The following is a 144,179-nucleotide window of genomic DNA, read 5'->3' as shown; positions in this document are numbered from 1 at the left end:
GTAGAGGCCCTTACCCTCCATTAAGACTGGGCTTTTCCCTCAGGCACTGGGTCAGGAGGGGAGGGGAGTCCAGCCTTTGTGGTTCTGTGATGGGATTGTTATGGCCCTTGGTGGTTTGAAAGAGTTTTGTTTTTTTTAATGTTTTATCATTTGTTATTTGTTTAATTGTTGTTAGCCACCCAGAGTTGTTTTTTGTAAGATGGGCAGCCATACAAATCTTATAAATGTTGAAGATCCCAGCAAATCAGCATGCCTCATTAGCATGTGGATGAGTTTGTTCTAGGATACAATTCTCTATGTGCTTCTGGAGGAAGCTGTTTGTTGTCCCTCCCACATTCCTTAGTCCTACCTCCTCCACCATCTGAGAAGGGAGCATCCTGCTGCTGCTTCTTCCATCTGGGGCCATGCATAGGCTTAGATTCAGGAGGTTCCCCCTTTCTGCATGCAGCCTTTAGCAGCAATGAGAACTAAGAGTTAATTTAGTTTAGGGAAAGAAAGAAGAACAAGAATCATTTTTTTCTGAATGGATGTAACTAGACCAAATAAATGAGTAAGACCTTTCTTTTTGCTTACTTTTGAACCTACTTTATCTAAGTGTGTAATTCTTTATGCTTGGGTGGGCTAAGTGTGTAAGATCAATAACCTATATTTCTCTAATGTACTCATCAATGCTATTTTAAATAATATCCTTTTCTATGTGCATCTTTTTTGTTGTCTTAAGCTCTGCTCCATTCAGTAGTCCTAGCGGTCCACTAATGGCTTCAATAAATACATAAATAAAATCTGATTTTGCCAGAACTCAAATCTCTATGGAAAAAATCTCCACTAAGGCAACATTTATTAACCAAAATCTGGGCTGAATAACAGACCCATCAATATTGATCAAAGTTTGGCCTATTACTGCTCTTATCACTCAAGAATGTCTTCTCTGTACACACATTTGGTGCCTCATTTTCCTGTAGGTTGGGTGAGGAGGAGAGTCCCATCTTCTGGTTAAGAAGCCTCCCCATCAACTTGTCCTAGCAATTAGGGAAGAAGCTTTCCTCAGTTTCTCTTAACAATTAGGACTATTTTAAAAGCTTCCATTGGCAACAATGGAAGTTTGTTAAGGGACCAGATGGTTATATGGTGTGTGTATATAGTTTTGGAGAGAATTCAACTGAAGAGTTAGTTCAGCCTTTCCTCTTCATGTCTTACAATTCTCTGAGAAGATCTCTCTTGCATAGCATGTAGACAAGAGAGACAGATGTAAGTGAAGGGGGCAATATTCAGGGAAATGGCAGGAGCTAGAAATAGAAAGAGTCCTTCTTATGCCCTATGGCCAGAGTGTGGGGTGGTCCTTCCCACTTTGGCCTTGAACACCTCCAACATAAAGCTTTGGCTCCATCAGCAGTTGGTATCCCCTGCCCCAGAGTTAGCCCTGAAGGAATGCAATCTTCAAGCCAAAAAGGGTTCCTGCCTCTCTTAGAAGCAAATGCTGTACATACTTATATTAATCATAATTCTAAAACAAAACAACAACAATATGCCCTAAAGCAATTTGGTCGCACAAAGGATATGTCCTTACAAGAACCAAGATCAGTGCTGCCACATTTGCCACGTAACTTTTCTGAATCCTAACTTTTTTAATAATAGTTTTTAAGTACCATCTTGTCTGCATGAACATTCTCTCTTGTAACTCAACAGTGCAATTACCTGATTTAATAGTCAGCCTGCAAACTCAGCGTGCTCTTGCTGCATTTTCTGCCAGACCTGCAATCAGCTAATGGTTACGTTTCTTATTAGTTAGTCCTTTGGTTTTATAAGAAGTCCTTTAGGCATGGAATAGACTCATCTTCTTTTCCCATAAAAACCAAAGGTGCTTCTTGACCTTTTTTTAAAAACCCGCAATGTTGTATGCATCTCCAAAATATTCTGCTCGCATTTATTGTCTCACTTATCAACTCCCTTTCATTATAAAAGAAACATTTCGGGGGGTTAAATTCATTTCCCACATGAATTCTATTCCTGATATTTAATCACAGGGATTCGCTGCCGGTCACAGATTGTTTGAACTCTTCTCACACCGTAGATCATTTCAACCATATCCTCTGATTAAATTATAGCATTGCTCATTCAGGGATGATATATTCCTTTATCCTGCTAGGAAGCAAAATTGGATAACAAAAGGTCTGTAACAGAGCCTTGTAAATAGCTCCGTTCATAATCTCAGAGGATACAGCTCTCTATTTGTTTATATAACTTGTTAATTCTATTTTATATCTAGGAAGCAAAGCTAAAATTTTGAGGATTCTGGTGTTTATTTATTTATTTAACATGTTTTTAGAGTGTTCCAACTTTTTAGAACATTTCAGAGAAATACATAGTTAAAATGGGGAGAAAAGAAAATTAACATGCACATGTGTGTGTGTGTGTGTGTGTGTGTGTGTGTGTAAGGAAGGAGAAAAAAAAATAATCTACAACATTTACACAGGGATGTGTTTTGGACCAGTTCTTCAAAGTCAAAATAGTAGCTGCTTCCCCAATATCCTGGAGGAGACCAGAGGTAGCTGTCACTATAGAGAATGCCTATTCATGAATAAATGCAAGGTAATTGCCTGAAAATTGCACAGCAAGCAGCAAGTGATTGTCTACATCTATAATGAGGGAGATCAACCTCTTGGTATAGTCCAAAGCTATGTAGAGCTTTATGTGTCTGAGTTGCTCCTCAGTGGAAGCAGGGCAGTGGCTTAAGTACTTATTACAGTACAGTAATTTAAAAATCAGGTTACCAATACATAAAGAACAGTTGCTAGGCTATCCTTCTTCTGAAAAAAGTGAATTTGGCATACCAAATGATTCTGAGACTAGGCAAAAACTCCACCCACCAATGGTATGGTCATTCCTGATGTTCTGAAAATTAGAATGGCCCTGAAGGAGGGGGGTTACTGAATTTGCATATATCCACAAAGATAGAATCAAATAGCCTTGATAAAAGGATGGGCAGACTGCTTCACCTCTATTCTTCAGAATTAGGCACTAGCAGAACTGTGATATGGACTGGAGCCTCTACTTACTGGACAGGTTGGCAAATGAAATTGGTATTTCAAATTGGCCCTTCAAAGAGAGCTGGGGACATCTCAGGGCCTCTTCACCTTGGTTTCCCCCAATTACTGGAAGCAGCTCCAGTGAAGCTGAGTCTGACAGGAGAGCTATATCTCAGGCTTAAAAGCCTTCTTGACAAATATGGACTGGGAGAAGAAAAAGAAAGGAGGAAGCCACCCTGCAGATAGATGAGACAAGGGGAAAATGTACAGAGGGAGGGAGGGAGGGAGGGAGAAACTGTTTGGTTTCCAGGTGTAAATAGTGCAGTGAAGAAGGAAGGGGAGAGAAATGGCTGCACTGTCTTACTGAGATCTCCCTACATGTGGCATTTGCACTAATTCAGCATTGCTCTGTTCCTATGATGTCATTGTCCCTGAACAACCAACCTGATTTTCTTTCAACTCAGTTATAGTAAGGCACAAATTTGCAAAATTTCTGTTTTGTGGGCTTTGGGGGTAGGTCATTTACAAGAACTTCTTCCTTCTCTTACCTGAGCTCAGAACTTTCCAATTGATTTCACGGCCATCCTTTATCAGCAAACCCAATCTTAATCCTAGTCAGTTTCACAATCCCAATAAAACTGCCTGGTTTGTTTTCCTTACTCATATTAGCAAGGTAAATAAACTCTTGCCTCCTGGCATTCTTCCTCCTGACCTCAAGTTTTCTTTAGTCTCCCCTTGCACAAGCACATGCACAAAGGATGAGTGCACACACACACAGACACAGAGAGGATCTACAATACAACAGCAGTGTACATGGGGAGCAATCAAAACCTCCAAGATGGCAGGAATGACATGGCGGTCCAAGCCCCTTTTGTACATGCGTGTGACATTGGGCATGTTCAAAAGGGGTGGGGGGCTTACATTGCAACATTGTGCCCGCCACCTTGCAGATTTTGGTGTCCCACCACCACCATACACTTGCAGTCATTGGGGAAAATCTCTTGATGCAAAAGTATGTTATCATGCCACCATCATAGCTTTCACTGAGAATTTACTGTATATGCAGGAACTGTGACATCTTAGTGGCCAGGCAGGTATTTCCTTGTACCTTTTCTTTATGTATACATGTTATTCCATGAGCTGCTGTAATTCTGGATGTAGGGCAGTGGCTGAGGCCATTTCCCTACTAGTGCTTGACAGTGTCTTTTATAGTCATTGAGCCATCATAAAGCCTGTCCTCATTACTTTACTTTAGCACAAGACTTTGATGACTCTAGAGCAGTGTTTCTCAACCTTAGCAACTTTAAGACGTGTGGACTTCAACAAATGGCTGGCTGGGGAATTCTGGGGGTTGAAGTCCACACGTCTTAAAGTTACCCTGGTTGAGAAACACTGCTCTAGAGGATGTTATAAGCTAATAGTATGGATGCTGCTTGAGTGATTATTTTTGGCATTTCCCCATTGGTTGGCTAGAGGCAGCCCTAATTGGCTGGTTGTGTTTCCTGCTTTATCTTCACAGTTCCAAGGCTGATGAAGGTGATTGCATAGACATTGAGAAGTGGCAATTGAGAAGTGGCAATGGCGCTGTTTGGAAGTGTTCCAGTAAAGAGGACTCTAGAAAAAAGTGGGCATGGAGTCCAAGTATAAAAGATGGACACACATTTTTTTCTTGGGTTCTCACTTTCAGTGAAGCAGATGCAGCAACTTCTTCCTGTTTATTCAATTTGACTAGCATCTGCCTCTGTTTTGAGGCTATAAGATTACTTTTCCTCTTCAAAGGAGGGAGGAGAACTTGTGTTTCTTTGGAGTAAATACAGTATTCTGAACATTCCTATATTAAGTGATTTCTAGCCTAGGATTTGACATCTTTAGTGTCTCATATTTGAATTTCTAAACTTCAAGGGTTTTATTTATTTATTTATTATTCAAATTTAATTACCGCCCATCTCCCCCAAAAGAGGGACTCTGGGCGGTTTTGAGTTCTTATGTTTACAGTGTTGCATAATTACCATCTACCAGACTGAATATCTACATAGTGCTTACTTTTTGTTCTTTCGAATATTTTCTCATACTTTGGAAATGATATACATATTTCCAATTCTTTTTAAATATACAATTACTGACTATATGATTTCTTAACACAGAGTTTAATTACTATTATGATTTTAGTAAAATTATCAACGATTCACACCTCAACAGATGTAGACATAATTCCTTTTTAGGGTTTTTCAATTATCCATTGACTAACGTTGCGTAAATGTAAATAACAGTACAGCCAGTACCACCAACAGCATCTTCACAGAGGGACCAGCACCAGTTCAAAGCAGATCCAGGCCTTTGTGATCCCATGACACCGGGAATATTTGACAGCTGAGCCAATTAATTATAGACTATGCTTGGTTTATGCTGTATTTGAAACCACAATTAATGAAACTTTCATTTTGCTATACTAACAGTCTGGAGAGCTTGTAGGTAGGCTGGTTTCCCATCAGCAAGAACTCTTACATCACTCTGGTGCTTGGCTTCTGGGCACAACCTAGTCTCACCATTCCCAGCAGAGGATCAGCCAGAAGAGTGTCCTGCTAAGTTGCTATTATTCCATTGTGCTTTACAATGCTCCCAGGGTTAGAGTCTTGGTGTCAGCCCAACAAGGTAGACAAAGTAAGACACTAATGCCATATAGGCCAGGACTACTTTTCTCATAATAGCTGTAGTAACAGAATCTTGTGAGTCTGAATGTGTTTCCCGCTTCCTCACTTTATCTTCTTGTGAACTAGGGAGGGGGTTGTCTGAGATGTTTTATCAAGTTATTTTCTTGGCTGAGCTCAAGCCCCTGTTATCTGAACACTGCCTTGGTAGTGGCTCTACCTCCTGTCCTTCAAGGCCATTCCCTCTGCCTTCTACACTTGGCAAGTTGGCAACTTCTTCCCACCAACGATGATTGCTTCCATTTTTGGAAAACTCACAGGACAAATGCATACAATATGAAATTAAAATGTGAAGGAGAAGCAGTGTATTGACTGCCATTTTTGGCACTCTGTAGTTGGCCAGCTAAAGGAAGCAACCCAAGGTTTTTGGGTTGGCAACAGTGAAGACTACTATGGATCAGCTTGAAACTGCTTTTGAGGAATTGGGGAATGCAAATGGTGGAAATTTGGAAATGCTCTCACTCAGATGGAACCTATTAGATGGTATGTTATCTAGGCAAGATCTTAGATGTAATATGCCTGTCTCCAAGTTATTCATGAAACAGGCCAATAGGGCTCAATGACAACGAAAGATTCCTGTATAAAATGTCAGTTGTAACATAACAAAGGAACAGTAATTTACCTACTATCTTATACAATCTATTGAATGAAGCAAGATGTCAACTTAAAAACAGAGCTTTTTCTTCCAGTAATGTAAAATGCTGAGTTGAACTAACTGTTAGCACCAGCAAATTAAAATTGCTGATGGAATCTTGCTGAGTGACATATAATTACCCAAAGAATTTAAGCAGCAATCCAATGTCAATACACCAGTATTTGTCCAGATGAGATGGTAAAGTTTAGAAGGATGGAATACCAGGCAGAGGTCACTAATCCATCAATTTTCAGGAGGAATTTTCCTCTGACAGTTAAAAGTTGAAAATAAGTGCTTTTTAGAGCTGAGGCTTCTCCCACTTTGGGAAAAAAAAATAATGAGTGGTAATAAGTGCTTTGTAATGCCAGGTCTGTTAACAACAAGGCCCCCCTCATTTGCGATTTGATCGCAGATGAGGGGGCGGATCTGACATGCATTACTGAAACCTGGCTGGGCCCGGAGGGAGGTGTCCTTTTTTCAGAGATGTGCCCAGCTGGGTTTCTAGTATGCCACTAGCCGAGATCTCATGGCTGTTGTCATCCGGGAATCTCTTGTGGCCTTCAGGGGCCATGCTCCACAAGTGACTGGGTGTGAGACCCTGTTTTTCAAGTTGGGTTCTCAGGAACAGTTGGGGTTGTTGCTAGTGTACCAGGCTCCCTGCTGCATAGCAACCTCCCTGCCTGAGCTGCTGGAGGCCATCTCAGGGTTGGGGGTGGAGTTCCCCAAGCTTATGGTTCTGGGGGACTTCAACCTGCCATCCCTGGGATGGACCTCAGAGGCAGCTCAGGAGTTCATGACCACCATGGCGGCCATGGACCTGATTCAGATCATTCGAGACCCAACTCGGGACAGTGGCCTCGCCCCGGACTTAGTTTTCTTGTCGGAGCAATGGCAATGTGATCTGAGGGGAGTTACAGCTATCCCCACTGTCATGGTCAGATCATGCCCTGGTGAGCCTGAGATTCCCCTATGCTGCCCCCCTCTGCAGGGAGGCAGGACCTATTCAATTGGTCCACCCCCAGCAACTAATGCACCCAGGAGGGTTTCAGAAGGAGCTGGGGGTTATACCCGGGGATCTGCTGCACGGTCCAGCAGAGGCTTATTACCACTCATTACCACTTCATTCAATAGATTGTATCCTTGGACAGGATCGCGCCTGTGCGGCCTCTCTTATCCCATCGAACCCGACACTTCCCGTGGTTCACGGAGGAGCTGAGGGTTCTGAAGAGGATTAAGAGACGCCTAGAGTGCTGCTGGAGGAAGACAAAGATCAAATCTGACCAAACACAAGCTAGAGCGGCTATTAAGGCCTACCTTGTGGCGGTAAGAGCAGCGAAACGCCAGTATTTCTCTGCTCTTATTGCATCCGCACAATGCCGCCCGGTGGCCCTGTTCAAGATTACCTGATCCCTTTTGGGGAAAGGGGACCTAGAGATCCATCCTCAGGGCCAAGCTGAGGAGTTTTCCAGGCATCTGCAGGATAAAATTGTGCAGATTTGCTCTAAGTTGGACTCTGAGTGTGAGGCAGTATCTGGGGAGAAACCCGGGGAATGTTCTTACCCTGTTATCTGGGAACAGTTTGATCCTGTTGGGCCCGAGGAAATGGACAGGATCCTCTGGACTGTAACACCACCACTTGCCAATTAGATTCATGTCCCTCCTGGCTGGTGAAGGCAGCTTGGGAGGGGACATGTGGTTGGGTCCAGGCGATGGTAAATGCATCCTTGAGAGAGGGGGTATTTCTGGTAGCCTTCAAAGAGGCACTGGTGCACCCCCTCCTCAAGAAACCATCACTGGACCCCAGCATACTGGACAATTTTTGCCCAGTCTCCCACCTCCCCTTTTTGGGGAAAGTGGTTGAGAAAGTGGTGGTGTTGCAGCTCCAGAAGATCCTGGATGAAACGGATTATCTAGACCCCTTTCAGTCAGGTTTCAGACCCGGTTATGGGACAGAAACAGAATTGGTCACACTTATGGATGATCTCTGGCAGGAGCGGGATGGAGGCAGTGCATCCATCCTGGCTCTTCTTGACCTCTCAGTGGTTTTCAATACCATCAACCATGGTACCCTTTTGGGTCAGCTCAGGGAGTTGGGGGTGGGCAGTGTAGTCTTATGCTGGTTCACCTCCTTCCTCCAGGGCTGGTCCCAGTCAGTGTTGATGGGGAGGAAAGATCGGCCCCACGGCCCCTTCTTTCTGGGGTGCAGGGATCAGTACTCTCCCCTCTCCTTTTTAGCATCTACATGAAACCACTGGGTGAGATCATCCATCACCATGGGATGAGGTATCATCAGTATGCTGATGATACTCAATTGTATATCTCCATCCTGGGTGAAGTAAGTGACACCGTGACCACCCTTTCCAAGTGTCTGGGGGCTGTGGGGGCCTGGATGGGGAACAACGGGCTTCAACTGAACCCTAGGAAGATGGAGTGGCTGTGGATTAATGGCACCTTGTGTGCCAGGAACTTGTCATCTTTAGTGCTGGATGGGGTCGCACTGCCCCAGATAGATCTGGTGCGTAACTTGGGGGTCCTCTTGGACTCACGACTCCTGCTCAAAGAGCAGTTGGCAGTCATGGCCAGGAGGGCCTTTGCACAACCTCGGGTTGTGCGCCAGTTACGCCCTTTCCTGGACTGAGAGGCCCTCCGAACAGTCACTCATGCCCTGGTCATCTCCCATATACAGTAGATTACTGTAATGCACTCTACATGGGGCTACCCTTGAAGAATATCTGGAAGCTACAGCTGGTCCAGAATGCAGCCACGTGGACAATCTTGGGTGCTCCAAGATTTGCACACATAACACCTTTGTTGCGTGAGCTCCACTGGGTCCCAGTTTGCTTCCGGGTCCAATTCAAGGTGTTGGTTATCACCTTTAAAGCCCTACATGGCATGGGACCAGGATATCTGAGGGACTGTCTCATCCCTATTACATCGACCTGCCCCATCCAGTCATGCAGGGAGGGCATGTTACGGGCCCCATCTATAAAAGAATTCCATCTAGCGGGGTCTTGGAAGCATGCCTTCTCTATTGTAGCTCCTGCCCTTTGGAACATCCTTCCCCCAGAGGTGAGACAAGCCCCCTCGCTCCTGGACTTCCGCAAAAGATTAAAGACCCAGTTTTGTAGGCAGGCTTGGAATGGGAGGGCAAATAATTACACCTGGGGATGGCTAGCGCCATGAAGTGATTTGGAGGAACCTACCACACTGAAGGACTGATTAAGATCTCTTCTCCATGTAGATTTTATTATATTTATATTTTTATTGTATTTTGTAATCAAAATGGTTTTATATTTTAATCTTGTTTTATTGTAAGGCGCCCAGAGTCCCCCTGTAGGGGAGAGATGGGTGGTGAATAAATTTATTAAATAAATAAACAAACAAACACAAATGTCAGCTGGAATAGCAGCTCTGGCTGATTCAGGGAATGAGAGTCCAGTTAAGAAAGTTTCAGAGGGCAAAAAATGAAGCTCTACTCTTCAACCATATATGGTATCAGTAAAAACTTTATAATTTCCCCCTATGATGGGTGAATCACTTTATTGAGGGGAAGAACTCAAGCTTCTAACTTTCCATAGGTTGGCAGGTGAATGTCACTGTGAGAATTGTGGCCAGAATTATAATGTTTGCTTTCTGGTGAAAACAAGATGGGGAACTAAGAGTGGGAATAAAAGTAATATTGTTCCCATTACACAATTAAAACTCTGAAAAGTGACTTGAAAATTGCAATTTTTAAGTCGATTTTTGGATGTTTTTCAGGGTTTTAAGGGGCTTAAGAATGGGAGTACTTTGTCCCTCAGTTTTATTTTCTATCCTTAAATTCCCCAAAATTTCCCCCAAAAAGAATGAAAATCATTACCCAGTTGAAAACTTGGGGGTGTGTTTTGGTTTTGGAGTGAGCTTAAGGATGGGAAAGAAAAGGAAAAAAGGAGTGACAAAATTCCCTGCTCTGGGTGCATCAGTTATGGCCTTTCTGGACCTCTGACAACAGTTCTCAATGCCCCCATTGCCTCATGGCTTGACCACTGCACTGTACTTTACACAGAGCTACCTTTGAAGACTACTCAGAAGCTGCACAGTACAAAACAGCTGTCACTTTCACATAACACTGATTGCCAACAGGCTTTCAAGTACAATTCAAAGTGTTACTTTATTCAATAAAGCTTATGGCTTGGAACCTGGGAATTTGCAAGACTACCTTCTTCAGGGAGGTACGTTTGGAATTCTCCCCCCACCCCACTGAAAGATCAGAGGAGGGGGTCATTGTTTCTCATGCTTTGTCTCCATTATGGAACACCTTGCCTCCATACATTTTAATGGCATCCTTCCTTATTGTTTTTCATAAGACAGTCAAGACTGAACTTTTCTGGAGGGCTTTGATGGTTGAAGTTGATGGTAGCTGTACAGTGTCAGGGTATAAGTCACATTATTTTGCTATTTTTCTTGTTTTAATTGATTTTTTTCTGGAGTTGTAGTGTCTAAATACAGTAAATAAAAATAAATAAAGATTCATCCATTTTGCCACTGAATTTGGTTGGTGAGATTTTGGGATGCTGGGGTACAATAAATGAGAGTTCTGGGTGTGCCACATGAATCATGGCTTACCTATGCCTATCCTACTGCTAGAGCTTTTCATCATAGCTACATACAAGTCATTGTGCAAATCATTCCTAAGGCAGCTTTCTATTTTCATTTATTCCAGCTATGCACAAAAGCTGCAGAGAAAAAAATCTAGCCAGAGTCCAGTTTCAAATATAATGAGCAGGAGAAAAGGCTACGCTGATTGTATACAGATAAGGAAGATTCCCACCACCACCAAACCCAGCACCAAACATCCAGTTAATCATATCGAAACCAAATAATCAGGCCCATTAACTATCAAATTTTCACACACAAAAAGTTCTCATCATGAGGTTTTGGGTTTTTTTGGCAAAGTAATTTGCTTTACGTAACCTACGCCCCACTATTCATTTCAGGTTGGATACTTCATCCAAAATTCAAGAGATCTCCAGATGACAAGTAACAGAAAACATTGAAACCAATTAGATCTTTAGAAATTCCAACTTCCATTTCATTTCTTTGACTGATCTACCTTATTTTAGTGTTGCTGTTGCTGATTTAAAGGTTCAGGAAACTTGCATTTTTATATCAAATAATTGATAGACATTTCTGTTTGCACCCCTGCACAAGATTTTGCTGGTTTTAGCAAGGGCTGCTAGTTTAGATTTCAGAAGGATGAAGGGAAAAGGTTGCAGAAAGATACTCTGTGAGAACAATATGACGAAGCAGATACTTTTCTTTCACAGCTTTTGAAACTGGCCTACAAAATAGTATAAAACTCTACAGTCATCTCATAGCAAAAGTAGAAGTTGAGTCTGTCATATCAAAATGGATATAGAACTGCAGTAGCAGCATTGTCTTAACATCCTAAAATAAAATTAATTCAATAACTACCGCAGGAACTCCCTTGATCCAAGGAGCCAACAGCAATCTAGTCTTGTCCAATAACCCAAGTTATTTAAATCCTGCTAGCCTGGATGGTGCATGAAATGGCAGCTTTTCAAATATTTTCCACTGCTTTCGTAAACTAGTGTTTCTGTGATATTACTTAATATTCATGGCTTATAACCAGAGTTTTGGCTGCTAAGTTCTGATCAATATTTGAAATGTAATCATTTGTGTCTTAGTGGCCTTCCTAAGTCAGAACCACCAAAGTATGGGTTTCTTTCTCCACACTCATTAAGGGATGATGGTATCACAGACTTCAATAGAAGAGAATCTCTGTAGCTCAGGGTTGAACTGGGGAGTCCTTGGTGCTCTCTGAGTTTGGTTGTTTGCCTGCAGACATTTCATTACCTGGCTAGGTAACATCATCAGTGCATCATCAGTTCTTCCTTTTCTTAGGCTGTATGGAGTTATCTTACTACTCTATCCCTGTTCTGAAAAGAGTAAATTGTGGATTGTGATTTTTAATTAATTTAACATTAAATAAAAAGAAGGGGTTATCCCGGGGAACTGATCAAACAAACTCACTTGCATGGGCATTCCGGTTTTTTTCTTTGGAGATCATGTATTAATGCATATGTAGAACTCATCCTTCATCTGTGTTGTGGAGAAGAATACCACCTTGGAAAGATGGCAGATGACTAAATAGCAACCCATAAATTCTATTGTGATTCACATTACAAATAAATGGGAAGAGATCATCTGTATATAAGAACACACCCTTTTCTTATTTTCATAAATATTTTATTTTTCTACGATGCTGCTGCCAATGAATGGTTAGAAGCAGTGGCCCACTTGCCTGTGTTCTTTACTGCCACAGGTAACAGAGAGAGAAGTTGATCTCCTGTGAAATGGTCTAAGCCTTGGAATATTCATCAAAATTAACTGTAACTTTGGGTTCAGCTAGAGTAGAATACCACATCTGAGGATATAAATCAAATCACATAATTTAATATTTCTTGTACCAAATACCAGCTACCAACACTGCCACACTCTGATGGCTCTCTAGGCAGAATATGAACTTGCTTTAATGACTGTTTCTGACAGGAAGACAAAGAGCATTAATATAGCTCTAATTACAGCTGCCTTTTCAAAAAGTTTGTTCACAAGAGTTCAACATTTCCACTTTCGTTCAGTTAGTTACGCAAATTCCTATGCACAGTGATATTTGCTCGAGACCTATATAAAGACCTTGTAAGAAGGAACTTAAAATCACTCCACACAAGCAGACATTTGTGATGCATCACCTCCCACATCACTAATGTGTGGCATCACTGAAAACTGTCCTGGCAGGATTTCAGTATTTTCTTTGGCACCACAAGGAAGGAAAGCTGCTGTGGCTTCTTATATTTTGGGCTGTCAACAAATCAGCACTACTAAAAATCTAACAAAGCACTGTAATTCCAGTTTGGGAAAGAAAGGACAAGGAGGATGAGTAGCAGATGGAATGTGATGTGCATCCCATGTTCTGGCATTTTGGTTTTAAATATTCAACAGCAAGTTATCTGATATTTACTGGTTTCTTATTCTCTTAAAGTAGAGCAAAAATAATTGATGAAATAAGAAACTGCTGATCATCAGCCACAAACTTTGAAAAAAGTACATACCAGTTATGAATACTGACTTGACTGGAGCATTATGATTACATGATGTTAAGATGACATAACCTTTTTGAAGTTACCTCATTTTTTGCTCCAGTTCAAGATATAAAACTCTCCTTAGCTGACTACCACTGTATCTGAATGAATGCTTTTTCCCTTATGGCCCTATCCATATCCTAAGACAGTGTTTCTTAAACTTTTTTTCTCCCAGGATCTCTTCCCACTTTTAAAAATTATGCAGGACCCCAAAAGAGTTTTTGTTTGGGTTATATTTATCAATATTTACCATATTAAAAATTGAAATTGACACATTCACTGCTGCTACCACTTCTCATGATTGTTTGATGGGATTTTAATATTTTATTATTTTTCAATGTAGTCTGGCAAATAATTTTGATTTTGCAGACCTCTGAGAGGGACTTGGGGGATCCCAGGGGTCCTTGGACCACACTTAGAGAAACACTGTCCTAAAATGCTCTGTTCTCAGTCACTCCCAGGCTGAATGTGGCAAACAACTGGTGCTTCAGTTTTTTAATGCCTTTCCCTAGCCTGACACCAATTTGGTTCTCTTCCTGCTACTCAGCAAATACATTTCTAGTCTCCCAAGCCTATTTTATATATTAATACTGTATGTTTGGATGCTGTAGCAAAGCTTTTTAACGTATCTGTGTTGACTATGCTTCTTCTGATTCTGTATTATATTCTTAATCACTGTTTTAGTTTTAAAAAATTAAAATCAAATTATGATTTTAGACTCTTACCAGGGAAAATACATTTTAAAAACAGCTTTGCTGTTTCTAATGCATTTTAGAAATAGATACATAATCTATCTCTGCTCGCTTTATACATTTTTGCTTTATTAAACTTATGGCAAATAGTATATATCTATACCTGCCTGTATTTGTAATAGTATATATCTATACCTGCCTGTATTTGGACTACCAAGCTTAGAATGTTTTGCCAGCAGCAAATACAGTCCATACCCAGTTGGAGCTGGATGGACTACAACACAGACGAAGTCTGAGTAATCAAAAACATTTTCAGACTTGTGCTAGCAGAAGGTTGGCCAATAAAACAGCACCACGGGCTTTTAGCCTGCTCACATAAAATTAACAGAACAGTAGGTTGATCGTGATCACAACATGCCTGTTCCTTCCTGATCAATCTCTATAATGAGCCAGGAAGCCTGAAAATGTCGTGTCTTGTCTACTGATCAAACAAAAGACACTATAATTTGGAGGAGCTTTTTTTTTATTGGTTGCTTTACTGAAAGTTCTAGAATTAACCCCCTGTGTCTACAAAACTTACAAAATATACAGACAAGCCAAGATAATCAAGCAACAATGCAAGATCTCAGGCATGCTTAATCAATTAACAATTACCTAATAATTTATAGGAGTTCTTTACTTGTGTTACACTTGTTTTCAGAAAACAATTGTGTTGTTCTGTTGAGTGAAGCAAGTTATTCAAACTGCCAAACTACTCTAGAGCAAGGCCACAAAAGGGTAGATCTATTGGTTGATATTTATTCTGTTGATAGAGCTCTGGGTGATTCATAGGAGATCAACAAGGTTGATTATTAGTAAGTATAGTAGCAACAAATGATCCCACTGAACCATTGAAATAAAGAAAGCTTTGGGTAATCAGAAATGGATTTTTGTGTAAAGGAATTGTGAGCTCCATTCGGTTCTCTTATCCCAAACAAATGCATAGTTCAAAATGCTTTTTGGTACCACACTCTTATTTGTAGTTCTCAATGTATATTTTGTAAAGCTCAGATCTCCTGGCCTCCTCTTTTTCAGGAGAGAAGTTGTTTCTTAGCTGGTGGGATCCATGGACCATCCTTAGGTTTGTTAGTGATGGTCAGCTGACATTTCTCAGCATTCATTCTCCAAGTGGAATAAATTGGGCAGAATGGGCTGCGAAGTTTGCAGTCATTCTCAAAGATGTTCCCATTGGGAACCTCTTTGAATGGCAGTAGCATCTTGCCCGTAAAAAAAACTGCAAACAGTAGTGTTTTATTTCAAGAAGAGGATTTAGCTGTGGAGATAATATTCATGAGAGTGCCAAAAAATGCTCTTTTTCTGTCACAGTGCAGTTCTAAATCAGTGCTGAAAGCCAGCATTTCTCACTAGTTTTTTGAAACCAACAATATGAATTATTTCAAGTTATGTAAATTTTGCAGGTAATTTGATGTACTGCGCTCAGAAAGAATTAATAAGAAATAATGTCATAAGATGATATGATTTAGGTATAAAGAAGCAAGAGAAGAGAAAAATAATTTCCATACTTCCTAAATTCATGAAAAGTACCTATTCCTAGAAGGGACGCGGTGGCGCTGCGGGTTAAACCGCTGAGCTGCCGATTGGAAGGTCGGCGGTTCGAAACCGCATGGCGGGGTGAGCTCCCATTGCTAGTCCCAGCTCCTGCTCACCTAGCAGTTCGAAAACATGCAAATGTGAGTAGATCAATAGGTACCGCTTCGGCGGGAAGGTAACGGCGTTCCGTGTCGTCATGCTGGCCATATGACCCGGAAGTGTCTACGGACAACGCCGGCTCTAAGGCTTAGAAACGGAGATGAGCACCACCCCCTAGAGTCGGACATGACTGGACTTTACGTCAAGGGAAACCTTTACCTTTACCTTTACTACCTATTCCTAGAGAGAATATATTTCACTTCTTTCTTGATTCATCAGTCCAACTGGAAGCTCCTGATGGATTTTCTTTTCTTCACAGAGACAGACTTTGTAATGCTCATGACATTTCCATGTGTGGGCATTCTGTTGTTATGGTAGTAAAAATCACACAATGCATTTTCCACCTTTCCAGCAAAGCAAGATAAATCTTCATCTCTTTCGTTGACACTGCTCAGTATGTCAAATATTGATGTCACACACCTGCTCCAGATGCTTGCTGACCTTTCCCATGCAAAAGAACAGCAAAGCATATGTTGAAAGCACAAAAACCTTCAGAGAGCTGAGCATTTATGCTGCTTCAGATTCCCATAGTTCAATCAGCATTCTTTGGATGTAGTGAAAGGTAACATCACTGCCTGTGAAGACAAGAACAAGAATGCTGCCTCCGTCTTATCCTTTGGACATTTCCATTGTCCTTTTTTTGCACAGGTGAGCTTCTGAAACACCTCTAATCTTTCCCTGGCTTCTGAGATCATTCACAAGATGGTTTCAAATGAGAATTCTTCTGCCAGTATTGGACTTCTTGGTATTCTAATGTCACTTGAGCTCTTGAAGGCTGTAGTTAAAGGGCCCTTCAAGGTAGGCAGGGTCAAGAAACAGGAACAGCAGGGATTTCAGGTGTGCTCTTCATTATTGTAAAGTATTATAACAGAATCTTCAGAGTTTCTCTGTACCACAGCTTATACCAAACAAAAGCAAGGCAGGGTTATTTTGAGTTTCTTTTTCATGCTTTTTTTCTTTCCGGAAATTCTTCCCTTAATGGTTTGTTCCCCGTTCCCAGGACCAGGCCTGAATTCCCTCAGAGTAATCCAAGAAATCATAGCAATGATATATGGGATCATCAGGAATGAAAAATAAGGTATCCTAGGTAATTCGGGTTGTTATATTCTATCAGCAGATTCTGCACCACAAGTTTCTATTGGGGGTTTCATTTCTCTTTCTTGGAAGAGGCCCCCTGGACTGATGACTCGATTCTTGGAACTTTGCATTATGAGTGAGTGCGGGAGTAATTCAGGAACAACTGCCTTAGTTTTCTGCTAACTGGTGTTGTTTTGAAGGTTGTTGTTGTTTCAGCCTTTTGAAAATGGAGGTGATCATCACAGCTGAAACTTGACTACAAAAGATTCAGACTCCTTGATCATAGCAATTTGACAGAAAGTGCCTCCCTTGTTTGTTTCTTCCCTATAAACAGAGAGCAGATAAGTAGCAAGGTGCCCATATTGTTTGTTTAGATGTTTTATTCTTCCATAAACCAGAGACAGGTAGCAAGTTAATCTGCGAGTTAGGCTTGGCAGAATTTATTCTTAGTAGGGGAAAAAAGTCATAATTGATAGGCTGAGGCAGGGCCTGGGAAATCTCCAGTCTGAAATCCTAGAGGGCTGCTTTCAATCAGTGCTGACCAACCTGCAGTCTGATGACCTTTCATCCTCAGTTGTTAGCCTAGGCTGATAAGGGCTGTAGTGAATAATAATAATAATAATAATAATAATAATAATAATAATAATAATAATAATACCTAGAGAGATGCTAGGTTAGGACAGATGCTGTAGCACTGAGGTAGATAAAACAGAGGCAACATAATGCAGCCTTGTCTAGTCTAATTTAATTCTTTAAAGCAAATTACTCCTCAACTATTGCTTGCTTGTTTTTCTATATGATCAGTCAAGTAAGTTTTGCTATGTTTTCTCTAAAGTTTTCACTCTATGGATTTGGGTACCCAATGTTTGGAAATGAAGCAGCTTTAGACCTATGGAGGTAATTGTACTGAGTGGTTTCCATATCTATTTTTTAAAAACTTCCTTGTTAAATATATCCAGCAACATTGGAGTGAATTGCCTAGACTTCTGGCCATAAAAATGGCTGGGCATTTATTCCCATAATCAGTCATAAACAGTATAATGGGTTTTTATATAGTTCATTCTTTTATATTTGATGGCTGTTATGAAATAGCAGCTGGTAGTGACCTGTGGGGCTCTCCATGCTGGCTGATGGCTTATAGTCCCAATTCATATAGAGGGTGGAGAAGGCTTTCTACCCTATTGCATTCTATTAAAGCTTCTTCTCTTATATGTAAGGAATAAACTATATTTAAAATATGTCTTCAAAGCCTTCATTCTTCTACCAATTTACTGAAAGGAGGCCATGAGATGCTGTCACCTAAAGCAAAATGAAGTAGTTGGAAGGATGACTCCTTAATCATTCTGGTTATTTTCCAGTCAGAATTTCCCTTCCAAGTGTTTTCTTGAGAATGGGAAAACAACTGGGGAAATATGATGTAGAATAAACAATTGGGAAACCTCCATGATCTCATTTCTTTTGCTTTCTCATTCCGTCTTATTATTTCTCTTCTCTTTTCAGCTTTTGCTTCATCTTCCTGTTTGTCCTTTCCAACTGTTCAGTTTAGCCCATTCAGTCCTTATGTCCTCCATAAACTGCAGCTTGCTTTCTGAATGCCCTGCTCTCCATTTGCATCATTTTGCCCATCAGGACCATCGAGAATCCTTTAAAATTTGCTGATGTTTTTGAGGCTTCCTCTGCATAATTAAAAAAAAAAATTGAATTGCTAAAATGGAACAATTCTATTTGCCATTGTTCAAAACAGTCCCATTTGTTTCAAGATATTGATTTACTTATCAAATTTCATCACCGTCCATCTCCCCACCAAAGGAGGGACTCTGGGCAGTTTACAAAAAACAGAATTTAAAATTCAATACCATTATAAAACAATAAATATAAATATAAATAAGTAAAAGATATAAAATATGATAGGATCCAGATGGCTAAGATTGTATCTCATTCAGTGGGTATAAAGGGCCATTCTAAGGTGCTAGCCATCCCCACGACTGACTATTCCTCTCAATATTGCTACACTATCCTTCTCCTTCAGTATAATAAATCAGTTGTAGTGCTATGATTACACTTAAAAAAATACAAACAACAAAATAATTCAAAATGCAATATCCAATTAATAGCTATCTCAGCACTCTATTAATATAATATGCAGGGAGAGATGAGGTTTTATTCCCTATCAGCAGAAGAGGAACCAAGCGCCAAGCAGAATTTTCACAGATGGCCAGACAGTGGAAAATAAATATAAAAACGAACACATTACTAGCACTATTTCAGTGGGGTCATTCACTTCCAATGAGGTTGGAGGTAAATTAATTAGTAAACGATTGTTGAAATATTACCATAAGCAACCAGTTTCATAATTAATAGATGAAAATAGCTAGGTAACTATGCATCTGGGACAGCAATCCTCTCCAGATAATGTCTCTGGAAGTATCAGTCTTCTGCATCAGCAGAGAATAATTTTGATGTTGAGAATATCTCTGAAGTTAGTATTGGTCAGTTACTACAATGAAAGAAGTACATTTTATACTCAATGGCACTTGGGAGATTTAGTAACCATACTTAGAATGTTTCACGTGATAATTGTACAAGAAAGGAAAATGAAAGCAGACTTACCACCTTTGTCTCTTTGTCAATTTTGAATACAGGTAGTCCTCACTTAATGACAGTAATTAGGTCTGGGAACTCAGTCACAAGGTGATGCGTCATAAAGCACAACATCACGTGACTGCACCAACTAATGATGGCAGTTGTGGCAATTCCAGCTGTCATTGCTAGGCAAATCTTATGTGGTTGCAGCGTCCTGCAGTCATGTGATCGCCATTTATGACATTTGCCCCATTCAGAGCCATTTGCCCCATTTGCCCCATTGACTTGGTTGTTGGAAGCTGGCAATGAAGGTCATAAGTGACGATCATGTGACCACGGGATGCTGCAACTTTCATAATTGCGAACTGGTTGCCAAGTGCCCAAATCACAATCACGTGACTGCGGGGATGCTGCAACAGCCGCAACCAAGAGGAACGGTCGTAAGTCCCCTCATTCAGGGCCACCGTAACTTTGAATGTTTGCTGAATGAGTGATCATTGAGCGAGGATGACCTGTACCAGTTTCCATATTTGGAAGTCTCTGTTCTTGCCTTCCACACTGAAGGAAAAAAGTGAGAAACAGTCAACCTGCCTACGTTCTTTATTTGCTTTACTATACTGATTCTACCAGATCCTAAATTGGCTATGGAGGCTACAGTCTTCTGTCTCTGACTGTGGAAGGCTGCAGTAGGAGGTTGACATGAGACGAGGGCCATTAAATGTATGTGAAGAAAAATGTTCCAGTAGGCATTTATAGTTTAAAAAAATTGCTTTCACAGGCAATATAATCACTGCTAAAATAGGTTCTTCAACTTTTTCTTTCCTCAGCATGATCAGCCAAGGGTCTTATGAGAGTGCAGTTACATTTTGTACAAAGCCACAATTCTGTTAACCATGATTTGTGGACTAAGTCACAATTGCTTGTCTTCACACATTACATTAAGACATAAATGGTGGTTTGCAAACTATAATATTTGTGTTCCTATATCACACTAAGTCACAGAGAAGAAAGCTACATTATGGCTTAATGTATGAACTATTGTGGCTTATTCAATAAGCCATGGTTAAGTAAATCATGGTTAAGCATTATGTGTGCCTTGGTAACAGAGATGCATAAGGAGAGAACTTTACTAGACCTTTAGCTGCTGTTCTCACCACAGAGGGGAATTAGTTGAAACAGTTTCTGAATGTCCAGAAGAAAGAAGCAAGGTGCAAATTAAAGACAGAGATATTGAATCAAACTGAATCAGACTAGCCTCAGAAGAAAACCCTTGTGAGATAGAATGAACCTTTGGGCAACCATCTGCTATCTAGAACTTATATCAAACTGAAGTAGGTGATACTTTTTGATGCTTCATCTCATATGATGATCTTTTCCCTGTAAATTATGAGTGGCTGCTGACAAACTTCATACCAATAAAAGGCAATACATCTTAACTCAGTAGTCATTTAATCCCATGCTCAAGGACTTGCTTACAACAGAAGCTCACAAAGGTGGTAAGACCATGTAAATTGCTTTCCTGGATGTGAGATAGAAGTTATATACACAAAGAAGATCAGGATCCTGCAGAACCACATACATCAAGCCCCATCTGTGTATCTGCTCCAGGGTTTGAATCAGCAGCCTTTTGACCTCTTCTCTTCCTAGCTTCCTTGGGGGGCTCTGCTCAATATTTGCATAACAATTCTACCTAGCCTGAGAACCACTGGTTCTCTCTTTGCCAGCCTCAGCCTTATGAGTGGGAGTTTAATTAAGTTAACTTTAATTACATTAAATGTGAAATGTAGTGTTCCATTCATTGCACCACTTTGAATATTCTATTAGATTTTACTGCACATAAAGTAAATAGTATCTACTGCAGAAATATAACACATGGAACATTCCTTCCCACAAGCCCAGGGTCACTTCTAGGACCACATCAAATTTGGTGGCAATCCAGTGAAATTTGCCCCAAAATAGCTGTTGAAAATAGATCTAAAAAGTGAGGGGAACTATAGTATGAATTGTGATAAATTTTGGGGAAGTGCAAGAGACAATTTATTTTTAATTTCTGCCAATTAAAGTTGCATCAAAAATTGTTCCAGGCAGGTGCCAATATAGATTTTTTTAAAAGCCCAATAAAAGAGTTAACTAGGTTTAGAAAGCAAATCTCTATGGGACTGAATGGTTTGGAATAACTTATGGATCTTCATTCAACCACGTTGTGATATGGAACATTGACAGACAAAATATTCTGAAGCATCTTGACCTGGGGTGGTAAATGGCAAGATTAGCCGAAGCAGCAGGAAGGAAGAACGCTACCCTCAAAGAGCCCATTCCTTTGTGGAGTACATCATAATTAAAAAGAGGCTTGCCAGCCTGGCTGGGGCAGCAGCATTCTTTCAGAGAAGTTGCCCCCTTTTTAGTTTTCCTTTATTTGCCTTTCGTTGTTTCTCCCAATACCTATTGGTTATCTAAGCTTGGCTTGGCCAGGAAATGGTGAAGATGGCACTACTGCTACTGCTATCCAGTTTGTCGCAGGTAGTTCCCCATTTGGTGGCTCTCCAGATAGCCTGCTTCCTTCCACAGCAGCTTGGCCCCTTGAAGTGTGCATGGGTGCAGATATTAGAGCTCATACAAAGAATCTTCAATCTCTACTTCTAGCAGCAGCACTGCAGCGAGTTGTCTCAGGACATTCTCAGTCTTTTGCCATCAAGGCTGTATTCCTTATCTCTGCCCAGTATACTGTGTGGCTCATGCTTTGACCCTCAGCCTGACCCCCAGTCATTTGAGAGCCCCAGCCATCACCACCATCATAATTACCATCACCGCCATCACCACCAGGTCTCTCCCTACCATCTGCTTCAACAGAACTCTCTAGCAGTTAGACATCACCTCTACCCTATGAGTCATGCCACTTCTGTGGTTTTCTCAGCCACCATCACAGCTTTTTTTTCCTGCTGCCTCAGCTTTCTCAGTGTCTTCGTTTCTAATTTTTCTAAGCTGCAAACATGCAACTCATCACCAGCACGGTTTTACAATACTGTGAGTAAAGTCAATATGCATCAGTTAGAAATCCAAGTTTATTTATTGAGAAGTGGGGGTAAAAGGATGGCACTGAATTTCCATCTGCACAAATACTATTGTCACAGGAACTGTTTAGAATAATTGGAATTATGTCAATCTGTATTAAGCAGAAATTCATCAAGTCTGTAAGAAGTGACTACAAAAGGATTATGTTCTGCATGATGTGGGTAGTGGGTAGAATTGGGAAGCATTATTCCTTCTGTTGATGGAATTTTTTCATCAGGAGCATTTTGATCACATGATTAGGGAAGCTTTAGTGCCTGGATACATCCCTCCCCAAGCCAAGGTTGATCTGAAAGTCCAGTGCGAACTGTGGGTGCGGGGTTGTAACTGCAATAGCACATGCAGCTCAGCAAACTTATAGCTTCTGTTACATGGATGTTCAACTTTTCATACTGTCATCTTTAAACCTCCATTTTTAAAAAATTATTTATTTTGTGTACTTTCGTGCCTGGTCTAAAAAAAGGTACAATTTATTCCTCTGAGCAAGATCAGTATGTTAGCCAGACCTTATGAAAGACAGAAGTTGCATTATTAACTGACAGAGATTTTGCAGGGCGACAGGAAGTTTCCCATCACTGATCATGTTTAACTGGAGCTTCAGGGGCTGAATATAGAATCTTCTTTCTGCAAGGCATGTGTTTTACTATTGCACTATAATGTCATTACTGTACCTTTCACAGGAATACCAGAAGAAAATGTCAGGGAAAAATACTTTATATAATGACTTTTCCAAGAATATGCATATATATAAACTTTTTTTCCTACGTTTGCCTCGCAGAATGATACCATCAGTCATTTTCTTCATGTCAAATCAATATCTGGGCTCTCTGAATATATTATAGGTAATAATTGCAACAACCTTTGATTTATTCTATAGAAAACTCTTCTACCATTCTTAAGAATATGGAGCAACTTGCCTATGGATATTGTGGACTTGATGTAATATGTTTCATTCATAAAAGGAATAATTTCTTGAACAATTAAATTGAGGTTTGTTAGCTACTATTATCTGAGTCCTTAAATAAATAGTAATACTTACATTATTACCAAAGGGGGGAAGACAGACTGCATTTCCCTCCCAAAATGGCATTGGATGGCATACTTTCACACTGAGCTTGCAACAAATAGTCGCCAATGCCTTTCCGTCCTTAATGCACTTGTGAAGGGTCTGCGACTAACTATACAATCTTTGGCTGTCAGCAGTAGAGATGAATAGATGGGGATGCAATATTGCTTTATCTTCAGCATTTAATGAGACATCTGCTTGTTTTACATTTGTTCACGAAGCTTCTTTTTTATTTACAAAATGCTGGAAAGGACTGTAAATGGAAGTTTTCTATGCAGCTATGATTTGTATTTTCCCCTTTTTCTGTCTTCTGTCTGTCTTCTCTCTGTTTTGCTTAAAATGTTTTAAAAAGATTAAAAAGCATTTTTAAATTTTTTGTTCTCTTTAGCATGCTTATTAATAATATTAATTATTATTTAGGTCAATTTCACTAATAACATAGCATTTAATTCTTTTTTAAGTGCACATAAGTACTAAGTTTTAAAAAAGGGAACTGGTTCTTTTAAAACAAGATTCATTCTTCCAGAAAAGAAACAGTTTTCATACAGTGCTTGAGGGGGAACAGTGTATATAAATGGCACTTCTAAAAGTATTTTTACTTTAATTAGTAGATTCTCTAAGCTGATTGTCAAAGAAATATCAGGTAAGGTATTTTTCTTATCGTTAGGAGTCATTAATTAGCATGGTTAAATTTATATGGACTCTCCATAAAAATACATAATTAGGTTTTTTTTTCAACATTTATATAGCATGTCAGTGGATCATATAATAAAGGAGGGCATTTGAATCAACTTTGGATCTCTTTCTAAATTTCAACATGAATACTTCTTTCATTCTACAGAATATTGAAGTGGTTTTCATCCAGGCCTTCTTGGTATTCTAACCCCTTAAATCCTAAATTAAAGCATGTGATAATTTATTTGGAGGCCATAATTTCATTCTTCAGGAAATCATTCATAGATTCTAGAATGTTAAAATATTTTAATTGTATAATTCTAATTTTTCATTAATAGACAATGAAACTCTTCTACGGTATGCTATATGCAATTCCTACAGTTACCACAGGACCAGGTTATTAAGTTTTCCCTACCTCTTTGTCTTCAAGAAATCATTGCTACAATTCAGCTATGAAATTCAGGAATGTTCCTAACCTGGATAGATTGGCATAAAAAGTATACTGATTTCCCATCTCCTCTTTTATAAGTGGCATTTGCTAATGCTGAAGCTTTCTAATAGACTCCTAGCCACAGTTTCAATGACGTTTATATGACGGTCCTTCCCAAGCTACTTTGTGTTTTAATTAAAGTTCTATTTCTTTGATACATCAGAATGCTAAAATTTTAACACTTTTTATTACCAATTTTGTTATAAATGAAACAACATCTAGACAGTCTAGAGTTCCTTTCAGTATTTGTGGTAAAATAAATGTGATTAAGAGGAATTTAACTTCAAGATTCATTTGTATTTATATTTTAGGAGAACTTCCTATTTTGAGCAATTGATGTGCTACTAAACAACTTGCATTAGCAGGTACATTTGTTAAGATTCTCATTGCATAAAGTCTAATTTTCTGTCAGAAAAGGTAGATTTGATTTTTCAGATTTCAGGCTGTCTTTGGTCTTTATTTCAGGCTCATTTATTTTTGGAACAAAGAACCTCAAACATACTGTTTAGGAATACTGAAAACATGGCAGATACTGGAATCCTTGTTCATGGATTGGTTTCAATATCTGCATTTACCACTATCATATACATATATGAAAAATATTGGATCGAAAGTATAATTTTTGTTCCTTTTACCTACACAAAGCTAATATTATGGTAGTCCTACATAAGAAAATAAATGTTTTATTTGTTTATTTTTAAGGGAGAGGGTTAACTAGACCTTTCATAATAGTTTTGATTAAACATTAAAAATAAACTTTTGTAGTACTTAAAGCTGAATTTGATATACCTCAGAGAAATATTGGCAGTTTATTCAATTTAAACATTTAAAATGCTTCAATTTAAACATTTGCTTCATGGTATAGGGCCTGGTTATTTGAGGGACTTCCTATCTGCAGTAGTCTCCAGTAGTGTCGTCAGGCAGAGTGGATGCACGTCAGGTCCCTTCAGTTAAACAATGTCATCCATCAGCACCTAGGAAGTGTGCTTTGTCTATCACAGCACCTGGGCTCTAGAACAGCATCAAGCCAGAGATCTCACCCTGATGATATTTCAAAAATCTTTAAAAACTTGATTTTGCTCCCAAATCTATGGGTAAGATGGTTGTTGAGCCTGCTGGTTTTTCTTTGGTGTGCTGTGTTTGTTTCTTCTGGACGTGCAGGAACTTTTTCTCTTCTTTTGTTATTCTTACTTTTAAAATCCAACTTGCCCAGAGTTGTTTGGAGTTGGGCAGCCTCTAAATTTAATAAAAGAAATAAACATTTGGACTTTTTTGATCCTGATGCTGTTTCTGCCTCTGAAATACTGTTTTTGTTAGCAGTCTGGGAACAATGAACTTTATAAGGCTATCGTTATAAAAAGTTAAAAGAAATAATTAAGTGTCCTATGTTGTACACCAGTTGGAAATCTGCTTTAAAAAAGTAAAGACTATTTGTTCTTAACTTACCATGCCATGTATTTTAGATATCTCAGAACTTTTATTGAGAATTCATTGCTGAAGAAGATGAAGTTAATGAATCAGTGCATTAACCCATATGGACTGGTCTATTCAACTATTGCCATATTTGGGGATGAAATTCACAGGGTTTTCAGCATAACTTTAGAGCAGTTGCTGCTTGTCAAGGATGTATAGGTTCTGCTTGATAACATCCCCAGTATTTGGAATGCATCAAAACATCACAAATGTACACCTGTCATGCATAGTTAATGGCTGAAAGAATTATTAGACAAAACTGGAAGAGCAAATATACATGTGATTTGCAGCAGTTCTGTTGTTTAATACTTGAATTGGGGTGGGGGGTATCAAATGAACAAGAAAGAGGAGTTTAAAGCAATTGGATTGAATTTTAATTTTTTTTTCTGATATGAATTTACAGGCTTTTTACTTTTTGCTTGAAAAATCTGTTCTGTCATCACTAACAATATTGTCAGTCACTGACCAAAATTGTTAAATGTATAGAAGAAGACACAGATAGAAAAGTTAATGAAGTACATTTTAAATGTTCTGTTTATTGTTTAGGATTATCTCTGGCGCTAGGAAAACGCAAGGCAAGGGTTCTGTTTTATGTTGCACTCAGTCCGCTATCAGTTTCTACCTCTGCTCTACAACAATGTTCTCCCAGAGACAGTAGATTCTCTGCTCTCATGGAGCAGACGGAGATACTGAGGGACAAGAGTCTCAGTAAAACTAAAATATTCTGTCAGTTTTCAGATGTACTGGAATAATTTCACCTCTATCTGGTACTTCCTAAAATAGCATTCTTCCAGCCAAACTCTTTGACAGTTGAGTACACTGGTAGAATTTCACACTTGTGGAAGAAGAGTTCAGAAATCATAGCTAACCCCACAGTGCTATATTCACCTGAAAGTGTGGGAGTTATGTTAGGAGCTAACATTTGGAGCAGAAATGTCAGTTATGTCAACAACCAACAGTTGCCTAGATCGAAGGCTGAATAGTGTAGGGCTAAATATCAAACTGTGTGAAAAGCAGGAAAACAAATGCCACAATTAACCATCACAGTCATAAGAAGTCTCTTCACTTTATGTTGACAGAAGGCAATCAACTACTGTGAAAGTAGTTTTCTTATTTAGCCACATTACGTTGAGTGTCTAGACATCTTCTGCCAAGTTCAAGGCAAGGAGCCTGACAAAAAGCAAGACAACTCTGAATTTAAGATGACCCCCCTAAAAAGGAGTGACAGAACAAAATTATAAACAGAGTAAAAACATCCTGTGCAATGGCTGGTGTTGCCACCTCCAGCTGAAATTAATTCTGTAAAGGTGTGACGTACATGTAAATCAATACATTTGTGTGTATTGCTTTTGCTTTTGACAGATGTATGTATGTATGTATGTTAGAAGCTACATCTCAAAAAAGAGCAGGTCCATGGCAATACAGTATTTTAATTGGATTAATAGGTACAGATTAAATTGACCGTCTGTTTTACACTACTTTATCCCTTATCTGCATATACCAATCATTCTCTCATACACTAACCACTATCACACAATGAAACACAAGTACTAGCACACACCCATAAACCCTCTATCAGAAGAAAGAGGAGGAAGAAAGACAGAGATGGGGTAAGCTCCAGAATAATATAGCTGCACTGAAAAGAAAAGAGAAACCCAGTGGGAGGGGAAGGAAATAAGAAGGGAAGATGAAGTTCAACAGGGAGGGGGAAAAGGGAAGCCCTATTTAGATGTTACTAAAAGGGTTAAATTCACCAGGCAAGCAGCCCCTCACAAGCAATGATTAAGGCTAACCTTTAGCTTAATCTTCCAAGGTATGTCTATAGCTATTTAGACATTTCCTCATTTGCTTGTTTTCAAATGAGCAGAAGCAAATGTTAAACAACTTCTGTAATTTATAGATAATTATTCCAGGGGAAAATGTCCATCTTCCTGTTGGGTAAATGTGGCAGTTGCCTTAAAATGGAAGGAGATGTTGTATGGTGCAGAGCTGATGGCTACGTAAGACTTCAGTGACAAGCCACACTCTAAAAACTTAAGTGGATAAAATCAGGACAAGGAAGGGTGAACAGGACAAAAAAAGAAATTGAACTTATTTAAATAAATGCAATTGATGTAATTATTCTTCATTAAGTCATGCTATGCTGCTTCATTGTGGTGGAGATTTATCCTGGGAGGGATGAGTGAAGGACTGCATACCACACCATATATTCACATCAGGGTCACCCAGGGCATGAAGGTCATCCCTGCCCAGCTAAAGCAAGCAGGCACCTATATTGGACAGCAGTGATATAGGAAGGTACTGGAAGTGGATGGTCATTATAGTGACAATAGCAAAGACATCATTTCATACTGCAGAGAAGGCAATGGTAAACCATTTCAGTATTTTACTAAGAAAATCATATGGATAGACAAGATAAAGTGATTGATAAGTGCTGGATTATGGGACTCTCAGGTCAGATGGCTCTCAAGATGCTACTGAGGATCTTTTTGGAGTATTAATGGTGTTTATTACATGGCTAGATTAAAGCTTTTGGGATATCTATTTGTTGTTGATGCTGCCATGCAGAAAAAGAAAATCCAAAGTTAAAAAGACAATTACAGTGGGAACATGGAACATGAGAAACGTGAACATGGGAAAGCTCAACACAGTAAAAGGTAAAATGAATAGACTACACATTGATATCTTAGGCATCAGTGAATTGAAATGGATTGGAATGTGACACTTTCAGTCATACTGTGTATTACCCAGGACATAAAAAAACAGAGAAGAAATGACATTGCTTCTGAACATAAGAAGGTTAAAACAAAGAGAGAAAGCCAAAGAATACCAGGAATAAGTCAATATGTACTTCATTTATTATAAAAAGGCCTTTGATCGTGTTGACCATGTCAAGTTATGGAATGCCGTTAGGAAAATGGGAATCCCACAACATCTCATTATCCTCATAAGAAGCCTATGCAAAGGACGGGAAGCCAGAGTCTGGACAAACATGGTGAAATTGACTGGTTTCAGGTCTTCAAAGGAGTGAGACAAGGCTAAATATTCTCTCCTTATTTATTCAACCTATATGCTGAATGTATATTGAGGGAGGCTGAATTGAAGAAGATATCTTTTCAAAGGTCTTCATTGCTACCCTATCAAGTGATAGTTTACAGAATATTGCTTGACTACTGGTTCCTTTACTGTTGATAGTGGATCCCAAAAGGCAGAAAGTATCCACCACTTCAATATCTTCACTGTCTGTTCTAAGGTTGGTTGCTATACCTGTTCTTATTAGTTTGGACTTTTTTATATTTATCTTAGCTCCATATTTTCACTTTACCCTTGACTTCAATTACTAGAACTTGCAAATCATTTGCATTTGCAGCTAGTAGTGTTATCAGCATAGTGCAGGTTATTGATGTTTTCTCCCTCAATTTCATCTTCAAAGGTTTCCCTGTGACACTCTATGGAAGCTAAAGTTTGACTTTGAGGAAGAGTAGAAATAGTATTGACACTTTTGAACTTTGGTATTGGAGAAGACACCTGAGAATATCATGGATAACCAAAAAACAACCATCCAAATGGATCATAAAACAAATCAGTTCAGTGTTCTCATTCAAGGCATAAATAACCAAGCTCATATTCTGGACACATTATGCAAAGACACAGCTCCTTTGAGAAATCCATAATGCTGGGAAAGATGGAAGGAAAGAGGATGATTAGCAACAAGGTAGATGGACGATTACAGCAGTAATGCATGCACTGTTGGAAGATCTGAAGAGTGGTATGAGTGGTATGTGTCTTCCTCAATCTCAGGGTCCTCTACCAGAGGGCTGGGAGTTTGAAGGTTCTGCATAGTATCTTAGCTGTTCCTAGTACTACACTCTTCTGGACAGAGAGCTCTGATGTCGTTCCTGGGATCTGTTGGAGCCAGTCTCCCAGCTTAGGAGTCACAGCCCCGAGTTCCCCTACCACCACTGGGACCACTTGGCCTTCACTTTCCACATCCTCTCTAGTTCCTTCTTCAGGCCCTGGTACTTCTCCAGCTTCTCCTTCTTCCTGATGTTGCTGTCACTTTGTACTGCTACATCTGTCACCACTGCTGTCTTCTGGTCCTTATCTACTACCACAATGTCTGGTTGATTGGCCAGTACCTGCTTGTCCGTCTGGATCTGGAAATCCCACAGGAGCTTAGCCCTGTTATTCTCCACGACCTTCTGTGGAATCTCCCATCTGGACTTGGGAGGGTTTAGCCCATACGCTGTGCAGATGTCCCTGTACACAATGCCAGCTACTTGGTTGTGCTGTTCAGTGTATGTTGTTCCTACCTGCATCTTACACCCTGCCACTATGTGTTGGACTGTCTCTGAGGCCTCTCTGCACAGTCTGCACCTTGGGTCCTGTCTAGTATGGTAGAATATACAGTGTGTGTGTGTGTGTGTGTGTGTGTGTGTGTATTCATATATACAATGATTTCCCCTTCTGTCTCATTACTAATTACAGTATTTGGATCATGTTTGCTAAATCAGACCAAAAGGCTATCAAAATCCAGATTTTTTTTCTACCCACAGTGGTCAGAGAGAGGCCCATGAGAAATCTTTAACAGTTTTTTTTTCCTAAACTAAAAAACCTAAGATTCTAATCTTTTCTCACAAAGTTTTTTTTTCTCCTGTATATTTATTGCAACCTCTGGCCATGATAGTTGATTGTTACTAAAGTTTTAGAAATCGCTATTTGTTGAAGGGCTGAATTAAGATGAGTTCCCATCCTATGGAAAAGAATGACCTGCATTGCCATGCCATTCATATGTTAAAATAAAAAAAAATAGGATTCCACCTTAATGTATACTATCTGGATGATTATCACTGAAAATATCTGTTGCTGATATGCAACTGAAAAGAAAGAAGTGCATAACATCTCCCATTATAGAAGCCCACGTGTGCTTTTGATATTTGAACATGATCATTTGCTTCCTGTTATTTGAACAAGTTATTTGCTTCCTGAGTCAACAAAGATATGTGCTAGGTTTTTATTACCACAGCAGGGAAGGATTATGTACCCAGAGCAGCTGTTAAGTAGCAATATGATCACTATGAATGGTTTATAATATGCCCTGTGTGCTACCAAGCTACATAAAGATGCAGTTGCTGTCACAAACAGATCGGCCTTCTTCATATTCTCCCTCTCAAATTAACCTTTAGAATAGTGTAATATATAAAATAAGGGCATATGAAATATTTGGAACATATCTTGATTTTTTGTCACTTATGTTTGTCATTTTGTTTCTATTTTTTTTTATAATAATTTCTTGAATCCTAGTAATATCAAAGGGCATATTTTGATAATTCAATGTTATCAAGAATGTGCGTCTCTGTACGTGCATAAAGGAGTACATGCAGGTGACTCTCTGGAAGAATGTTCCTTCAAGGATGAAGTCGACTCCCAGGAACCCACTCACCTATGGCCTGTATGAAGGCAATATCAACATTATCCTTGTCAGCCCTGTATTGAGACCTTGCTAAGCCACCCCAAGAATATAGACACCTGGAGATTCAGAACCAGAAGTCTGAGAAATTCAGGAATTACAATGTATATTCAAAAATCTCCTTCTATGATCTGTTTTACTCAAGTTATTAGCTTCATAATTACTGAAAATACTTAACAAGTATTTTATGTATACCATCAAACTTTCTTGGGGTGGGTCTTCCTGGGGTCTTAAAAAAAGTTTTGTTATACAGAAATAAAAGAAAGAAAATACAAAAGAGAAAGAGAAAAATATAAAGAAAGTAAAAGTATATTACAATTCATCGAGAAAACAGATCAGTTTTTAACATAGCATTAAACTTTCATCACATCATTGATCAGACTTTTCCTTATGTATACACTGAACAGTTGAACAGCAGAGAGCAAACACATATCAATCCATGATTGTAACCTGGGAGTAAAGCTGTCTTCCCTCAGTCTTTCCTGCAACACTCTGTGCTCAGTAAAGTCAATATTCTTCATATATTGAGAAGTTAGTTACACATTTTTGGTATATGATTCGTTACACCGACATCTTTAAATCTTGTTATTCTTTCTGTATCCAAAATAACTTGACATAACACCATCATCTTTCCCAAATCATAAAGTAATTTTATGTCAATATCTATAACAATGCATATATTTCTGAGGCAGAATTACAGATAGGTTGCTTTCTTTCAGTCCTTTCCCAATCCTTTTTTTGTTCCATTGGCCAATACTTCTTCCAGGAGATTTTCTGTATATGATTCAAATAATTTGGAAAGATTCCCATCCAAATGAAACTGTGCAGGCAGTGCTTCTTCTCTCACAACAAGTCTAACTGGGATTGATTCCTTACTTTTAAGAACCTTCTGACTGGTTATTCCCTTGCAAATGGCTGCTCACACTCCATGCAGACTCTGGATGTCACAGTATTAAAGTTTTTGGTTGAGAGCTGGGTGGCACAGATCTGATTTTTTTGCTGCTCTTTCCTGACTGATCAAATTCTGACCACCTTCAACATACACACACACCAGCTTCTTAGAATGCAACCAGTAGCACTGACTTCATTATTATTTTCTGCTAAGACTGTGCAAAGCTTTGAAGGGTGTTTTATTTTCATGAAAATATATACTAAGCTTCCTTTCAAAGCTGCTCCAGAAAATATCCTCCCTCTGCCTCTTGAAAATGAAGTGGCCACACTTGTTCAGTTGAGGTGTCCTCCAACATTTCCCAAAGCCTGGAGAAATTGTTTCTGTTTGTCTGGCCACCCAGTAGCCGAACAGAAGTGCAAAAGAGTCTTACACAATGCAAGTCCAGAGCATTTTCCAGTTGTTGGAATGGCTTAAGTGAAGTTCTTCACTGAGAGAGACTCTGCACACCCACCTGAGCCATCAAATGCTTTGCTGAGGGAGCATGAAGCCACCTTAACACAGGCCTGCTGCCTTCCATTGGCTGGCCTTTGGACTGCTACTTGACCAATCACTAGTTGTTTTAGCTTGAACCCCAAGATAGGGCAAAAAAAGCCTACCATTAGGCAAGAGTGTGAAACCAAGTTTGGAAAATGGAGTTGCCTTTCCATAATTTGGTGACATTTTGTTCTTCAGGAAGTACCTGTTGCCATTGTTGTAATATACTTTGCCCCAGGGGGAGGAGCTGACCTGCTCTTTTTCTCTTCCCACTACCTCTGGGAGGGGCTGCTCTCCTTGAATTACCAAATAGATTCTCCTGTTTTGCTCTTCCCTCCCCCGGGGCTGCCTTAAACACATAGACCTTAAGTTTGACTGTGAGGCATCTCCCACTCGATTAATGGCCATCAAGCGAGAATTTCCTACTCACATTCGCCTGTCGGTCCGGGTCTCCCGGGTACATTCCTCCCTGACAGGTGAATCACACAATGGTATAAAAACCATCACATGCCGGGAAGAAAAGCGAGGATTGGGCCAAGTATTAGTTATTGACCTTAGGTGTTACTCCGCGTTAATGAGCACGACATAAAAGGAAAAGTTCGTCTGTACCAATTGTAGGAGCTCTGCGTTGCTGCCAACGAATTAAAAAGACACAGTGCATGTAGGTAGTAGGTAAAGTTTACTCTTTGGAGAAAATCCCTTTTCCGTATCCCAGTACAGACGCCTGCCTAAAGGCACTGGCGACAGTGTTGCTCCTTCGGCCAGAGACGGGATGCGCCGGTGGTGGCACACCTTGGCTGTGCCCGGCGCCCACTGTCTCAAGGTCTGGCTTAGCCTGGGCTGAAGAAGGCTCCTCTACAGACAGTGCGGGAGCGGCGCAGGTCAGACCGCGCTTTCCCTAGATCAGCCAAGCGCTGAAAACTTTCCGATCCCGTTTCATCTCCTGCTCCTTCTTGCCGACCCTTTGAGTGACGCCTCCCATCGCCCGCCGCCGCCGCGGAGGGACGGGCTGGCCCCGCCCCTCGGAAAGAGACTCCCCCAAAGCCACCTCTGCCTCTCCCACCGAGAAGCAGGCGCCTTCCACATCTGGCCGGCTGAGGTGAGAGGAGCAGGAGCGGCGGCGACGCAGGACTTTCGAGGAAGTCCGGAATAAACGCCCCAGTTCGTAGCTCTGCCAATCCTGACGGCGCGTTTCGGCCCCTCTCGCGCCACACGCGCCCTCTTCTTGGTTTTTTCCTGCCTGAGCTCTTCTGAGGATGAGGAGGGGGAAGGGAGGAGGAGAGAGAGGCGCTCCCGCTCTGGCCGCCGCTGAGCCATCTCTGGTGTGAAGGAAAGGCGGGCGGAGGAGCCTTCGAAGAACCCGAAGCGGCAGAAGCGGCGGCGATCTCCCGCCAGGTAAATGCTTGATGAGACTGGGAGGGGCGGGGGACGGGCGAAGAACGGCTCTCCCTGCGGGCCTCCTCGCTGTATTTCTTGATACTCCATTGCTGAGGAAATGCCCGCGCCTCGGAAGAAGGAGGGCAGGCACCGCCGCCCTCCTAGGGATTCCCGCGGCGTGGAAGAATAACTCTTTGTTCTTCCTCTGCTCTCAGATCCGTTCTGGGAACGTGTCCGAGGAAGACCTGCGAGGCTCGCTGAGAGGGAGGGGCAGGCTGAAGAATCGAGGGTTGCATTTCCCAAAATAGGGCGCTCTCGCCTTCCCGATAGAGCCACTTGGTCTCATTCGGGTCCGCCCGTCTTCTGCAGCTGCTACACCCTCTTTTGTTTGACTGGCAACATTCTCAAATTCTTCAGTAGGAGTCCATTCCTAGCCAAGCCGCCGAAGGCGTGGAAATGGAAAGAGGCGCTGGGGTGGCTTCTTGGGTAGTTTCTCTCTCTCTCTCTCTCTCTCTCTCTGGGGGTTTAAAAGGGCTTTGCTCTTTATATTTAGCTTCTGGTTCATTTGTGTGCATAAGTACACAACCAACAGTTGTTTGGCTCTTGCTTTCTTACAGCCAAAGAGGATCAGAGTAAGAACATTACTTTTCCCTTGCTTGGCAGAAATGGTGAGGCATTTCAATTCATCCTAAATTGCACTAGGATCTGGTCTGAACGGATTTTTAAGCTAGCCTGATTGCAAAAAGAGTGTCATATTCAGAAGACCTGCTAAGAGTTTAAATGGACCATAAATTGGTCACTTTGCACGCATTGCTGCCCAGTTGTTGTTCTGGAGAAGTAAAAGTGAGCATAAAACAAGTTCCAAAGTGAAGTATTTGGGGAGGTGACAGAATTTTCTGATTTGAATGAGTTAACCCTTATGTTTACATTCATTAGGTTATAGAAGAGCTTTCCCCAAATATAGTACCCTCTACATATGTTAGTCTAAACTTCCATCATTCTCCACCAGTATGGCTAAGCTGGCTGTAGATGATGGGAGTTTTGTCCAGTGTTTCCGAGGAGTTGGGCACTCAGGGAAAAGGTTGTAACAGATAAACTTCTTTGCAACTAGAAGTCCCTGGCAAACCAAACTTGAAACCTTGGACGGTAAAATTCTGAATAAACTGAAGTTTTCAGAAGCCGTGTGCCTAATTAGAGAGATGTCAGGATCTTGTCCTCGCTATTTGGTGTTGGTCTTTCTGTAATATCAGTTTTTTTTTTTAAATCCCAACTCAAATATAGTACTGAACAAATGTGCTTGAGTCTTGCACATAGTAGGGTTATTGAAATCCACTTACTTTACTGTTCATGGCCACAGCCAAAGTGTTGGATTGTATCCTGTTTAAAACAAAGCAAAAAACAAACCTTCCAGCAACTTGGAATTATTCTTGAAGCCTCTCTTTAAAATGTTCCTTATTTTATGACTTGATAGAATATTTTGTATGTTGAAAGTAGAACATGCTCTAATAACTCTAGCTTTGGCAGACAAGCATGCAAATGTATTGAATAATAGAAGTGTTTCCACTTTGATAATTGTAGAAGCTCTACTTAAAAAAGGAGAGAAAAGCTACAGTGTAATTAAATAGAAGTATGAATAGTTGAATGATTTAGGAATGCTTCTTCATCTGATTCCTAAGTAGGAGCATTTTAATGTCTATATTGCTACTAACATTTCTTTTCCAGCAAAATACTTGTTAGAGTATAATCAAGAAGCAATTTGGATAATTTAATGCATGGGTAACAATTAGTTTTTGTTCTGAACGAAAAGCAGTGTTCATATAGAGGAAAATGAAAAGCAGATATGCAGTAATTTCGGGAAGAAATCGTGTGTACTTTTTGTAACCTGGCACCAAAATATATATTACTTGTTGCTCCTTTGTTGGATTAGGGTGATCCAGATGGAAAAACATAAGACTAGCATAAATTTACTTACGCCTTCAGCTATGGAAAGTGTGGGCCACATGAACAGTTCACCCATTCCCATAAACAGATCTTTGACTTCTGGAGTGTGTCTGAAGTGAGAATGCAGTTTTAGGTCTTAAAAGGTCAGTTTAGATTACGTGAAGAAGATCATCCTTGCATATTACTGATTCACATCAGCAGTTTCCCTATGTGAGCCTTTTCTTTCCTATTGTTGTTTATTCGTTTAGTCGCTTCCGACTCTTCATGACTTCATGGACCAGCCGACGCCAGAGCTTCCTGTCGGTCATCAACACCCCCAGCTCACCCAGGGACGGGTCCGTCACCTCTAGAATATCATCCATCCACCTTGCCCTTGGTCGGCCCCTCTTCCTTTTGCCTTCCACTCTCCCCAGCATCAGCATCTTCTCCAGGGTGTCCTGTCTTCTCATTATGTGGCCAAAGTATTTCAGTTTTGCCTTTAATATCATTCCCTCAAGTGAGCAGTCTGGCTTTATTTCCTGGAGGATGGACTGGTTTGATCTTCTTGCAGTCCAAGGCACTCTCAGAATTTTCCTCCAACACCACAGTTCCAAAGCATCGATCTTCCTTCTCTCAGCCTTCCTTATGGTACAGCTCTCACAGCCATATGTTACTATGGGGAACACCACTGCTTTAACTATGCGGGCCTTTGTTGTCAGTGTGATGTCTCTGCTCTTAACTATTTTATCGAGATTTGTCATTGCTCTTCTTCCTAGGATTAAGCGTCTTCTGATTTCCTGACTGCAGTCAGCATCTGCAGTAAACGTCGCACCTAGAAATACAAAGTCTTTCACTGCTTCTACATTTTCTCCCTCTATTTGCCAGTTATCAATCAAGCTGGTGGCCATAATCTTGGTTTTTTTGAGGTTTAGCTGCAAGCCAGCTTTTGCACTTTCTTCTTTCACCTTCATCATGAGGCTCCTCAGTTCCTCTTCGCTTTCAGCCATCAAAGTGGTATCATCTGCATATCTGAGATTGTTAATGTTTCTTCCAGCGATTTTAACCCCAGCCTTGGATTCCTCAAGCCCAGCATGTCGCATGATGTGTTCTGCGTACAAGTTGAATAGGTAGGGTGAGAGTATACAGCCTACTCCTGTACTCCTTTCCCAATCTTAAATCAGTCCGTTGTTCCGTGGTCTGTTCTTACTGTTGCTACTTGGTCGTTATACAGATTCCTCAGGAGGCATACAAGATGACTTGGTATCCCCATACCACTAAGAACTTGCCACAATTTGTTATGGTACACACAGTCAAAGGCTTTAGAATAGTCAATAACACAGAAATAGATGTTTTTCTGAAACTCCCTGGCTTTTTCCATTATCCAGCGGATATTGGCAATTTGGTCCCTAGTTCCTCTGCCTTTTCTAAACCCAGCTTGTACATCTGGCAATTCTCGCTCCATGAATTGCTGAAGTCTCCCTTGCAGGATCTTGAGCATTACCTTACTGGCATGTGAAATGAGTGCCACTGTCCGATAGTTTGAACATTCTTTAGTGTTCCCCTTTTTTGGTATGGGGATATAAGTTGATTTTTTCCAGTCTGATGGCCATTCTTGTGTTTTCCAAATTTGCTGGCATATAGCATGCATTACCTTGACAGCGTCATGTTGCAAGATTTTGAACAGTTCAGCCGGGATGCCGTCATCTCCTGCTGCCTTGTTATTAGCAATGCTTCTTAAGGCCCATGCAACCTCACTCTTCAGGATGTCTGGCTCTAGCTCGCTGACCACACCATCAAAGCTATCCCCGATATTGTTATCCGTCCTATACAGGTCTTCTGTATATTCTTGCCACCTTTTCTTGATCTCTTCTTCTTCTGTTAGGTCCTTGCCATCTTTGTTTTAGATCATACCCATTTTTGCCTGGAATTTACCTCCAATGTTTCTAATTTTCTGGAAGAGGTCTCTTGTCCTTCCTATTCTATTGTCTTCTTCCACTTCCACACATTGCTTGTTTAAAAATAATTCCTTATCTCTTCTGGCTAACCTCTGGAATTTTGCATTTAATTGGGCATATCTCCCCCTATCACTGTTGCCTTTTGCTTTCCTTCTTTCTTGGGCTACTTCTAGTGTCTCAGCAGATAGCCATTTTGCCTTCTTGGTTTTCTCTTTCTTTGGGATGTATTTTGTTGCCGCCTCCTGAACAATGTGGCGAACTTCTGTCCAGAGTTCTTCCGGGACCCTATCTACTAAGTCCAGTCCCTTAAATCGATTCTCCACCTCCACTGCATATTCCTTAGGAATATTAGTGAGCTCATATCTAGCTGATCTGTGGGTCTTCCCTAATCTCTTGAGTCTGATCCTAAATTGTGCAATAAGAACAAAGGTGATCAGAACTACAGTCAGTTCCAGGTCTTGTTTTTACCGACTGTGTAGATGTCCGCCACCTTTGGCTGCAAAGGATGTAGTCAATCTGATTTCGGTGTTGTCCATCTGGTGAAGTCCATGTATAAAGCTGTCTTAGGTGAGTGATTATCTTGGCAAAATTCTATCAGCCTATGTCGTGCTTCGTTTTGTTCTCCCAGGCCATGCTTACCTGTAATTCCAGGTGTCATTTGACTGCCCACCTTAGCATTCCAGTCTCCCGTGATGAAAATGACATCTCTTTTAGGCGTGTTGTCCAGTAGGTGCTGCAGATCCTCACAGAACTGCTCTACTTCAGCTTCTTCAGCATCTGTGGTTGGGGCGTATATTTGGATCACTGTGATGTTAGATGGCTTGCCCTGAATTCAAATTGAGATCATTTTTCTTTCCTATATCCACCTCTATTCTTCACCCTTTGTTAGTCTGTTCTGATGTTCACCAGCTGTACTGGACCATGTAGAAGACAATGGTTTTTTTTATAGATTTTAAAATTGGGATGTTTATATAGTTTCACTCACTGCTCCAATGATGAACTTCCTTTTGACCACTTGTCACTTTTTCTCTTGTACGAACTAAGAGGACAGAGCTGACATTAGGAATATAGGATACTTCATGAGTTACTTTTTCTTATGTGGAAATGAATCTCTGTTGGAAAAATGCTGGACTCTTAAGTATGAATAGTGCCACACATTGATATGCATGCTAATACATGCAGATGATTCTTGATACTTGTGTTGGAAGAGGAAGAAAAAGGATATTTTTATGAAGGAACTTTTTCTATTATGGATATTGAATTACATGTAGAACAATAAAAATTAACTAATAATGCAACAGATCAGTATTATATGTATTACAGTGTTTCAGATAGGAATTTTTCCTAGTCCTATGTGGAACCACCAGGAATTAAAATAGGACTTTGTGTATGCAACATAAAAATGAGTAAATTAGTACTATTATTTATTCTGCACATGGCTAAAGGCCATGTCCACTTTGGCAAAAGTGACTCAACTTCCTTTCTTATGTAAAACTCTTGGTAGAAGTAAATACACATACAAGCACACAATTCAGTGTGGGGAGTTTTGTAAAGACAACCTTAAAAATCTGGCTGCAGTCAGGATTCATAGCTCATTCTAAGCCACAAAGCTAACCATAATAGCTGGGATTATAGCAACATGTTAAACCAATTATGATTATAACCATAACAATAACAATACATGTTTATCATCAACATTGTCTATAATAATAATAAATTAAATTTGCATGCCACCTGACTCCCAGCAACTCTGCCTGAATTTGATTTAGCATGTTGTCTTGACACTTGAACATAGTCTAGATGATGCTATAATTTTTCATCCTGAAATCTGGAAGCAGGGTATTTTTTGTTTAGACCGTATCACCTAATAATGTTACTTTATAGCCTTAAACCTATCTTTAGGTTGGCAGGTGTGGTCCAAGACATTGCTGCAACTGCTGTGTCATTTAAAGTAGTAACTACCGTGCCCAATGTTTTTCCTCCAGAATCTTCTATCAGGAAGCACTCCAATGCCCAGAAGAATGGGTAGCAGTTTCAGGTATATTTATATTTAGAAACACTGGTTCTTGATTGAAAATACTTGTAAATGAAAAGCTAAGGGAATAAAAAGAAAACCAGGTCCAAGATTTTTCTGGGAGCAAAATGGATTTCATAGAACAGTTTGGTGTGGTTGTTCTGGTGCTTGACTCTTACAGTGGAAAACCGGGTTCTTGTCCACCTTAAATCCTGGAAACTTACTGGGTGACTATGGATCATCATTTTGCCTTGGCCCAACCTAATTCACAGTGCTCTCATCAAGATGATCATGACGACATTTATAGAACTGCAGTCAGGACCAGAAATATTGGAACAAGGATAACTGTTTTGGCATTTGGCCTCTGTACACCACCACATTGAAGTTGAAAGGAAACACACCCAGATGGGAGCAAAGTTACAACTTTCAACTGTAATTCAAGGGGTTTGACAAATGTGGGGCACTAACCATTCAGGAAGTACAGCCAGTGGCATACACACCCCCCCATTGTTGGTGGCTCATAAGTAATGGAACGAATGGCTGACAAGCAGCTGCATGGCCAGGTGTGGCCTGTTTCCTGGGTACCCCATGACCAATCAAGCAGATAAAAGGCCTGGAGGTGGTTCTGAGTGTTACATTTGCATTTGGCAGCTGTTCACTGGAACTCTCAGCATGAGGTCCAAAGAGGTGTCCATGAGAGTGAAGGAGGCCTTAATTAGGCTGAGAAAACAAAATAAACCCATCAGAGAGATAGCAAAAACATTGGGAGTGGCCAGTACAACAGTTTGGAACATCCTGAAAAAGAAGAAATTAACTGGCAAGCTCAGCAACAGCAAAAGGCCTGGAAGACCACAGAAGACAACTAAAGTGGATGACTGCAGAATTCTGCTCATGGTGAAGAGGAACCCTTTCAAAATATCTAGCCAAGTCAAGAATGCTCTTGAGGAGATAGGCATGTCACTGTCAACATCTATGGTCAAGAGACAGCTTTATGAATATTAATACAGAGGCTTCACAACAAGGTGCAAGCCACTGGTAACACTCAAGAACAGAAAGGCCAGATTAGACTTTGCCAGCAAACACCTAAAAAAGCCTGCCCAGTTCTGGAATAAGCTTCTTTGGCCTGATGAAACCAAGATTAACTTCCACCAGAATGATAGGAAGAGAAAAGTATGGAGAAGGAAAGGAACAGCTCATGATCCAAAGCATACCACATCATCTGTCAAACATGGTAGAGGCAGTGTTATGGCATGGGCATGTATGGCTGCCAGTGGAACCAGGTCACTGGTGTTTATTGATGACCTGACTGCTGATAAAAGCAGCAGGATGAATTCTGAAGTGTATAGGGCTATACTTTCTGCTCAGATTCAGCCAAATGCTGCCAAACTGATAGGATGCCACTTCATATTACAGATGGATAATGACCCAAAACATACAGCAAAAGCTACCCAAGAGTTTCTCAAGGCAAAGAAGTGGGATGTTCTTCAATGGCAAGTCAGTCACCTGATCTCAACCCAATAGAGCATGCTTTTCACTTAAGACAAGATTGAAGCCAGAAAGACCCACAAACAAGCAGCAGCTGAAGGCAGCTGCAGTAAAGGCTTGGCAAAGCATCTCAAGGGAGGAAACTCAGCTTTTGGTCATGTCCATGGGTTCCAGACTTCAGGCAGTCATTGACTGCAAAGGATTTTCATGCAGGTATTAAAGGTAATCCTTATGTTTGTAATGATGTTGGATTGTTCCATTACTTATGAACCACCAACAATGGGGTGTGTGTGTGTGTATGCCACTGGCTGTACTTCCTGAATGGTTAGTGCCCCGCTTTTGTCAAACCCCTTGAATTACAGTTGAAAGTCCTGACTTCGCTCCCATCTGGGTGTGTTTCCTTTCAGCTTCAGTGTGGTGGTGTACAGAGGCCAAATGCCAAAACAGTTACCCTTGTTCCAATATTTCTGGTCCTGACTGTAAACCATGGGCACCATTACATTTGTAGAGTACGATACACTAAGCTGGTGGTGGTAAGGCACAGAGCAGATAAATGTCTTGAGGTGCCTAAGGAAGTTTTATTGTATTGCCCAGCACATTTTGGACATGTGGTTTCTTTTTCAAGAGTACTGTAGTTAAAGGACACAAAAAGAAACGTGAAATACATACTTATGAAGACAAAGTGTTCAACTTCTATTAATTCAAAAGAATCTCTCATCATAGAGTAAAAATGAATCATGCTATTACAGAAAAGCTTTTGTATTTCTTTTTGTATTATTTAACTACAGAGCCTTGAAAAGGGATCCACTAGTCCAAAATAAGTTATATAATACAATGAAACTTCGTCAGGTAGTTGTTTTTGTATGTGATTCCAATTCATCATCCCTTTAATATTGCCATGATGTGTAGCAAGCATGTATTAAGGTTTATATTATTTCTTGGGTGAAAGGAAAGGTGTACTTCAGCTTTTACGTAAAGAGTGAATCATGTAATTGTGATGGAAAGACACCTTAATTGTGGAACCATTCCAAAGTATCTTTTCACGATCAGTGTTAAAAGTCTTTTTCCCCATAAAAACCTAGAAATAATTGGCAAAAGTATATCAGTATAATTTCCTGTAAAATTGTCAGGCTCTCATAAGAAACCATTGCAAAGCATGTTGAGCAAAATACATTACTCAGAAGATAGCTGAGTGAATATTCTGTTAATACTGAAAAAATTTGAAAGTCCATATAAAATGAATGCTTTTCTTTCATAGTTAAAATGTATGCAGACGAGATGGAAACTCGAATACTTTCCTTTAACAATGTTCTGTTTTGTACCACAGTTAACTTTAACGGTTAATACTATATGATGAGAAGTGTGATAATTTTTCAATGTTTCTACAGTCAAAACTTTTCAATTAAACTTTGTGGCAACTTTGAAGAATTAATTAAGAAATTATCTGAGCTGGGAAATAAAAACTGACACACAATTAATCTTTGCATAAGTTAATCAATTCCTAGAAAGGATGATGCCTCCACTGTGCTTGGTGAGGAAATTCTTGTTAAATAATGTAGTTAAATAATGTCGTTCCCCTTGAATCCTGCTACTAACTATATGGTTGGATTGCTGCATAAGAGGCACAGTCTTTACACAGGAGCAATTCATGGGAGCAACTCCCACAGCAATCAGTGGAACTAACTGTATTGGAGCCAAGTATTATGACAATAATAGAAAACTCTATCATATGCAACAGCGGTGTTCTGGTATCATTAGACTAATGTGATAATGTTGCAATGTGAGCATCATACACAGTAGCTAGCTTTTTCAATGGCCTCTGCTCCTAAACCTCTGTCAACTTTTTGTGAAGTGTTAAGGATAACTTTATCTTTCTGCTGTATATACTCACAGATAAGCTGAGAATTTTAGATTCCGACATACACCTAAAACATTGAGTTTGGGTTATCTGCAGACGGGCTTATTCGCAAGTATGTGTGGTAATTCTTTTTTAAAGTACCCTTATGTACTTACAGATAAGCCAACCCTTGAATTTTTAACCAAAATACCACGAAAAATGTGCCACCCACAGATAAGTCAATTGTGAAAATTTAAATTGGAAGCTGTTGGAAAACATTTATTGATACAAAATATGAAAACAAATGAATTTATTGAAAAAACATAAGAAAATTTTGAGGGTTGGGCTTATCAGCTGGCACGTTTTTATGGTATTTTGGTTAAAATTGTTACGGTCAGCTTATCCATGGATGGGCTTATTCATGAATATATACAATAGTTTTTGCATGTCATATGGCTGTTAAAGACACAAAGAAGGACTGACTGATTAATTATGTACCATCAAGTTGCTGTTGGCTCTTCATGACAAATAGAGGCACCCTCACCAGGATGATCTAGCCCCAACCTGGCCTTTCAGGACTTCCAGCAGTGCAAACATCACTGCTGTAACTGAGTCCATCCACCTTGCTTCTAGTTGTCTTCTTTTTCTATTTCCTTCCTCCTTTCCTAGCACTATACTTCTCAAAAGACTTAGGTCTTCACTTAATGTGAATGTTCTGTCAATTTTAGTTTGAACGTTATTGTAAAACTCATCAACAACTACTTCTGCATCAGTAGTTGGAACATAAATTTGGATAACCATCATATTAAAGGGTTGTCTGTAAAGTCAATTGTTATACATTGATATTATTCAGTCATTGATTGTATTGTACTCAAGTACTGTCTTTGCTATATCCTTCCTAACTGAAAGCAACATCATCCTTTCTTTGTTTTTTGTGTCTTGAATGGTAAATAATATGATCTTTTGAATGAAAGTGTCCAATTCCTGTCTAACTTGCAGATAGCAGTATGTAGCTGATTAGTTTTATCTTTCACTGAGCTTTCCCATGTTTCTGCTTCTTATGTTCCATGTTTCCACTGTAATTCTGTCTTTGCAGAGCTGTATTTTCTTTTCCTGCATGGCAACATCATAGATATCTCAAAGCTTTCAATCTACCCATATCATAAACACCATTAGTACTCTGAAAAATCTTCAGCTCTTCCTCAGTAGCATGTTAAGTGCCGTCTGATCTGAGGGGCCCATCATCCAGCATTATATTGCCAATTACTTTATATTGTTTAAATTGTCTATCCATGGGATTTTCTTGATAAAATACTGTAATGGTTTACTCTTGTATGAAATGATGCCTTTGCTGTTGTCACTAAAATGATCACCCACCTCCAGACTCACTGCTGCCCAGTATAGGCACCTGCTTACTTTAACTGGCCAGGTGGAACCTACTGGAAGTATTTTATTTGATTTTTTAAAATTTATATGGCCATACATCTCAAATTCATGAGTCTAGACAGCTAACAACAGTTAAAAACACAAGAAAGAAACATATAACAATAAAACAATAGACACACATAATCAGCAGCCAAGGTTAAAAAGAAACAACCACAGGAAAAAAAAATACTCTTGATGTACAGTCCCCTCATTCTTGGCTCATCCCTGGAACATCCCTCCCTTTTATGAAGCACCATAGCAGGACTTTAGGGGGAACAAAGCAGGATAAGCAAAGGAAAAAATAATTAATGTGTGTCTGTGCAGGTATCTCCTTAGCTGGATATCAATAGGAAAATAGGTATTTTGTCTTTAAACACCCATGTACATATGTCTGGGAATTTTGATCCAACTGAGGCTGCAGATGCATGCATGGTGTGTTCAGGGCATATATCTGCTATTCATATTTTACACACTGATATTAGTTTGCTGTACCTGTGGCAAACCTGGCTGCAGCATAAAATATCAAGTTACCTTGCTGCAAATCCTGTTTCTTGAGTTAAAGTTACCTTTCTATTTTTTTGTCTAGTCATTACTATAGATACTTAGGTGTCTGAGAACCCCAACATTAGGGCTCTTCATAATTCAAAAATGATTTGGAAGAAATGCTTTGGACACCATATAAGCACAGCACTCTTCTGCTTTATTTATTAAAGCAGATTGTCTTTTTTCAGGCTTGTGAGGAAGCTTGTAAAGAGATGAGTTGCTTTATTGAAGTGTCATGCAAAGTCTAAAGTACTTCTTCCTTTTAGAAAACTTTATTTAAGGATTTTCAAAATATACATAAAAACTAAAAAGATTGAAACAAAGAAGCCTACAAAGAAAAACAGAACTAAAAAAGGAGTGAAAAAACACAAAACAAACTACTACAAAGTGACTTCCGACTTTCTATAACAAAGACATACATACATCAATATCAATCCCTTACTCCATATTAAACATCATTTCTATAAAGCATTTAAATTCTCATTATTACATTCCCTTCTAAAACAAAGTTACCCTCCCAATTAAAGAAAAACACACAAAAACCTTCAATCATAATTTGGAACGTCATATGGTAACAAACACTGGCCTTCTTCGCTATAATGTGCTCCTCTCTGCCAACTAAACTAACATTAACCAAAAATAAAAGAATTATCCAAACAGCACAAACATTTATCTAAACCCTTAAAAAACTATCTTGATAACCACATTTAAACAATAAGCTAGGCATTTACCAAAAATGTAGGAATTTTCAAAACAGCATAACCATTTATCCAAACCTTTAAGAAACCGTCCTGATAAAAATTATCCCACTTCAGAGTAAACCAAGGCATTTACAGGTCTCCCTATTATGTACAGAGCTTTCTTCCTGTCAATTTCAGATTCTACAACCTGCTTTAAAAAGCCCAAATATTTGTCCAAAATCTTCCAGCCTCTAGAGTTTAATTCTCTTTCTTGATCATGGTGTGGTGGCAACACTGCCTTCTTATCTTCAACTTTTGACAACTCAATTTTCCTTTGACTATTTAAATGTAAGTCACCAATTCTCATCTTTTTCTTTGGAGAAACTACTTTACTCTTAAGGTAGTTTTCAGCCTCACCAGTTTCTCTCAATTCTTGTGACAATTTGGGCTCCACAAATTCGGAGAAATTCTGAGAAATGCTCCAAGACTTGAATAACAGCATTGTAGATATCTTTAAATATCAAATTAATTTCCTCCATATTTCTTAACAGTAAAATAGATTATGGCGCCCTGTAATGCCTCAGGCGTCATTAACACTGTAACTGAACACGCTCCAGCCTTTTTATCTCCAGTGTGGCCAATCAGGAAAATAAGAAGTAATAACAAACATGAGAAAGTGAAAGCAAATAGATCACAACTCCAATCCACAGATTCATCAAAGAAGAAAGTTTTATATTCCTCAAAAATCACTTTAATAAAAAAGCAATAAAGAAAAACAAAACTCTTTAAATCTTAATTTAACAAATTATATATAAAAAGCCAAATTAGCAAGTTAATAATTTTCAAAAATAATGAGAGTCACCAAGAGATTCTGCATTTCTTTGTTGTAGAAAGCCCCTCTTTGGTAAAATTTAAACAAAAAAACCTTAGTGCTGTAGAAATGGGGTGGGCAGCTTTAAGATCTGTTTTGGCTTCAGGGTGGCTTGGGAAGAGGACAGCCCTGCCTCCCAGCTGATCGCTTACCAGTCGATCGCGAAACACCATTTTGCAGTCTTCTGGTTGCGACCAGCCGTCTGGAGAACACATGGGGTGGTTCCTGGGGTTCTCCTTAATCCAGAGAACGCTTCTGGGCTCCAAGGAAGCTTTCCTGAGCCCAAGAAAAAAAGCCACTCTGACAGGTCAGTCTGCAGACAGCGGAAACAACCAGCTCAATCTGCCATTGTCCCCACCAGAAGTCCTAAAATACTTCCTCCTAATCATTTTTAAAATGTGTATACTTCAGTCCTATTCAGCATGTATTAAATGTGTAATCCAGTAAGATTCAGTGGCCATATTCAGCTGAACATATTTCATCTTATTAAGCTGAGAAGTTTTATAGCCTTTTGCCAAAGCATATAGTTTTTTTTACTCTTCATTTCAATCCATGCTTAAACAGGCAGCCTGTAGAAATACTTTTTTAACTATAAGAATTAGAAATTGATGGTGCCTAACTACAGAACAAGCCAGAGTATTTTAAAAGAATAACTTAAGTTCTTAACTTGTTTCAAAGTTTGTCTAAACCATGTATGATTAGTAAAGAGCCAGACTACATTTCTTCCCATTTTCTGGCTTATTACAGACAAAGCAGAAGCCATGGTTTAAAATAAATTCCAATGAATTTATTTTACATGCCAACTTACTTTCCTGGCTTATTTCAGAAAATACTGATTATTTTAAACAATAGCTCCTGGTTCATACATAATAACAAGCTGGAAATTGAAATTGAATCCTGGTTTATTCTTCCATCTATCTCTTTAGGAAGACAATTGAGAAGAAGGGAGTATGAAACTTGGCACTGGACTGCTTTTGTTGTGCTAAGCCATGGTTTAGCATCACATCTGAACATTCCGTATTATTTATCTGAGACATCATGATTAAATTACAGCTCACAGGAATAGGCCCTGATCATATATATCATAGTTTAATTAGACGAGGGAGTTGTTTGTTTAAAGAGATTCTTAGTTGTTCTCTGAAGATACCTGTTTTGTCTTTTGTGTGTGAGGGAAGGACAAGGAAAATCAACATACAGAAGTGAAATATAGTGACACATGTTACTTCTATATGAAACTTAATTCAAATTAATTCAAATTTATTCTTATAACAGATTCTACTTGCATTGATAATTCCAACTCCTTTCAGTGTATAAATTCTCTTTCCAGGAGCTGATAATGAGAACTGACATGAGATACTGTTTAAAAAGGAAAGCAAGGTACTGAGGGGGTACTAGCATTTAAAAATTTTTCATTATATGCCAAATGCTTAGTAATAAGCAAAAGACAAAGGTAAATAAAAAGGTGTTGCATTCCTCTGCCTGGTTCACATGTTGTTCTCACCACCCAGTGCCTTCAGAATGAGGGTTGTAGCTCAAGTGTTGTGGAAACAGCTTACACTGTGACAGAGATTACCTGTGTGACCACCTTGCTTGATAATACTGTCCCCTGAGGAAGGATCCCACAGAGTGTGGCATTGGGACCTGATGGTTGTGCTTAAAAAGAGATAAGAGAGTGGGAAGCTCTCCAGAGATGCCAGCTGCTTCCATAATTTTCCAGGGTGCCTGCCTGGCTGAGCAATCAGCCACCTGGTGCCTCGCTTTCCATATGACGCATTAGACTGCACTCTGCAGCCAGCAGGCAAGGAAGGTGCCACTGAGTAGTCTCAAAAGAGCCATTCTTCATATTCTTCCCATATCTTTGTTTATTTCAGAATCAGTGCTCAGCAACACTGTGACGCTACACTAAGCTATTAAGTTCACCAACCACATTCTGCCTAGTGTGTTGTGTGGACCTGGTCCATATAGTCAATTCAGTATGTTGTACAATCTCCCTCCCCCCAAATTAGTTTAATTCAGATAATCACGGGCCAGTTAAAGTTGGATAAAGTTACCATGCAAATTCACTCATTATATTATACCTCAGCAGAACTTGTCTAACTTCCAAGAAGACTGCATTACAGTTAGGGTTGAAGCTGGGGCGCTGTGTATATGTTGTGAAAACTCAAGTTACTTTTCTGTGAAGCATCTTAAAGTGAAACTTAGCCGCTTTGCAAAAAGGCTTGCACTCTCCTGTTTATTGGCAGTCTGTCATTTTTTTCTTGCAACCATGCTTTTTTAAGTCTTGTGCTGAAGAAGGTCGTCCTTTTCTTACTTGTTGATCAGTTTATAAAAGCAATTGTTGCTTGACTGCTATGCAAGTGCAAAGGAATGTCACTCCAGACAGCAGCAAAATTTTTCTTAATGTTTGACCTCATTGGAAAGAAATATAGTTTGAGTCAGAAAGTATGGAATTGTGCATAGAACTGAGGGAATAAATTCTTACAGATGGCATAGCCAGAACAACTTTTGCAATAATTTGAGCAATTGGACAATTAATACACTTCGAGGTAAAACAAAGTACAAAAGAACATTTATATATACTCTCAGACCCAAACTCTGATCTTCCATTTTCCCACTCAGGCTTTGATCTTGGTAATTAGAACTGCCACATCTGGGATGCAGAAATCTAGATGGCTACTAGATAGCCACAAAAAGATACAGGAAAACTAATTCTTTGCTGCAGTCTAGTATTTGTTCAAAATTTTGCTTATAGTAGCCCTATAAGTAATAGAAGTGCATGAGCAACTAGCCTATTTATTCAGAGGTTCATCTAAATTCACATAGCACATTTGTATCTTAGCCTTGAAGGAGCTGAATGCCATGTGTAATAGGGCTGATCTAGTTTATCTTTGCAGCAGCATTGTGATATAGCTCAGCATGAAGAAGAAAAGTCTGACCCCGGGACTCCCAATGATCACTGGAAGCCAGAACCACCAGCTTCCAGCCCAGCTATTTACAATATTGACTCATGCTTCTGTTTTTCATCTATGGGACACATACTGTGTTGTTGTTGGAAATTAATAAATGATATATCAATGTATCTGTAGTTCCTAGGCATGGTGAGAAGGAACTTGATTCCACAGACTTATTGAAGCTAAGCAGGTTTTGGCTCTCATCTGTGTCTGAGACTCCCTGAGAATCCTTTGTGTGCTGAGTCAACTGGAACATAGTACTACGTTGCTGAATTCACTTTATGCTGGTTGGGTGCTAGGAATGAACAGAGAGCATGATGAGAATCTGTCTTTTTCACTGATGTTACTACTCTCGGCTGTGTTAATGTCTTATTAATAGCTGAGAAGAATCAGTTTAAGTTGTCCAGTTATGGTCTCATTATGCGAGATTTCCAGCTTTGAGCAAAACAGGAAGTTATTAGTAGCCCTTTCAAGGAGAGATGTATTTTCTGACGTATAGTGAACAGTGGCCTCTGATTTTTTGCTTGACTAGGACTGCAAAAGCCTCACCTATCAAGAATCAGCCAAACCACAATATATGATGAGTAGGAGGTGTTTGGCTTGATGAATCACAAACTGCAGGCCTGCTGTACAGTTACAGAGATGGTGTTCATTCTTAATGCAAAGCCAGAATTTTTTAACTGTGGTTTGATGAATAATGCATTATAGTCTGGCTCTTTGATAACTCACATTGTCCTTTAGTAATGGGGACAGCATTTAATATTTTATGGCATGATGGTTGTACCATTTTTGAGAGGATTTCGAAGAGGTATATTTAAATATATTAAACCTGTTTTAGGTTTATGTTACAGCTTGTGTGTTTTCTTGGGTCAAAATGTCAACAGTGTTTTTCAGAGGACTGCTGGTGCCACAAAAAGGTGGTGTAGATGGTCAGGTTTCCAGTGCAAACCATGAAATACCGCAGTAGGTAATTCAGCTGTACATTTGTGCTCTGCAGGAACAAAGTTAATGGCCCATCTGAGACTAGATCTCAGATAACTTCCTTTTATAATTTAATTTCAGAGTACTGATATTGGAATGATTTAAAGGATTTATTCATGGATTTCAGGACAAATTCTAATGTTCTAATTCCCATGTTTCTTGAATAAATGTGTGTAATCATTGGTTGCTATGTTAATTAAAATAAAATATAACTAACTGGACTGTGAATAAAACCAGGAGGCATAATCCAGAACCTCTAATCATAATTTTGTAATGATTAAAAATAGGTTAAGAATTTTATAGAGAAATGCATACATAATGTACTATTGTCAGGTTTTCTGGAGTCCTCAGAAGCTTGTACTTCCAGTGTGATATAGGTGAAGAAATGCCCATCATCTTTCTAGGTGGTGGCAGCTCCACCATGTGCGATGCCTCCTTAGTTTTTTAAAGTGTAGTTATAGATAAATTTAAAAAGGAATGCTTTTGGTGATGTTAGAGGTTTATTGGTTGGGGATCTGAATGTGCACATATAGTTGTATGCAGGCGATACCACGTTGTTGGCCGAGAACCTGAACGATTTGCAGCTAATGTTAGATCAGCAGAATGATGCCTTGAGGAGTGTGGATCTGAAGAATAAGGTATCGAAGACCAGGTTCATTGTTGAAATTGCAAGTTATATATAAGCATAAAAAAGAAGAGAAGGTAGATGACTTAAATACGTTGGTAGAATGTTTATTAAACCTGGAGAAATGACTCGAGAAATCCCAGGATAAGCAAATGTCAGTAGAAAAGTAATTGGTAGTATGAGGTCCATTGCAAGCAAACAGTATTTGCAGAAAGAAGTGAAAATGGTGGTGTATAAGGGCATGCTTGTGCCTCCTTTTTATATGGAAATGATAGCTTGGCATGTCCAGAGAAATGTAAAAATAAGTTGAATGTACAGCGAATAGGTTACTTAAAATAATGCATACTAAAACAAGAAGCAATAGCATCAAGAATAAGTGATCAGTACAAAAGAAATAAATTTAATAAACAAGTGAGTTTATTCAATAGACTTTATTATGTTTTATTCTTGGATGCATTCCTATATCATTTAAATTAGGTTATTTTTAAGACATTTGGCATAACTGAAATATTAGAAAAATTTACAGAGAATGAAATAATTGGCTATACTCATGTTCAATCCAGTGATACTAGGATTCATGTCTATCATTCATTTGCATAATGCTGAAATTTTAGGGGCCAGATCTAGTGAAATCCAGTGAGTGTATCTCCAAGTAACTCTGAGAAACACAAGGTAGAAGTGTTACTACTTTTTAAATTCAGTAATTTGCAAGTTTCATGATTTAAATTGCCAAGAGTCATAGGCTTATTATCAGAAACTAGTGATTCCAGAGCCAGTTTGAATAATTCAAGCAAAAGAAAGTTCGTTAAAACCTGAATGCGCCAGAATATTCTGCAAGCGTATTTCATGGTATACGACAGATAATTCTTTATGTTAATATTGGTTAGCTCAAAAAAAGATAATCATAATCTGGTGATTCCTAGAGCAATTACATGTTCTGTCTGAAGTTGGTTAGGATTACCAAAAGGATGGAATCTTTAATTTTTTTTTCTTCTTCAGGCTTTCTGCTATTCTTGGCCTCCTGGTGCGTTGACAAAGACATACATTTGCTTTCAAATTGAATGGTTCCCTTTCAAACTGTAAGGCTTTGTACTGCTACTAGAGTTTCTCAGCTAGTCTGTTAAGATTTAGATTAATTAAAGAAGCAACCCTCCTTGCTTGTTTTTTATCATATGTCTCTAAAAGTTTCAATATCAGCTAATTTAATTTGAGTTTTACATTCGTGTGTGTCAACTCAAATACATTAGAGAAAATGAGTTCTCTTATAATGTCAAACCTCACTATAGTAACTGCAGGACTCGATCCATTATTCAAATAAGGAAATTCATTAGTTATTTATAGATTGTACAATGAGGATTTTAACTTCAGTTTAATGGTAGCTATTATTCACAGTGAAAAACATTTTTATATTAATAATTGCATTATCAAAGAAGATTAGGATACTATTTTCTTTCAGGTAGCAATGTGATCAAGTCAGTGTAATGTACACAAACATATCTAGCAACTTTGTTTTTTGCTTTTGGCCCAGAAACACAACTAGTTTGTTAATTGTTATGAGTGCTTTAGCCTACTTTGACACTTTTTTATCCTGATCAACTTGGTTGGCTCTTTCTGGATTTCAGGGATGATTAGGAAAGCTTGACTATGTACCTGGAACTGTGACACACGTCTAGGAGACTTCAATCAATGGCTGATCATCTATACTTAGCATGAAGACTATGCAAGTTTAGGCTAATGTAATATGAGACTCTCAGGCCAAAATCTTTCAGGCCAGAATCAATCAGTGTCCTCTATTCTACATTCCATCCACTTAACCTTCATCTGTATAATTCTTTACAATTTGAAATAAATTACTGTTTTCATATGGTAGAGTGAAATGGTGCCCTGCCACATATGATTTGGAATTATTCCCTACACATTCTTTTTCTTGGTAGAATTCCAGACCAATTTGCTCTGATATTTATTCCATATATTAAAAACATTTTCCAGTTCAGTGACCAAATGAAAAAAAAAAAAAAAATCAGAAGTATCATAATATATCACTTAGAAATTCAGAACAAGCAGTTATTTATGAGTCATCAAGATGGTTGAATTCTTTATGTGGGCAATTTGTACCATTAAACTGTATGTTGCTGTAGTAGTAATAGGTTTAATTGATATAAAAAGTAGAGAATACAGCTCTGATGTACTTTGAATGGAAGCAATATTTTACATTCCAGTTTAATAAAACTGAGATTTAAATTTACATGGAGCACATGAGGGCAAGATTAGAGAGCTCTGAGAAGATTGTATTTTGACACTTTTGTTTTAGAATCAACATTTTTAGAGTGCCAAAGTGCAAATAGGACTTCTGCACATTTATGATTTGTGTAGGCTGCACCTTGAAAAATCCTCCCTCTTCTATACAGTTATTAAAAGTACAAAAGTAGAAAAGACCAGGATCAAATCAGTTTAAATTATTAAAACATCAGTGAATAAAAGTCAATTAAATCACAATTTATTCATTAGTCAGGAAGATTCTGTAATAATAATTTATCTTAAAAGTGCATTCTTTTAGTTTATTACAACCTGAATAAATATACTTTGATATTCAGAGAGGTGCAGGCTTTGTATAATGAAATTATTCTGAAAGCTTTCAGATTTTCATCAGCAAATGAATTTAGTAGCAGGAAAGCAGATGACTTGTAAAGTCATTTTTAGATGAAAAATAGGCAAAAAAGGGGTCAATTTCACTAAAATCAGTGAATTATTGGGTGGATTATCAGTTCAGTCTATCTGTGTCTTCCTCTTTCTTCAGAATCTGGAAAAGAAAGTCAAGCTTCTCTGCTTTTTCAGTTCCAAAATACTTTAAATTTTGAATGTATTAATCCAAAGGAACAAAACACCTTTTCAATGCTACCATAAATGACTAAACTTAAAAGTTGGATTACTACTTTAGTAATCTCCAAATCCAAATGTTTAAATGACTTCCACCATTGAAGAAATGCATTCTTTGTCCTGAGATTTATTTATTTATTTATTTGTTTGTTTGTTTGTTCGATTTATTATTGGTAAGATTATGGAGGAATTCCTTGATATTCGTGTCATAGTAACTCTTCTGTTTCACCAGTTAAGGACTGACTCTAATACAGATTACTGAGAATATTGCCAAGAAAATGAGCTGGATACTGTTCTGGTTCTATTTACTCTTAATTCTTGTAGTCCATTTCTCTTTTCAAGATTACACTCAGTCCTTCCAAACTAGAACACAATTAGTTATTTCTTTTCATTTATTCAACGCCACAGAACTAATCCTCAGTTAACATTATTTACTAGACATAGATTCTAATATCTAATGTCAGTGTTTCTCTATATCCCTGAATTGAGAATTCTAGCCCCCAACTATTCTGTTTCTTTTTTGTTAAGAAATTGTCATCAGACTAAGCAAGCTCTTGATAAAACACTTGAAGCAGTCCACTAACATTTTCTTTTGGACATTTCATGAGAGAATTACTTCAGTTCCTACTGTTGTCATCTGCCTAAGTGGTTAGGGTAGAAGTATTTTGCAGTATCTACTATATCAGCCTTTGTTTCTGGAACACTGAAGTCTTTTATTAGAGGGTGCATTAAGTGAGCATTGAAGCATGTGCTATGAAGACTTCTTTCTCTCTTAAATTTTCCTTCATCTCAATATTCATGTAGCATTATCCATGGCAAAGCAGAGTACTGGCTATTTCAAATTCTTTGGACAGTTTGTCATACAGGTAGTCCTCGACTTAGGACCATTAGTTTAACAACTGTTCGAAGTTATGATGGCACCGCAAAAAGTGACTTACGACCAGTCCTTGCACTTAAGACCATTACAGCATCCCTGAGGTCATGTGATCAAAATTCAAGCACTTGGCGACTGGCATGTATTTACAGTGGTTGCAGGGTTCTGGGGTCATGTGATTGCCATTTGCAACCTTCCCAGACAGCTTCCAACAAGCAAGGTCAATGGGGGAAGCTGGATTTGCTTAACAACCATATGATTTACTTAACCACAGCAAAAAGATCATAAAATCGGGTGTGACTCACTTAACGGCCACCTCCCTTAGAAATGGATGTTCCAGTCCCAATTGTGGTCATAAGTTGAAGACTACCTGTAGTTTTCACTGCTACTTAAACATGTTTAGCAATATATACATTTCCTGATGTATCATTTCTTTCAGTAACCAAAATACTCCATTCTTTCGTTGATATGCAAACACAGTGTGGATATTGCTACCTATCAAGATTCAGAATAAAAAAAAAATTTCTCTAGATTATTTGCACACTTTATCCCTCAATTCCACTGCAATATTGCTTTTTTAGTGATCGAAGTGACTAAGCCATGTTGATTATTTAATCAAAGTATGTTCTGAATCATATGGAGAATTTATTGCATAAAAAACTGAACTATTTTTTCATTAATTGCTTTTTGCTGTAATCTACTGGTTTTTAGTAGAGCATTATCTCCCTATTTCTACATGATAGTTTCCTTTTTTCTTTTTGCAACAATGGGTAATAACTCTTTAATAGCATGGCATTGTGGTTTAAGATGTTGCACGAAGACTTGGGAAATTTGGGTAGCAAATTACTTTCAGCCTTCCACTGAACCTTTACTCCCCAGAGCTGTTATGAGAAAAAGTTGATTATTGCACCTTGAAGTCCTAGAAGAAACATGAAACACAAATTGAATAAATAAAGGTATAGCTTGAATATTATCAGATCACTTTAAAATGGTAGAAACTGATGAAGGTGGTGCAGAAAGGTGGTGCAGAAAGAGGAGCAATCTCTCTTATTTTGAGAATGGATTCATCTAAACAAAAGAAACCAGTGCAGCAGTATGTCTATTGCTTATTTAATATTATTGAGTGCCTGTTTTATTTAAACTATCATAATGTAATTACAACTAAATTTTGGTTCAAACATGAGAATTCTAGTAGTATCTTGAACAGCTTGTTCAAAAGTAGAGAAGACTGTCCTTAAGGAAAAAAGACAGTAAGATGGAATAAACAGTTCACATAATGTTGATTTATTATGAGCAAACAAGTGTTTGCATTTCTTTGCTGCACCATTTGCATATTGCATGCTGTTAAGTCTTACAAGTGTAACATTAAAATATTCCCAGATGGGGTCTCATTTATGCCAGGCTGTTATGATTAGATTTCAGTTAACATTCTTTAGGGCCAGAAACCTATTGCTCAAATCCAAAGGAATACAAGAATGTGTTATACTCATTTTTCATTTAATTTTCTGCATATTCCTCCTATCTCTTCCATTTATTCCAGACTTCTCCTCCATCACCTGTAATTCCCCTCCTTTGGCTTTGCATTTCTTAGGGAGGGATCATTTACTAGATCTGTTAATTTATCTCCATATTAACAAGTAGAATAGAAGGTAATTTGAAGATCATGATTATATATTTGAACTATTTTAATACAAGTTTTAAACTATAGTGTTTTAACCTGATTTAAGAAACATTTTTAATTCTCACCTCTGTGTGTTTTTCTACCCCAGTGATTAAGCTTCCTGACTACATAACTTTTTAGGTCATTTAGAGATGAATGCAAATGCAGTGTAATTTTTTTGGGAGGGCAAATGCAGAATAGATAACCTTGGTATATAGTTGGTTTCAAGTTTTACCTTCATTTGAACTCACTACCCAACACAAGAGATTTTATTCCCACCCCCACCCACCCCCATATTAAATAATGTTGGAGAAAGTACAGATGTTGCAGAAAAGGGCAAAAATCAATTAGAGTTAAGCATATCTTGGATCATTAATTTTGAACGCAATAACATAACATTGAATTTAATTAAAATATTAAATTAATTTTCACTGGATTATGCCTATGGCAAATTTACCTAATTGTTTATCTCTAAGACATTGCATATCTCCTATTTTTCAATATGATAGTCTTTACAGTGATACAAATTTAGTCAGTAAACCATCTATAAACTTTACTAAGTTATTTCCCTTTTTGTTAATATGGAAAGTTTGCATAGCATAAAATTTTTTTACTCAAGTTTTTGTATTTCACTCAACCATTTTCAGGTAGCCTATTCAGGTAGTTGAATAGCTATTCATGTATGTGTTTGTATATACGTATATGGTTTATGTAGAATGAATGACTCAATTTCACATTATACTGACAATGCAGTTCAAAACCATTCATGTGTTCAGAAAAAAATTGAAATGGTCTAAGCTATCCTAACTGAATGGGAGAAGAGCAGGATTATTCCTCTCGTTGGATAGGGGATGGGGCTGCTGAGTGAGATTCTGTAGCCCACTTGATCTTCATAGAACAGAACAGAACACAGTAGAATAGAACAGAACAGAACAGAATACAGATAATGGAATGGAATAGAATTTTATTCCCACTGAAACGAGTGGGAGTATCTCACAGATTTTTATTTATTTATTTGTTTGATACCTGACTCTGGGCAGTGCACAACTTCAAAATAAAGAAAAAATACATACAGTTGTTAAAAATGAACTGAAAATAAAACACACAGCAGCTGGAGAATCATAAAAAACCCTAAACATACCCAGGACCGAGGCTCCATCACACATCCAGGGCCCCAGGTTCGAGCATAGAATCAGGTCTTCAGGGCCTTATGAAAGGCCAGCAGGGTGGGGGCCAGCCTGATCTCAGGAGGGATGTGTTCCAGAAGGCAGGTGCCATGGCAGAAAAAGCTTTTCTTCAAGGCCCTGCCAGCTGACACGCCTTGGCCGACAGTAGCCACAAGATGCCTCTCCTGCTAGATGGGGGAGGACAGGTAGAAACAATTGAGAAGAGATGGTCCTGTAAGTTACCCGCCCCCAAGCCATGTAGGGCTTTAAAGGTAACTATCAGCATCTTGAATTGCACCTGGAAGCAAACTGGTCACCAATGCAACTTGTGGAGCGGTGGTGTCACATGTGCCAAATAACCAGCACCATTAACTCCCTGCGCTGCTGCGTTCTGCACCTGCTGAAGCTTCCAAATGCTCTTCAAGGGCAGCCCCACGTAGAGCACATCGCAATAGTTTAAGAGTAGATCTTCAGGATATGAGAAGGGATTTTGATCCAGTAAATCCTAACCTGTTTCTACCCATAATATCTAATATCTGGGATTAATCCTTGTGGATTTAAGGTCATGGAGTTTCTGACAATGTAACAGAAGCTGCTGGGATACACGGGACAGAAGAGTTCTTCTAATACTTCAGTTACTATCTTGAGAAGTTGTCTCCAAATATTTATATATTCCAAATATTTATATAAGATGGTATATAAACTTTTCCTTTTAAAAAATGTATTTCATTTCTTGCACTCATACAAGAGTCCTTGGCTATATGTGGTGAGGTCTAAATAATTAGGCCCAGGGTCTAATTTTAAGGGTGAAATGAGAAGTGAAAGGTCCCCTGTGCAAGCACCGAGTCATGTCTGACCCTTTGGGCCACTTTCGCGATGTTTTCTTGACAGACTATAGCAGGGTGGTTTGCCATTGCCTTCCCCAGCTGTCACCTTCCCCAGCAAGCTGGGTACTCATGTTACCGACCTTGGAAGGATGGAGGGCTGAGTCGACCTGAGCCGGCTACCCGAGTGTCCAGCTTCTGCTGGGATCAAACTTGGGTCGTGGGGAGAGTTTCGGTTGCAATACTGCCGCCTGCCACTCTGTGCCACACGAGGCTGTCAGGGTGAAATAGGTACCCCTTAAACCCTCCCCCAATGTAGTTAAGGCCTCATATTATTGGACCTACTCTATCTGGGGGCCATAAACTGATAAAACGGGATGCACGCAGACTGAACTTTTCGTATTTCTAAATCAAAGGGACAATTTTATCTCTTTGGTACCTAGAAGCTTAGCTTGAATTGCTTGGGTTGAATCGGGATGCAGTTCACAGGCACGTTGATATCTTTTCTATAAATTATAGTAGAATAGATTGACAGGTGTCCCCCATTTCTCTGTCACTCACATGTATGCACACATACACATACATGGGAAAATACAGAAGGAAATATTCATGCTTTCATTAAATTTTCAGGTAAATTTTGTAGGAAAGATCAATAAAATTTTGATTCTGATTCTCTGCTTCTATCCATTTATTCTACAGATACTTCCGAAAAAGAGTCTTTAAAAAATGGCATACATTCCCATAATGTTGCCTGGTATTTTGGTGGAAGAAATAACTGGCTGTGAAAGGAAGGAGAGAGATAATGTGTATTAGGCTTCACAGTATTAGCCCATTTCTATGTACATACAGACAAAAACTGTTATATATGAGGAAAAAGAAAGAGCAGTTCAAAAGTGTATTGCACTTTTTTTTCCTGTGGGATTGCAAGGCACTGTCTCAATGAGATAAAGAAAAAAACAAGAGAACTCTTCAGTGAAATCAGTTCTCCCCTCTTCCCTCATTTATAAGATGTTCACCAGGCAAAAGGTTTAAGTTGCCATTTCCATGCTGGTTTTGGAGCTTAAGCTGCTATGATCCCCATCCTGCACAGCTTTTAATCATTTTGGCTGAGAATTATTGGAGCTGATGTTCAACACATTTGGAGGTAACATGCTTGGGAAAGCCTATGTATATCTCATATGACTCATCTGCTCCCACCGTGCAGAAATGTGGCAAAAGAAAAGTAAGTGGAAAAAATGGGGGTAAGGTAATGAATTAAAATGGGAGTGATCTCAGGCAAATTTATTTAAAAAAAAAAAAAAAGGTCCCAGCAGGAAGCATTTAAGGATGGGAAGAAAATGATGCATTATTGTGATGATAACCATTGCCTTCATTATTTCAGGCATGAAAGCATGAGGTGCCTACATCCAGACTTTCTTCAGGGAAACAATTGAGGTCTCATTTCTTTTCACTCCATTTTGTTCAAATTGTGCAGATTTCTAAGCGGAGCACATCTCTTTCTGGAAGAGTATTCACAATGGTTATATTAACTTAAAATGCTTAAGGGAGAATTGCTGCCGTTTTCGTGAAGCAGGACAGTATGTCCTGTTTTAGCATATCTAAACAAAGCATTTTAGAACATGGTTTTCAATTTGTGTTCTCACAGTGTTATTTGGCTTGTTAAATGTGTGTAGTATGTATGCATGTATATGTATTATATTCATTTATGTAAGTAGGGCCCAGGGATATCTGGGGAATACAGAGGAAATCAAACAGGCATTTTATAGCTGGAACTTGGAATCCACCATTTTCCCCAGTGTGCTATCCTAGGTCTTAATGGTTCAAATCTCTATCTTCAAGGACAGAAGGGTGAACATGTACCCCTCACTTGCAAGAGGAAAAGTGTGGCCAAAGGAGCATCTGCTCATGTATATGTCTGGATATGTACCTGGTTATTGTGCACAGACATACATTTCCTCATAGTGCAAGGGTTACTCAAGGCCCTGGTTCCCCCTTTTTTATAATTATTTATTTTTAAACTGGTTCCAGTAGAAGAGAATATTGGTAGCTCGGGGTTGAACTGTGGAATTCTTGCTGCTCTCTGAGCTTGGATGTTTGCCTGCAGACATTTCATTACCCAACTAGGTAACATCAGTGTGAGTGAGGATGTGTTGTAGTCTTTTTGTTTCCTTCCTAGGTTTTTTATTGTCTTTTTGGAATGGTGTGTAAATAATGATTTATCTCATCCCCTCCAGCAGCCCACATATAGATAAGCAGGGATCAGCACCAGACAAACCATCAGGCGGAAAACAATACTCTAATCGAGGAATCACCAAGGAGGAAATTACACCTCCACCAAACCTGGCAGGGCAAGCATACCCCACACCCCACACCGATAACGTTGCCTAGTTGGGTAATGAAACGTCTGCCAGCAAATAAAGCTCGGAGAGCATGAAGAACTCCACATTCTTAAACTGGACAGAGTCTGGACACCTTTCAGATAAATTGAACTATTATCTTTAGTTAGGCTACAGTGTCTTTTAAGTCAAGATGGACTGTAGGTAATTTCATGGACACACCCATGCGGTTTTATGTATCCATTTATTTATTAGCTTTATTAGAATTAGACCCCACCTTTCATTCAAGAGAAAAGTCCTGTGTTTTCCTAGAGTAGCTACCCTGAAAGGTAGATCAGGCTGAGAGGTAGTTTTGCAACTTTATGGAAGTGGTTTGCCACTGCTTTTTTCTGGGATGGGTTTTGATTTGCCAGTCTGGCCTACAACTCTAGAATTTCCTGGGGGTCTTCTCATCTGAGTAGTAGCCAGGCCCACTCTTGCTTAGCTTACCAGCCCAGATGTGGTTGGCCAGGTGCTAGCTGTGCTGAAGAATAGTTAAACCAGGGAACAGAGTTTTTCAACATTATGAACTATTTCAAGGCACAGTACTTTATTATCAAAGCAACACAGCTTCCATAAACTTGTCAAAGATTTGGTAGATTGGCTTGCCTTCAGACATTTATTTACTTGCTTTCTTACTAAAATTTACAGACTTGGGATTTGGGGCAGCCCACAACAGACAGTCCAGAGCCAACAGCATCTTATCAATTCTAACAGCAACATTAAAAGATGAGTCAAATTCATAGAATCATGTTTAATTAAAATAGTAAGGGTATAGTCCAGTGCCAGTCCCCAGTGCTGCCCTGTCTTCCAAATGCCAGGGCATTCTGGCCTCCCAAATGAAGGGGGGGGGACTGTACACATCCCAGGAGGCAGCATTATTTTCCATAGGGCCAGGGTTGCCATTGAAAAGGCTTGCATTCAGGCACACTATCCCCTTATTCCTCTCATGGAGAGGAAGCCCAGACTATCCCCCTTGGGCTGATTGAGTAGGATGCGTAGATGCCCTCTGGAGATGATCCCTCAGTGTTAATGAATTGCAGTAATTAATGTATAATAATTTATTCATGTTAATGAATTGCGGTAAATTTACAATATGTATAGTAAATATTAGAGCTTACCTGCTTTGGCAAAATGCTAAGCTCTTATTAAGAACTAGAATGAAAGCTTTTGAATTTCTGTTCATGACTATCCTGGGAGAAGAGAGGAAAAGGGAAGCCGCTTAAGCCGTAGTCCTCATTTAGCAGCCACAATAGAGACCGGCAACTCGGTCGTTAAGTGAAGTGGTCACTAAGTGAAACTGCCTGTGCTTATGATCTTACTTCAGCTTTCCTTTGCTTTACAAACCTGCAAAGGTTGTAAATGTGACGATTGGTTGTAAAGTTTTTCCTCACTGTCATAACTGCGGACGGTCACTATACAAGGCAGTTGCTAAGCAAGGACTACCTGAATGAGATTTTATAAAGCTCTGACAAAATAGCAAGCTTGGTATTCCAACAGTCATGAAATATGGGCTCAGATTCTTTCTGGGTTTTGTAACAGACTCAAAAAACAAGAAATGCTAATTAACTTCATTAACAGTCTGTAGCTGAATTTCCTGTATCAATAAGATAAGCACCTGTCAGTGGGCCATATTTTTGCAGGACAAACTGCATGTGTTCACCCAGTAAGCCCATGTTTCTCTACTGTTGTATCATCTTTCAGTTGTTTTGAAGTAACAGCAACTGTGTCACCTGTTGCAATCCAGGCAAAACATGCAGCTGTTTAAAAATATGCAGACAGGTGCTATGTTCATGCCCCCATCTGTGTTGGATAACCTTTGAAGAATTGAATCTGAAACACTGCACAGCCGTAGTAGTAGTAGTTGTTATTATTAAAACTACAGCACCAACATAAAATCCAGCAGTATTTATATGGTGGGAAAAGAACCTCCGTTCATTGGTGGGGATTAAAATAAACTAAAATAACAAAAAATGAACAAAAATACAAAAAATGTAATAAACATTTAAAAAGAAAGGAAACTAATTAGAAAAAGGGGAAAGAAAAGGGAAAAAAAGATCCATATAATAGGTCTTTAGTATCAATACAGAATTAATTCAGTCCTTAAGCTTATCATTAAAGGTAGACCATATGTAAGCACATTGCTTCATCTTCACTTTTTTAGAACATAAAGACTTTGCAAAAATAGATAACAGAATCATATACTGAATCTATTCCTTAGTATCACCAGGAACAATTTCTTTCCATTTATCTAAGATTATCCTCTTCTGCTAAGTCCCAGGCTTGGCAGAGCCAAAGCTCTTCATAAAATCCAAAATTCCAGAATTTAATCTCTGAGAATATGCAGCGATGGCAAAATTAAGAGCATGTATTCACAACATAAGTTTAACCAAATTCAAGCAAGAAAGGTTCCCATGTATACAATATATTACATAACATGTCTAATATCAACACTTACAGTATGGCTTCTAAGTTAGAAACCAAATAGCCTTTTTAAAAACTTTTTGTTATTGTTGTTTGTTTGTTTCCTTTTCCTTTTTTCTTTTTTTTAATATGCACAAACAATATTCTGTAACAATACAGTGGAGACCTTAGTGCTAAGTTTAAGACAGAAACCATGATCATATTATAAATGATTGAATGTATTTTGCAATTGTCTGTTAATGTCACATTTAGCTTTAGATGTAAAATTTAAACAACCTTATGCTTATCAACATTAACAGTTTAGAAATCATAGTTAATATTGATATAATCTTTTTTCTTTATCTTTTAAGTAGTTGTTATCTAAACATCAGTGTTAATAATCTCCAGTCAACACTGTATAAATACCACTGTACCCAAATAATATAATGTATTACTTGTGTTTTATAATAATACAATAAAACAATATAAAGGAAAAACTAAAAACTAAAATACAAAGTTCTATATTTTAGAAATATAGTTTAACATCACATTTACCTCTTTATTATATTTCTTTCCAAAGTTGTATTAACATATTTGAAACCAAAACAAAGCTATGGCTAGACAAGACCAAATTATATGAATTAAAGAACTCTAAAATTTCTTATAATGCTAGCACAGAAAATCTGATGTCCTACCCTTTTTAAACGTTCCTTCAGGAGTCCAACTGACATGAAATATTTTTGATGAATTATTTTCATTTGTAAATCATAAGAAGTATGCCTACATTTCTTAAAACCTGGACCCACTGACTTTCCAAGATTAGGTATTCTTTGTTCCACAGTTCAGATACAAACTTACCCCAACCTTCACTCTGTCTTTAATTCCTTTTAAAACTGAATTGTTGGTTTTGCTTCCTAGGACTGCCGATACTACTGAGGCTGCTAAAGCATCAGGACCATATTGTTTAGCCAGTGCATGTTTCATTACACACACACACAAACACAGAGTATATGTTACAGGTAAATCATATTCCGAATACAATATTTCAAAGTCTTTAAAACAACCATTATAAATCAACTGATTTAACATATTTATGCCTTGGTTGGCCCAGGCATTCCAAAAGAACATCTTACCACTATCTTGAAGTTTGGCTTAGTCCATAATGTCAATTTCTCAAGTGATTCTGAATTAAAATTTAACTGCTTATCTATTTAAGAGTCATATATGTCTCATAGCTTTCAAGGTTAGAATGAAAATCCTAGTTTTATATTCTTGGATACTAAAATTTGCCAAGATTTCAAAGGGTTTGCACTCTTGCTTTCCAATTGTGACTATTTTCAAGAAAGTTCTCATTCCTGAAAAATACAGTTGTTAAAATGAAAGCCTAACAGTACTGTTGAAAAACTGGTAGATAAAAGCCATCTTCATCCTTTGACCAAAGATGTTTGAGGGATTATGGTTTGCCAAAATTGTATTAGTTTGCTTATCTGTATATCTAATAGGAATTAACACTGGAATCTCTCTTAAAATATACATGAATCTCAATGTAAAATGTGTTTTAATTACACTAATCTTATCCCAGAGACTTAATGGAAGTTTTTGCTATTGAGTTATTTCTACTGAAATTGCTCTATACATTTAAGATATATTATATGTGTCACTACGGCAGAAATTTTGTGGTATTTTACAACAATATTTTGTATTGCTTGTATTATAGTAGTGTATTTTAGTAGTGACTATTAATAAGTATGATATATAAAGTAGATTTTTTTCCCCTTTTCTTTGTTAGTTTGATTGGATTTTTTTCTTTTCTTTATTTGGGTTTCTATTATTTTTTTCTTTAAGTTTAAATATTGTTTTGTTAATTGTGCTTTTTTTTAGTATATTTAGGTTTTTTGTCCATTTTTTCTTGTAAATTGTAATTTGTGTGTGTGTGTGTGTGTATATAAAGCCCTGTCAGCCTCCAAAGAGATTCAAACAGCCAATTCTAATTTATATGCCACAATCTCCAACTTTATTTTTTGAACCAGTGTATTGTTAGTACATACACTGATCTCATCCATTGCTCTTATATTCTCTTTGGACATACAGAAGAATTAGCAATACAGGTAGTCCTCATTTAGCAACCATAACTGGGAGTGCCAACTCAGTTGTTAATCAAAGTAGTTGCTAAGTAAAACTCTGACTGTGCTTATGATCTTAATTCAGCTTTCCTTCGCTTTACAGACCTGTGAAGGTCATAAATGGAAGGATTGGTTGTAAAGTTACTTTTTCATCACCGTTGTAACTGCAAACAGTTACTAAATGAGGCAATCACTAAATAAGGAGACCTGTAATAAAATCTATGTAAAAGACCCTTATGCCATTCTTGCAATGAGGAGTATTCAGAGAGAAGAAGCAAAGATGAAAGAAAATAACATTTTTAAGAAGAATACAATGGATTACAAAACAATGCCTTAGCTTTCCTCATACCAACTTGCATCAAGTAAACAGAAGCTAGATTAATCTTCTAACAGGATAAATGGAAAGCAGACATAAGGAAAGTGGATGTGGAGGCTGCTTGGAACAGAGTGAAAAGAATTCTATTACAGAGTGCCAAAGAAGCATGTGGAGTTAAAGCAATAGGACCTATGAAGAAGGATACTTGATAGAATGATTAATTGAAAGGGGTTGTAGTTGAAAAGAAATATGTATAAGGGAACAATTTCTCCAAAAAAATGAGAATAATTGAAATACATTGTATAATGTATTTATAGAGAAAAGGATAGTTGCGAAGAATGTAGTTGTCAGGCTCATGCCAACTCATCAAAAACATGATTCCCACAGTGTTGTCGTTTGCAAGATTTGCTGAAAGGATAAAGGATAAACTTACAGACATTTTAGTAAGTATATTACTTTTACTTTAGAGCCCAATATATCATACAGATTGGTTGGGTGGAAACTTTTGAGTTTCTTCATGAGCATCCATTAACAGGAGAGCTGGCTATTATTTTCTCAGGTAACTAAAGAATTAGCATGTGGGTGATGTTTTCCAAATCATTTCCTGACTCTTCCTCAGGCTCTAAAGAGACCACACAGTACTCAAGCAGAGCAAGAAATGGCTATATTGAAAGCAGAGAAAATGTAGAATGGTTTTAATGGAACTTAAAAAATGTTTTTTAACAAATGAAATAGGAAAATAATCCTTGAGGTGAACTGTTTACTTCTCCACATAATAATCATTCACACTTCTGCCAATGATGGACAAGCATTGTGATGGGAGCCTGTAGCTGAGTACATTGGGGTTTTTTTCTGCCTTAGTCCTTTGTAACTCGAAGTTACAAGTCCTTGTGGAACCCAGTTTGAAACCCTCGATCATCATCAGCTAGCTGTGCTGTATCTTCCACTCCAACTTTGTTCCAGTTATGTTCTCCCACCTTTTTTGCCCTGACAATACCATCCCTGTGACTGTCCAACTATAGTCTTCAAACTTTGGTCCCGAGGAACTTGTTACAGACTTGTTACATTTGTTGGTCCTGAGGAACTTGTTACATTTTCAAAAAACATAAGAAAAAGATGTATCAACAAAAATGTTATATATCACATTAAATTTGGTTGGTTGAGAGGAGGTTTAGGATAAGGAAGAATCAAGGAGTCCATTTATGTTTCACATCTTAGATAGTGGGTTTCTTGTATCATCTGGAAGTTAGACTAGATAACCCCTGAAATACAAAATTCTAGGAGCCACTCTTTTTGTGTTCTCCCAAAGCTTTTGCTTGTTTAAATGTGGTCTGGCCATTTGCTTGGGCTTGGCAGAGATTCCGGAAAAATACAGGAATTAAATTTTACTTTTCCAGAATGACTAAAAGTTTCCTTTGTGTGTCTGTTTACTGTAGACCAGAATGTACCGCAGGCAGAGTGCAAGTTTATTTCAAAGAGAACCTGCAAAACATACAAGCACAGGTGTCAATCCTTTAGACTTGTGGTCCTTTGTTTTGTGCTTCAGTTAATGGTGTTGCTGCTTTCATGCATTCAGCTATGGGATGTCATTTAATGCCATTTCAAACTTTGGTAGAATTTATATTCTGCCCACCAGGTGAAGGAACTTATTCTCTGCACATTGGTTAGTTCAACAAAGAGCAATATTCAGTCTTTAGTAAACCTAAGAAAACTTGCCCAAGCAGTTTTCAGGCTATTTTCTCTTAAGACAGGTGCAGCAAAGCAAACAGCTATTAGAGTTCACTCTAATTACTTTCTCTGTAACAGTGTCAGGACAAGGAAAAGGTAACTAGAAGGGTGCAGTCATTCCTCCCAAAGGAGAAAAAACTGTGTTCTTTGGTTATGATTGTCTTAATTTATTGGCCCAGAAGGGAAAAGGGGTATCAGATGAATAGTTAGTAAAGCAAAGGGTGCTGGTATTAGTATCATAGTTCAATAACTGCTGAAAGTCAAACAGCGCTGAACTGACAATTTTTAAATTATAATGTTATTAATATTCATAATAAAAAGGGTTAATTTACAGCTAGGCAATTAGCTCTAAATCAGGATACCCTGAGGGCATTTTCTACTCACCAGTAGTAACCAGGCAACCCCTTCATGACAAGCCTGCATTGAGGGCAAACAGGAACACTTTCACAGGCTTTTCAGGAGCGTCTGGCTGGCAGCTTTAGGAATGGAATGATGGGCCTGACAGACGTTGGTTTGATCTAGTACGAAATTGGCCAACCCCTGCTAGGATTCAAAGATACTTCAACTGCCAGAACTGTTCCCACATCTGTGTACCACATTCACAGGAAGCCTTTTGGCCAAAGTCATCTTTCAAGCTATTTCTCCCATTATTACACTCCTCTGTTTCTGTTCCTCCCACGTAATATAAAAGAACTGGCTTTACCTCTGCCAGTCCAGCTCTGATTTGTTTCTGTTTCTGCCCATCCTGTCTCTCAATTAAAGAAGCAGAAGATTAAGGGAGTAATGTAAAGATGGATAGTTGCTCTCAGTTAGCAACCTCCTGCCATGTTAAATCAGTCTGCCTCCGGTAGCAGACCTTCTGTGCCATCCCTGCTACCACAGCTGCCCAGCTGTCGATTTTTAAAAACAGTTGATAAATGTGAGCAGCCATATGCATAAGGTTCTGCATGCTTAATATGAAGGAACATCTATTTATTTTGATCTTACACATGCACTGATTCTTTTATCATTTTTGCTGCTCAAGAATCTCTGCTTAGAATATGTTGGAGCTCAACGCAAGAAAATCTTGTTTGCTGAAATCTAAAGACGCAGAATTACTGCTTGTTTACAGTCTGTTTACTTAGCATTTATTTTTAGGAAACAGTTCTGTGATGGACGGGATGTATTCAGTGCAGAACGGAAAGGCCAGTGAAAAGATTAATGATTAGATTTTGTTGCTGTGCATCTTCTTCCAAGCAAAAATTGCCTGTCTATGTCCAGAATCCTGCCTACAGCAAAATAGACACGGTCTTGTTTAATAAAAGATTGTGCAAGACTTGACATTCCAGAGAAGCAGAGACAAAGGGCATGATACAAAAAATCATGGACATGGAGAAAATGGTTCCTTAGGGGCCATAAAGAGCTCGATGGGCCCTTAAATAAATAATGCTAATGCTAGAAATAGTGGGATGTGTTAGAGATAAGTGAGAACAATATTATACTTTGATTAACCCTGTAGCACTCTATTTAGGACACTTACAGTATCTCCAGCCAGCCAAACCAACCAAAGTCATATGTTATGTAGGACTATAAGAACTTGATAAGTTATAAAACTTCCATAGAAGCCTTGTTTCTACTATTTCAGGCAGAATCCCACCTATTCTGGAAAAAAACTGTATGTTTAGAAACTGCCTAGAGCATCATTATTCAAGATATCAAAACCATTCAGATTTATCAACCCTACAAACTAGAGTGGACCAATGCTATAAAACACAAATAATCTAGGAATGCTGTTTATTCCACATATGTACCAGTATCTTGGAACTGGCCCAGAATGCCAGCTTTGCAGTAAGTGAATCATCAAAGGTTTTTATATGTGTGTCACTGGGGAAATTGGTTGGCTGGTTTTGCTGGGAGATGGGTATCCCGTATACTTTTGCCCTGTTCTGGATGGCTTGTGCGTGTTGCCAGTATTAAAAACACATAATACAAAATAGTATAAACAAATGAGTTCCGGTTCTTAAAAATATTTTTCTCATTTGTCCTTAAGACATCCCATGGTTTTGGATATCAGTTTAAGTGTCCATTATAACTAATTCTGTCCTACCTTTTACACTGCACTTTCCTCACCTCTCAGGCTTAGAGAGCAAAATGCACTCTCAAAGCCAAGTAGCTTTCACCCACTTTAAAAAAGGTATGATGGACTCCAGAACTCCAGAGTCACTTGTTGAGATAGGTGGCTATAGAAATTAATCAAATAAATAAAAGGTTTTCCTCAGAAGTTTCTCAGATCATCAAGTTGTGGCAAAGATATATCGCTGGGTGAAGATACTTTTCTTCCCTTGAGGGACTTTGCACAATGTCTTTGAGCTAAAACACTAGCAAGCATTCTGCCCATAATTTTGTATATGCCTGCATTCTGTATCTGCTTGTTTGTCTCCCTCTCTCTTTCCCACACATGTGATTCCACCCTATGATTGTAATAGTTTTTTTAAAAATACTGTACTTTCATGTATATTCAGAAACGTTCAGTGTTTTAAAAGTCAAGAATTTGCTTTTTTTTCTTGCTTGTGCCTGATGTTTCCATAAGGCTTAGATTTCAACCCTGAATATAACAAAATTTTACTTTAAAGTGCCAAATCATAAATGGAATGAAGTGAAGAATCAATTCTGCTCAGTTGCAGAGAATTCATTTTGAGTACAGTATTCTGTGTATGTCCATAATAGCGCTAAAACTGTAGACACAGCATCAACAAATCATGCCTCTGATGATGCTTTGGAAACTATTTTAGGCCAGGCCTCAGAAGCCTGCCCTCTGTAAGAATAGTTTGCTGAAGCAGGACAGCAGCAACCTGTATGTTGGGTCCATTCCATCAAAGCACAATTCAACATGCTAATAATAAGGTAAAGCCTTCTGTATGTCAAGTTCAACTCTTGAGAAGGAATGAAAGAAACATAGATACATTGTGTATCTGTGAAATTAAGAGAAAAAAGGACAGATGTAGTAAATCTATGATAGTGGTCTGATCTTGTGGAGTGGAGCTGATGAATTAGTAGCAGTAGTAACATTTATTCAATCAATGGCCAGCAAAAGCTGATGAATACATGCAGAGAAGTGAAAGTAGGTTTAATTATGAATGGAAAGGTTAAAATATGAGTAAAAAAATATTTGGTGTCAAGTAAATGGCAATGGGTACATATGAAAGTAGGAGTCCATAGACTGGAGATAGTTGCATGTTATATTCCAGTGAATGGTGATAATAGAAGAACTCAGTATAATTTTTGGCAAAAAGCAAAGGAATAGATTAGGAGGCACAGAAAACGCAGACCAATTTTAATGGAAAAGTATGTTTTGAAAGTGAATGAATAGGTCTAAAGAAGGAGCCTCCAAGTGTGAATAGATTTTTTTTTAATCCATTCAGTTGTGTCCGATTCTCAGAGACTGCCTGGACAAGTCCCTGCAGTTTTCTTGGCAAGGTTTTTCAGAAGAGGTTTGCCACTGCCTCCTTCCTAGGGCTGAGTAAAAGTGACTGGCCCAAGGTCACCCAGCTGGCTTTGTGCGTCAGGCGGGACCTGAACTCACAGTCTTCCAGTTTTTACCCCATTGCCTTAACCACTACACCAAACTGGCTCTCTTGAATAGAATTTTAAAAGTTATTAAAAATAACAGCAGTGAATTGATTTTAATAAAATAGAAGTGAAGGAATATTGGAAGAAATAGTTCAGAGATTTGTATAGGATTTTTTTTTTTAATGTGTGTGTTTGTGCCTTCAAGGCATTGTTGACTCCTGGCAACTGCCTGGACTAGTCCCTGCAGTTTCCTTGGAAAGATTCAGAAGTGGTTTGTCATTGGCTTCTTCCCAGGGCTGAGAGAGAGGGACTGGCCCAAGGTCACCCAGCTGGCTTCGTGCCCAAGGCGGGACTAGAATTCAGGGTCTCCGCCTGGTGCCTTAACCACTACGCCAGACTGGACCTCAGTATAGGAATTATGGTGATATGCTGAAGAGTGGAATTGAAACGAATGCTTTAATTGTATCTAAAAAAAAGAAAATCATAAATGCTATGAAGATATTGAAAAATGGCAAGGCTGCAGCTACAGATTGTGTACTAGAGATATTTTAAAATATGGATAGGGTCCACTTATGGACTGGCTGTGTAATTTGTTTAATTGGTGTGTGACTGATGGTCGATAATTGGAAAACTGCTACTATTGTCACCCTCTACAAAAGGAGAGGTAGCAAGAGTGAATGCAAAAACTATAGGGGGATTGGTCCCCACCTTGCTGCTGTTCCAGAAGGCCCTGAAGATGTGATTTTGTCTACGGGCCTGGGGATCCCAAGCTGCTTCCGAGCCAATCAAGTGGCTGGTATGAACGTGTTTGCTGCCGGCGGGGTTGTCTGTTGTGTTTTTGTGGTTTTTGATTCTGTAAGCCGCCCGGAGTGTGTGAGTTGGGCAGCCTTATGCATCTGTTTAATAAATAAATACATAAATAAATTTTAAGACCTGTAAGTGGATAGTATGTGGTCAGTTGTGAGGAATTAATGTTTGTCAAGAGAAGTGGAAATGGCAATTGATAAGGTTCTGCCCTTACCTTATTATATGGAAGTGAGTGTTGGGTAGGCCAGGAGAAACATACAAGTAAATTGAATGGAATGGGAAAGGGGTACTTAAGAAGCATGTATGGTAAGACAAGAGAAATAAAAAATCAACGGCTATGAAATGCATGTGAAAAGTAATAACCAGTGTGAAAGAAGTATCTTCAGATGGTTTGGTCATATAGAGAGAATGAATGAGGAGTGAACCACAAAACAAGTACAGCCTCTCCTTGTTTAGCAACTGCAATCCGTTCCTTAAATTGGAAGCAAAATGGTCGCTAAGCAAACACATGACAGAGAGATGCTGTGAAGATCACTGGTTGCTGCCGTCTTGTTCAGATAAAGTTCTCTCATGCAGCTATGCCAGCATTACTCTCACTTCAGCGGGCATTGTGGTCAGGTGCAGAAATTTGGGCATTAAGTGTGTGCATTGGTTGGAAATTGATTTTTTTTTAAAATTACCATTGTATTTGTAAACAGTCGCTAAATGAGGTAGCCACTAAACTAGGAGTGGCTGTACATAAAGGCAGAGTGAATCAGCCAAGAAGAAGGTGACCAAAGAGGTTGTAGTTCAATGAATTGAAGAGATTCTCAAAAGAAATAGGTGAGAAATTTAAAAGGACAAGTGACAATTCATGAAATATTCTGAATATGGTGGAAACAAGGATGCTTTGCAAAGATAGAAAAGTATGGAGAGACATAATAAATTGTGTTGATGTAAAGTAGATTTATCTTTCTCTTTCTTTTCTTATCTCGTATATTTAATTTCCCTGGCCTGCCCTCTGTGCTTTGCATATCATTGCTCACCCCGAAAGGGAATAACATGATGGGTCCTTGGCACAAACTGGTATTAACATCCCCTGCAAACAAGATGAAAATTGTTATTTGACAATTGTAGAAAAACGGTGCAGCTGCACATAATTATTAATGTTTTATCTGTTATTAAAATCTTTATTGTGGCAAGTGTTTCATAAGAAAACATTAGGTTCCATATTTGGTGTGCTATTCTTCTCCCCACCAGAGCAGATGTTCAGACAGAAGATATGGCCCTTAACAAGGCAGTGGATTTCATGCCAAATTGTTTGCAGATGTGCTCAATTTAAATTCATCCTTGCATGCCGTCACTATGATAAAGAGATAAATAACATTCAGAAGTTTGATTGGGGGACATGCTATGCTGCCATGTTATAGTACAGTTCCATACTCCCTCCTGCCTTGCTGACAACTTTTCTTGTAGGTCATCAAATGTAGAGGTCATCAAAATTAATAACATAAGTAGACCTGATTTATACATGGCAAAGATTAACCTTTGCCCAGTTGAAAATGCATCAGTCTGCTGACAGTTTTAAAGCATTAAATGTTCCATAATGGTTGAGCAAGGATCTGTGGTTACAAGGCTTATTAAAAGATCTACCATATTATTTCAGCTATTATTTTTTAAAGGGTGCAGGATAAAGCTAGGCTGTCCTGTTTACATTCTTAAGGTTACCAGATTTGAGGTCCAAAAATCCAGACAACCACTAGACTGCAGCAAAGAGACAGAAAAGTCTAAATCTCTCGCCCTCTGGTCATGGACTGGATTTTTACAGTCCAGATCTGATAGTCCTAATATAATGAATGTAAAATAAGGGTTCATATGACTTTTTTTGTATGTTAGATATATTTGCTACACATAGAGGACCTGTGGTGGTGGGGGGGGGTGTTAGAGATATAGGTAACCGTTCTACTCATATCATGTGGACAAGAAAGACAAGAATGACATAGCACATATCTTTAAAAAAGATCTATCTAGACCACCCATATCAATTATTTCACCTATTCAGAGCATGGCATTGGAAAAGACTGTTTCAAAAGTGTCTAAAAATGGTGACTATCTCAGACTGGTAGTGGGGAAATAGCTTCCCAGTGATAATTTCCAACAAAATCCAACTACACGTTTCAACAGTGGCATCATCAAAGCAGTTAGTCACAGAGCAAAATCCTCTTGAAAATACTTGCTTCTATTCAGGCTACCTTGTCCTTCATAAAATAGCATAGGTAACATTTTCAGATTGTTCTTACTACAAGCTTCAGACAACATTTTAAAGTCCCCCACAATCAAACATTGCTGCAGAAGCAGGCAGTGTATGCATGTATAGTGGCAGGTGGGCAGAGAATGAGTTCCTGTTAATGTCTCATCTGGCTTGGATTAGATCAATCCAGCAACTTTAAATGAAGTAGTGATGCAACAAATTTGCATTCCACTTCTGCATTTCTTGATACTGTTTTCCACCCTTCTATTTCCAGTATACTGATTTTTCTTCAGAAAATATAGGATGCTACTGGGTTGAAGCTACTGGGACAGTAGGTTCTGTGAGGATGCTGAAAGTAAAAAATGGGTATAATTTAATGCATAAATGGGGAGTGCAGAGTTTAGTATCTCAGTATCCAGTTCAATATGCTTTTACTTTGGAACTCTTGATGGAGAAAGAAGGTTTGGGGCTGAAGGGAAACTGATCTATTTTTCCTTTTTCCAAACAAGTCAAGCCTTTTGAGAAGTGCTTGACTTGTTTGCAGGGAAGGATGAACAAAGAACACAGATGTGCATGCATCCTTCAGTATTTCTCACTTAGAATGCTTCAAGAACAAAAAAGCACTAGAGGAATGTATTTGAAGCTAGTGGCAGGAAAGCTCTTCTGCCTAGTCACATTTCCAGAAGCAGGTGTGCCTGTTCAGAAAGGACAGGCAATATAGTTAACATGTACAGTATCAGCATTCGCATGCTTAATTTGGCTACAGCATTTTTCTTACAAGCACTGCTTGCCAATATCAATTCACAACTTCGAAGTCAGTCAAAATCACAATTGTAAACATGACTTATGTTAATGAAAATATTGCCATAGAAAATTGCTTTGAAAATGGAAACGAAACAGTGCACCATATTGCTCTTTGCAGAAACCTAGATTTTTGGGTTTTTGTTTGTTTGTTTGTTTGCATATTACAATTTTGGAAATGTTAAAATTAATCTGTGACCTGATGGTGTGCAGGATAAGAGATAGTTGCTATTTCACAATATTGTATCAATATCTCTTCTCTGAACAAAAATAAATTTGACTTGAAGCTTTTCCTAATGGTTTGCCAAAAACAGCAGAAATGCTGAACAATGGGACTGACTTAAAATTAGTTGTGCAGTCCAGTCCTGTGAATGTTTTACTTGAAGAAAATCCAACTCAATTCAACTCGTATAGGTCTGCAGCTTTAATTCTTAATATAACACTCTGATTTAAAATCTGCTGATTCATTTCTGACTACATGCTTTGAGCTACTGGGGAAAAAAGAGGTTTGATTCTTTAAGCATTCATACTCTTGTGAGGGAAAGTTTAAGTGGTGAATTTAAGGGACAGATTAAATATGCACATCCTGAAGCCCCAGGGTTGCATGAAATATCCAAAAGCTTTGAGTACTCTCCTGGACATTTTGGGGAGCTGGTACTTTTTGAATATCGACTTTTAATTGTAATATAGTATTTAATAGCAAAGAAGATAAATTGTTAAATACCTGACTAGAAATTATCAGGTTAATTTTATTTCATTTTTATGATATTTAAATGTAAATGAAATGAAATGAAATTTAGTTCATTGACCAGGCCCCACCATCTACTAAAAGAAGCCATCAGCACGTCAGTCAAAAATGGTATGTTATCCTTGACTCAGAAGAACTTGGATTAGACCACAGATGGATCATCTGCATCCCAAAAGTCACCTGTAGCTCTTGAAGGGCTTCAGTGTGGCCTGTGAGGATGTGTTCTGTTTCCTTGCTGTTTCCTTCCTTGACAATCTGCAGGTAGTTTATGAGTGTGCACACACATGTGTAGCCCTGATACCTGGTTTGGCATCAGATGCAGCCCTCAAGGCTGAACCCATTGCCTGCTTATGGAATAAATGGAGGGATTCATTTAAAGCAAATTTCTCTCCTGGATTTTCCTTGATGCTGTAATCATTTGAGCTTTCTTGATCTGCTGAAAATGAAACACTCAAGCTGAAGTTTTCAAGCTCAAGGGTAAAGCCTTTCAGTGGCTGCACTTAATACATCTTGGAGGAATCAAGGGCCACATGAGTAGTGGGGGAGTAGGATTGCTGTTTTTTCCTAGCTTTTACTGGAGAGTTTTTTAAGCTTTAAGCCTATGTTAAGGCTTACACTACAGGTTGTGGGTGTTTCCTGCCTCAAAACAGCAAAGGAGACCCTCAGAAAAGTAATTGGGGAACCACATTGATGGCCCTGGTTCCTATAGCCATCTTCTAATGAAGTTGACTGGGAAAAAGTTCAGGGACAAAGAAAAGGAAGGCCTTCACATGGCATGTCACTCACAGTGTAGATTTTGCTAGCATAGATTGATGGGAATTAAAATGAACACAGAGGAAAATACTCTCAATTAGTAGTCTTGATGGCAATATATTACGTCTTTCAATACCACTTGCTTGGAAATATGAGTAGAAGTGTGTGTTTCTGCTGGCATCCGCTTTTCCCCTATGTGGAAACAGAATGCTGGACGAAACAGGGTTCTAACAGCTTAGGCAGTATCTGCTATATAATGTTTAATAAGAAAAGCAGGAATTTGAAAACCTCAAAAATAGGATATGTTGTGTTTGCTCTTGCTTCAGAAATATATTCCTGCAATATTTGAAGCCTGACAGAATTTACATTCCTCACTAATTCCTTCCTAGATTTGAGATGCCAGCTCAGGATCAGGCTACATTTACTATTAATCATTTCAAACTTGAAAATGAAGTTGTGTGTGATGCATGTTATAGATGAAATTATTTGACTGTCTGTGATTGAACATCTATTTATAATAATGTCACTAGAGCGTCTGTTAGATATTTGGTTGCTTCCCCAGTGGTTTTACATGTCTGCTTCATTTTGAAACTAATTAAACCAGAAGTGCACAACCTATGTCAGCCCAATTTTCCCCAGGTAAGTTGTTTAGGGGACACATGTCCATGGGAAGGCTGCCTGCTGGGAAGGGACGTCCAGCCCATGGCTATTGCCTGGAATCCCAATTACTTATTCTCGCTCACTATTTTCATGCAACTGGATGTGTTTCACATGTTCATTCATAGTCTGGCTCACTGGAAAACATTGCTTCAAGACGCTGAACAGGGATGTCCTAGAGAAACAATGCTACAAGTCATTGGGAACTGTTTGAAGGAAGCCAACTTTGTATCTTTCCCTTCCTTACTGAGTACAAAGATGAGGAAGATTCTACTGTCCTTATTTTCATCCACTGAAATTAATAGTTCAAGTTAGTCATAACATGTCCCATTTATTTCAGTGGGAACCAAGTGTAACTTAGGTTGGTTCAAACCCTCTGCTTCTCTATAACGCTGCCTGGAATTTGTACTGTCTATCTGCTTTAAGGAAGATCATCTAGCAATGGATTTTTTTTTTTCGCATATTAAACATCATGGATTTAGAGAACATAAAAATCCAGAGGCTGGTGAGAAAGTGTTACAGAATAAAACATGAAATGGAATCACAGGAGAGGGGAGAAACATCAGAATTATATATTCAATATTATTTGGGCACTGGAACTGGATTGTATTCAGAACTGTGGAGAAGGTACTAGTTGTTTTAATAAATTGATTTAACATGATCACAATTGTTTTTAACTTATGCTTACACCCAATTTTTAGGTATATGTTACCCAACTGGATTGAACTGGAATGTTATGTTAGCTCTTTATATTTGTGTCTGGCGTTTTGTTATGTTGGTGCTTATATTACAGTGTTATTTTACTTTGAATATTTAAAGTATCTAGCAATTCTGTCTTTTTATAAACCACTTGTCAGTTAAATACATCATTATTAAAAAGGAGACTCAAACTTACTGAACATCAAAACTTGGGGAACATTAAAATCTGTTTTAAAATAGAATGGATTAGGTTATAAATTTTTAAGATAGTACCTGTTATTTCATGAAAATTTTATATATATATTTTTCACCAACATAATAGAGTTGCATGGGACTAGCAATAATACATCATAGGAAGACTAGCTGAAAGAAGAAAAAGTATTTTTCTCTCTCTGTTTTCTGTGCTTGCTGCTAATCTTAATAAAGTTTATTCTAGTCTGTTCTCTGTCAGTTTTCAGTTTTCATCTGAAGGAAATCTCTTTCAGGAAAAAAAAAACCTTTTGGTACTTTAAACAGTAACAAAGTTGTTATGACATGAGCTTTTCCAGAAGAGAGTGGATTTTAGTGTACAAAAGCTAATGCTGTCATGCGTTTATTGGTCTTTACAAGGTCATAGTTCTTTCTTTTGTTCTGTGAAATGCCCTGCTCCAACAATAATAATACCAGGAGAAATCACAAACCTTGCAATGGGACTCCTTTTTTCTCTCCTCTATATTACCACATCCCCTGCCCTTCCAATTTTCTCTGGAGAATCAGCCAAAGTAGTTTTGAGAGTGTGCTGGAGGCTGCTAATGGGGGGCTAATAGCCATTCCACTGGCACATCAGCGGGACAGAAAATGCAGCCTATAGTGCTGCATAGATTTGATTTAAATGTAATGCAAATCTGGTCCATGGCATCTGTAGCAAAATCATCCAAATAGAATCTGGGCAGCTGTGAGCTAGAGACATTAGAAGTCAAATACCTTCCAGTAGCTGCCAGTTTTCAAGATGGCACTGCATTTTGGAAAGCATTTATATGTGTGTGTGCCCTTATACAAAAAACACCCCCTGAACCAAATAATCACAGCTCATTTCCACGTGTTTTGAATAGATAGTGCAGCTTTGAAGCAAGATTGACTCTAACCCCTCTTTTTCAAATGACAACTTTTCTTAATTATATAATTTATCCTCTTTGTTTATTAAACTTTTAAGCTAAGTATATGTGTAGGAATCCAGAAACCACTGTGGGAGGTCAGCTTTTATGGGAGTAGATTTGGAACAAAGTAGTTGAGGATCAGATTTAAAATTAACACTTCCACCTTGCATGTCTAATCCCGAGTCTGCATTGTGACTTCCATGCTTACTCCAAAATTACAAAGGTCAGGTACGTATTGGGTATCAAAGGTAATTTGACCTTAAACTCTGTCCAAATAGTTGTGCATGCAGGGAAATTATTATGGTTTTTTATATGCTTTTGTATTTTGTATTGTTTTAAATTCTTGTATTGGCCAGTTGTTTTGCTATGTTTTAACTGTTTGTAAACTGCCCAGAGTTAAATACATGAGATGGGTGGCTATATAAATTTGAATAATAAATAAATAAGGAGAAAAACAGTCATTCATATTTTTGAAGTCTATTTTTGAAAGGGTCACATTAGCATATTGAAGTAGAACTGTTACCATTCTTTGGGTAATAGTAGCCATTAAGCCACAGCAAAGTGGAACCTTCAAAAAGGTTGACTTATCCTTTCTCTGCTGGAGATGTAATGAAGTTGAGAAGGAATTATGGTATACATGGGCATGTCCATTTATTGGTATTATCTGTATGGTAAATCAGGTTCTTGGAAATAAGGGTTAAAAAGGTTAAAGTATATTCCAAAACCTGGAATCTTTTGATCTATGAAGAACTTTGGATAAGTTGAGCTTTTGCTGATTGAGATGATTAAATAAATACTCTTGGAGAAACACTTGTGCCTAAAGGTTGGCTTAACAAAATTGTGCATCCTCAACCTTTGAATTAGCTTTGTAGCAAAGGAAAGGCAAGATCAGGCAATATGATTCTCTATGGGCTAGGTTAATTCACTGTTCAGTAGTAATGTAGAGATATATTACTGTATTATTTTTATCAGCCTAAGTCTATCTGCTGCAGGATGAAAGTGTCTTCAGTGAAGTTCATGGACTATAATTTTTAAAATGTGGGTTGGTAGATAGATGTTTTTTGACTTCCCAGCCTAGGGCTGAGAGAGGGTGACTGGCTCAAACCCAACCCAGCTGGCTTCTGTGCCTAGGAGAGGATTAGAGCTTGGATCTCCCCAATCCTGGTCCAGCATCTTAACTACTATACCACATTGGCTTGTATATACTATATACCATATACTATATAGCCTGGAAGACCCCTTAGCTATCACTAGAGAAGAAGGCTCCTCTGAATCTTCTCCTACGCCACTTGCTCACAAAGATTTCTCTTGACCTTGATCCACAGAGCTCACCAGAGAGGCTCCTTGGACTTGTTGTGCCACCTGAACTCAGTGCAAAAAGCTGAGAAAAGTCCCAAAGCAATCTGAAGTGAAGCCACAGGATCACTTCAGCCTTAGAAAGGAGGTGACCACTGCTGCTTTGCAAAGTAGTTTCCAGTGGTGGTTTATTAGAAGCTTTGTCAAAGCGAAGCCGTCCTTTTATGGTGTCACTGCAGTGGCTTATAGAATAGGGTCTAAGCCACCATCTTACATATAAAATGTTTTCAAATTGTAGCCAATTAAAAAGGAATAGATGGCAATGGCAGCCTGTCAATTCCTCCTTTGTACCCCATTACACAAGGGTGCTTTTGCTAGGCAGGTGTGAAATGGCAGGGAGTACATAAACTAATAGAGGGAGAGGAGTTTATAGTCCGAAGAGGAAGGTTATTCTGGACATTAAATAAGAGGAGCCAAGTTAATCCTATTCAAAGCTCTGGAACCAATCCATTCTGTAGCTCTGTTCCCTTTTATCTTGCACAGCAGATTTTTACAGCAATCTGGCCATCAGTTTGATTGTTAGTAGGTGCAGATGTGTATCAAGTCATCCAGTATTCTCAATCCTCACTTTATAGTGCTCTGTGTTTTATTAAATGAGACCATCTGTGCTTGGCAATGTTGAGGCTGCATAAGAGATTCTCTGATGTGTGTGTTGAAATAATGAAAACAGTAGGGCATAAAAGAATAAATATAGCACAAAACATCAGGTACTGTGAGCATAGGTAGTATAATCTATGGAATTGTGGCCAATAAACAGTTTTGTCAAAAGTATTATGAATTTTTGTAAGGGCATTTTAATTTTTATTTTCAGACTGAAGATAATTTTTCAGATAATTTGTCTCTGTGCTTGCTGTGGCCTCCTTCACATTTTAGATTTGAATTCCATTTATTCATAATTTTGTAATTTGTCTTTCCAGATTGCTTTGCTATGATTATATCTACAGGTAACTAAACTATTATGCCCTTAGAATTAGATTCATGATAGCTAATAAACAGTCAAATCTAACAATGCATAATTTGACCAGCCTGCTTTTACAGTTTAAGTACATGGATTATTCACTCTGATTAAAGAGGACCGACTGGTGTACTTGCTAGCATCAAATTACAATCTTGAGTATCCAGTCAAATCTCAATTCAACCATGCTCTGGAACCTTGAAGAATCATCAGCTTTCAGCATAAACTCCATTGAAGGATTAATCTGAGGATAATATAAAATAGGAACCATGTGCGGTACCTGCAATCCTTAGAAAAAGGAATATAAATATAAATACGTAACTTATATGTAATTATGGCACTTTTGCAGTTTTAAATGTTCACTTTACATTTCTATATTGTTCCATTCTATCTTTTTGCTTTCCTGAACATGTGTATTTCCTAATAATTGGAAACTTGAATATTTTTTTTTCCATTTGAGTTACAGGTCTGTTAAAATATAAATCCATAATTTGGTGGTCCTCACATTCAGAATGAAAGTAGCTATAGTCCAAACATCTGGATTACATTGGGAAGGCTGAAATCTCTGTCTCTGTCTATTATACAGGATATATGCATCAGGATACTAATATTAGATATGTCTCCTCCATTTAAATGTTGGCTCAGTGATGACAAGTTTATAATTGGATAATGGATGGTAGATGCATGGGATTCACAACTGAGGATGGAGGAAGATTTTGATACTAAAAGAGAAGTGAAGCACTGAGCAGTGAAAATGACGAGCTTTAATTATGCACACTAATCATTCAATGGGATATAGTGAATAACAGTAGAACTAGAAGAGGAACAGCTAATCATTGCTGAGACACAAAGCAGCCATCTGATTTTGGTAATCACACATAACACATAGGCTCCTTGGTCTTACTAGATCTGACTTCACCTACCACCTACTGTAAAACCACCAATGGTATGTTTGTTGCTTTAAAGGTGTGCCCATCTAATTGTTTTTTATTTGCCCTTGCAAATCTGTTATTTAGAAGGAGAAACAAAAGGGAAAAATCTTGAGATGGGAAGGGTTAAATAGCAGCCAAATAGGAAGTCTATGGTAAGATGTGCATTTGACCTTTAATTTTGTTTACACTGTTGTAATAATATTCACGTCCATATTCCTAAATAGCTTGGAATTATACAGGGTGTGTATCTTTTGACACTGGTGTTCCTGCTTGGGAAGAGAGCAATTATAATTGCCTTTAAGCTACCGTATTGTGCTGTTATTCTCTTTGCCTCTTTGCCCCTCCTCAGCTGATTTGTTATGAATGCTGTAGCTCTTGAGGCTTGAAGTGCTTTGTGAGCTGCCATTTTTAGAGTAAGAGAAAAGCAATTATGCTCTTTGCAGAATAAAAGGCAGGTGGGTCTTCAGGAACAGCTTTTGCTAACCTTATTTAAGGAAGATGAATGTGGTGTTTTGATTACTCTAACTTGCTTTTGAAGGCATGATGGATGAAAAAGTGTCCTCAGCCCTTGGGTACTAATTCCTACCCCCACTTCCACTTTTATTTTGTGGTTGTGGTTTTTGTAGTGGTAAAAGCGTAACTACCAGATTGGGATGTGGACATCAGGACTGAAAAAAAATATATGAATATATATATTCAAAATAGAAAAGAGTGTCATGATTTAAGGAGCTTAGGGCAATCTATGGGACAGCTTGTGCTTCATACCAAATGGTTGTCCTTTTGTTTTTATTCATGTTCCATTTGCAGATAACTGCTGGATAGTGATGAGCGGTTGTCTACAGGCAACAAGATGTGATTGCCACCACAGATGGTTCTGAAGAGAAAAGATGTTTGAAAGGACAGTCTTTTAATAGTTCCTGTGTGGGGGTAGGTACATCAAGAGTGAGGGTGGCAGAAGTTAGCAAGTAGAAAGGGAACAGCAGCGGCTTGTCAGGTTTGAAAAAGGTAATGTTCCACATGCCTGAGTTAAAAGAGAGAAGGTGCCATGGGTCAGGTTTCTATGGCTTGGTCTCCTTGGACGTATTTTCTACCTGCCCTAGCAACAGGGTAGTGCTGTCATCAACAGCCAGGGAAGGGCTTCTTAGCAGAATGTTCAGCTGAAGTTTGCTCATCTAATGTATCATCTGGTCACTCAGTTACAAGTGCTCAAGCCTTTTAGTTATCTTACACTTTAAGTGGGCAAAGAGGAATTCTTCTTTCAGGGCAGACATTCCTAGTAAGATTCCTTACTATGACAATTTTTGTGCTGAACATGAGGAGAGTCACACATTCCTTGCTTCCCTAACCTGCTCTTAAAGTATTTCTGATGCAATATTTTACTGTATTTGTATTTTCTGCCCATTGTGTGTGCCTTCAAGTCAGTGTTGGCTCTGGGTGACTGCTAGTTTTCTTGGCAAGATATGCAGAAGTGGTTTGCCACTGCCTTCTTCCTAGGGCTAAGAGGAGTGTGACTGGCCCAAGGTCAACAGGTTGTTTTGTGCCTAATGAGTGACTGGAACTCATGGTCTCCCTGTTACACTCTAAAATTAAAATTAACAAAACAGAAGAAAATTAGGAGAAATAGTTAATATTTAAATACAAGAGAACTAGAATACATTAGAATAATTCTGGGCAATTGACTCTGCTGGCTGGGCACAAGGGAAATATAGAGCCACAACTTCTCTTGACCCTGTTGAGATAGTCCAACATGCAGAGAAAAGAGGGGGGTAAAATAATATTACACAATTCTTTCAATGCAAGTCCCTTTTTCCCACAAGAAAAGAAAAACATAGGCTGCTATCCCAAGATTCATGAACAGAAATCTTTTTCAGTAGATGCAAAAAAAAGGGAGGAGGAGAAGAAAGTTGTTCCTTTTCAGGAACTTCTTTCTGCTAATGAATTTTGGGAACCAAACCATCACTTCCTTTTCATCTATACTGGCCCTTGCTTTACTTAACTTGATATTGTATGCAAAATATGCATAGTCCTTATTTTTTAAAAAAGTGAGTCTTGAGAACATGCCTGCATTAACTCTGGGTTTGACCAAAGCCACAGAGATAATATGAAGCAATATAAAATCTCAGAAAGCAAATTGGAATCCTGTCATTGCGTACAGCTCAAGTTATAGTTTGTCTTGTGTTCAATTGATAGAGAAAGAGTGAGAGAAATAAGGGTCACAGAGAAAGTTGACTTTCATAAAACAGAAAAAGGTTCATCCCAGAAGAGATAATAAGTTCTGATTCTGTTTTATAGATCTACTGGGGCTTCATTTTTCATTCTCATATTCTTTTATCTTTGTGAACTTGGACTGGAAACCATAGCTGATGGAGAGTGAGAGAGAAATGTGTTGTATACATTGTAAAATAGCCCCCTCCCCCATGCTCCCTTTTAAGCAGTGCAGTTTCTAATCAGATAGCCTCCTACTGAGATTATTGATGGTAATGCAAAGCTTGAAGAACTTTCTTGAAGACCAAATACAGTGTGAAAAAGCATCACTAACTATTATTTAGGACTTAACAGTTTTTGAAGAAAAATGGCCTCTGAAGGGTGGTTAATAGTGTGTTTAGAAATGCTGTCTAAAGGTCTTGTTGACTGAGCCTGTTGGTTAGCTTTATCCTCTTGACATCTGTAGTGTTAGATGGAAACTTGTGGACCAGTTTTTTTCATATAAACCCTCCAGGACTATCTGGGGAAATATTACAGACTAACCACCAGGCTTTATTCATGCAGAGAGATAGATATGAGAATAAGAAATTCCATATTGGGCGTAGATATATTGGAGTTGAGGTAATGTGATCATAATCGACTGAAAAGAGATGGATACCCTCATGCAAAGTGTTAAGGCTGGCCCATGAAAGTTGGTCTCTGATGAACCAAGTTTGCTTCCCCAGTATTGGCATGGGTGTGCTCATTGTTTCTAATGTACAGTCATGAGAAAAAGTAAGTACACCCTCTTTGAGTTCTATGGTTTTACGTATCAGGACATAATAAAAATCATCTGGTCCTTAGCAGGTCTTAAAATTAGGTAAAGGTAACCTCAGATGAATAACAACACATGACATATTACAGTGTCATTACTTATTTTTACAAAAATAAAGCCAAATGAAGAAGCCGTGTGTGAAAAAGTAAGTACAGCCTATGATTCAATAGCTTGTAGAATCACCTTTAGCAGCAATAACTTGAAGTAATTGTTTTCTGTATGACTTATCGGTTCCTTACATCGTTGTGGATGAATTTTGGCCCACTCTTCTTTACAACGTTGCTTCAGTTCATTGAGGTTTGCAGGCATTTGTTTATGCACAGCTCTCTTAGGGTCCCACCACAGCATTTCAGTCGGGTTGAGGTCTGGACTTTGACTGGGCCATTGCAACACCTTGATTCTTTTCTTTTTCAGCCATTCCATTGTGGATTTGCTGGTGTGCTTGGGATCATTGTCCTGTCGCATGACCCAATTTCGGCCAAGCTTTAGCTGTCAGACAGATGGCCTCACATTTGACTCTAGAATACTTTGGTATACAGAGGAGTCCATGGTTGACTCAATGAGTGCAAGGTGCCCAGGTCCTGTGGCTGCAAAACAAGCCCAAATCATCACCCCTCCACCACCGTGCTTGACAGTTGGTATGGGATGTTTGTGCTGATATGCTGTGTTTGGTTTTCGCCAAACATGGTGCTGTGCATTATGGCCAAACATCTCCACTTTGGTCTCATCTGTCCAAAGGACATTGTTCCAGAAGTCTTGTGATTTGTTCAGATGCAACTTTGCAAACCTAAGCCGTACTGCCATGTTCTTTTTAAAGAGAAGAGGCTTTCTCCTGGCAACCCTTCCAAACAAACCATACTTGTACAGTCTTCTTCTAATTGTACTGTCATGAACTTTGACAGTTAACATGCTAACTGAGGCCTGCAGAGTCTGAGATGTAACTCCTGGATTTTTTGCAATTTCTCTGAGCATTGCACAGTCTGACCTTGGGATGAATTTGCTGGGACGTCCACTCCTGGAAAGATTATCCACTTGTGAATAAGTGTCCTCACTGTAGAATGATGGACTTTAAATTGTGTGGAAATGGCCTTTATAACCCTTCCCAGACTGATGGGCAGCAACAATTGCTTCTCTAAGATCATTGCTGATGTTTTTACACTTTGGCATTGTATTAACAACACCTGAATGCTCGAGACCAGCACACCCCTAAAACTTTGGCTTTTATAGAGGACACGCTTGCTGATGATCAATTAATCAAGGGCATTTGATTAGCAGCACCTGGCTGCTACTTAACCTCTTAATACCTTTGGAAGCAGTAAGGATGTACTTACTTTTTCACACATGGCTTCTCCATTTTGACTTTATTTTTGTAAAATAAATAATGACACGGTGTAATATGTATTGTTGTTCATCTGAGGTTGTCTTTACCTAATTTTAAGACCTGCTAAGGACCAGATGATTTTTATTATGGCCTGATACATAAAACCATAGAATTCAAAGAGGGTGTACTTACTTTTTCCCACGACTGTATTCCTTACAGTTTTTAACATATCATCATCCCCTGGTTGTGAAACATAGGTTCCTCTGGTACTTCTAAAGTAGCCAGATCAAGTAACTCTGGAAATTCTGACTTTTGATTTCACAAATGTGCTCAGTTCATGTAATGGTGCAAGGATGCATGGAAACCCCAATAAATGGACTAAACCAAAGAACTAAGTCATGTTGAAAGTGGCACCATGATAGTTTGAGTGCTTGCCACAGTAAATGCATAAAAAGAATTAGATAATTTCAAACACACAGGAAATAATTATTGTTCTTTCCATAGCACCATCAATGTACATGGCAGTTTACAGGGAAATAAAAGCAAAAATCAGATTTCCAACATGAGCAGCTTATAAATTAAATATAACTGGGAAATGGACTAAGGAGGAAGATATCAGAGAAAAAGGACAGGAAACAAAAAATGATGTTCAATCAATGTTCTTACATGTAACTGGACTTGGTTTAAGGCAGACATGTGAAATAAGGCTGTCACTGTAATAGCTTTCCTCAACTTACTATCTTCCAGTTAAAAACAATAACTTCACCATCTCCTTCCTTCCTTCCTTCCTTCCTTCCTTCCTTCCTTCCTTCCTTCCTTCCTTCCTTCCTTCCTTCCTTCCTTCCTTGGTACCACTACACACTACAAAGAAAGATATGTTATGGAATCATAGCATTCTTTTTTCTTTTTCCTGCCCTACTTCATTGACCACTCTGCCCAACTCAGGATCCTCATACCATCCTGGACAAATGGCTGTCCAATGTTTTTTTGAAAATGTCCACTGATGGAGCACCCATAACCTTAGGAGACAAGTTGTTCCATTGCTTAATAGCTTTCATGGACAGGAAATTCCTCCTTATTTCAAGTTTGGGTCTCTCACTGTAGAGCTTCCACCCGCTGGTTCTTGTCTTACCCTCGGGTGCTCTGGAAAATAAATCCACACTATCCTCCCTGTGACATCTGTTCATGTATTGAAAGACTGCTACCACATCTCCCCATAGCCTTCTCTTTTTTAGGCTAAACATACCTAGTTTCTTCACTCTTCATAGGATTTAGCCTCCAAGCTCCTTGCAGCCCTTGGTCTGGATACATGAGAATCCAGGCTTACTTATGGCTTGCACTTGGAGAATTGTAGTCCCAGTTTCTATTTCCCATAACCACTGGGCTGATACCATACAAATTTACCCTATATCAAGGCTTCCTGTGCCTTCAGTACACATGGACTTTAGTCCTTGCTGGCTGGCTGGAGACAAAAGCAAATTCAGAATGTACATTGGATGACCTAACCAGGTGTCTTTCAGGTGAATAATTCAGTACTTGTTTAGCATAAGACTGTGTCATAGGGGAATTCAATCAGAGATGCACATTAATATAGACTTTGGTCTATGTTTTGGCATGACAGGGTCATATCTGAGCTGTAGAAATCCAGGTGACCATGAAATGGCTGCAAAGACATATAGAAAACTCTTAGCTCTTTGCTGCCATCTATTGGTTGTCCAGGTTTCTGCAGACTAGATCTGGGAATGACTTGTCCAAAGAAAAGGCACAGGAAAAGGGATGGAAGGACTGGACTTGTTAAAATCACATGTCTTAGGAGCATAAGGAACAGCATGTCAAGCTACTTGTCTATCTAACCCAGTGCTGAATACACTGACTGGCAGCATCTCTCTAAGTTTTGAGGCAGGATTTTCCAGCCATACCTGAGCTGCCAGGTCTTCTGCAGGTAAAGTGTGTGGCCTGCCATTAAGCTGTTTTCCTTTTCTAGTGTCCCTGATCATTTGTCACCATTCTTACTTATGTATACATGTGTGGATTGTAATCAGTACTGACATGTAGTGGTACCACCTAAAGTGTGAATTCGCTTGAATATGTATGCAACGCTAGGATTGTTTGTGCCACCCTTAGCTCTGTTTTTAGTCTCAGTAAATCTGTAGCAGGTATGCCAAGTTCTGATTTTGTGCCCCTGCTGTGAGGCTGGCCAACGGCAGTATACCTACTTTTTCTTCTTGTGCTACTGCTGTCATGGCAACCTGCTGTACCAGGCCTACCAAGAGGTCTGTAGGCTCTGTGTTGGTGTTCTCTTGTTGCTAAGCATCTGCAGTGCTTGCTCCAGGCAGCATTAGCTTTTTCTTAAAAGTCCTTTGAGCAGCAACCTGCTATTCACTTCACAGAATCCAGTCCATCTTTCGAATTCACTGATCTACTGCTGCTTTGTACTTCATGTAATAAATGTCTGTGCAAGGAAGAGAGATAGTTTCAAGTTTTACAAAAGTTGTTTCAGCATAGAAATCTTGTCTTCATGCTTCCCTGCAAATTGGGTTGCTCCTATGTTCATTTTTCACTCTCCTCAATATAAATCATTGAAGCATACTTTCATTTCAATCTACTATATCAGCCCTACACCATCTGACATGCATTTAGCTTTAATGGCTAAATCTTCTTTGCTGTTTAAAAGGATAAAGTTAGTGCAATTTAAAATGGTTGCTTCCTCACTGCTTATTTCCTCGCAGTGGAATCATTTTTACAAAGAAATGAAACTTAAGATTCTTCAGTGTTGTTTTCTGCCTTTTTCAGGCTTGATTTGTACCAATATTGCTCTTAAACTTCATGCAATATCAACTTGTCCCACGCGGATTTCCAAAATACTGTTATTGTTTTTCCTTCCAACTAGCCCTTTAATTAGAGGTATCTTTTTGCTTTTTTCTTTAAAGTAGCTTCTGCTTCTTGGTTCTGATTCTTAATTGGATTAATTAGCCACTGTGTCCTGGAATTGCATGGCACTCCTAAGTCAGTTCTTAATAAGTTTCTGTTCCTTGCTGGGCGAGAAGGGCAGGCTTTAATTACTTGTGCAAATAATCCCTGAAGAGAAAAAAACATCCATTGATTTTGCACCTCTGTTACACCTATGCAGTCCCATCTCAGTTAATAACTTCTTAATACATTCAGCAAGGAGAGCCACATCCAATGCTCTAATTCTCCAGAATACACTTGGGTAATATACATCAGCCTTCCTCCATTTGGGGACTCCAGATACGCCGGTTTACACAAGTCAAAAATCCTTTAATTGCTTAGGAACATTTTTTTAATGTTTGAAGGACAAAATATTTTCTTTAATGATATGCAGTGGCATCTGTAGCATGACACCAGTGTCACACAAGCTCTGTCCCTTTTGTATGCATGTAACAGCATCACATGCACTATTGGGGGGCGGGTGGATCCTGTTCACCCTAACCCTAATCATACACAGAACAGGCAGGCTTTCTTCTACATACTCCTTACTTCCTGTGCCACTTTTTCTCAACCCCTCCTGTCTTCACCACCTCCTATTACCACTTCTCTCACACATGTTCTGTTTTGTGTTGTGATACATGTCCAACTACCCTGAATTCCTACCTGCATTCTCAAGCACGATATGACAGACGTTTTTACTCTGGGGTACCTAGCTGAGTTGCTTTATTATAGTTTAATGGTCTTAGTCAGATGTGTACATGCATGCTACTCTCCTACTTCAAAAGCACATTTTGTACATGATGCACCCATGTGAGTGTCACAGCTTGACTATCTCCATGTAGCTCCGTTAGTTGCTATGCATACCTGATTGTATACAGCTGAAGCTGGAAGATGGTTTCAGGGTGTAAACAGACAACAATTTCCATCTGGTTTATCTACTCCAGATTTTAGAAATGCAGACCATTACTATAACTCTCCATTTCTTGTATATAGAATACCATATATTCCCTCATTTCCAAATTTTTTTTAAAAAGCTAGTAACGAGTTAATATCATTACGAATACACTTATTGCTATTACAAATCAGGTTTTAAATCAGAGCAGAGTTCTATACCTGTTCATCCTGCCTATATGAAATAGAGACTTCATAGTGGTTGTCCAATGCTCATGAAAAATTGATGCCCTAACTTTAAGTAGCACAATGTCTAGGTTAATGGAATCTATCATGCAGATGCTGTTGTATAACACAAATTGAAAGATAAAAATGTTTTGATTTCACTCTAAAATACATTTGTTCTGATGCATCAAAGGCAATCTTTACTTAGAAATAAAAATAGAATGCCATGGTGTTGGAAGAAAGGCTGCCCACACTTAACACCTGTGTCATATTCATAGTGAACAAATAAAGTTGATGGGTATGATCCCATGAGACGTGTATTTAAAAATGCAACTACTGAATCTAGGTTTTACTCTTTCCCCCCCAGACATTTGGTGAATTCACAGTTCCAACCATCGGTTAGGCACATGAGATCCTTGTATGAAGCAGCGCCTGCAGTGTATGGTCCTGCATAGAAAGATCTTGTGATCCAGTATGTTGATGACTTGAGTCGTATGAAATAACCAAGTAATAACATCACAGTTCCATTCAAGACTGGCATCTAAAGGTCCATATTCTTCTCTGTTACTGATTTTTCTAGATAAGGGATTTTACTACTGAACAGACATTTCATTATTACGGGCATTCTAGTTGCTTCTTTGCTCTGCTGAAAATCCATGTATTGATTTACAACTGAAATGATTTTTTTATAATTACGTAAGGCAGCTGCGGAATATATTCAGCATATATTATGAAGAACACAGTGCTTTGTATTATGAAGAGTTCTTAGCGTACTAAATTACAGGTTAGAGTTACAGAGTTTTAAAGGGATAGTACTGAATGCTTCATATTTAGTGCCTGTTGTAACTTTCTGGAGTCTTTTGTTTTTGTTTTCAATTCCAGATCAAAGTAGAAAATTATGATAGCTACCGGGGGAGTCATAACAGGACTGGCTGCCTTAAAAAGGCAAGATTCTGCCAGATCCCAGCATCACCTCAATCTCGCAACATCACCAGCTCCTGAAGAACAGAAACCAGTTAAGCGTCGACCGAGGACAGATGTGGTTGTAGTCCGAGGCAAAATCCGGCTGTATTCCCCATCGGGATTCTTCCTTGTCCTGGGAGTGCTGATTTCTTTCTTGGGAATTGCTATGGCCATTCTTGGTTACTGGCCTCAAAAAGACCCATTCCTAGAGCCTGAAGACAGCTTGTTGCTAAACGAGACTCAGGTAGTAGGAAAAGGAGATGGGTTTATAATGCGCTTCCTTGAGCAGCATTTACATTCTGATAAAATGAAAATGCTGGGGCCTTTCACTATGGGGATTGGAATATTTATTTTTATTTGTGCAAATGCCATGCTGCATGAAAACCGGGACAAGGAGACAAAAATCATACACATGAGGGACATCTATTCCACTGTAATTGACGTACATACTCTGAGAATCAGTGAGCAAAAGCAGCTGAATGGGGCCTACACAGGCTCAGCAGGAGAGAATGATATCAAGCATGGTGGAAACTCTTGTGCATCACGTCTGGCTGCAAATACAATTGCTCCTTTCTCAGGCTTTGCAAGCAACTTTCAAATGGTTAACAATGATGAAGAGGATGAAGTTGCTAAAAATGAGGCCAAGAAATCATCCACAAATCTTACGTCACCTTTGCTGATGGAACGCTCTGGTTCAGTCTTTGGCCTTTACCCTCACTCTGGAAAAGCAAAGGATGAAAGAAGCAGTGGCTCTCTAAAGTGTGAAACAAAATCAATTGTGTCATCTTCCATTAATGCTTTCACGTTACCTGTAATTAAACTAAATAACTGTGTTATTGATGAGCCAATTATTGACAATATCACTGAGGATTCATCAAGGAGTAGAGACAGACCTAGAAATTTGTCCATGGACTCTTTAGCTCTTCCATTAATGAATACCAGTGATAGCTACAAACCTGCCAATGCTTTGATGCCACGCAACAATTTATATGGAGACTCTTCATTCAATCAGTTCAAATCTTCAATGACTCTTGGAGCCAGCACTGGACAGCTCTTATCACCTGGTGCAGCCAGAAAACAGTTTGGGTCCAACACTTCTTTGCATCTGTTGTCTGTACATTCAAAATCCCTAGATTTAGATAGGGGTCCTTCTACTCTCACTGTCCAAGTTGAACAAAGAAAACATCCAAGTTGGCCACGACTGGACCGGAATAACAGTAAAGGTTATATGAAACTAGAAAACAAGGAAGACCCTATGGACAGGCTTCTCGTACCATCAGCTCCAGCAAAGAAGGACTTTACTAATAAAGAAAAGCTTTTGATGATTTCCAGATCTCACAATAATTTGAGTTTTGAGCATGATGAATTTTTGAGTAACAATTTAAAGCGTGGAACTTCAGAAACAAGATTTTGATGGTTAGACAACCACAGTTAATATATTTGCCAGTATTTATTTTATAAAATAAACGTTCTGACCCACCCTTTCATTTATTTTTCAGTGCAACCTTGTTATTATTGAATATTTCTCTCTGGTTAAAATTGCCTTGTGTTTGCAAATATTTTTTCATCACTGCAATGCCAAAAGTTTAATATTAAGCAGCTTGTTCATGAAAACATGGCCCTGGCATAATGTTATTTGGATAGTGATTGCATTAGGTGGCAAGTGTATGGTAGATCAAGAATTGATAATGTCTTAATTTACAGCTACTATACCATACACTATCATTGTTCAGCATATCTGAGTGACCCAAATCCAAATTGCTTCCAAGTAATTTCTCCTTTGTTTCTACATAAGGATCTTTCGTTTCGTTTTGTTTTTCATAGTTAAAGGTACAGTTGAATAAGTTTCAGTGTTCAGAACCATCGGTGACTATAAGTTTAAGAATGGTATTTTTTGGCTCAGGATGGAAGCAGATGCAAAATCTGCAGTACCAGGGCCATATTTAGTATCATTTGTAGAATCAACAGAGATACTTGAGGTGCATTCAGAATACATTTCTGGATGTTTTTGCTTTGCCCACCCTTCTGTATCTAAAAGCTTTCATCTGCTATCAGAGAGATCCATCGTTTGCCTGGGTTGCGGCTGTTTAAACAACGAAAATCCAAATCTAGTTAGGCATGGAGAATTGCGTAGTTGATTGAATTTAGGCTGAATACTTTACAGACAGTGGACACAAGGCTATTCCTGTCCTGTAAAAGTCACTGAAATAATAGTCTTTCCCAACTGGATATGTTGGAATGCCAACCCAGCATTGAGAGTAATAGTTCTAACACAGCTGGAAGGCACAGGGTTGGGGAATGCTAAAATAAAGTGTATCATCCATCCAGTAACAGTTTCCACTTGTTTCCATAGGTTGTGCCCATTTTTCTTTTATATATAATGGAAGAATATTGATATAAGTGAAACAAGATTAGAAACTTGTGACTTCCTGGAAAATATTGGGGGGGAGAAGTATGCAAATTAAAAATGATAGTATATAAACGGAATCAACCTAATTCCAGTTTCATGACCGAAGGAGATCCGTTATTGGTGCAAGGATGTACAAACTAGATATTTTGTCATTCATTAACCAGGTTTGGGTGGAAGGAGAGTGAAACATTTTTTTTTATCTTTCTTTCCCAGAATTATTTCTGAAGCAGTCTGGCACAAAGGCCCTTGTACCTTTATTTGCCAGTTTATCTAGGAGCAATATCTGCTGTTCTCATAGAAATGACCTACCAGTTAGAGGGGTATTCACAAACTTTTTTTTTATCACTCCTATTTTCTGCTACAACCTCTCTCTCCACTCCATCCCAACCATCCACTGTCAGTCTGTTTACTGAAGAAAGGCAGGCTTTAACCAGGGGATCAGCAACCTAGAGCAAGCTGGTTGGAGATGATAGGAGCTCATCATCAGGAGGGCTATATATGACTTTAACTCCATAGAAGGGAATTTGCCTGTAGGGTTCATCTAATTTTACATTTTAAAAGTGTTAATAGTACTTTTCATTTTGTAATACAAAAAGTTTAAAGTAACAGCACACACATACACACACACACACAAACACAAAACCTTTGCAATTATTTACCTGAAATTTTGGTAGGCTTCATGTCTTAAGAAGTGTTTACTCTGTCTAGAAATTTCACCCCATTCCATTAAGAAACATAAAGTTCTGGCTGTTCATGATTTCCATTGGAAGATTATAGGTTAAGATTCTTAAAAATCTTTCTTCAAATTTGTCCAAGTTGCATACTGTTGCCTCAGTCCAAGATTAAGTCTGCTTTTTATTTCAAAATAGCTTAATACCTGACCTGAATCCTATGGCTGGTTCACTGTTATTTCTGTAATACAGACACCCTATGCAAATGTTCCTGGAAAAAATGAGAAGACAGTAAATGCAAATGGAATTTTTAAATAACAGAGCATTGGTGTCCTGCTGCCCAGTGTATTTTAATATGAATTGAAAAAGAAATTCCTCATGCCTACCACCATTCAGTACAAAGCTCCTGTGGACTGCGCATTTCTTTACTGTAACACAACTTATTGCAATGATAAATCTAATTGTGAAATGCCACAAAGACAGAAATACTGATTGACACTGAAAATTATTGTTAAATTAGTAAGGTGAATTTGTTTATTAGAAATAATCCACACACCTCTCTAAGGAGCCTTCTTCAATCTGGTGCTCTGCAGATGTCAACTCTTTTCTCAGCCAGCATGTCAAAGTCCATGATATCTGAGAATTAGCAGCCCAAGATATTTGAGTGGCATCAAGCTGAAGAAGGTCACCCTGGAGCCTATTCTTGCTAAATAGACAATAGTCCATCCTTGTTTGAGGTTTTGCCTACAAGATCACAGTATTAATCGGTTAGAAGATGTCGGACTTAACTTAAGTAACTCAGGAATTGATTTAATAGCTTCTCCCAAAATAAAGAGTTATATGTCAAAATGCTGTACTTTAGTTGACTATGAAAGGTATTTTTTCTATAATTGTTCAGCTCTGTATTCCAATAATAAACTCTTTTTTGTGACAAAAGCATTACTTGCCCAGTGAATTGAGGCATAGTGTTACTAGAATTTTAAGCCTAACTATTGTAACAGAGTTGGCTCAATATTTTGCTATGAAGCTTTTAATAAATTTCTGGTCAGTGTTATTAATACATTTACTATTTTTTTAAATAAAAACCAAACATATGACTCTGCATGTATGGTAAAGTGTGTTTCCTTAGTATTCAGTAGTTCTGCTATTATATCAATAGAGGGAAAGACTAGCTCATTCTTCCCACTAGGCTAGTCTTGGAAGTTGAAAAATCTGCTGAAAGTGACGTTTATCCCAAATACAAAATTCTACATCAGACAAAGGAAGGCCCAACAAGTATGTTGTGTTTTTACTGAATTCTCCCAACACCAGGTAATATTTTTGAACATGACTGAAAACTTTTGTAAGCTTCATCCCAATCTTCTTTTATCTTTATTCTATTTAAAAAGCAAAATAAAACCTTTATTTAGCTTTTCACACAGCAATTAGTAAAATTATCACAGGGGAAAACAGTGACAGCCTGTGTAAAAAAATATGCAGCACGTTTCCACCATCAGTGTAATTTATGAATAGCAGTAAAATCCATTTCAATTTGCCATGCTAAGCCTGAAAAAGAAGCAGTGTAATAAAAAACAATCTTTAAAAAGTTCTAGAAAACATTGTAATTTCTACAACTTAGAAAAAATAGCAACGTAAGAACATAACTGATATTTAGCTAGAGGCATGCTACTCCCCTATGATCCAGAGATAATACAGTCTTCAAAACTAAAAGCCTTTGATAAACCTGTCTTCCATGACCATTCTTACTTATTTGTCGTCGTCGTCATCATCATCATATCCAACTGGGCATAAACAGACAAGAAAGTGGGAGTAAAATCAGACAATTTACAGGTTGAAAAAGACTTTCTGTAAAGACCCATATCTTTGCCAAATCACTCCAGGAATTGGAGCCAAATAGCAAGGATGAAACCTAATCACTACTACAATAATTAGCTTGTTCTGCATCACCACCTTCCTCCAAATAATAATTACATTGGTCTGATAGCACTCCAAATGGAAAGACACTAGCCAGTTTTTTTTTTCATTTGCTGGAATCCTTTCCTCATTCTGCTTAAAACAAAAATGTTGCTATCCTAGAGCAGAGGTGAGCAGAAGTAAACCAAGCAGTTAAAAGAAACGTAATCACTTTTGAGTATATTAGGAGAAATTTTTTAAACCACAAGAGCTGTTAAACAGTGTCTAAACAAGTCTGTCTAGAACAGTGGTAGACTCTCTGGCTGGAAGTTTTCAAATGAGGTTATTTATTGGGGATGGATTAATAGATTCTTGTAGTGAACAGGAGTTGGACTAGATGGACTATACAATTATTTCCAACTCATGCAGCCTGTGAAAATAGTGGATCTCTGAAGGATTTGCATTCAGCAGTAACATGTTTTGCCTCCTCTAAAATTACTATTGACATACCAAAAAAATGGGAGTGACCAGAAGAAGTAAAGGAGTAGGTGCTGTTCAGTTTAGTATTCAGATCAGGCTTCTGACCTCAAAATGCATGAATTCAAATCATAAATCTTTTGCACCAGATACTAGATGGTACATCTCAAGGTTCCAGTAAAGAAAAATCAAAGGAAATTCTGTGATTCTAAAGTCTATCACACTACATGCAAGAGTTTGTAGCCCAATTAATATGGGTCCTGTTTTTGGTTGTCTAAAGAACCATCAACATTTATCTGATTAATGCTATCTACTCTGTATCATTATTATAATGATTATAAAGCTTTCAGAGAGGTATCACTTGTTGTTTATTCATTTAGTCACTTCCGACTCTTCGTGACTTCATGGACCAGCCCACGCCAGAACTTCCTGTCGGTCGTCAACACCCCCAGCTCCCCCAGGGACGAGTCCATCACCTCTAGAATATCATCCATCCATCTTGCCCTTGGTCGGCCCCTCTTCCTTTTGCCCTCCACTCTCCCTAGCATCAGCATCTTCTCCAGGGTGTCCTGTCTTCTCATTATGTGGCCAAAGTATTTCAATTTTGCCTTTAATATCATTCCCTCAAGTGAGCAGTCTGGCTTTATTTCCTGGAGGATGGACTAGTTTGATCTTCTTGCAGTCCAAGGCACTCTCAGAATTTTCCTCCAACACCACAGTTCAAAAGCATCTACCTTCCTTCTCTCAGCCTTCCTTATGGTCCAGCTCTCACAGCCATATGTTACTATGGGGAACATCATTGCTTTAACTATGCAGACCTTTGTTGTCAGTGTGATGTCTCTGCTCTTAACTATTTTATCGAGATTTGTCATTGCTCTTCTCCCAAGGATTAAGCGTCTTCTGATTTCCTGACTGCAGTCAGCATCTGCAGTGATCTTCACACCTAGAAATACAAAGTCTTTCACTGCTTCTACATTTTCTCCCTCTATTTGCCAGTTATCAATCAAGCCGGTTGCCATAATCTTGGTTTTTTTGAGGTTTAGCTGAAGGCCAGATTTTGCACTTTCTTCTTTCACCTTCATCATAAGGCTCCTCAGTTCCTTTTCGCTTTCAGCCATCAAAGTGGTATCATCTGCATATCTGAGATCGTTAATGTTTCTTCCAGCAATTTTAACTCCAGCCTTGGATTCCTCAAGCCCAGCATGTCGCATGATGTGTTCTGTGTACAAGTTGAATAGGTAGGATGATACAGCCCTGCCGTACTCCTTTCCCAATCTTAAACCAGTCCGTTGTTCCATGGTCTGTTCTTACTGTTGCTACTTGGTCGTTATACAGATTCTTCAGGAGGCAGACAAGATGACTTGGTATCCCCATACTGCTAAGAACTTGCCACAATTTGTTATGGTCCACACAGTCAAAGGCTTTAGAATAGTCAATAAAACAGAAATAGATGTTTTTCTGAAACTCCCTGACCTTTTCCATTATCCATCAGATATTGGCAATTTGGTCCCTAGTTCCTCTGCCTTTTCTGAACCCAGCTTGTACATCTGGCAATTCTCGCTCCATGAATTGCTGAAGTCTACCTTGCAGGATCTTGAGCATTACCTTACCGGCATGTGAAATGAGTGCCACTGTTCGATAGTTTGAACATTCTTTAGTGTTTCCCTTTTTTGGTATGAGGATATAAGTTGATTTTTTCCAGTCTGATGGCCATTCTTGTGTTTTCCAAATTTGCTGGCATATAGCATGCATTACTTTGACAGCCTTATGATGAAGGTGAAAGAAGAAAGTGCAAAAGCTGGCTTGCAGCTAAACCTCAAAAAAACCAAGATTATGGCAACCAGCTTGATTGATAACTGGCAAATAGAGGGAGAAAATGTAGAAGCAGTGAAAAACTTTGTATTTCTAGGTGCGAAGATTACTGCAGTTGCTGGCTGCAGTCAGGAAATCAGAAGACGCTTAATCCTTGGGAGAAGAGCAATGACCAATCTCGATAAAATAGTTAAGAGCAGAGATATCACACTGACAACAAAGGCCTGCATAGTTAAAGCAATGGTGTTCCCTGTAGTAACATATGGCTGCGAGAGCTGGACCATAAGGAAGGCTGAGAGAAGGAAGATAGATGCTTTTGAACTGTGGTGTTGGAGGAAAATTCTGAGAGTGCAAGAAGATCAAACCAGTCCATCCTCCAGGAAATTAAGCCAGACTGCTCACTTGAGGGAACGATATTAAAGGCAAAACTGAAATACTTTGGCCACATAATGAGAAGACAGGACAGCCTGGAGAAGATGTTGATGCTAGGGAGAGTGGAGGGCAAAAGGAAGAGGGGCCGACCAAGGGCAAGGTGGATGGATGATATTCTAGAGGTGATGGACTTGTCCCTGGGAGAGCTGGGGGTGTTGACGACCGACAGGAAGCTCTGGCGTGGGCTGGTCCATGAAGTCACGAAGAGTCGGAAGCGACTAAACGAATAAACAACAAAAAACTTTGACAGCATCATCTTGCAAGATTTTGAACAGTTCAGCTGGGATGCCGTCGTCGCCTGCTGCCTTGTTATTAGCAATGCTTCTTAAGGCCCATGCAACCTCACTCTTCAGCTCACTGACCACACCGTCAAAGCTATCCCCAATATTGTTATCCTTCCTATACAGGTCTTCTGTATATTCTTGCCACCTTTTCTTGATCTCTTCTTCTTCTGTTAGGTCCTTGCCATCTTTGTTTTAGATCATACCCATTTTTGCCTGGAATTTACCTCCCATGTTTCTAATTTTCTGGAAGAGGTCTCTTGTCCTTCCTATTCTATTGTCTTCTTCTACTTCCACACATTGCTTGTTTAAAAATAATTCCTTATCTCTTCTGGCTAACCTCTGGAATTTTGCATTTGATTGGGCATATCTCCCCCTATCACTGTTGCCTTTTGCTTTCCTTCTTTCTTGGGCTACTTCTAGTGTCTCAGCAGACAGCCATTTTGCCTTCTTGGTTTTCTCTTTCTTTGGGATGTATTTTGTTGCCGCCTCCTGAACAATGCTGCCAACTTCTGTCCAGAGTTCTTCCGGAACCCTATCTACTAAGTCCAGTCCCTTGAATCTATTCTTCACCTCCACTGCATATTCCTTAGGGATATTAGTGAGCTCATATCTAGCTGATCTGTGGGTCTTCCCTAATCTCTTTAGTCTGATCCTAAATTGTGCAATAAGAAGTTCGTGATCGGAACTACAGTCAGCTCCAGGTCTTGTTTTTACCGACTGTATAGATGTCCCCCACCTTTGGCTGCAAAGGATGTAGTCAATCTGATTTTGGTGTTGTCCATCTGGTGAAGTCCATGTATAAAGCCATCTCTTAGGTTGTTGGAAGAGAGTGTTTGTTATGCAGAGTGAGTTGTCTTGGCAAAATTCTATCAGCCTATGTCCTGCTTCATTTTGTTCTCCCAGGCCATGCTTACCTGTAATTCCAGGTGTCATTTGACTGCCCACCTTAGCATTCCAGTCTCCCGTGATGAAAATAACATCTCTTTTAGGTGTGTTGTCCAGTAGGTGCTGCAGATCCTCATAGAACTGCTCTACCTCAGCTTCTTCAGCATCTGTGGTTGGGGCATATATTTGGATCACTGTGATGTTAGATGGCTTGCCCTGAATTCGAATTGAGATCATTCTATCGTTTTTTGGATTGTATCCAAGCACTGCTTTAGCCACTTGACTATTAATTATGAAGGCTACTCCATTTCTTCTGTGGTCCTCTTGTCCACAGTAGTAGATCTGGTGGTCATTTGATGTGAAGCGGCCCATTCCAGTCCATTTCAGTTCACTGATGCCCAAAATGTCTATCTTTAATCTTGACATCTCACCAATCACCACATCCAATTTGCCCTGGCTCATAGAACTTACATTCCAGGTTCCAATGGTGTGTTGATCCTTAGAACATCGGATTCGCCGTTCACCACCAGCACCGTCGGCCGCTAGCCGTCCTTTCGGCTTTGAGCTAGCTGCGTCATCACGTCTGGGGCTAGTTGAACTCATTCTCTGTTCCTCCCCAGTAGCATTTTGACCATCTTCCGACCTGGGGGTCTCACCTTCCGATGGTATACCGACATATCTCTGGTTGTAGTGATCCATTTAGTTTTCACGGCAAGAATACTGGGGTGGGTTGCCATTACCTTCCCCAGGGATCGCATTTAGTCTGACCTCTCTGTCATGACCTTCCCATCTTGGGTGGCCCTTCACGGTTTAGCTCATGGCATCATTGAGGTGCTCAGGCTCCAGCACCATGACAAGGTAACGATCCTTTGCTGAAGGAAGTATCACTACAATTCCTTTAATTCACAGCCAGTGTATTGGAGGTAGCTCATAGGGGTCGCAGTCCAGTCCAGGCACCAAGTTGCAGAAGGTTACCAAAGAGCTTGAAAATGTGTGCTAGTATTATTGAACTTTGTTGGTTTCATATGTACAATGTAGTCTTCCTTGTTGTCTAGAGCCCATACACCTGCAAATACATCCTTTAGAAGAATACTCTACACGTACAAGTCAAAGTTGCCTATGACTTCATCTTGAGTTTTTTCCATAAATTGAAAGGCTTTTAGTGAAGCAAAAGCTCCCACTGGCAGACATAAAAGGGGGAGATTTTCATGGATTCCCTCCATAGCACCTTGTGTTCTGTTCTGAAAAGATCCTCCCAATCTTTCAGTCCTAATTTTTTGATAAACTGCAAGGAAGTTGCCTAAAATTGCCTCCCCACCCAGTGGGATCATGTTGTGAACAGAGTTTCATTCATAGTATCTCAAGTTCCAAGTAAATGAACATAAAAATCTGATTTGTTGTGGTCTTAGTACTGTGATTTTGAACAAATTATTACATCCAGGTTCTGTAATGTTTTGCAAATCTACTTTAGCTCATTAATATCCATATATTATGGTTTTTTTACTCTTTTTGTTCAATTTCAAACAATTTAAGATGAGAATTCTTGCACGGCCAACAATACTTTACATTTACTATTGGACTTTAATTGTGTTTTGTTGTTGTTAGTTGCTGTTGAGTCATTTATGACTCATGGCGACCCTACGTATAACACAACAAAATGCTGTTCGGTCTTGCGCCATATGCCTGACTGTTCCAATGTTTTCCATTGTTGCTGTAACTGTTCCAATCCATCTCATTGAAGGTCTTCCTCTTTTCCACTGGCCCCCGACTTTAGCAAACATGATGTCCTTTTCAAGTGATCAGTCTTTCCTGATGATGTGCCCAAAGTATGAGAGTCTAAGCCTAGTTATCTTTGCCTCTAGGGAACATTCTGGTTGTATTTCTTCTAAAACTGGTTTGTTTATTCTTCTGGCAGTCCATGGTATTTTCAATAATCTTCGCCAATGCCACAATTCGAATGCATCAATTCTTCTATCTTGTGAAAACCCTATGGATTACAACAGAACGTGTTGTGTTAATAGTATGAAAAGTTTTGAAAATCTACTTTGAGCAAAATACTCTTTGAACCTGTCATGAAAAGCAATTTCCACTTCCTGTTTCAAAAAAGAGAAGCAAAACTGCCATATTGCATCATTTTGCGCCACTCCAATTACTTACTTGCGCACTCCATTAACCAGAAAGGTTTCTCTGTGGGCCCTGTGTGGACCCACAGTCTCTTCCATCTACTGGATATTTTATCTATCTATCTATCTATCTATCTATCTATCTATCTATCTATCTATCCATCCATCCATCCATCCATCCATCCAATTTGTCCTGGCCCATCTCCTCCCATTGGGGGGCTCTGGGCAGTTTACAACAATATGGTAGAGGATATGGTAGAGGAAGCCTCAAAAATGATATGAAATGCCTCATAGGGTGAATACTGTTTTCTATACTCCTTAGTGAGGTGAGCCAGATAGCCTCTGCTGTACTAAATATCTTATCTGGGCGAAGTGCCATCACCCAGGGGGGTGTCTCTGTGGTCAAAGGGGTGGGGCCTTTGATTGCATGGGCATAATTGCCATCTTGACTTTTTGTTCCCTTCCTGTGGAGGGCACTGCTGCCACCTCACTCAGGCCTGTGATTTTCCTTTAATAGGTTACCTGTTAAATGTGTGCTCTTTAATCAATTGTTAAGTGGGTCTGCATTTGAATTTCACTGTACTCCTGTTAATTCCTCTAACAAAAGAACTGGTGATAAAAGCAACCGATTTACATAACCTTCATTATACTTTCCTTATTAATTCCTTTTCTAGGAGTTAGAATATTCAACCATCTTTTCTATAGATCTTTCTTCCATTTCTTTTCTTTTTTTTCGTGTTTTTAAACTTTGTTGAGATCTTTCGGAGAGAACCAAGTTGAACAAACATTTTGCAAGGAAAAGCATCAGCCCTTGACATGCAACAGTGAAACCACTGAAATAATGGTTTCAAAATAACAACATCCAGTTATCTTGACCGTTTTACATGTGTGACCAGCCTTTCCATCTCCCAACCCTTCTGACCCCAGTATGAAGCATATGCCTCAGGCAGAGATGAGAAAACATAAGTCACAACATCCCAACACAAACTCTAGCCTTTTGTACTTGCCTCCTGGTGTCAGACTCAAGTACGTAAATTGTGCGGTTTCTGTTGGGATGTCATCATGCATGTTTCACCCCCATGCTTCCCCCCATGGAATCCTATGGTATGAGACTGAGACTAATTGTGGGTCTATTCTACATTGTCCCTTCCTTGCAACTTTTCCCACTGAAGGTGAATGTGGGAAGAAATGACCACAGGTAATCAGAACTGTGAGGTGATTGAGGTTTTGTCTTGTCTATTTGGGAGAGAGCCACTGCCTTAAAAAGGAACTTCCCCACTTCCAAAACACAACCCCCAGATCACATGACTGTTTGCCCACTCAAAACTCATCATGCACCAAAAACAGACCGGCACCTTCAACTGGGTTTTTGTTTTACCATTTCATACTGAAGGGGAGGCTTAGATTACACCTCCGAAGAGCAATCACTCAGTTGAAACAGATACTCCTTGTGAATTTGATCTGATTTTGTCACTTGTTTAGAGTGCTCACTGTTACATCTTTTTCAAGGACTTCAGCCACTGAGTCAACACACATTGGAAAAGAATTTTGACTGCCTTTTAAGTACAGGCTGACCTTGAGAGTGGGTTGTAATGAAACCGTAACTGCCCCTGCTGAAGTTTCATTATCATTTTAATAAAGAATCACTCTGATATATTGCACTAAGTTACATTCTCGCCAGTCACGTAGCCTCTTGAATCCCAAGCAGTCTCTGAGAAGGAAGGCTGGTGATAAATGTGTAGAAAGTGCTATAAAGCAAGAAGAGTTACAGAATGACATTGCTCCAAGGATGACTGCCAAGGATCAAAGGGTGCAAATGAAACTGCTCCCATGTGACCTCTATTTAAAGGAAAGACACTTATCTGGAGCAGAATCTGGTGAACCGATCATAAAGTAGGCATTCCTTTCGATAAAAAGGTGAGTGCATATTTGAAAGAATCTATCTGCAATCACACAAGTCCACATAATTTGGTAAAAGATTGATGATAAATGTGCAAAACTAACATTTATTAAGGAGTTCGTTTGAAGGAGAAACATGTACATCTAAATGACAATGATCATAAACTCAGGTCAAAAGTTCAGCAAAGCCCTAGAGTTAGGCCCTGCATATCATAATGTCATAGAAACATAGAGTAGGAAAGTATCTTAGTGCTCATCTTTTCCAACGCCCTTGATCAGTGCAGGATCCACTGCAGTATCTCTGACAGATGACCATCCAGTCTCTGTTGGAAGACCTCTGTTTTTATCCCCAGGCTGTGAAACCTGTGAGTGAAAAAATCACAGAACCCCTATCAAGAAGAAACATTCTAGCGATAGAAAATTTGCTGCATTCAACTTTTTTTTTTTTTTGCCCTTAGACTCTCACAGAACCACATCAAGTTCTCATGAAACCCTTCGAAAAGGTGGGACACAGTTTGAAAAACCCTGCTCTAGTGAAGGAGATCTTGCCACATCATGTTGTTGTTTATTCGTTCAGTCACTTCTGACTCTTCATGACTTCATGGACCAGCCCACGCTAGAGCTTCCTCTCACTTGTCACCACCCACAGCTCCCCCAGGGATGGGTCCATCACCTCTAGAATATCATCTATCCATCCTGCCCCTGGTCAGCCCCTCTTCCTTTTGCCTTCCACTCTCCCTAGCATCAGCATCTTCTCCAGGGTGTCCTGTCTTCTCATTATGTGGCCAAAGTATTTCAGTTTTGCCTTTAATATCATTCCCTCAAGCGAGCAGTCTGGCTTTATTTCCTGGAGGATGGACTGGTTTGATCTTCTTGCATTCCAAGGCACTCTCAGAATTTTCCTCCAACAGCACAGTTCGAAAGCATCGATCTTCCTTCGCTCAGCCTTCCTTATGGTTCAGCTCTCACAGCCATATGTTACTACTGGGAATACCATTGCTTTAACTATGCAGACCTTTGTTGTCAGTGTGATGTCTCTGCTCTTGACTATTTTATTGAGATTTGTCATTGCTCTTCTCCCAAGGATTAAATGTCTTCTGATTTCCTGACTGCAGTCAGCATCTGCAGTAATCTTTGCACCTAGAAATACAAAGTCTTTCACTGCCTCTATGTTTTCGCCCTCTATTTGCTAGTTATCAATCAAGCTGATTGCCATAATCTTGGTTTTTTTCAGGTTAGCTGCAAGCCAGCTTTTGCACTTTCTTCCTTCACCTTCATCATAAGGCTCCTCAGTTCCTTTTCGCTTTCAGCATCAAAGTGGTATCATCTGCATATCTGAGATTGTTAATGTTTCTTCCAGCAATTTTAACTCCAGCCTTGGATTCCTCAAGCTCACCATGTCGCATGATGTGTTCTGTGTACAAGTTGAATAGGTTGGGTGAGAGTATACAGCCCTGCCATACTCCTTTCCCAATCTTAAACCAGTCCGTTGTTCCGTGGTCTGTTCTTACTGTTGCTACTTGGTCGTTATACAGATTCTTCAGGAGGCAGACAAGATGACTTGGTATCCCCAAACCACTAAGAACTTGCCACAATTTGTTATGGTCCACACAGTCAAAGGCTTTAGAATAGTCAATAAAACAGAAATAGATGTTTTTCTGAAACTCCCTGGCTTTTTCGATTATCCAGCGGATATTGGCAGTTTGGTCCTTAGTTCCTCTGCCTTTTCTAAACCCAGCTTGTACATCTGGAAATTCTCACTCCATGAATTGCTGAACTCTCCCTTGCAGGATCTTGAGCATTACCTTACTGGCATGTGAAATGAGTGCCACTGTTTGATAGTTTGAACATTCTTTAGTGTTTCCCTTTTTTGGTATGGGGATATAAGTTGATTTTTTCCAGTCTGATGGCCATTCTTGTGTTTTCCAAATTTGCTGGCATATAGCATGCATTACCTTGACAGCATCATCTCGCAAGATGCTACATCATATGGCACTCTATTCCACCGGCTTCACACTCTTAAAGTCCTAATGTGTAGCCTGAATGTCCTTCCTTTTAAGTTTAACCCCCACTGGTCCTGGTCTTGCCCTCTGAAGCAGTAGAGAATTGGTCCATTCCCTCTTCTGTGTCACATCCCTTCAGGTGAATTGTAGCTCACCCACTTCAGGGGAAGGGCATGGCATGCTAGTTTGCACAGGGCCAACTTGACTGTTTATACAACTGATCCCACCCGAGACAGTTTGTCTTTCCATCCCAAGTCAGGGGGCAAAAGTGTCTGTCAGAGGATGAGGGTATTATTCATCCTTTGCATTCCCAGCCTAAATGACTTAGCACATAAATGAGGTAATTAGCTGGGTTGTTCAAATAAATGAATAATAATTCCACTGAAGTAAGGGAAAAAGGGGCAAGCACTCTTTTGTTTGGAAGTATATATTTTTTCTTTTATGGGCCCAGCTAATCTGTTGCAACTAATCTCTTCACCACAACAAAGTGAGTTCTTTCCTGAGATGATAATCATTTTTTCTTGAGTCCCTTATTTCATGAAGCATTTTTTTTTACTTAAAAAAAAAGCTTTTCTTCAATAAGAAGCTTTCCTTTGGGACTATAGAACCCTTTGATCTACTGAAATCAAATTGATACAGTTGAGTCAAATATTAGGTAGTAAGATGATCCAAGAAGTTATCAGCCCCATATTGGAGCTTGATTGCTACAGCTGAATTTGTAAGCAGCAAACTTATAAGAAAATGCCATTTTTGTATTTAAAGAGAAACTGGAATACTTTTATGTTGGTCCAAGTGTAGCATTCTGTATATGGGCTGGATTTCCCAAAGACCTCCTTCCCCTATCATTTAGAATGGTGTTTCTCAACCTTCTCAACTTTAAGATGGGCAGTCTTCAACTCCTGGAATTCTGGTTGGGGAATTCTAGGAGTTGAAGTCCACCCATCTTAAAGTTGCCAAAGTTGAGAAACATTGATTTAGAATAAAGCCTCCACACTTCATTCATGGGAAGTAGTCACCAATGGCATTCATTCATTAGAAGAGGTGTGGGAGCTCCCACTGTTAGGTTGCCTTGTCAATGTTATCAAATAGCAACTTACTCCAAATCAAACTGAAGTAGAAAACACCTTACAAGGTTTCTACAGGTCTGAAAAAAAAAAAGTTGGATGCTCAAATCTATGATCTGAAAGTACATTTGCAAGGATTTATTAAAATTAATTATGAATAACTTTGGTGTAATTCAGATACAGGATTCAAGGCATTTTTAAAGTAGAATTCCAAAGCAAACAGAATACTTGAAAAAAGTATTATTTTATTTTTGTTGCTGTTGTTCAATGGTCAAAAAAACTACATTATACAGTATATATTGTTCATTAAATATTTTATTTACAAAGTTTAATAAAGCAAATACTGAGCCAGTGGTAACTTTCAACATTGTTTTAAAGGAAAGATCCCAACCTTATTAAAAACAGTATTGTTTTGTATTACACATATGGATATATTCAAATTGTGTTTTTCTGGTATTATCACAACCTACCCCCTCATTTATTCTGTGATTAAAATATATTGCAAATTTCACATACTTGCATACGTTTGTTTGATTTGCATATTTTATTTTGGGTGCATACTTAGAAGTGAGTTGTTTCTGAAATATTGAGAGATGGTAAGCATGGAGAAATAGAGGGACTTAGGTTAAATGTGCAGTTGCTAGGGGAAAAAAAGAACGTACATTAATCAAGTTTTTCTTTTTCCATATTATTTAAGATAATTTATATTATGTCCTGATGTCAAATGATTTGCATCATTTCCCAATATCAGCAGTCAAGTAAGGAAATACAGACAATTATGCTTTTAGGGGTACAGCTGGGATAGATTCAAATTCCCTCATGTGTTGCTGAGAAAAATCCTGAACTTCAGCCAGCATGACCAATGCTGAAAATGCTTTGAATTATTGTTTAGCAACATTAGGAGGCCTGCAGATTCCTCATCCTTGTAAAACAGGGAGGTTGTCCTAGATGTTACGGAAGGTGAAGGGAAAATAAAGTGAACATGTGTCCTTTCTTGTATTTAATGGAGCATATATATTTAGCCTCCTCAATTAAAGAATCTTAATAATTTGTCAGTGGGTTCTACTTGATATAATACACCATTTAAAATTTGGAAGAGATTGTCTCCATATATGTCGGAGAATGGATCATTTTAAACCTCTTCATCTTATTAGTCATGGGGCAAAATTAAGATGGTCTGGGTTTTTGTTTTCCATTAATTTATTTGTTTTTTTTTCCTAGTCCTGCAGTATTTTTTTCAAAGCTATTACCACATCCTTTGTGAAGTCTTGTTATTTCTTCACTTTTTCATTGTATTCTGTAACCATTGCAAGGCCTCAAACAACCAGACTTGATTTGTGACACCACTGAGACCACAAGCCATGGGACTTGAAGGAAAATATTTTGCCTTTTTTATCATCTTCGCATGTGAAACCTTTTAGTGTTCAGCTGCCCAGTGTTGGGCTGTGCTTTGGCCAGAAGCAAATAAACAGCACATTTTGTGCAGCATTAGAGATTATTACCCTGGAAGAGCTGAGCACAATGTCTTGATGAATGCAGAAAACTACTGTATAGGGCTATGAAAATGTTACCTACTTAACTTACACATGGAACTGATCGTATGTTCCAGCAGAACAGTTACCCAGAGGGATTTCTTTGCATACAATATGCTGATTTCCCAAATAAGCATCCAGAATACACCAAGCACCCTCCCACTTTGGATATGGGGGACGTACATGCAAATAAAGGTTGTAGATCATCACAAAGAGAATCTTGTCATTGCCCTGGGAGCATATGAGCTCACCTTTTCCTTTACTTTTCAGTAAAGAAAAAAATGATTGATTCAATGGGATTCGCTTTCCCTTGTCTTACATATGATGGATGGAAAGAGGCTTTCCAATCTTTCCCTCAAGATGTCCTGCTTTCTGGATCTGGGTTACAAAGAGGAGTGCTCAGAAGGAGGTAAACCTGACATACCAACAATTAACCTAGGTAGGGATTCAGTTTCCTTCATTTCTAGCAACAACTGGCATTGTCATCTTACTCACAGAGGTGCATGTTTTTAACCACAGGGTAGCTCTGGGTTCAAAGGTAGGAGGGGCCAGGAAAGGGCTCAACATTAAATGGCTTTTTTTTTTTTTGGATCCCAGCAACAACCCAAGGGTGGCTTATGCTGGTGCCCTGTTTTTAAGCTTGAATATCATGTTAAAGCCAGCCTCCCCCAGCTTTAATACTCGCTCTCCCTTTCCACATGATGGATTGCAACTGCAGGATTATGGGAACAGCTGTCTCATGCATCTGGGAGTCATCAGGTTGGAGAAGACTGAGTTATGCTTTCTCCACTGTGCAGGACATGCAATCACAAAGGGCTTCAGCTATTCATTTCTATTTGTAAGCAGCTACAAACAGCCCAGTGCAGCAGAGGCAACATTCCTTTTTCCTCTCAAGGCTGCAGAGCCTCTTTCTAAGAATACTTGATAGGAAACACACACAGTTGCAATTCTCAAAGCATCACTGCCAGCCTGACACAGAGCTGAAAAGAATTGGCAGTTAAATAGATAGCAGAACCTGGTGTCATGATTACTATTGTTATCTAGCCACACTCACAATACTAGTAAAAAGAACTAAAATTATATATATGTGTGTGTGTGTGTGTGTGTGTGTGTGTGTATATATATATATATAGTATTATTATAATGGCATAGTACAGGTACGTAACAGCATGCATCAGGTGGAGAAAGTGGATAATGAGGTCCCCCCCCCTTTTCTCACAATATTAAAAAGGGTCATCCAATCAAATACTATGGTAGGTTTCAAGACACACAAAAATAAGTTTTTAAGTGTTTGCACTTCTGAAGGCTTGTTAGTACATGAGAGGTCCAAAGTCCATGAAGCATTCAAAGGCACAATCCAGGAGAACAGTGCTGAAGAGAAGGTGATAGTCTAAACACTAACTGAACCCCTTGGTGGGGTTGACAAATATGGAAGAAAAAAGGTTTTACTTGCCAAAGGATCATTAGCTGGATCAAGACCAGCTGTTTGTCCATTTGACCCAGACAGAGAACAAACGTTTCCACTAATACCTCTGTAAGTTCTTTTTGACTGTAGAATTAGGAAGAGTAGATAGGGTTAGAAATAAAACAATGCAAATATACGTTAAGCTTTTATCATATTCTACACAGGATACATGTTAAAAGCTGAGCACAGCTCAAAGTTGGAGTTCAGAAAAAAAATGTCCTTCATACATTTGAAACACTGTCTTATCTAAATCTAAGACATTCACAATGGAATGTCTAGTAAAACATATTTTTAGAACTTCAGGCTGAAGCAATAAAACTGTTTTTCTGTGGTTTATCAGCAGTTTGAATAAACCGGGAAAAATCCTTGGAATGCTGTTGTGCACTATTTCAATCAAATTCTTCAGACCTCTATATGTATCCCATGATTGGAACTTAAGGCAGTCGATATGAATACCACCTCTCATCTTATCCTCATACCTGCGCTGTGAGATAAGTTTAGGCTAAGTGACAGTGATCAGTGCAATGGAACAGAGTCAATCCTATTGAACTTGAGTCTCCCAATCACAACCTCACACCTTGGGTCTTCTGTGCGATATGAAACTGTGGAAATTGCTATCCTAAAATACAGTGATGGTCACCAATATGGACACTTAGAGATGACAATTTATGGAGAGCTATTCTATCAGTGGCTATAATTATCCAGTATCAATACCAACTGTTGAGGAACACAACTTCTATATATTTGTGTTGCACCTGCAAACTCCAAAGAGGCATCTGATTGGCACGAAAGCAAAATAAGTTTTTGTTCTGGATCAGCAGTTATTCTTATGTTCTTAGATATAGAATACCATATAAAAGAGATAACCTTGGTGAAAACTTTCTTATTAAAGTGTCATGCAAAAGCAGAGAATGGCCATTTTTCTGGGGCTCCCTTTTTTCATGGAATATTGTAGCCTCCAAATGCTACAGAAGGTACTATGCAATGATATCACTGTGGGAGAGGAGAAGGAGGTATGTGGTATTTCTAAAAAGAAGAAATTGGTCATCTGCTAAAATTTTATAATTTAATAAGTTTGATTATTTAGCATCCCTTGAAAACTCAGAAGTGGATCCTATTCAAAATAGCAGAACCATTGTTGCCATTTGGGGGAAAATCCTCTTGGAACACACATTTCACAATTCTTTGTGGGTTTTATCATCATCATCATCATCATCATCATCATCATCTTCATCAATAATTTGGTGTTATCAACTAATTTGGCAGTCCCACAGTTCACTCCATCTTTAGAACATTTATGAATAAAGTATAAGCATCAGTCACAGTCACATCCCTTCACTCTGAAAATTGTCAATGTTTCCTATTCTCTGCTTGTCTTTTCCTTATCCAGTTGACAATCCATGTTTCCTACTTAACAGCTTTTGATAAAGGATTTTGCCAAAGGTTTTTGGAAAGTTCAAGTTCACAATGTCCACCAGATCACCTTTAGCCAGTGTCTGAGAGTGGGTGATATGCTGCTATTAACCTTTACACAAATGAATGAGTGAATCATCAAACTACTGACTGGGAGTTAGAGCTGCTTCCATTAAGCAGCATGGATTGTGTCTTGCAGTTTTAGGCTGAAGAGATTGTATATAATTAGAGCTTTAATTAAACATGTGGCAACTCTAATTAACTGCTCTCTTCTTTTGTGGGCATTTGAGAAAAAAAATTGACTGCTGCATGTATTGTTTAATCACAAATAAAGAAGCTTACATGGGAATATTGGGTTTAGATCTTTTTTAGCAAATAGGAAGCAGACTTTAAGACAATAACATTAGTCTACCTAGAAAGCTGTTTCTTCATATGTTGTCAGTCCCAATTGTGGTCGCTAAATGAGGACTACCTGTACTTTGTGAGATATTTTGGTTCTAGAGATGACTGTGTCATTAACTGGCATCAAATTTCTAGCTCTTCTATTTTGACTTCCACAAAGAGAACGGTCTATGCATTTTCTTCCTCAGGGGTCAAAATAACTTAATATTGTACATCTTAACTTGTTGGAGAAGAGGCAGTCATTTGCTCCTCTGCCTCAGACAGCAGCATCTAAGCTTCCTCTGGTTTCTATGATGGAGATATGTAAAGGGATAAGCTCCCCCTTCAACATCCGTCTCAACAAGGGAATTTGTGCAGATACTGCTTTTTTCAGCTTGTTTTTTGCCAGGCGAAACCTTTGGACTCCAACTTGTCTTGTGGGAAACGAGTGTTTTATAATGGGCCCTGTCCACAATGGCAGATATTTTGCAAGGTGCTCTCAAAATTCTAAAGGTGTTCCCTAGTCCCCAAAATGTTGGGGAGTGGGATTCCTCCATCATCTAAGGCAGGTTCAAGAAGTGCAGGGAATCTACCCTGTCACTGCTGCACACAGGCTCCACTAAATATAACCTACAGGTATATATGCTTCTTCAAAGAAGAGGCCCAGATTCCAGCTTCAGCATGTTTCTCCTCCTCATAATTGATGAGGAAGGAAATCCTCATAGGTTCACTGAAAATCCTCTGAAAATATGGGACTCTGATTAGGAAGCAACCCAATTTTTTTAACCTTGATGCATGGCATTTTGTACAATGCCTCGATAATGAGTTTTTCCCCTTTGATTTATGGCCTGCTCAGTATGCCAAAGAATGGTAATTAAGTCTGGCTTGATCACATCTCCTTGAATGAGTCAGACACCCAGCACTTCTATTTAAAACTGTTCCAAATCCATTGTGGCCTGATCTTGGAAATAAACTAATGCCAACCTTTGGCATTTCTTTGATATATGCAAGCACTGCTCAGCTGAACAGGCACTGAAAAATTCATCTGATATTTTCAAATGTACCATGTCTGCCATTATAGATAGACTGTGTTTAAAAGATGTTATGGAAGAGGAACAAGTTTTACTAGACAAGACTGAGATTGATCTGAAAGTGGATTTTAAAATGACAGGTTACAAGAATGATACGGAAAAAGATGCTACATTGGATATACAAATGTAACTGGCTGATGTTTTAATAATTAAAAGGGATATACAAGTAACAAACCAAAAGAGTGACTTGGATAACTTTCCTATATTGGATTTACAAAAGAGACTTAAAGCTTTGAAGAATTTTGTGAGAAGGACAAATAAAAAATGAAAAGAAATCAAATTCTAGGACATGATTTGACTAAAGATCAGGATTGTTAAAAGTAAAAGGAAGGAATATAAAGTTGGTTTATTTGATCAAGGTTAAAATAGATATGTTGCTATCTCTGATGGCCCTTAATGGGGTTTTGCTGATCAGGACTGAACAACAAGGCCTTAAGGATTTGTTTAAAGATAAGAGATGGGAAATTCAAAGAAGAGTTCATTTGTTGTATTTTTAAGAGAAGGTGATAAGTTACTAAAATTATTTATACTTGTGATGAAGGTGGAAGTCATCTATTTTTCTATTTTTTCTTCTTTTCTGCACTTCCTATATTTTATTTTATTTTATATTAGTTTTTATCTTTTTAATTGTAATTTTTAATTAAATTACTATTAAAAAAAGGTATTGCTAAATGTACCATATGGACTTAAGTTGAATATCCAGAAAAGATTAATTCAAAATGCTTATCTCTTGATTCAAGTATTGCACTCAGGAAATTAAATTTATCTTAAAGGTGGGCAAGGCTTTGTGATGTTTTGAGAACATTGTTGATCTGCATGGCAGCAGATAACGTTGTGTATTAGAAATACAAGCATCATTATGTTCAGGGAGAAGACTGATGATGAATAAGCATGTTTCAGCTGGCCACTTTGCTTTTAAATAGAAACCAGCCATATTGGACTCTGCTGAAGGATTGCTTTCAGATTCACACGTGTTTGTTTCTTTCTCCCAGTTGTGGCACTTCCTTGAAACCATACATTCAGGGGAGATGGAAGCCCAAGTGAACTAGTACAGCAGCCAAGATTGGAAAAGATTGTAATTGGAGTTAATATGAAAGTTTTGCCTTAAAAATAAATGTGACCTAGTTTCAAGCCTGCATTTTACAAAAGTATAAATAATATAATGGGCCCTTTGGTTTTAAGACAGAAGTGCATTATGTTTTCCAGGCTGAACCAGCAGGGCTAGGACAGAGAAATGTGGGCAGTCCTCTTGCATTTCCTATTTTCCCATTTCTATCACCTTAAAAGGAACCTTCTATGGCAACTTTTGGAAAAGCCCTGGTGACTGTATTTCCAAGGCTTGGGAGAATCTGGATGCATTCAGAAGGCCTCAGTTTGTATCCCTCTGCCAAACCTGACTGGTCCGTGTCAGACCAAGTCATCAACTGCCAAGCTGTTCTGGGAATGTCGTAGCAGCTGTTTGGAGTGATCTTCTCTAGCAGCATTTCTATTTGCATTGAGCAAAGATAAGCATGAGGAGATGATTTGTTTAAAGGAGACCTCCCTGCCTTTATCTAAAACAAACACCCAGAAGATTAGGTAATTATATGGGCAGGAAGCACCAGTCCTGGGGAAGCCAATGTGAGCTGAGGGTCAGGTCTGGGCGAGCTTGATTACAGCATGAAAAGAATCTAGAAGCTTATGGCTCAAAGATGCCATTGGTATACTGTACAAATCATTTTTTACATTCAGTTCCTTTCCTTTCTCCTTTATTGTGGGTCACTAATTCTGAACCTTCAGAATGTAGATCACAATTCATATGCAAGCCACAAACTTACCTACTGTGGACTTTGGTGATATGAGGTTTCTGCAGAGGCCTTCTGCTCCTTTATCTCCTCAGATGTGCCAGGCTATGTCACGCTTCATTCCCAGACAGGCTGATGAAAAGCAGGTATCTCCGGATTGTTTAACTCACCTGCACTAATGGAAGCTTCAGTCAGATTTGCTTATTTTGTCTCTTGCAAAAGAAAGAAGAAAGCAACAAAAAATGTAAAAGCTGACAACAAAAAGGGGTTTAATTCATAAATCAAAACACATCCACCCTCTTTGGCACAGACTTTTCTCTGTTAAACAGCTTTAAAAAAAATTCCTGATCCTTCCAAAATTAAAATGCCAAGTTCCTGAAACGATTATATATTAAAAACATCTCGCCTTTATATTTAGTTTTTTGTTTACTATAAGTTCAATTTCATATCTTTTAAATTTGTTTTTAAAAGGCGAAAATGCCATATAGTCAGCATATTACCGACAGGAGTACAAGTGCTTTTTTGAAGCTAAAAACGTTTGCTTGAGTTCAATTCACTTGTATTAATCTAAGCCAGGTTGCTTGCTTATTTATTTTAAAGGTACATCAAAATGTTGGTTAGTAAAGTAATCCATGCAGCTGTGAAAACAAACACATTCAGCTGAACTAGCAGACATTGTATGACTATTTATGTGGTATCTCCCTAGAGCAGTGTTTCTCAACCTTGGCAAATTTAAGATGTGTGGACGTCAACTCCCAGAATTCCCCAGCCAGCATATGCTGGCTGGGGGATTCTGGGAGTTGACATCCACACATCTTAAAGTTGCTAAGGTTGAGAAACACCGCCCTAGAGATTTAATGCAATGGACTTGGATCGGCTCCTTTGGAAGGCAGAGAGCATATGGTGGGCATTCATACTAAAGAGCAGCTAGAGGGAGTAGATTCAGAAAATGGCAGCCATAATGGGCATTGTCCATGGGTAAAGAGGTGAGACTAGTTCTTGCTTCTCCTAGTTCCATGAATACTTCCAACCACCACAGTTTATTTTTGTGTGGGGTGGCAGGTGGGCATATACTTCTAAATAAAGAATGAGTCAGCAGTCATCCACTCTTCTAATATCCACCATATTCTGCCTGGCTAATGCCAGTCAGACTCAGAGGCATGTTGGAAATTAAAGATGATGCCAGAGGTTGGCTCTTGGCTTTGCAACATTCCAGCATCTCCTTTAAAATTAAAACAATCTTTCAACAGGCAAAGAAATCTGTTAAGGCAGAAGCTTGCGAGTACTAAGGGAGGAGTATATGGACATAGTGGCATCCCTGGCAGTAATTATAATCTGCTACAGTCTTTTTTTATCAATTAGAATATGTGTTTGTGTGTGTGCGTATGTGTATAAACACAAACTAATTGAATCATCAGACAAAAGGCAGGTGATTAATCAGGTAGAAAGCCTTTAGCAAGCCAACAAACCCAAGTATATATAGTCACAAATTCATAATCTGGCATTGTACAACTAGTTAAAGGACAAATCTGGCCTTGTCAGATACTCAACAGATATCAAAAGGATTATATTGTTAACTGGTTGTTCCCTGAAAATATTTTGGAAATGTCTTGAATAGAAAACAGATTTAAAAGATAACTATTTTATCACTTCCCAACTAAGCATGAAATAATCCATGCAACTTTGCAAACAAACAAACTCAGTTTTAATTAGTGGACGTTGTATATTATCACAATTATGTGTTGTTACCCTAGATTTGACGCGATAGACTTTGACTTTTGGTGAAAATGTTTAAGTTAGGCTGCCAAATATGTATTTATTGCAAATGTAAATACTGCAAAATGTAATTACGTCTCAGAGATTGCTTTCCACGGGAAACAAAACCAGATTAAGTTCTGTAGCCCTAGAATTTCTCCTTCATAAATGTGGGATCTGCATTCTGCATGCAGTGGAACCGCCTCTTTATCTATATCCTATATGCATACTTTAGAAAAAAAGTAGCCTTTGAATTGCTGTGATTATGAAGACTGAAGGATATCCAAGACTTTTTAAGAGACAACATTAATAATTCACAATTTCTGTGTATTTCTGTATGTACATCTGCCTACTTACGGATAAATTCAGTATGGAGACTTTTTCTACCATCTCCTTACCTGATTGTCCTTATGATTTAGTCATTATTCTAATAAATGATTGACTCCGTTTTACAGATGCAATGAAAAATTCATGATGCAGATTTAACATTTTTAATCAGTTGGCTTACTTCCTGAAAGATTCCAAACTTTGAACCCCAGCCAACATACAGAATACAAACATCACTATTTCCATGGAAATATAGATCACCTTGGAGATGATTAATGCCATGATGACTTACAGTTTGTATGATGTTGAAGAGTTTAATCATGCTTCGATACCTTATAACTTAACAGCTTGGTGGAAGGATTATTAAAGGATACACCATAAAAACAAAACAAAACAAAGCTCCCAAATTTTATTTTTTTACTTGTAGAGAAAGTGTCCTGGCTGGAAAGCCCACCCTTGACTGGAGAAGAGATATTGGTGAAGCTCATCAGCCAGGTATCATCCTGGAGGTACATCTGTCATATTTAGTCATTTAGCCACCAGCATCCACTAGAGAGTAAGGTGTGACAAATGACAAAAAGTGCTTGATAATGTCATCACACAAATGCCATGATTTACATACTTGTGTCAGACGTCATGCAAATATGTAATTGCTCCATTGTCATAATGATGTCATCATGCGCAGGTCATTTTCATGTCACTGAAGTTTTTACAGATACAACTCTATTTAGTAACACATAGATTCAGTTAAGGTTGGCAGATTCAATTAAGGTTTGTTTATTTATTTGTTTAGATTTAGATGCTACCCAACTCCAAAGTGACTCTGAGTGTCTTTGTCTGTTCTTTCTTTTCCCAGAAAGAATATTTTGTCTTTTGTCTTTTGTCTTTTTTCTTCAATCTTTTTTAGAAACCAGAATAACAAAGTGAGACTCTTACTAGAAAAATACATCCTGTGATTCCTAGCAGTTCTGTTAGAGATTTTGTCTTTTTGTCTGTCATTTCCAGGGACAGGATGTGGGGAAGTTTTTTTTTTTTTTTAATCCAAAAAATTACCCTGGAATCTAGTATTTTTGTACATGGGGTTTTTTTTTTTGATAGTGTTATTTTCAGAAATAGTGTTTGATATATGGTGTTATTTGAAGGCTTGTTTTGGTCCATGAGAATATATCTATATTTAGTTGTTTCTGCCTATCCAATTTGATCTAGTAGGTTGGGTAGGCTGCAGGTCCTGTCAGCCAGGGAGTGTTGGTTGGCGGGAGCTACAAGGTGTGCCTTCTCCTCCGTAGCACCTGCCCTCTGGAACATCCTTCCTCCAGAAATTAGGATGTCCCCAACCCTGTTGGCCTTTCGTAAGGCTGTAAAGACCTGGCTTTGTGCCCGGGCCTGTGGATGGTCCCGTCTCTTGGCTGTATTAACATCCATACATTGCTCACTTGGCAGCCATGTATATATATTTTGTATTTATTTTATATTTTAACTGTTTTAATTGTAATTGTTTTAATTGTTTTATGGTTTTATTGTTGTAAGCCGTCCAGAGTCACTTGCTGAGATGGGCGGCTACAGAAATCAAATAAATGAATAAATAAATAAATAAAAATATATCTATATCTATTGTTGTTGTTTATTCATTCAGTCACTTCCAACTCTTTGTGACTTCATGGACCAGCCCACGCTAGAGCTTCCTGTCGGTCGTAAACACCCCCAGCTCCCCCGGGGACGAGTCCGTCACCTCTAGAATATCATCCATCCACCTTGCCCTTGGTCGGCCCCTCTTCCTTTTGCCTTCCACTCTCCCTAGCATCAGCATCTTCTCCAGGGTGTCCTGTCTTCTCATTATGTGGCCAAAGTATTTCAGTTTTGCCTTTAATATCGTTCCCTCAAGTGAGCAGTCTGGCTTTATTTCCTGGAGGATGGACTGGTTTGATCTTCTTGCAAGGCACTCTCAGAATTTTCCTCCAACACCACAGTTCAAAAGCGTCTATCTTCCTTCTCTCAGCCTTCCTTATGGTCCAGCTCTCGCAGCCATATGTTACTACTGGGAATACCATTGCTTTAACTATGCGGACCTTTGTTGTCAGTGTGATGTCTCTGCTCTTGACTATTTTATTGAGATTTGTCATTGCTCTTCTCCCAAGGATTAAACGACTTCTGATTTCCTGACTGCAGTCTGTTGGCATTTCTTTGTTTTTGCTCAGACCAAGCTATTAGGTTACCATGGTAATTGAGTATTTCCTTAAGTATCGGCAGGGTGAAGAGGTCAAATTGAATTGTCCTCGGTTTGGGTGTTAATAGCTGCATTGCCTGGGGGAGGAACCTTGCCTGGACTTGTTTTAGTTTCTGTTTCCTTTCTATACGCAGCCTCTCAGCTCAGTCCTCTCTGAGCATGTGTGAATGCACAGCTTGTAAAATATGTTTTTGTACTTTCTGTAAATACATTTATTTTTATAGAAATGCCTGGTGTGTGTGATTTTTCTGATCTCTCGGGCCAAAAGCTTTCCAGCACACTCTGACACAGTCAGCATCTGCAGTAATCTTTGCACCTAGAAATACAAAGTCTTTCACTGCCTCTACGTTTTCTTCCTCTATTTGCCAGTTATCAATCAAGCCGGTTGCCACAAACTTTTTTTTTTTGTGGTTTAGCTGCAGGCCAGCTTTTGCACTTTCTTCTTTCACCTTCATCATAAGGCTCCTCAGTTCCTCTTCGCTTTCAGCCATCAAAGTGGTATCATCTGCATATCTGAGATTGTTAATGTTTCTTCCAGAGATTTTAACTCCAGCCTTGGATTCCTCAAGCCCAGCATGTCGCATGATGTGTTCTGCGTACAAGTTGAATAGGTAGGGTGAGACTATACAGCCCTGCCGTACTCCTTTCCCAATCTTAAACTAGTCCGTTGTTCCGTGGTCTGTTCTTACTGTTGCTGCTTGGTCATTATACATATTCTTCAGGAGGCAGACAAGATGACTTGGTATCCCCATACCACTAAGAACTTGCCACAATTTGTTATGGTCCACACAGTCAAAGGCTTTAGAATAGTCAATAAAACAGAAATAGATGTTTTTCTGAAACTCCCTGGCTTTTTCCATTATCCAGCGGATATTGGCAATTTGGTCCCTAGTTCCTCTGCCTTTTCTAAACCCAGCTTGTACATCTGGCAATTCTCGCTCCATGAATTGCTGAAGTCTACCGTGCAGGATCTTGAGCATTACCTTACTGGCATGTGAAATGAGTGCCACTGTTTGATAATCTATATCTATATCTGTCTATATCAATAAAGTTGAAGGTGCATTTAAGAACAAAAGATGAGCCTTTAATGGATCATGCCAATGGCCCATTTAATCCAGCTTTCAGTGCTTTGGGGAAAATTATAAGCATTACATATGGGCAATTGCCCTCTCTCACTATTGGTACAAAATGTGGCAGTGTGGGCAGCTATGTGTGCCTTTAGAACGGCACCTGTTTCGCTTCTGCTCCAAGAGCTGCAGATGCAGCTGGACTTGCATTTGCTTCCAGATTCAATTCAAGGTGCTGTTTTTGACCTTTAAAGCCCTTCATGGCATGGGGCTGGGTTACCTGAGGGACTGCTTCCACCCAATTACATCTGCCCATGGGGCCGCAACTATGGTCTGTGTCACCCGGGGCAAACATGGATTCCACGCCCATTTTGGTGCCCCCCCAGTGCTCGTTTTTTTGCCCCCCCCCCCAGTGTGGCACTCAGGGCACATGCCCCACTTGCCCCCCCATAGTTGTAGCCCTGCGTGTCCATCCCATCAGGTCCGCAGCCATCCCTCAACAGAGCCTAAGACTCTTAAAAGTTACTGCAGATTGTTCTATATTTTGGAGATATAGCATAGCTGTCTGTTGTGAATATCCCTTTTATTACCTTTTTGTTCTACAAAACTAAAGCAGAAGCTCATTAACAATGGGAGATCTCTAAAGAATCTATTTGTCTTGCTGCCACCACCAAACACTTTTCCCGTATAGAAATTCTTCTGCTTTTTTCTGTTATTTCATTATTATGTCTCTGAGGTAAAGTACTAGGAGAACGTGGGCAAGATAGAGGATGGTACAGTCCGTTTGTTAACATTTAAGCAATGAAAGAAAATAGCCTATGTTAAATAACTTAAAATGGGTTATAAACAATTACAATTATAGCCCGTAAATCATTATCTTCCCTGGTAATAACTATAGTTGTAAACCTGTCATTCTGACAGATGGAAGTTTTCCTTAGCTAGGATTTTGAGCACCCCTCAGATTCACCTTTCTACCCACATCTCCCTAATCCCTCACTCCTAGGTTCCTTCCTGCCTCTGGAATATAAATGTGAGGAGGAGCCTTGTATCACCAGTCTTTTTTTGGCAATTTCAACACCCAGTTATCACAAGAGAATTTTGCTCAACGATCAGATCTGGCCTGTAAAAACCTTAGTCCAGGGTTTCTCAAACTATGAGGTGTACCTCCTTTGGGGAGGTGCAGACAGAATTCAGGGGAGGTGTGAAGAACCTGTAGCTATTTATTGCCACCTAGTGGTCATCCAGATTTTTGTAGTCCAACCCTAACCCTAAGTTGGTAGCCCTAATATTACAGAACCACAGAACAAAGGAATGTGTATTATTTTAAACATCACTGTTTCTGAATTTCTCTGGTTTGCTCCTATTGCCCTTATGAGTTGAAGGTTTGCAAAAAAAATTTCAAAGAAGGCACTACTGAGTGAAAAAAGTGTCTACTTGAAGCTAAAACAAGTCCCTTGGAAGAATTTCACAGTTTTACCAATTACAACAACTATCTATATATAAGTTTCATGGGAATTTAAAGTGTTTTCTGGGCTCTTGGAATGGCACGTATCAGTAAGATCACATCTCTCTTTTCCTTGAATCAAATTCTGTTTCTAATACACAACCTATGGATATTGATTTACTGAAGACTATAAAACCTGCAACAACTTCCTGTTGATCACTCTTTAGAGATCATTATAAAATAACTGATTGCTTGGATCATAGCAGTTCTCTTTCATCAACTATTGTAGGAGGAGAACTATAGTAGCAAAGATAGTCTACAGTAGCAAAAAAATCAGAAAGTGCCTGGTGTAGCCCCTTTTCTCACTAACAAATTCTATTAAAAGGCATAAGCTTTCATAAGCCATGGCCCACTTCATCAGATGCTATATTTGTTAGTCTGAAAAGGGGCTACCTGATTCCTCCTGATCTAAGTAACTAATGAGGCTAAAACTAAGGCTACCAGAACTGGGCTGCAAAATCCAGATGACCACTAGATATCAGCAACAAGACACAGAAACTCTAACTCTTTGCTACTCTCTAGTGGTCTTCTGGATTTTTACATCCCAGATCTACTAGCCCTACTGAAACAGATGCCTGGCAGAGAATTATGCCTTATTTCCTGAGATGCATAATGCCTCAGGTGAACAACTCTAAGATCTGTGGACAATAGCTTTCAATGGAAGGCATTAGTGGAAAAATATACTTACAGAACCAGTATTTGGATTAATATATCCACATGAATTAATCTGGAGAGTAGGTTGGGTGACAGTTCCATATACAAAACTGTCTTGTCTAAGAATGCACAGCCCTGCTAACAATATTTAACTACCAAGAGCTATTGTGGTAGCATTTTGTTTACTGATTAATAGTGCTAAAAGATAGTTATGTGTACCGGAAAATATAGCTCACTGGCTGCCAGTGACTGGGTTTTCGACAGCTCATAATTCCATCCTCAGTGCAGTTTCACACTGTTTCTCTAAGTAGGTTTCCACTGAAAATTGTATTTCAGGTTGCCTAGTACAAACCCAATTCTTTTTGGGTGCATGTGTGTGTGACTCCTGCTGTTCCTTTAACATCCTTAAATTTCAGCAAATCTAATTTATAAGTATGAAATCTTACAGACTTCCTGCTCATTAATATTGAGAGGTGCTATTTGCCTTGGATGTTCTGGCAAAGAAATAAAATACACAGGAAAGCAATGACAGGGAAAGCCTGAAAGCGATTTCTGAAATACAATGTGGGTGTGCAACAAAACAACCCAGTAACTAACGCAGACACTCTACTTCAGAATTCAAGGATGTTATTCCCTACAGCGTAGCTGACTTTCTTCTCTTGGATTAAATAACAGCAAAGCATCCCCATGCTGAGCTCCTTCTACACCAAGCAAAGTACTGTTCTGCCCTTTTCTAGCACTTCTTCCATAATCAAGTAACTTTTGCTTTTCCAGACAAAAGGAGATGCAATGGTGCTGTAACAGTGAAACACAGATATTTTCAGACATAAGCTTGAAATCAGCTCTTGCAAATCCGATGTTCTAAGGATCAACACACCATTGGAACCTGGAATGTAAGATCTAAGAGCCAGGGCAAATTGGATGTGGTGATTGGTGAGATGTCAAGATTAAAGATAGACATTTTGGGCGTCAGTGAACTGAAATGGACTGGAATGGGCCACTTCACATCAAATGACCACCAGATCTACTACTGTGGACAAGAGGACCACAGAAGAAATGGAGTAGCCTTCATAATTAATAGTCAAGTGGCTAAAGCAGTGCTCAGATACAATCCAAAAAATGATAGAATAATTTCAATTCGAATTCAGGGCAAGCCATCTAACATCACAGTGATCCAAATATACGCCCCAACCACAAATGCTGAAGAAGCTGAAGTAGAGCAGTTCTATGAGGATCTGCAGCACCTCCTGGACAACACGCCTAAAAGAGATGTTATTTTCATCACGGGAGACTGGAATGCTAAGGTGGGCAGTCAAATGACACCTGGAATTACAGGTAATGCATTACTTTGACAGCCTTATGATGAAGGTGAAAGAAGAAAGTGCAAAAGCTGGCTTGCAGCTAAACCTCAAAAAAACCAAGATTATGGCAACCAGCTTGACTGATAACTGGCAAATAGAGGGAGAAAATGTAGAAGCAGTGAAGGACTTTGTATTTCTAGGTGCGAAGATTACTGCGGATGCTGACTGCAGTCAGGAAATCAGAAGATGCTTAATCCTTGGGAGAAGAGCAATGACAAATCTCAATAAAATAGTTAAGAGCAGAGACGTCACACTGACAACAAAGGCCCGCATAGTTAAAGCAATGGTGTTCCCTGTGGTAACATATGGCTGCGAGAGCTGGACCATAAGGAAGGCTGAGAGAAGGAAGGTAGATGCTTTTGAACTTTGGTGTTGGAGGAAAATTCTGAGAGTGCCTTGGACTGCAAGAAGATCAAACCAGTCCATCCTCCAGGAAATAAAGCCAGACTGCTCACTTGAGGGAATGATATTAATGGCAAAACTGAAATACTTTGGCCACATAATGAGAAGACAGGACACCCTGGAGAAGATGCTGATGCTAGGGAGAGTGGAGGGCAAAAGGAAGAGGGGCTGACCAAGGGCAAGGTGGATGGATGATATTCTAGAGGTGACGGACTCGTCCCTGGGGGAGCTGGGGGTGTTGACAACCGACAGGAAGCTCTGGCGGGGCTGGTCCATGGAGTCACGAAGAGTCGGAAGTGACTAAATGAATAAACAACAAACCATCAGTAATACCCTGATAATGTAAAACTTACACTGGTCATGATGTTGCTTATGCTATTAACAGCTCATTTCTGAACTACTAATAATGGTGGGACATTCATACATATTGTAAGAGCTAGTATGAGACAGACAAAATGTCAAAGTTTGGCAATATTTTCTGATCCTGGGTACCAGTTCCACAACACATGAAGTCTCTCCTGAGATTGTAATATTTTCACAGAAATCACAGCCTTTTCACAGGAATTTTTCTATCCATTTAAATATAAATATAAATATATTTAGTACTTTGGCCGTAGCTACCAGGGAGGGGATCAGGCAAGTCTTGACATTGTCCAAGGAGATCATGTAAGCTACAGTACCCTACGCTGTTAAAGGTACAAGTAAGCACTTGAACTGGGAGCAAAAACCTTTACATGATAGTTTCACAATAAAATGTAGGATATACTGTAGCTATTATAAATAAAATTAATAAGAATAGTTTATGCAACTGAAGTTTGAAGATTGAAGTAAGGTTTCCAGATTTTGGAGTCAAGCCATCTAGCATTTCTAGGTCACCTTCAGGAACAGCTCTACATGAAGTCCATTGTGAAGCCAATTTAGTGGCCTGCTAGAACCACTGAAATGGAGCAAAGCTTATAATACAGCTGAGAAGCTGGCACAGAAAAAGAATATTATCTTAAAATAGTTTCAGTGAGCTTGTCAGAGAAACACAGGTTATTGATCTTACACATTCAGCCCTCCCAAGCATAAAGAATCACACACTTAGACAGATTAGGTTAAGATAAGTAAAAGAGAGTTTTACTGACTTTATTGTTTCTTCTGTTACAGCCATCTTGGTGGAAAAGAAGAAGTTCCTTTGTTCTTCTTTTCTTTCTAAATACTTAGTTTGCCCTAAACTCTCAGCCCTACAGATGCCAAGAGCTGCGTGGAAGAAAGGGGCAGAATCCCTCATCAAGGCCTGAGCACATGGCCCTGATGAATGGAGAGCAGAGCAGCATGCTTGCTTCTCCCTGGGTGGAAGAAGAAGGAAGAGCAGAGAGGAAGTGGGAGTGGCAACAAACTTCTTCCTCAGAGTTGCATTGTGGGACAACTCAATTTACATGCTAATTCACATGCTAATGAGGCATGCTGGATTTGCCAGGACTTCCAACACATTGAAATACTGTAATCTAAATTAAAAGAACAGTGTGCCACTGCAGTCAAATCTGACTGTTTTGGATTTTTTAGCCAGTTCCCACATAGGACTAAAATTGAGATTTTAGCATTCCAGCAGATTAATGTATTTATTTGTACCATATATTCTGTTATTTATCTTTGCTTCATAACATCTTGAGCAAAATAACATTTTAGCACTCCCTGAAGGCCTCTTTGAAGCTGATTTAGCTATGAAAAGTGAAACCAGCCACAAATAGGAAGAATAAAACATATCATTCACAGTACTTCTGAGTTTTGAAACAAATTATAATTACTTCCGTGGGTTACATGATTATCACCATGTAACAAGATTTAAACAAGATCTCAGTAGGTATAGCTGAACAACTGGTGCATGATTCAGTTCTAACAAAACAGTAATTCAGACTACACCGAAGCATAAATCTGTTCTTAAACTCAGAATGGATCCTATCTGAAAAGATTAAGGTAACTCCAAAAGAAGCTAGTGGGTGGAACCTGCAACAATGTGGAATGCTTTGATTCAGGATTCTTGCCACAATTTCTTGAAGAATACTCAAGAGCAGAGACACCAGTTTTGAAATGAGTTGGTTGCTCCATGCAATTCCATAGCTCCAAATTGGCAAAGGATGCTTTGTAAGTTTTGAACCTCTCCTATTTCTTTTTTATAATCCATATTCATTTGATGCCACCTTAAGACAGACAGAAAGGAAGAAAGAAGTGCATTGACACGGAGTCATTCATTTTCAGCAGAAACGTTTTTATTTCTGCATTCTATCAGTCTTGGCAATGATTTGAGCCTCTTGAAGTGTAAATGCCTCTTGCAAAGGCACTTCAAGTGCCATTTAAAAAAAGAAAGACAGAGAACCACACGGAGAGAAAACCCTCAATGCACAGAGAAAGTCGGCTGTGCTGCATGCAGATTAGGACCAGCAGTTTATGGTAATTTTTCACAAAATACCTGCCATTTTCCCTGTAATAGTATGATGATAATGTTTCATTTTCTGTGTCCTACACAATGCATTCCCATACCTCTGGCTTTATTCTGGAGAATTCTAATGGTTATTTCAAATTTTATAATGCACTTTTCTGCGTTGGTATAACATTGATTTCACTTATGACTGGAGATGGTGGAAAGGAGAGATGGAAAAGGTTGTGTGGGAAGAAGATTAAAAAAGGGAGGAAACAATTCAGTTAATGACAGAAATTCACTTCCTTGGGAAGGAGGATGGCTGCTTTAGCAACCAGTGGTGGCAGGTCAACAGAAAACAAGACCTTATCACAATTTCAACTAATTTGCAGTCTAGCTAGAAGCTGCAGTGAGAGTCCAAGAATTAAATTGACAGTCAAAACTCCTACTTCTTCCTCAAGGAGGGGGACAGGACTGAGACAATTTGTCACAGCAAATGGGGGCATATGCAGTGGAGCACAGTGGCTAATTAAAAAGTGCCGGTCTCCAGAATGATTGTTCAGGGAGTTTTTATAGATTTTACCATCAATACTTTTTTTAAGTGCAAGATAATGGTTTTGAAGCCTGACATTTTGTGTGTTTCCCACTAGCAAGATTGCAAGGCTCTATAGCAAAAATTTCTAGTCATGTGAGACATAACTTTTCTCCTGGCTATTATTTTAGGGTTGATAGGAAGGATAGTAGTAGTAGTACTGCTGAAGATTTGCTGTTGGATTTTTCATTTTTCCAATACAACAGAATGTTGGAAAGAAATTATAGAAGATGCTTGTCTGTTGGCCTAGCTATCCCTCAGCAGGGTATTGCTCTAAAAACTGAACAGAAAAGGACCACTCTTGGGGTGGGAGATGCCAGCAAAAGAAACATTAAACTGAAAAGAGGACCCAGGCTAAACAGAGTCACTGCAGAGAAAAGCGTTCCAGAAAAAGATCCTCACTGCTTCCTCACAGGATAGACTCAGAACACTGCTGGTTGCTCCATTTCATCCCCCTTCTTACTTCCTGGCCAGGGGACCGGAACATCCCTATTGTTAGATTTAAATCTTGCCTTTCCTACAAAGCTCAAAGCAGAGTACCTACATAGTGCTCCCTCCTCCCATTTTTTACCCAGAACAATCCTGTGAGGAAGGTTGGGTTGAGAGACTGGCCCAAAGTTAGCCAGTGAATTTTCATGGATGAGAGTGGACCTCAACCTGGGGCTCACTGGTTGTGGTCCAGCACCTTAACCACTGCATCTCCCTGGCTCCCTATTAAGGGATTGGAAAGAATTCCAAAAGCCATGCTTTGCAAGCTGGATCAGATTGGCGGCGATGGAGAAATATTTTCTGGGGGAAAAAAATCCTCCAATGCTCACTTGATCCAGAACAGAGCATATGTAGCCTGCCTTGTGCTTCTCAGTACACTTACATGCATATACATGGAATAGAAGAAGAAAGCAAAAATCCCACATGCCCAAAGCAGCAACATATTTCTTCATTACACATAAGAAAATGCAGAATCCTCTTATGACTACTGTATTAAGGGGTTGGAAATAATTCCAGAAGCTGTGCTCTGCATGCTTTCCCAACCTTGTTTAAAATAATTTTGATTTATCTTTAACAATAACAAAAAGCAATTGCATCAGTGAACAAAAAATATCCTTAACCAAGAATATTCATCCTTTCAAGTTCTAAGAAATTCCACACAATATATTACTACCTGCTCTTGGACGTAAGACAAGATCCTTATATTCAAACCTCTGATATATTCTGTGACTGTTCACTGGAAGTACTAATAATGAAGGTTAAAAAAAAAAGTAGACATCTAGTACAAAGGCAAGAATCACTGGAGAAATCCCGATGCCTGGAAAAATGGAAGCCAGTCAGAATACAGACCTACCAAAGAGAAGGTAGATAGATGCTACTACTGATTGCATAAGTGTACACTTAAAGTAAAGGTAAAGGTTTCCCTTGACGTAAAGTCCAGTCGTGTCCGACTCTAGGGGGTGGTGCTCATCTCCGTTTCAAAGCCTTGGAGCCGGCGTTGTCCATAGGACACTTCCGGGTCATGTGGCCAGTATGACTCACGGAACGCCGTTACCTTCCCGCCGTAGCGGTACCAATTAATCTACTCACATTTGCATGTTTTCGAACTGCTTGGTGTGCAGAAGCTGGGACGAGCAACGGGAGCTCACCCCGCCGCGCGGTTTCGAACCGCCGACCTTCCGATCGACAGCTCAGCGGTTTAACCCGCAGCGCCACCGCGTCCCCATAGTGTACACTTACATAGTGTACACTTACAAGTGCTCAAAGTAGCAGTCAGTGACAGTCTTAGTGAACTGATGTTCACTGGGTCATGAAGAGTCAAAAGCTTTTGAGCACAACAGCAGCAGCATACTGGTGTCGCTTCGCCCACCATAATGTGTCTTAGTTCTGCTGAAAATGCAGCTTTTAGAATTGTCAGCCAACGTGGCCATTGAATTCGACTGATTTCTTTTTATTTTAATCCCGCCTTTATTAATTTTATATTTGCACCGGGAAGGCGAAATCTTTCCTTTCCTGACTCTCTGAGTAAAGGTCAATCCAGTTTTTCCTTCCTTGGGCATCAGAATGTCTCTCTGTCTGTCTCTCCCTATTATATGTGTGGCTAGCTATCTCTTGCTTCTATGCCTGTCCTCCTGTTCCTGTCCCCTATTTGCCTTGTCTGTAGATATTGCACATCTTTCTCTTTTGTGCCAATCCATCTCTGTCTCTGTCTCCATGCCTGTCACTGTGCCTAACCCACTCTCTCTTCTGCTCCCTCTTACCCTTGCTATTTTTTCACTCCATGTGTACCCATAATTCCCCTGTCCCTATGTCTCTCTATGTATCTAAAAAAGTGAGTGTGAGAGATAAACAAGGTTCTCCCAATGTTTTGATATTAGACTCATCCCCTACAATGCTCATCCCCCACCACTCAAAACTGTATGCATAATTCTTTTTAAAAATGCCAAATATCCCTCAAACAGAAGGCTCATGACAGTAGCAGGAAGAATTCAAAGGCCAAAAATGTGATGCAAGAATGAGCTTGAAATCAATCATATTACACCTTGCCCAACCATCCAATCCCTCCAGAAACCTACTCAAACAATAATATACAGTATGAGATGAAGCCCAGCATGGACTGTGTCAGTAGATCTCGCAACAGGTCTTATTTTTAATATTATTGTTATCCACCCCAAAAAATATCAATTCACATTCAGAAACAACTACTGACTTTCCTTCTTCCATTGATTTTTACAGGACAGCCCCAATAAGTCCACAGTTTGCCCTAAGCAGCCCAAAACAGTTTGTTGTTGTTTATTTGTTTAGTCACTTCTGACTCTTCGTGACTTCATGGACCAGCCCATGCCAGAACTTCCTGTCGGTCGTAAACACCCCCAGATCCCCCAGGGACGAGTCCGTCACCTCTAGAATATCATCCATCCATCTTGCCCTTGGTCGGCCCCTCTTCCTTTTGCCTTCCACTCTCCCTAGCATCAGCATCTTCTCCAGTGTGTCCTGTCTTCTCATTATGTGGCCAAAGTATTTCAGTTTTGCCTTTAATATCATTCCCTCAAGTGAGCAGTCTGGCTTTATTTCCTGGAGGATGGACTGGTTTGATCTTCTTGCAGGCCAAGGCACTCTCAGAATTTTCCTCCAACACCACAGTTCCAAAGCATCGATCTTCCTTCTCTCAACCTTCCTTATGGTCCAGCTCTCGCAGCCATATGTTACTACAGGGAACACCATTGCTTTAACTATGCGGGCCTTTGTTGTCAGTGTGATGTCTCTGCTCTTGACTATTTTATTGAGATTTGTCATTGCTCTTCTCCCAAGGATTAAGCATCTTCTGATTTCCTGACTGCAGTCAGCATCTGCAGTAATCTTCACACCTAGAAATACAAAGTCCTTCACTGCTTCTACATTTTCTCCCTCTATTTGCCAGTTATCAATCAAGCTGGTTGCCATAATCTTGGTTTTTTTGAGGTTTAGCTGCAAGCCAGCTTTTGCACTTTCTTCTTTCACCTTTGTCATAAGGCTCCTCAGTTCCTCTTCGCTTTCAGCCATCAAAGTGGTATCATCTGCATATCTGAGATTGTTAATGGTTCTTCCAGCGATTTTAACTCCAGCCTTGGATTCCTCAAGCCCAGCATGTCGCATGATGTGTTCTGCGTACAAGTTGAATAGGTAGGGTGAGAGTATACAGCCCTGCCGTACTCCTTTCCCAATCTTAAACCAGTCCGTTGTTCCGTGGTCTGTTCTTACTGTTGCTACTTGGTCGTTATAAAGATTCTTCAGGAGGCAGACAGGATGACTTGGTATCCCCGTACCGCTAAGAACTTGCCACAATTTGTTATGGTCCACACCACATTTGTTATGGTCAAAGGCTTTAGAATAGTCAATAAAACAGAAATAGATGTTTTTCTGAAACTCCCTGGCTTTTTCCATTATCCAGCGGATATTGGCAATTTGGTCCCTAGTTCCTCTGCGTTTTCTAAGCCCAGCTTGTACATCTGGCAATTCTCGCTCCATGAATTGCTGAAGTCTACCGTGCAGGATCTTGAGCATTACCTTACTGGCATGTGAAATGAGTGCCACTGTTCGATAGTTTGAACATTCTTGAGTGTTTCCCTTTTTGGTATGGGGATATAAGTTGATTTTTTCCAATCTGATGGCCATTCTTGTGTTTTCCAAATTTGCTGGCATCTAGCATGCATTACCTTGGCAGCATCATCTTGCAAGATTTTGAACAGTTCAGCTGGGATGCTGTCATCTCCTGCTACCTTGTTATTAGCAATGCTTCTTAAGACCCATTCAACCTCACTCTTCAGGATGTCTGGCTCTAGCTCACTGACCACACTGTCAAAGCTATCCCCGATATTGTTATCCTTCCTATACAGGTCTTCTGTATGTTCTTGCCACCTTTTCTTGATCTCTTCTTCTTCTGTTAGGTCCTTGCCATCTTTGTTTTTGATCATACCCATTTTGGCCTGGAATTTACCTCCAATGTTTCTAATTTTCTGGAAGAGGTCTCTTGTCCTTCCTATTCTATTGTCTTCTTCCACTTCCATGCATTGCTTGTTTAAAAATAATTCCTTATCTCTTCTGGCTAACCTCTGGAATTTTGCATTTAATTGGGCATATCTCCCCCTATCACTGTTGCCTTTTGCTTTCCTTCTTTCTTGGGCTACTTCTAGTGTCTCAGCAGACAGCCACTTTGCCTTCTTGGTTTTCTCTTTCTTTGGGATGTATTTTGTTGCCACCTCCTGAACAAGGTTGCGAACTTCTGTCCATAGTTCTTCTGGGACCCTATCTACTAAGTCCAGTCCCTTGAATCAATTCTTCACCTCCACTGCATATTCCTTAGGAATAATAGTGAGCTCATATCTAGCTGATCTGTGGGTCTTCCCTAATCTCTTTAGTCTGATCCTAAGTTGTGCAAGAAGAAGTTTGTGATCTGAACTACAGTCAGCTCCAGGTCTGGTTTTTACCAACTGTATAGATGTCCGCCACCTTTGGCTGCAAAGGATGTAGTCAATCTGATTTCGGTGTTGTCCATCTGGTGATGTCCATGTATAAAGCCGTCTCTCGGGTTGTTGGAAGAGAGTGTTTGTTATGCAGAGTGAGTTGTCTTGGCAAAATTCTATCAGCCTATGTCCTGCTTCGTTTTGTTCTCCCAGGCCATGCTTACCTGTAATTCCAGGTGTCATTTGACTGCCCACCTTAGCATGCCAGTCTCCCGTGATGAAAATAACATCTCTTTTAGGCGTGTTGTCCAGTAGGTGCTGCAGATCCTCATAGAACTGTTCCACCGCAGCTTCTTCAGCATCTGTGGTTGGGGCGTATATTTGGATCACTGTGATGTTAGATGGCTTGCCCTGAATTCGAATTGAGATCATTCTGTCGTTTTTTGGATTGTATCCAAGCACTGCTTTAGCCACTTGACTATTAATTATGAAGGCTACTCCATTTCTTCTGTGGTCCTCTTGTCCACAGTAGTAGATCTGGTGGTCATTTGATGTGAAGCGGCCCATTCCAGTCCATTTCAGTTCACTGATGCCCAAAATGTCTATCTTTAATCTTGACATCTCACCAGTAACCACATCCAATTTGCCCTGGCTCATAGATCTTACATTCCAGGTTCCAATGGTGTGTTGATCCTTAGAACATCGGATTCGCCGTTCACCACCAGCACCGTTGGCCGCTAGCCATCCTTTCGGCTTTGAGCTAGCTGCGTCATCACATCTGGGGCTAGTTGAGCTCATCCTCTGTTCCTCCCCAGTAGCATTTTGACCATCTTCCGACCTGGGGGTCTCATCTTCCGATGGTATACCGACATATCTCTGGTTGTACTGATCCATTGAGTTTTCATGGCAAGAATACTGGGGTGGGTTGCCATTACCTTCCCCAGGGATCGCATTTAGTCTGACCTCTCTGTCATGACCTTCCCGTCTTGGGTGGCCCTTCACGGTTTAGCTCATGGCATCACTGAGGTGCTCAAGCTCCAGTACCACGATAAGGTAGTGATCCTTTGCTGAAGCCCAAAACAGTATCTGTGTGCTTTCCATCAATGTTATAAATTTTAATGTGAACAACTTCACATTAAAGAAGTAAGTTTCATTCTTTATGTTTAGTTTAAGAACACTGTTAATGCATATGTACAGGCCTACACATGAAACCAAGATAATAATTTTGTAACTTCTGGCTTGTATTTGAGCAGGAATGTGCACAGGTTCCCCAAGGCCTGAAAAATATTTCAAGGGTTCCTCCAGGGTCAAAAGGTTGAGAAAGGCTGGATTAGTATTGCCTCTTATAACAAAAGTATTATCTTTGGAATATCTTTGGATCAGCAAATACTATTAAGATATGTCTGTGTGAACTATTCACACTCTTACATTCCGCTGCTGTTGAGATTTAGGATGCCTTTAAAAATGAAGTAATTCTTCATCTTCAAAGGCATTCCAAAAGCTGTATAATCAAGATAACAGGAATACATAAAGAGCTCACAAACCAACAGTCAAGTCCCTTTGTCCACCATTCTCAGAGTTCTCTACATTGTTTTGGTTACCTGGCTGGTTGAGTATTGGCTCTTCTGGAGCTCAAGTGCATTTTTAAAAAGCTAAGACAAAACTCCCCCTATATGGTGTTTGATTGACTTGCTAAGCTTGCAATGTTTACTGCACTCTGAATTACCTTGTGACTTGCTGTTTGTAGGGAATTTAGAGTGCATTTAAAAATGAAAGCACTTTCATCCACTATTCATGCTCTTGTACTGATGTGGTCCCTAATGAATTTTGCTTCAAAGACATGTTTGCATGTGTTGGTTCAGCCTGTTTGTTGCTGCTGAGTTCTTCTAACACTAGGGTACTTCAAGTATAATAGGGTTTTTTGTGTGTGTGGGGGGGGGTGTTGCTGAGCAATGGTGTGTGCATAATTCATTATTGCCTTTTTGTTCTCTGCTAAAAATGTAGGATGCCAGTACACGTAGTCAGGCATGGAGGCTTTTTGGTTTCCTGCTGGGTCTGTTTCCTATGTAGGGAAGTAACACTTACTGGTTGGTTTTTCTTTAGTTACTGTTTTTATTCCAGCAAAAGTTTGTTGAGAAAGTGGTCAGGCTGCAGATTCAGAGAAAGCAGATTATCTTGGATCCCTTCTAGTCAGGTTTCAGGCCTGGGGACAGCAGTGAGATAGTAATGATCATGCTTGTTGATGATCTATGGCAGGCTCAGAATAAGGGTTTTGCATCCATTCTGGTCCTCCATGATCTCTTAGCAATTGTTGATATCATCAATCATGGTTTCCTTCTAGATTGGCTCATTGGAGTGGGAATGGAAGGCATGGTGTTCTTCCTTCCTCCAGGGCTGTTTCCATTTGGGGTTAGTAGAGGGAGAGATCCAGCTCTAGGCCCTTGTTTTACAGGGTGCCTCAGGGCTAGATTCTCTCTCCACTCCTGCTTAATATCTAAATGAAGTTCCTAAGTAAGATCATCCATTGGCATGGAGTTAGGTATCATCAGTATACTGATGATATCTCAAGTCAAGACTGGTCAAGTTATGTCTTTAAGGCTCTTTCTCAATGTCTAGAGGCAGGCAGTGGGGTTTGAATAGCAAGGAAAAGGCTCAAGCTAACAAGACTGAGTGGCTGTACATTTTGGATCCACCTAGATCTGGAGGTTTTCCATCTTTAAGTCTAGATGGGGTTATACTGGTGCACAATTTGGGGTCATCCTAGACTCATGGCTCCTGCTGAAGGAGCAGGTAGCAGCTGTGGATAGGAGGGCCTTTGTGCACCAATTGTGCCCATTCTTGGATCAGGAGGCCCTATTCACAGTCACTCATGCCTTGGCCACCTTGCATCTGGTCTACTGCAGTGCACTCTACTTGGAGTTCTCCTTGAAGACCATTTGGAAACTGCAGCTGGTCCAGAATGCAGCAGCACAAATAGTTACAGGTACACCTTGGTACACCCATGTAACACCACTAATATATGACTTGTGCTGATTGTCAGTGAGCTCCTGGCTGCAATTCAAACTGCTGATGGTCACCTACAAAGCCCTTCATGGCACAGGGCCTGGCTATTTGCAGAACCACCTGTCTCTGACTTCCTCTGCCCACCTAATAATATCTTGCAGTGTTGGAATGTCTGGGTCCCATTACTCAAGCATTGTCATCTAGTGGGACCCAGGAGATATGCCTTGTCTATCACTGCACCTGCCTTTGGAACAGCATTCCCCCTAAGATCTGGATGGTCCTGACCTTGCCTGCTTTCAAAAAGTTTTAAAGACTGGCTGTTTCTCCAGGCACTGGTTCTGGAGGCTAGGTGGACCTGTTTTAATTGTTTGAATATATGCACTATCTTCAGCATGATCTCTTTTAATTTTCTGGTTTAATATGTGCTGTTTTTGTTTCCTTGTTAGCCACCCTGAGTTGTATGGTGAGCAAGTGGTTATATGCACCAAAATAGTAAATAAAATAAATTAGTGGCAGGTGATGGTCAAGCTACCCCAAAAGGCTAAAACTGCTGGTTTAAACTCCAAGGGAGTCAACATTAACACAAATTAAATGTGGTGTTGAAAACATTTTTGAAAGAAACCTTATTTATGGGATTAAATTTAGGCAGTCTGTCCTCTGGGTAATTGAAAGAAATGCAGAAAAATAATATGTGCTTTAAAAACAACAGAGCCAGTCCCCTCACATTCTTTTCAGTTACTATCCTCCCAATGAAAGAATCTCTGGATGGTGGCATAGGAAACAGTAAATTGCTTCCATATTTTTATAGGATATTTAAATAGTTTCAAAAATGGTTTTAAAATAATCTGTTAGGTCAATTTTTCTGATATATCTGCCACAGCTGGAGCATGGACTGTAGTTTGTCACTCTGAAGGCAATGGGGTAAAAACAAGGCATCTAGCGACTTATTCTCAGTTCCCGTTGTTTTGTATGGCCAGAACACATGAAACTTCTTGAGTTTTGCTCTGCCAGAACATGGAACAGTGAACCTGGTTTGAGTTTTATTCTGTTAAAATATAGGTAACTCAGAATATTTCAATGGAATTTCCAGTTAGAGCTATTTTATTCCATACCTGAAACAAAATACATTTTCTGTTTCTTGCATACCCCCTATTTAGACCTATATTTATTAACCTGATTTTTAATCTTACGCAGGTACTAAGTTCTAAAATAGACTATAGTTACTAGTTCTAACATACAGACTACAGGTCTGTAGTCATGACCATTTCCAGCCAGTGAAGTCAACTGCAGCCATCATTTTACAGACAGGTCCCTAATAATCTGATTTGTTTACTTCCAACTTCATAGCAACACTGATTTAAATAATTCATAGCTTTATTCATTCTTCCAGTATCTAATGATTACAGTACTTTGCCTTAGGCTCTGTTATTATATGTTACTTTATGAACAGCTTCTCAGTTTCATTTTTCAGCAGTAATTTAAAATGAAGTTTCCCATGCACCCCAGTGGGCTAGAGGGTATAATCAGTTCTGACCAAACATTTTGAAAATATTATTTAAAATTTTAAACTGGATAAACAGTGAGTACTTTCAGGATAGGAAAGGTGGATGCATTATAGAATAAACCATTAGAAAAGAACTTAAAGAATATTATACCCCAGTGAATTTCAGGTAGGAAAAATGAAAAAGAACATTGCATTCATAAATCACAGTTAGCTACTAATATGCAACAGTTACAATGTGCAGTTAACTGACTTTTAATTTTTGTTTTGGAAAATTAGGACAAGCTGTATTAGCAACAATTTGAATTTTTTTTTAATTGATTCCATTTCCACCTAAACTTTCACCAATCCAATTTGTTAAATTTAAATCCTTGTAAGTTTCCTAATCAGCAATGTGGCTTAAAATGTAAATGATTGGGGTGGGGGGGAATCTAATTCAATGCAAAGATCTGAGGGACAGATTCCTCTGGTTTTGGTTGACAGTTAGAAAGACACAACCCAAGTTAGGAAAGTCCAGATTGAAAATTTTATTCAATGACAGAATGCTCCAAAACAGAAAATACAATATGAAGCTTATAAAAAGAAAACTTAGAAAACTAGAAGGATTTGGTTATTCTAAGCTATACGGGGGCTAAATATCCAGCCCAGAAAGATTAACTTGAAGAGACCAACCTAAGCCTGGTATAAAATCTGCGAAAAAAAGAGAACATATTTAAAACAACAAAAATTAAAGAAGAAAAATGAAGAACTAGAGTCCTAACAAATCTCCTAGTCAAAATCTACTAATAAAAAAACTAAAACAGAAGAAAAATCAAACCTGAAAAAAGGAAAGGGAGAGGAGAGAGTCCCAACCCTGGGGTGCAATTGCCCCCAAGGTGGGTCTTGTCAGATGACTACCCCCAGGCCCCAGCATCAGTCCTTTTTCCTGGAAGTAGGTGCTGAGGCTCAACCTGAGTAGGATCCTTTATAAGATGAAGAACAGTTTCTACCCACACACTACTCCAAGTTTCAACTTCTAAGCCTCTTTTTCCTGCCTTGTATAACAGACTGGTTGTGCTCCGTTTCTCATACAGCCTGGTGGTTTGACCCAGATCAATGTTTACACAATGGTCTTTTGTGACCCCAGACTCATTTCCCACCTCCCTAGCTTCAACCTCCACAGATATTATCAGTAGCTGTTGAGCTGTTGAATCACTGTGGTCGACGTTGCTCTTAAAATAAAGAGTGGACTTAGGCATTTCAAGGTCTCAGGGACAATTCTATTTTGGATAGAGGCATTGATTTTTCTTAAGGTCATTTTCAAATTACACCCAACTTAGCCTGCTGGTTGCCTGTTGTGGCTCAACATTTGAGATGACATAAATCTAACAGAAGCAATGTTTGTTTCTGAAATTGCTCCCCCTGCAACTTTGTTCCAGAAAGCTTTTGCTAAAAGGAAAGTATTATTTTTCTTCCTAGTTGTTGTTTTGAATCAGGTACTCAAATCATACATTTACATACCTAGTGGAGTATGAAGGTTTTGGTTACTGTTAGATTTTAAATTAACTTAAATTAAATCTTCAGCAAAGGATCGTTACCTTATCGTGGTACTGGAGCTTGAGCACCTCAATGATGCCATGAGCTAAACCGTGAAGGGCCACCCAAGACGGGAAGGTCATGACAGAGAGGTCAGACTAAATGCGATCCCTGGGGAAGGCAATGGCAACCCACCCCAGTATTCTTGCCGTGAAAACTAAATGGATCAGTACAACCAGAGATATGTCGGTATACCATCGGAAGATGAGACCCCCAGCTCGGAAGGTGGTCAAAAAGCTACTGGGGAGGAACAGAGGATGAGTAAAACTAGCCCCAGACGTGATGACGCAGCTAGCTCAAAGCCGAAAGGACGGCTAGTGGCCGACGGTGCTGGTGGTGAACGGCGAATCCGATGTTCTAAGGATCAACACACCATTGGAACCTGGGATGTAAGTTCTATGAACCAGGGCAAATTGGATGTGGTGATTGGTGAGATGTCAAGATTAAAGATAGACATTTTGGGCGTCAGTGAACTGAAATGGACTGGAATGGGCCACTTCACATCAAATGACCACCAGATCTACTACTGTGGACAAGAGGACCACAGAAGAAATGGAGTAGCCTTCATAATTAATAGTCAAGTGGCTAAAGCAGTGCTTGGATACAATCCAAAAAACGATAGAATGATCTCAATTCGAATTCAGGGCAAGCCATCTAACATCACAGTGATCCAAATATACGCCCCAACCACAGATGCTGAAGAAGCTGCGGTGGAGCAGTTCTATGAGGATCTGCAGCACCTACTGGACAACACGCCTAAAAGAGATGTTATTTTCATCACGGGAGACTGGCATGCTAAGGTGGGCAGTCAAATGACACCTGGAATTACAGGTAAGCATGGCCTGGGAGAACAAAACGAAGCAGGACATAGGCTGATAGAATTTTGCCAAGACAACTCACTCTGCATAACAAACACTCTCTTCCAACAACCTAAGAGACGGCTTTATACATGGACTTCACCAGATGGACAACACCAAAATCAGATTGACTACATCCTTTGCAGCCAAAGGTGGCGGACATCTATACAGTCGGTAAAAACAAGACCTGGAGCTGACTGTAGTTCAGATCACGAACCTCTTATTAGACAATTTAGGATCAGACTCAAGAGATTAGGGAAGACCCACAGATCAGCTAGATATGAGCTCACTAATATTCCTAAGGAATATGCAGTGGAGGTGAAGAATAGATTCAAGGGACTGGACTTAGTAGATAGGGTCCCGGAAGAACTATGGACAGAAGTTCGCAACATTGTTCAGGAGGCGGCAACAAAATACATCCCAAAGAAAGAGAAAACCAAGAAGGCAAAATGGCTGTCTGCTGAGACACTAGAAGTAGCCCAAGAAAGAAGGAAAGCAAAAGGCAACAGTGATAGGGGGAGATATGCCCAATTAAATGCAAAATTCCAGAGGTTAGCCAAAAGAGATAAGGAATTATTTTTAAACAAGCAATGCGTGGAAGTGGAAGAAGACAATAGAATAGGAAGGACAAGAGACCTCTTCCAGAAAATTAGAAACATTGGAGGTAAATTCCAGGCCAAAATGGGTATGATCAAAAACAAAGATGGCAAGGACCTAACAGAAGAAGAAGAGATCAAGAAAAGGTGGCAAGAATATACAGAAGACCTGTATAGAAAGGATAACAATATTGGGGATAGCTTTGACGGTGTGGTCAGTGAGCTAGAGCCAGACATCCTGAAGAGTGAGGTTGAATGGGCCTTAAGAAGCATTGCTAATAACAAGGCAGCAGGAGACGACAGCATATCAACTTATATCCCCATATCAAAAAAGGGAAACACTAAAGAATGTTCAAACTATCAAACAGTGGCACTCATTTCACATGCCAGTAAGGTAATGCTCAAGATCCTGCAAGGTAGACTTCAGCAATTCATGGAGCGAGAATTGCCAGATGTACAGGCTGGGTTTAGAAAAGGCAGAGGAACTAGGGACCAAATTGCCAATATCCGCTGGATAATGGAAAAAGCCAGGGAGTTTCAGAAAAACATCTATTTCTGTTTTATTGACTATTCTAAAGCCTTTGACTGTGTGGACCATAACAAATTGTGGCAAGTTCTTAGTGGTATGGGGATACCAAGTCATCTTGTCTGCCTCCTGAAGACTCTGTATAACGACCAAGTAGCAACAGTAAGAACAGACCACAGAACAACGGACTGGTTCAAGATTGGGAAAGGAGTATGGCAGGGCTGTATACTCTCACCCTACCTATTCAACTTGTACGCAGAACACATCATGAGACGTGTTGGGTTTGAGGAATCCAAGGCTGGAGTTAAAATTGCTGGAAGAAACATTAACAATCTCAGATATGCAGATGATACCACTCTGATGGCTGAAAGCGAAGAGGAACTGAGGAGCCTTAGGATGAAGGTGAAAGAAGAAAGTGCAAACGCTGGCTTGCAGCTAAACCTCAAAAAAACCAAGTTTATGGCAACCAGCTTGACTTATAACTGGCAAATAGAGGGAGAAAACGTAGAGGCAGTGAAAGACTTTGTATTTCTAGGTGCGAAGATTACTGCAGATGCTGACTGCAGTCAGGAAATCAGAAGACGCTTAATCCTTGGGAGAAGAGCAATGACAAATCTCGATAAAATAGTTAAGAGCAGAGACATCACACTGACAACAAAGGCCCGCATAGTTAAAGCAATGGTGTTCCCTGTGGTAACATATGGCTGCAAGAGCTGGACCATAAGGAAGGCTGAGAGAAGGAAGATAGACGCTTTTGAACTGTGGTGCTGGAGGAAAATTCTGAGAGTGCCTTGGACTGCAAGAAGATTAAACCAGTCCATCCTCCAGGAAATAAAGCCAGACTGCTCACTTGAGGGAATGATATTAAAGGCAAAACTGAAATACTTTGGCCACATAATGAGAAGACAGGACACCCTGGAGAAGATGCTGATGCTGGGGAGAGTGGAGGGCAAAAGGAAGAGGGGCCGACCAAGGGCAAGGTGGATGGATGATATTCTAGAGGTGACGGACTCGTCCCTGGGGGAGCTGGGGGTGTTGATGACCGACAGGAAGCTCTGGCGTGGGCTGGTCCATGAAGTCACAAAGTGTCGGAAGCAACTAAACGAATAAACAACAAAGATTTTAAATGGCTCTTTTAGAAAGTTGCCTCAAATCTACTAATTGTATTTCCATGTAAACCTTTTCTTCTGGGATTGAAAAATTCACTTACTAAAGCATATTTGCTCTACAAATAATGGAGTGCAATCCCCTGGGATTTATTCATAGATTTCACAAAGATCTCACTGATCCTGCTCTGAGTCTGCATCATTTCCTGATATCCACATAAACTGGTCTTGCTTTGAATCACTCTGTTTTTGGTGGAATCATTAGCTCGTGATTTATAAATTATTTTCTAATGTAGGAGAGAAAGGATTTGTGGACTAAATATGTTCTTTCTACCCAGCCATGATTGGAGAGGCAATCAACTGTAATGTCAGCAAGATCATAACTATGTTAGAATTAACCATAGCAAGTAGTTTGAGATGAGCTAGCAACCAGCATCTAAAGCTGCACCAGGATCTGTGGGACAAATCCAAAAGTCAGATAAAAGAATAAACCAGGAGATGGAACCAATGAGAAAACTGGAGGCCAAAAGAATTGTGGAACACAGTAAAGCTCAGGAAGACCTATGACAAGGTAAACTAAAACAGGAAGCTCTGTTTTGTTCATCTCTACCCCACACCCCCCAAAAAACAAAAGAGCTGCCCAAGAGAGATGACTAGTCTTTCTGGCAACCATAGCACAAAGAGCCACAGAGCTGAAGAGCCTGACAGCCAGATAGAAAGGGGTGATCTCACAGCAGATCTGCTGGGCCAATTAGAACTCAGGAGATCACTGACCTTTGGAGGTTCCTTCTCCTCCAGGTGCCATGGACTGTTCAGGTGGGAGGTTTTCTGACACAATAGCTGGGAAAACACTGCTGTTTGTGGCAGAACACCTTGGACCAGCTTTGGCTTCCTCAGCAAATGATAACTGGCGTGTCTTTGCACTATGGGAAGCAGGCTGCATGGATGAGCACTATGATACTTCACTATTTACTTCAAAGATCTTCAGATGTCACTGAGGTACTAACTGAAACTCCTGAGGATTATGGTTCAGCAACACCTGGAGGATTACCAATTGTCCATCCTACCCTAGTTAGATATTCTAAATTGCAGTCAATGTCTTATCATCTGGAACAGGTGCACACAGATCCATAGTTTGCAACCAAGCAGCCTACCACTACTACTACTACTACTACTACAGTACTACTACAGTACTATCTAGTACTGTAATGTTAATATAAGTAGCCTGATCTGTCAAACACTATTGGAAGTGTTAAGGGCAGGAATCTAGGTATTTATTTTTCAGTCAGATTGCCTAGATTTATTAAATGAAAATTTTCCATCCCATTTTTCCAGCTTATTTTATCCCATCTGAATCCTATATCAGATTTCCAGAGTGGGTTAAAGTGCACCAGTACCCATAAAATACAGTGTTTATGAAACCACCCTAAAAACTTATAAATAAAGCCCCCAAACAAGTTGCAGAATGAAATCAAAAGACCCTTTGGGAGAATACTAAAAACCCCTTTGCCAGGTCTTTAAAAGCCAGGAGAGATTTAGTTAGTTAAACTTCCCTAAACATGTTCCCAAGAAACATGTCCCAGGTATACTCTAGGACCTAACTCTTCAGTTATGTCTTGAAAGAAGGAAACCTGTGAAACAATTTGTCATCTTTTGCATGCACCCAGAGAATTCCTCAGCAATGCTGAGGTCCAGGGTTCACCTGGAGCTCCTGCCCAAGCAGGCATTCCTATTCACCAAAATGAAGTAGACACTTCTGCACATGGATTATAGAAGGATCCCCTCCCTTCCATTGCTCTAAGTAAAAAAGAAGCCTGGCTAAGCAGATACTGCAAATCATAGCCCCCTCAGCAAAAGAAACCCTTGAACAAAAGTGACAGTGATCAAGCTGATCAGT

General features: G+C 39.2%; 1 protein-coding gene across 2 annotated transcripts; it reads left to right on the top strand.

The window, feature by feature from the left end:
- Positions 1–34,374: 34,374 nt before the first annotated feature.
- Positions 34,375–94,077, top strand: TMEM200A (transmembrane protein 200A). 2 transcript variants are annotated; one of them, XM_063290745.1, is made up of 3 exons: positions 34,375–34,675; positions 83,721–83,840; positions 92,201–94,077. In XM_063290745.1, the coding sequence occupies exon 3, from the start codon at positions 92,217–92,219 to the stop codon at positions 93,693–93,695; it is 1,479 nt and encodes a 492-aa protein (XP_063146815.1). In that variant the 5' UTR covers positions 34,375–34,675; positions 83,721–83,840; positions 92,201–92,216; the 3' UTR covers positions 93,696–94,077. The 2 variants fall into 2 exon arrangements, with proteins under 2 accessions (XP_063146815.1, XP_063146824.1); XM_063290754.1 differs by lacking the exon at positions 34,375–34,675 and having other exon boundaries at positions 83,665–83,840.
- The last annotated feature ends 50,102 nt before the right edge of the window (positions 94,078–144,179 follow it).

This window comes from Candoia aspera, chromosome 1 (genome assembly GCF_035149785.1).
Source record: "Candoia aspera isolate rCanAsp1 chromosome 1, rCanAsp1.hap2, whole genome shotgun sequence".
Lineage (NCBI taxonomy): Eukaryota > Metazoa > Chordata > Lepidosauria > Squamata > Boidae > Candoia > Candoia aspera.
Note: the sequence above shows the minus strand (reverse complement) of the source record. Positions and strands in the feature narration are given on the sequence as shown.

What these genes read in the sequence shown, in the direction of transcription:
- TMEM200A (XM_063290745.1), top strand. Translation starts at nt 92,217, where the DNA reads ATGATAGCTACCGGGGGAGTCATAACAGGACTGGCTGCCTTAAAAAGG.